Here is a 132,142-nt window from a genome sequence, read left to right as displayed (position 1 = left end):
GGTGTAAAACAGTGAAGAGAAATGCTTATTTTATTTAATGTACCCTACAATAAAAACCCAAATCTAACCATAACCATTAGTAGAGACAAAATGCAATGTCAGGGATAAAAATGCAGCCTCCTTATCACGCTCATGATTGTCTATACAAACATGATTAATTCCTCATTTGAATGGGGATTGATCTGTGGTCTCCCATGCAACTGATGCAACGTGCTAACATTCATGCCACGAGGGAAAGTATTTGTTGTTGAGTCATTCCAAATATGTCCAATGGCAGATAGGGCATGTCAGTGAGTCGACATCCTGTTGCCGATCCTAGGGTACCAGAACTTTCGGAAACAGCATGCCGACTTCCTGTGTGATCATGTTGTTGTGAGACATGCAGTTGGAGTGAGTGCACTTAATACATTTTCAACAGTTAAGTTTACCTCCTCATCTGCTCTGTGTATCATGACAGTGAATATTCCACTTAATTGTTTTCATTTCTGTTTTTACGGAATGAGAAATGCTCCAATGATACAGTGCGTGAGCTGTCTGAACGATTCGGGCCATTTTGCTAAACTGTTCGATTTATTCTTTGAAGGAATCGACTCAAATGACTAAATCATTTGTAAATCGGGCATCGCTAGTTCTGATTCTAAACAGGTGATAGAGATACGGGACACACGACATGATTGCTAAAATATTGTCAGGGAAAATGTTTCTTCATACGCTCTTAATACAGAGGATAATCTGCTGGCTGTTACAAACATTTGCTGGGGGTGCTATGGACTTTCCTGGGGAGGCTGAAGCACAGGCTAGCCCCTCTGCACGTTGCAGTTTGAGAACCACTGGCCTAAACAACTGAGGTTTGAAATTGTCATTTCATATTCCCAACGCCAGAGGGCATCCTCATCATGTTTGTGCTCAATGTACTTACAAGGTAAGCATGCAAGAATGGTCAACCAACGAACAGTAAAAAATGCACTTCTGCACATACTAGAGTGGCCAGACGTCCCATTTATCCCGGGACAGTCCCGTATTTAAGCACTTTTTCAAGTGTCCTGACTTATTCTGAAAAAATCGTATTTTGTCCCGTATTTCCCCTCTCCTAAAATTTCTCTATCGCCTATGCTAAATGTTAAGGAAGCGTGCATGTACATTTAATGAGGATCTTCAAAAATAGTTTACATTTCTAAAAAAGGAGTAAGAGACAGAGCCTAGTAAAGTGAGGTGAGAGATTTGTGGAGCTCGCTTTTCCATCGCCCATGGAGGCCGTACCGACATCGCGCAGCATGTTCATACAAAAAAGCATGTGTGTGCCACACCAAATGTTAGTGATTTTTTTGTGAAGCAAAGTTCTGAATCTGACATGGTGCATGCAAGTGAAGGACTTTTTGCTTATCATTCTGTAGTGCAAGGCCATATTTTTCCGTCGGCTGACTGCACTGCGAAAATTGATCAAGAAATTGTATGATCCGAAATGTTCTTCTGCCCTCACCAAATCTGAAGCTATCATATGCAACGTACTCGCTCCTTTGAGAGGAAGAAGTTCAGAGTGATTTGGACAAGTGCTCGTTTGTCACATTGACTGTGGATGCATCCAATCACATACAATTTTTCCTATGCTTGTGCGTTACTTTAATCCACTAGACGGTATAAAAGTCAAGATAATGGAGTTTTCATCTCTGCCAGGTGAGACTTCAGATTTGCAAACTGACTACATTTCCAACGTCATTGAAAACATGGCCTTGATCAAAAACAAATTGCCTACTGTGCCGACAACTCCAACACAGACTTTGGTGGTGTTAAGAGAGCTGGTTAAGGCAATATCTGGAGGAAGCTGCAGTCAAAGCTTGGAAGGGAAATTTTGGGGATTGGCTGTAATGCACACATCATCCATAACACATTGCATTTTCATCGATCCTTACTTTAAACTTCGCACTCAAGCAAACAGCCACTTTTAACCGTGCACTGGAGATAGTAGAGCAAGACCACATATCAGCCACAGAAGTGTCTTTGCACATTCATGACCTGAGAAAAGTCTTGCAGGCCAGGCTGGAGGAATCTTTCATACCCTCTGACATTAAAAAGCAGTTGGATACCCTGGTTGAAGCTGGTGACATGCGAACGGATGATTTCTGTTGTGCAATGAAAAACTTTTATTCAGCATCGGTGGATTACCTCCAAAATTGGAGAACACAGAAAATTTTGCATGGGCCCTACTGAGAGTCATCCCAGAGTGGAAAGACATTCAGAGCAGCCTCAAACACTTCTATTCCAGATTCTCCACTCTTAGTTTGATTGACAAAACCACGCTCTTTGATGAGTGGGCTTGCACGAAAAACATTGTCACTCGTCGCATCACTGAGTGGAACATAAACAAGATGGCCGTGTCTGAGAGATGGATGTTTTTCGTGAGCTGGAGAACAAGACTATCAACTTTGGAGTCTAGGCAAAGGTCGTGGAGTTTGTTTTATGCCTGCATCTGTGCATTATGGCATCTGCATCTGTGGAGCGTGTGTTCTCATTAATGAACGCAGCATGGACACCAGATAAATCTCGACTGAGTATAACAGTCTTGAAGGGAATGCTTTTCAGACGTCTTAATTTTGGACTGGACTGCACTGCATTTTTCGATACACTCTTGAAAGTCAAGCACACACTGAGAAAAACTGCTGCCAGCGTAAAGTACAAGGTGACAACAGTTACAGATGCGGATGCACCATCTACTTCACATTAATCTGCGCCTAGGTAAGCATACGTCAATTTAATTTTTGCTGGGAGAGGAGGACTGTCCCATTTTCCACAAGAAGGAATCTGGTCATCCTAGCACATACCCATTTAGAGGTAACAACAGAATCAGCAGGCACAAAGAACTCATCCTCTTGATTCACTGTGGGGAAAAAGCCAAACAACTCTGAGAAGGATGCTCGCATATACAAACCTGAATTACACTGTCCATTTTACCAGTCTCTGTTGCAACTAGGTGTAAACATGAGAAAGCGGTAACACACACGCACGCGCACACACACAATTGTCCAATGTCCCCCAGGTAGGACACAGTGTTTTCCTTGAGCAAAATTTGTTATAACAGAACTTTCATTAAAATCTTTTCCACTATACTGAAGATCACCTTGCCCCAAACAAAGACTCACTCATTCAGAACCTTGGAGGCAAAAAAGAAAGCAGTGACTTGAAAAAAATGCCTGTTTCATCCTTTTCTCTTTTGCATTTTTCTTATTTTTACTTGCATTGAAGGCAGGGGTATCTGTTTGATTGTTTTCAGTTCAATAAGAGTATTGCATATTACTAAAAAAAGATCAATATGCAATTTTCATGGCATACTATAATACTGATTCTCAACTTGTGGGATCATGACCCAAAATGAGTCACAGGTCTGTTCTGATAGGGTCACATGTGTCTGATTAAAGCAGTGCATACAATCAAGTTGATAAATCATAATTTTGTTATTGGTCATGCAATTACAAAATTGCCAATTTTCCTATTCAGTCTATGTCATGTTAATATTTTGCATATTGTCGAGCCCTTGGTAATTTTAGAGGTGCACTTAGATTTTAGCTGGCTCTTACCCATCCCATCGGTCCCAGTATTACTTGTGGTTTTGGTCTCTGTACTGACACCTATCGTCCTGGATACTAGAAGTTTGTGAAGTGCTGCTGCTTTACATTGAAGATGTTTGTTTATCGTCTGTTTTTCATCATCTCATAATACACACATCCCTATAATGGATATTATTGGATTCAGTCCAAATGAATTTTCACAAGTTGTTGCGCACTGGACTTTGACCGCGCAGCCACGACTTGCGATCTCTCTGCCGGCTGAGCATCGCCTTGAACTTTCACTTGCCGTTTGATGTCCCTTACGAAAGGTCAAGAGTTCTGGCAGAATTGCTACTATCTGCAAACATGCTGCTAATTTGCCACTCATTATTTTCATGTGCAAATGACCTGTGTCAACAATGAAGAGTTTACAGCAAAGCTCATTTTCATGTGAAAATAGTCATTGGTAAATTTGCGGCAAGTATGCAGCAAATTAGCTAGAACTATCGATTTTTGTATGGGGATGAGCAATTTATCCGTGATCCATGCCGCAAGAGCTGCAGGACGTAGCGGTTTGTTTCATGACTCCAGCAGAGACCTCTTGTTTGAACATTTTATCTTTCCACTTGCATTCATTCTGTTTGGACTGTCTGGTGGATCACACTCCTGTAGTTCAGTACCACACCATCACTCTGGACTATACTGTTGACTTGTTTGTTGTAAGTATATTGTGTTTGCTTGTTTTGTTTACATGCACTTTTATGTTTGAGCCTTGGCTGAAAGAGCTATATAAAGTAAACATGTTAATATTATTGTCATAATTAGTGGTGGTAACTCCATCAATTGCATGACACACAGTGTCATGTGCTGTCAACATGGCAGCGCATTTGAGGGGGCGACCCGTAGCTTCCTTTCCAAATGGTAACCGGTTAGAACGGTTAATAACGTTGTTTTAAAAATGACTACTCTGTGCTAAGGATTTACCAGCTGCAGTGTTTTCAGATCTCACAAGAGAAACAAGGCACCTGTTTTGGGAAAAGAAGCTCAAAATAAAGCACTTGCCTCAAAATGTAAGCAAAAATAAGCAATAATTTTTTTTCCCAAAAATTGGGGAAACCTCTCCGTCAACAAGGCATTTCCATCCACAGAGCTTTCGCTCACTGGATGTTTTTTTGTTTTTGGCCCCATTCGGAGTAAATTCTAGAGACCAACAATAATAAATGCATGATTTTATCCAGTGAGCGGCAGTTCTGTGGATGGAAACGCCTTGTTGATGAGAGAGGTCAACAGAGAATGACCAGACTGGTTTGAACTGACAAAGTCTACGGTAACTCAGATAACCGCTCTGTACAATTGTGGTGAGAAGAATATCATGTCTGAATACTATTCTGAGATGCGGGCTGGCGTTGTTTTGGTGGCACGAGGGGGACCTACACAATATTAGACAGGTGGTTTTAATATTGTGGCTGAATGGTGTATATAGTATATATCTATCTATCTATCTATCTATCTATATATATATATATATATATATATATATATATATATATATATATATACAGTGCATTTATAAAGTATGCAGACCCCTTCATTTTTTTTCCACATTTTGTTATGTTGCAGCCTTATGCTAAAAAGCTTTAAAACATTTTTACCTCAATCTACACTCCATACCCCATAATGACAAAGCAAAACCCAGATTTTTGATAACTTTGCAAGTTATTAAAAAGAAAAAGCTGAAATATTACATTGACATAAGTATTAAGACCCTTTGCTATGACACTTGAAATTTAGCTCGGGTGCATCCCATTTCTCTGGATCAACTTTGAGATGTTTCTACACTTTGATTGGAGTCCATCTGTGGCAAATTCAATTGACTGGACATGATTTGGAAAGGCACACACCTGTCTATATAAAGTCTCACAGCTGAAAATGCATATCAGAGCAAAAACCAAGCCATGAGGTCAAAGGAATTGCCTGCAGAGCTCAGAGACAGAATTGTGTCCAGGCAAAGATCTGGGGAAGGCTACAAAAACATTTCGGCTGCATTGAAGGTTCCTGAGGGCACAGTGGCCTCCATAATTCTTAAATGGAGGAAGTTTGGAACAACCAGGACTCTTCCTAAAGCTGGCCGCTCGGCCAAACTGAGCAATCGGAGGAGAAGGGCATTGGTAAGAGAGTTGACCAAGAACCCAGTGGTCACTCTGGTTGAGCTCCAGAAATCATGCATGGAGATGAGAGTGGCCAGACGGAAGCCTCTCCTCAGTGCAAGACACATAAAAAAGCACCTAAAGGACTCTCAGACTGTGAGAAACAAGATTCTCTGGTCTGATGAAACAAAGATTGAACTGTTTGGCCTCCAAGCGTCATGTCTGGAGAAAACCAGACACCGCTCATCACCTGTGCAATACCATCCCAACGGTGAAGCATGGTGGTGGTAGCATCATGCTGTGGGGGTGCTTTTCAGTGTCAGGGACTGGGGGACTGGTCAGGGTTGAAGGAAAGCTGAACGCTCAGGACCTCAGAGTGGGCTGAAGGTTCACCTTCCAATAGGACAATGACCCTAAGCACACAGCCAAAACAATGCAAGAGTGGCTTAGGAACAACTCTGTGAATGTTCTTGAGTGGCCCAGCCAGAGCCCGGACTTAAACCCTATAAAACATCTCTGGAGCGACCTGAAAATGGCTGTTCACTGCCGGTCTCCATCCAACCTGCCAGAGCTTCAGAGGATCTGCAGAGAAGAATGGCAGAAAATCCCCAAATCCAGGTGTGCAAAGCTTGTCGCATCATACCCAAAAAGACTTGAGGCTGTAATTGCTGCCAAAGGTGCTACAAAGGTGCTCAGTACTAAGTAGTGTGTTAAGGGTTTGAATAATTATGTCAATGTGATATTTCAGTTTTTTCTTTTTAATAAATTTGCAAAGTTATCAAAAATCTGGTTTTTGCTTTGCCATTATAGGGAATGGAGTGTAGATTGATGTGAAAAAAAAAAAAACAACACAAAAGCATTTTAGCATAAGGCTGCAACGTAACACAATGTGAAAAAATGAAGGGGTCTGAATACTTTATGAATGCACTGTATATATACAGTATATAAACATCAATATAAAACAAATTATTGACAAAACCTGTATCCTTAAATCAATACATTTCATTGGACAAACATAAGTAATTTCCTTCTATTCATTTATAATGGCAAAATCAGGCCTAATTTGTGACATATATTACCCATATCTTTCTGTAGATTAACAACAAAAAATATATTTTCCATCATGTCAATGTTTAATTTTAACAATATTTTTGTTTACTATTTGTATGATAAACAATTTTGGTGCTGTGTTGGGTCAAAACCTGATGTCCAATGTAAAATCTGGGTCCTGAAGCAAAACCAGTTGAGAACCGCTGGCATAGAATGATGATGCAAGAGAAGACAGCTCACAGTTTTCTAGTTCATCCATGACCTTTGCTGCTGTGTTCTCTGATTTTCAGATATATTCAGACTGACATATAAAGTTCAGAGTCAACAATGCTATAGAACAAACTCCTGATGCATGAGGCAGGTATCGTGATGTTGCACTAAAACACAATATATTATTCTGACCATCAAGTTGCAGAGCCATTAACCAAGCAGAAGAAAAAATCAAATATTGAAGGACAAGAATTTCTCAGAGGAGAAATGAAGTTTCATGATTTATATCTTGAGTTATGAACAAAGAACTTGGGCAAGGAGAGGAGGTTGGTTATTTTGTGCCATTTCAGAGTTTGGCTTCTAAAATCAGGCTCCTCATGCACTGTCCCATGGGAAAAGTGTGACCGAGTCAGCTTCTTTTAAAGATTAATCCTTGACAAATTTTTGTACAGAAAACAGTGTTGTACTTCCAGCTGGACACACTTTATCCTCCACTCGAACAGATAGGTGTGCACTTAGGCAACATACAAAATAAAGTGCCTTTGGGAAGAGTTTAAACATTGATGATGTTAAGATGGAGAAAGCAAGAGGGGCATTAGCACATTAAAACAGCCAGCTTTAGCAAGCAGTCTCTCTGAAAGCAGTGTGTGTGTGTGTGTGTGTGTGTGTGTGTGTGATGTGAGTGGTCACACAATGGTTGATCAGCAAAGACGCCTTGGCAGTGCAGCCGCTTCATTTCCAATTACATGCTTTGTTGGCAAGGTAACCAGGTCACCCTCTGAAGACGACAAACAAAGTTACCTTCAGCTGCCTTGGGTGAGATTTGAATTCTCTGTACGTGCTCCTGCGCCCCTGAGTACAGAAAGTGATTTGCATCAGAGAGAGAAACAACTGTCTAAAGTTCTAATTTTCTCAAAAATACTGATCGGTATATTTAGACAATCCCTTACAAAAATCGAGAGTCCTGGCAAACTTGCCGGAATTTGTGGCGAATCACAAGCTCATTTGCTTTGCTTTAGTTTTTTTTGTGACATACCCGTCTTTTTGTTTGGGGGGGGGGGTACCCTTTTTCTCCCAATTTGGAATGCCCAATTCCCCCAAATGTGCTTTTTAAGTCCTCGTGGTCATGTAGTGATTCACCTCAGTCCAGGTGGCGGTGGACGAATCCCAGTTGCCTCCGCGTCTGAGATCATCAACCTGTGCATCTTATCATGTGGCTTGTTGAGCACATTGCCACGGAGACATAGCGCGTGTGGAGGCTTCACGCCACCCACCGCGGCAACCACACTCACCGAGAACGAACCACATTACAGCGACCACGAGGAGGTTACCCCACGTGACTCTACCCTCCCTAGCAACCAGGCCAATTTGGTTGCTTAGGAGACATGGCTGGAGTCACCCAGCACACTCTGGGGTTCGAACTAGTGAACTCCAGGAGTGGTAGCCAGCGTATTTTACCACTGAGCTACCCGGGGATATACCCCTGTCTTGTTCAAAAGCTCTTTAAATGTACTCTTGTACATTAATCTAATAATAAAAAATAAAAACAACTTTTTTTTTACTCTAAGTGCTCCCTGCTCACATACATCCTGTTTAAAATCATAAAACAACACAACACCGTTTTTCTTTACTTCATCATCCATGAGTAATGATTGGAAGATGAGGTAGGTCTGTTCAGATTAAGTATTTGAGATGAATTGTACATAACATAAACCATAATAATTCTGCGCTGTGGGCACTGCCATTGAAACCGATTGAAACAGACTAAGCAGAGCTTCCGCTCAGCGAACGCGGAAGTGTGATAAAGTCCTATTGCGGACGCCAGGTTCATTCTTACATATTTCTTGGGGAACTCTTATTTTGAAGCCGCAATTCATCAGCTTACTGACCACAGTCTTTAAGCATGACAGTCTCTACATTCATAGCTGTTATTTGCAATTATTATACAATTCCAGACTCTCTGAAAACTATTTAAGAATCGCTTAAAAATATATGCTTGTATTCATTATTGGGCAGCAAGTAGATTTAAAGGCATTTGGGCTCATGATTTGCCTTTAATGCCCTAGACTTCATTTTTGCTACTTGTTAGCTACAAATGTGTAGACATCCTTGTGTGGATCTGAAAAGAAAAATAACAAGCATCCAGGGGGCTGACAAGGCAGATTCGCCCATTTATGGCACTTCAGGTAGAGTTAAAGGAAGATATCATAACAAACAGAGGATTCAGTTCAGTTGTTTATGATTACGTCTGTCACTTGATTCTTCAGTTTGATGTGGTACTTTAGTCTGTAATCAGTGTTGTGGTCGTTTTATGACATGCAACACAAGGTATGGCTTTTGCACTAGAATCAAATTCATTGCTATGAAGCTAATGATTTCTTACGGTATGTGAGGAAAGCTGCAATCTGCAACTTTGTCATTTATCTTGATGCCAAGCAGTGACGCTTTCTAAGCACAGGAGCTTTTGATTTCTTTCCCAGAGGCAGCGAGACTGAGTCAGTCAGCAGTTTTTCCGCAAAGCTGTGGCATGGTTTTATGAAAAATACCACAGAACTACTGAACTATGAAGCACCAGAGTACAAAAGTCAGGGTCAAAAATAGGGATTGAGTGAAAGCACGTTTGCAGTCTGAGAATAGTGAAAGTGATTCTTATGCTTTTATCTTTTCAACTTGTGCAGTAATCAGTGATTTGAAGTGTTTGAATAATTGCAAAGAAGAAGCTTCCCAGATCTTCACAGCAAGAACATCATTGCTTGCCAAACATCTTTAAGGAATAAAAAAGATCACACATGAGTGGTGTGCGTCAGCTGACATTCAGTGACCTTCACATGAACCATTGCTTTTTTTTTGTTTTGTTTTTTGTAATGTTTATAATCCGACATGCATACATAACCACACACACACACACACACACACACACACACACACACACACACACACAGATACGTAAATAAATATAATGGGTCATTCCATGTCAACTCAACCAAAGGTCTCCGGCTTTGGTTTTGATCATTTTTTTTTTTTACTGGTGTGCATAAATGATGATGCAAGCCAAAATATTACATTTCTGAGATCCAAAAACTAGATATAGGTATTGCACTAACTAAAGAGCCACATGTCGCTTATTCTTAAAAAATAAAATTCAAAATAATAAATATTTTTTGATTTTGACATTATTGTTTTAGGTGAATAAATAAAGGTACATTTCTAGTTTCAACATAATTTGTTCTTCTGATCTTTGTTTTGTTGGACACAAAAAACTAGCTTAATACCATGAGACCCACATTTGGTTTTCTACCATTAAAAATTGATCAAATGTAACAACTTTGGGATGGAGCCACATTGAGAGCCCCTTATCTCTGGGATTTAATTATATAGGCGCTTAGGAAAAACAACACAAAAAATGTTTTCCCCCCATTTTTGGACTCACACCACTGGCATATCATGCATCAAGGGGTGCTGAAGTCAACTGATTTTAGTTACAGACCTACCCATCTCTGTGTAAAAATAAAATAATGATGCTGCCACTTCTCTAAAGTTGTTACTTTGACATGTAGTTTTGCTCCAAAGTCATAGGTGAAAATTGTCATTGACCCCCCCCCCCCTACAAAATAATGGATTACTCCGTAAATATTGATCTATGGCATTTCATATTCACATTTATGTCCATCTTGGTCAAAAATTTCCAAAATCTCAAACACCCGCAATGGGAGAAAACCCTTTTACATGCTACATCCATATGAGCACTTGCAAAAGCCCTTCATGTTTTCCTGTGCATATGGGAATTATAAGATGCCAAATGTCTGAGAAATTGAGACCGCTTCCCAATTATCAGCATGTGAGTTACACTCTCTGCCTTGGTAAGGAATTTATCTTTTCCCAGAGTTCTTGCAATGACCGTCAACATCATACACCACACACAGAGCCTTATTTCACCTTTGTCAGTTCCCATAGAAGCAGAGGCAGGTCCCCTAAGTCTTTCTGTTGGTTCTGCACAGATGTAGGACAATGCTGCCATTTCTCTTCTGCTCAATCACAGGCAGCGAAAGGAGAAATGTATTGATTTCTCTCAGAGTTTTCAAAAATAACGCAAGCTCCTGAAATGGGTCATTGACTGTTGCACATTTCAGTTCCCTGTGCTTCAGTTCATCCATCTTCTTGGCTTTCTACCTCTCTTAATCAATCAAAAACAACACTACAGTGCTGGATTTAAATAATGTCAAACATACCGTAAAGTGTGCCAGCTAGGTTGGTTCCTGGTTGTGCTTTGTGCAACAGATGTTTGTGGAGAGCTCCAGCGACGGCTGCACTTGGTCATGCCCAGGTGCTCCTCAAGCTTCCAAAGTGCCTGATCAATAATACAAGCCGCTAACAATCACTGGCTTTTAAAAGCAGAAGATGTGAGGCAAGTTCAAGGGATCTTCCAAAATCGACTCTCCTTTCAGATGTCCCCTAACCCACTATATTCCAAAGTGCAGTGCAACATGCCAAAGAAATCCAGTCAATCCATATTAAAAGGACACAAGGCTTACTTTATTGACATCCTAAACTTTATTTTACAAAGGTAAGCTTTCCATCCTAACCTCCATGAAACAGATTTACAAAGAAATAAAAACATCTTTCAAAGGCCATAAAAAAAAAACAACATCCAGTCCTAAAGCAGCATCCAAACATTTGTCCCTCCCGATTATATGTTTACAGTTATTTCTCAGCCAAGCTACGCACGGTACTGCCGACATGGTACACAAGTATACGAAGTACTGCCACATGGAGCCATTACTCGTTTTAGTGCAGGAAAGGAAATTACTCGTTAAAATAACAATCTTAGGTTAAATAAGCTTAAATAAGAGGGCTAAAGTACAAGACACTTTTCTGAGGTACTTTACATCAACAAGCAGAATTTGGCTTTTATATTAGGTGGTTTACAGGTGCTAGTTTGCGTATTTTGGTGCAACCATGTGAGTTTTTCTTTCTTTTGTTTACGCAAAAACAAAGCCAGTAAGCAGCCTAACGGATAAGACTTATGGGCATGAGTTTTTCATGAGGAAGAGTAATATGGATAAACAAAAAGAACCAAAGGACAATCTATTTACCACCAGTAACATCAGGCACACACAGGATTTGCTTTTTTTTTTTTTTTTTTTACATAAAAGTTTTCGAATACAACCAAATCACACTCAGTGCTAATCTTATGGAACAATTCTGTGATTAAATCAGCAAAATTATTGCTACAACATTTTTTGTATGCATCAACGGGTTACTTACAAAACATATTTTAAAACAGGTCTACAGTACACAGAGTCTCGGGGAGCTTTGGACATTAAGGTAAGTCGCATCTTTCGACAAATGATCAATGCTAGCTTGAAGATGTTGAGCCCAAGGAGCTAAAGATTTTAGAAGGAAATCACGGCCTATTGCATTAACTTCCACGATCGCAACGTGTTCGTACTCTTCGACTGGTAAAAATGTTCCCTTCCTGCCCTTAGATATCACATCTTGATTCTATCGTATTTAATTTTCAAACTCTCCCTTTTCTCATTCACATACTCTTATTCCGCCGCCAACTAATCGTAAAACTTTTAGCGTGTTAGCATATTAGCTCGGCGCACGTTCACATTCAAATGCTGAAAATGTTTCTCTCGAACATCTTTGATTCTCCTTGGGTTATGTCGTCGCTGAGCAAGAGAGGGGAAGTTATGGACTACTTCGACTCAAGGTTTCTGGTCCATTGTGTTGAGAAACAATTCAGTAAATCTTCTCAGCTGAGCTGCCGCGGTCTGGCTCTCTTCATGCAGTCGAAGGTTGTCTTGTCGGAGATGCTGAACTTGTTCCTGGAGCATAGCTTTGTCTTGTTGCTCCTTTGGAGACAAATAACAAAGCATGTAATTCCAAATAACTTGCCTGAAGGATTTGTTTAAGCATTATGTTTGGCAGTTAAAGGCCTGTTATTATGTTAGATGCTCTTACCTTCCTTAAGTCATACTGGAGCTGTCTGAGAATGAGCTCGAGCTGGTTAACCTTCCCAGTGAGAAGCGCAGGAGAACCTTCCCTGTGTAGTGTAAGACAGGCACACAATTAGACAAGCAGAAATAATTTTGGGGGGGCTTTTTTGCTCATTTTACTCATAGAAAAGAAAGAGAACGTGGACAGGAAATTATGGGGGTGGGCAATTGATTGCGAAATGTCACAAGCCGGATGATACTTTGATATACCACATTACTGCCTGACTATGTAGGGTTAGCACTTCTGACTTTTGCAATTTAATTGTCACTCCAACACTTCAGCAATGTTACTTTAATAAAGCATTGATTAGACCAGTGCTTCTCAAACATTTTAGGCCAAGTACCACCTTCGATCAAATCAGAACATTCAAGTACCACCTAGTCACCACCAATGTTCACTCAAATATTTTTTCAGCATTCGGCAGATATATATATTTTAGTGTAGTCTTAAGGATTGTGAGCAATATAAACAATGCCATATTTGATTCATATCAATATTCCTGTAGTTTACACAATCAGCAAGAGTGTGTTTCTAAAATCAAACATACAATATTAACATTTAGAAGTTTTGCAGTCCAGTTCAAACAAACTACTATATATAAAATTAAGCAGCTAGCATCACCCTTAAAAATATGTGATAATGTGCATGTGATCTATGGAAACAGCAGCTGCAGTAAGCGATCTGAGGTTCATTTTACTCTGGATCATGCCCTTAGCAGTCGTTAACTTTAAAACTTGTCAAACTAAGTATTTTCCTTCCCTCTATTCATAGGCGGACTCGGCCATAGGTGACATAGCGGCAATGTTCGTCACATAGCGCTGCCTTGCGCACAGCTGTCAGATGCTCTGTCCCTCATCCGAGCAAAATTCTAGTGAAATCAAAAACAAAATACAACCAAAGACAACCCAGTGTCTTTGAGTCAAAAGCACTATTTAAGATGATAGACTTTAACCCTTGTGTGACCTTCGGGACATTTTTGTCTTTTTCATTTTTGTTTTTTCAACCATTTTGGCTGTTTTAATGCCAACAGAATACATTTAGCCAAAGGTGTGTATTTTTGGGGGAATTTTGATATTTCAACCTCAGTTCTTATAATACATCTATAATACACTGTGTACACAAAATAGTTCCACTCAGGACCTTCAGGACAAAAATGTCCCCATTGAAACCCATTAAAACTGCAATATTTGATCCCAGTGCCATTAAAGCATAAAATCATGAATTCTATGATATTATGCTTTCATTCCAGAGCCTGGAATACAATTTTATATTTTCCACCAGATGGCGCCATTTTCCTCATGTTTAGCCTATGGAGCAAATACAAGCTTTTCCCCTATTTTCTGTTTGCTGTATTATAGAGCACTGCAGGCCAACTGAATAAATGATGCAGCTAAAATTGTGTGTGTGTGTTGGTATGGATGTCAGAGTGTGTTTTGTATATGTGTGAAAATGTATTGAGAAATTTGTGTGTGTGTAAAAAACAACAGTGGCATATGTAAACAAACTGGCATTTAAGGGTTAAAATCCTGAAAATTAATGAATATTTGGTAGTTATGATCAGGACTGATGTTGGTTAAAAAATCGAAGTCAGTGAAAGTGGAAAGTAATATTAATATATCATATTTTTATGGCAATTTTCTGACGTGGACATTTGTGTCCTATAAGGACCACTGAGTAGCTTTTTTTTTTTATTGAAGCACAAGGGTTAAGGAAGTCTGAGAATGTGTAAAATAAACGGAATGATATCTTGCGTCAATCGCATCCGTTTTTGCGGTTCTGTTTTCTGCATGGGAATAATATTGTGCGCACAGAGACATCAGCGCAGCCGTGCACAACGAGAACGTGACCTATTCACATCCTGCACTGCCGATGTAAAAAACGAAAAAGGAGGGCAATCTTAGATATATTACAATTGTAATCATACATTAGAAATAAAACATGGAAAACATTTGAATAAAATGTATATTTGTATTTTTTTATGTAAATATCCTGGATCATGCTGTGTAACACCTGAGGGCACTCCAGTACCACAGTTTGATTAGACAATACAAAAAGAGGTTTAAGATTAAGAACTCAATATATTTTATTCTCATATCATTGAACAAGCCTACAGTTGACAGCAATCTGTTTTGCATTGAGTTCGTCAATGTGTGCAGTTCTCACAGTATGCATTCTTGCGTTCTGTCTGCACTATTTTTAATTGTCGCTCTATGTACATGTGGCTCAGACGGACAAGTTTGAAGCATCTCACTGGTATTCAGTGTCATAAACGCCACATTTTTAGGACGCTGTGTCAAGTTAAAAGTAGTGGAAACTTTGAAAATCACATCTCAAGATTCCTGTAATTTGTTGTGCTTCCTCAGTGAGCGGTGCTCATTCTGTGGCTGTACTGCTTATGAGGTTGAGGTTCGCTCCCACCTATTGACGCAGCTCGTAAAAACAGATGTATTTCAAGCTGGAATTGCTAGTATGGTAGGAATATTTGTACTTTTATTACGGAATTTACATATGCGTTTAATTGCGCTAATTTTTTGAACACATAATTTTTTATAGAATTAATCACACTAAATTAATACGTTAAATCGACAGCTCTAATATATTTATGCACTACCGGTCAAAAGTTTAAGGTCAGTTACTTATTCTTTATTTTTTTATTATTATTTTTCACATTTTAGAATAATAGTAAAGTCATCAAAACTATGGAATAACATAAATGGAACTATGGGAATTATGTTGTGACTAAAAAATCTATCTAATCAAAACTGTGTTATATTTTAGCATCTTCAAAGTAGCCACCGTTTGCCTAGATTTTTCAGAAATGTACTCTTGGCATTTTCTCAACCAACTTCTTGAGGTATCACCCTGGGATGCTTTTTAAGCAGTATTGAAGGAGTTCCCATCTATGCTGGGCACTTATTAGCTGCTTTTCTTTATTATTAGTTCTAAGTCATCTCGTGACGGCACTCCATCATGTTTCGGCGCACCTTCACAAGGCTACTGCTCCAACATGATTTTATCGTTTCATTGACTTCTTACAGGTATTCTACATCAGGACTTACCCTGCCTCCAGGGTTGAGTCCTGCACACATCCCACTCTCCTGGTCAGCTCCTTGGAGAGCTCCAAAACCTGTTTGTTCTGCTCTTCTTCCGTCAGAGAGCTCAGAGAGGCCGTGGTCTGATCTAAAAGTTAGGAAAGATTTCATTAGTGAATGACAGAAACTGACTATATTTACATGGACACCAGAAAACAGCTTATTGCGAGAAAGTGCCGTTCCTATTTACATGCACTGTATAAGCAGTGTACTCCTTACTTTAAAGAGTTGTTGCTGATGTGTTTTTCTTAAGTTTCCAGCGTGACCTGCAGCGGAATTGCGCTGCAATAGTGGGGCTTCCCTCTTACGTCATACTCTGGGATTCGCCCAATGCTCTTGAGCACATATACGCAAACGTGAGGGACAGTCGATATTTTACATTGGTGTTTATAAATGGGTATAGTTGACATGTGCTTTTCCCACTGTACTCCCAGAAATGTTTAATTCTTTCCACTGTGTTGACTTGTTGTTGGGCTCCACCATATGACGTTTGTTATACGGTCTGTTCACGCACATGCGCACTCCTCAAAAACCTGTAAGAACGCCGCTAATGCGTTTACATGGCCACATAAGCTGCGTTCTCTAGCAGAAACCTGTGTGTGTTAAACCACGTTCTTTTGATCCCTTAAGCAGCGTAAGGAAAATAGCGTTCTGGATTACATGACATTTCAGAATGGCGCTTTCTGCAAAAACCGTGGAATAAATTGTTTTCTTAAGTGCATGTAAACATGGTCGATTATAAAATTACATTTGTATTGGGCAACGTATGGCATACTGTGTTTCATATTAATCATATTATTCGAGACACTCTATGGAACATCTGTACTTTTTAAAATGTTATATGTCACACTGCAAGACCATTTAAAATATAGGAAAGGCAAAAGTTTAACCAAAAACCTTCAAAGCACCACAAAAATATTGTGTGCCAAAAACTCATTTATCAGCCACATACAAAAAGAGGAAATCAGGAAACCCCCAGAGGCGTACAGGATGTGGTACCCCATATGCCTCGGATCAAGGTGATAGCGGCTGGTGTTCCAGGTAGGAGCTTCAAGCAACACCCTGAGAAAATCTGATTAAATCCTACTTTTCGGCTCCTTCAGAGGTGTTAAAGTTAAATCTGTTAACCAGCTTCAGCACTGCAAGGTGTTAATTAAGTGGGGGAAGGAGCTAACGCAGTAGAAGGGTTAATGGCAAGTGAAAGGGGGGTTCACATGCTTTCAGGTGAGTTTAGCATTACACTGTCAGTTGGGCATATCATTAAGCATTCAGGACTGAGAGAATACACTGATATGGAGCCTTTATCTTCCAGTGAGAAGGGAAAAGGAGGATGGTAAGGGAGAAGAACTGGCAAATGTGCAGCTTTTGTTCTGTTGTGCATCCAACTACCATATATATATCAATTTCAAACAACGCCTAATAGGTTTTCGAGGTTTACTGTCATAAGCATGACCAAGTGCGCTTTGTAAGTTTCTTTTATTTTCTTTAAAAAGACCTTAATGTACTCTTCTTATATATGTGAAAGCAAATGCTTCTACTGTAGCTATGCAAGCTCAGTTTTATGCATTGCTGTGTTCAGGAATGTGTCAGACCACAATTCATCATGCAACGCAAGTGCGTGTTGCATTCTCAGCACTGCCACAAGGGGCGCTACAGAGATCAGCCAGCATTCATCTCGCCTACGAAATTACTGACGAAAATGTATTTCTTTTTTGTCAATGATAAAGTTTACGAGACGGAAAGGATGCACCATGACAATAATTAAATGATTTTAATGAAAACATACCATAAAAAACGTACTACACTCGAGGTAACATCCTAAACTGGCTAAAGCACAGAGAAATGTTAACAGTCTCTAAAACATGGAGAACTTGGATTACAGTAACTTCTGAAAAGTAGTTAATACTTCAGTAAATTCCTTAGTGTCAGAAATCAACTTTTACATTAAAGGGCAATACTTTACCCCTGGATTTGATTTTCAGGACCAATTTTTCACCTTATGAGGGCATATTTTTTTCTGACCATTTAAAACAAAACATGTCTTATCCATTTATTTCAAATATGGCAATTTTAAACAATTCATTAATACAAATTCTCAATATTGAGTTTATTACGTCGTACCCTAAGAATTCAATCAAATTCAGCTCGGGTGCCTGGGTAGCTCAGAGAGTACTGATGCTGACTATCACCCCTGGAGTCACGAGTTCGAATCCAGGGCGTGCTGAGTGACTCCAGCCAGGTCTCCTAAGCAACCAAATTGGCCTGGTTGCTAGGGAAGGTAGAGTCATATGGGGTAACCTCCTCATGGTCGCGATTAGTAGTTCTCGCTCTCAGTGGGGCGCGTGGTAAATTGTGCGTGGTTCGCGGAGAGTAGCATGAGCCTCCACATGCTGTGAGTCTCCGCGGTGTCATGCACAACAAGCCACGTGATAAGATGCGTTTATTGACTGGTTCAGAAGTGGAGGCAACTGACACTTGTCCTCCGCCACCCGGATTGAGGTGCCACCACGAGGACCTACTAAGTAATGGGAATTGGGCATTCCAAATTGGGAGAAAAGGGGATAAAAAAATTCCTTACCATAATATGTACAACTACTCAGAATATTTAGAACTATATCAGATGTTACAAATAAAAAACAGAATTTATTTTGAGGGCAGTTTTTGCCCCCACATTTTGAATTTCAGGGGCATTTTTGCCTCAAACCCCCCCTTAATTTCTGACCCTGATTCCTTATATGCTATTATTTCAGGAGCTCAGGTAGCTATTTTGCATGCATCTTTTGCATGTCTGATACTTGTTTCAATTAATAAATGTTTATACATATATTTATACCTCACTGTAACCAACATTTTTGTTTTTTTTAAAAGGAGGGACGAGTTGAAATGGTAATCAACATTATGCCAAAATGCTGTCGACTGAGCTGAACTTGTATTGAAGCTGGAATATTTTAAGTATTTACATTGAATGTACCACACCAATGCAATGCATTTACCAAGCATTTGCGCCAGCATTTGCATATTTGCGTATGTTATTTTTCCGGCCTTTGTTAAAATGCAGCCCTGTCACTACTCTTTGCGTTTTCAATATACCATAAAGGAATCTTACAAGATGTTGACCTGCCACTGTTCTCTTGAAGAAACAAGACTAAGAGCAATAGCAGCTCTCACCTCTTCTAACATCTATCAGCGCTTTCTCTCCCCCTCTCTCTCTCATTTCATTAACAGTCTCACAGTAAGGGGTGTCATAGGAGCTGGAATTGAATGGATGGATAATTATCAGTGCTCTAAAGAAAAACACGAACAAAGCAGCACATGGAAATCAACAATGTTACCTCCCCTCCTCCTCACCCCCATCAGTTAGCACCCCAGCCCTGGGGCAAAAGCTAACTTAATCATTTCTCCCACCATGAAACGATGGGCTCATATTTGTCAATATTTCAGGATGGGGCAGCATAATCATTCCATTTTTCACATCTGTCAAGTCTTGCGAGCTTGTGTCTAAGGGCTGGGGTTGTTACATTTTTTTAAATGCCACTAGACAAGTCTAGATGACCCTGGGAAACGTAAATATTTACAGGCCAAATGTTGCCTGGGAAGCTCCTTTACATCTGAGATGGGCATTCATTATTACGACATGACATGCATTCAAGTCGGAAACTAAAACAAACACACAAACTACCATAAAATATTTATGCATATTCTGTTACCAATGAATATGCATAAATGAATACACTTGCATCACTTTAACACTGATTTTATGTATTTACTTATACATGATATCTAACAAATTATTCATTTGCATAACACAAACCACTAAGAGTCACGATTGAAATAAAGCACTGAAATTGAAACATTTTTTAAAAATCATTGCTTTCCAACATCTTTCAAGATGACATGCCCCTTCCTTCATCACAAGTCGGCAACTCGGGTATGAGATAGAAGTCAATGAGAACATGTTTTTTTTTTCTTCCCAGTTCTATTACATTATTCAAAACTATATTACAAATTCAGTTCACACAAAACAATTACTTGAATACACCTCTGCTATTTTGAGAATGTTTTTTTTTTTTAATTACAGAGTTCAAAGTCATTTTGATATTTGTTTTTTATTTTTATGGGAAAGTAAAAAAAAAAAGTGGTGTAATCGTTCCAAGACAGTAAAAAAAAAAAAAAAAATAAGTTAGATTAAATGCTAAAAAAAGAAAAAAAGGTTGGCATGAGTAGTGCAGAATACTCTTTTATTATTAGAACAGAATTGTATTATTCGAATACGCTTTTATTATTGTTTTTTTTTTAAATAAGAAGTGAAATTTTATTTTTATTTTATTATAAAATATGATTAATATTTTAAAAAAAATTATCCACCAAATCAAAGTCATGTCGGACATGTCGGTAGACATTTTGTTGTCATGTGGGTTAGGGTTAGGAAAAAAGTGGGTAAAAAAATAATAATAAATAAATAAAAACATCTAGGACCCATTTAGACCCTCACGATTGTTTAAGTATAATTATTTTGTCATATCACTAAATATCAACATTTTGACAAGTCACATTTTTTTCAGGTCATTTGGTGTAACCCGGAGAAAACTTGATATTCTTGATTTAAAAACTCCTGACATTTGTACAAATATATACACCGATAAGCCACAACATTAAGTAAATTCTAGAGACTGTTGTGTGTGAAAATCCCAGAAATACTCAAACCAGCCCGTCTGGCACCAACAATCATCCATGCAATTATCTAATCAGCCAATCATGTGGCAGCAGTGCAGTGCATAAAATCATGCAGATATGGGTCAGGAGCTTCAGTTAATGCTCACATCAACCATCAGAATGGGGCAAAAATGTGATCTCAGTGATTTGGACCGTGACATGATTGTTGGTGCCAGATGGGCTGGTTTGAGTATTTCTGTAACTGCTGATCTCCTGGGATTTTCATGCACAACAGTCTCAAGAATTTACTCCGAATGGTGCCAAAAACAAAAACATCCAGTGAGCTATAGCTAAAGTTGCACACTGGCTCTCTCACATGACTCCCCTCCAGCCAGTTAGAGCAATCTTCCATGCATTCACCCATTCCATACACAAATCCAAAGGAAATTCTCAAGTTAAGAAATACTGTGTCGTGCCCTCGCCAGCACTTGCTGTGGTCTCCACAGCGACTGGTTGAAGGTGAGGGAACAGCTGTAATTGCACACGAGCAAAAGCGTCCAAAACCCAAACTGTGTAATTACAGCAAGCAATGGCTTGAGTCATTTCCCTAAGTGGTATCTTGCTGGGCTCACATTGTGATAATGGCTTAATTTCGCCATGCTCAAAATACGTTCTCCAGTCCTAATTATCACCTTGTGGAACAATCTGCCTTCAGACAGTCACAGGAAATGAATGGGAGGAAAATAGAAGGCATGGTCAAGAGCAGTGTAAGAGAACGGTGCTGTTTTGTGCAGCCTTTAGTTAACATTGTTAATGGTGTGTGAGAACTGCTGAAGCTTTGTGAGGGGGACATCTGGTCGAAACAGAATTCCATCAGGGTATTTTTAAGGTATCTGGATTTTTTTCAACCCTAAATAATAATAATAAATCTTAAAGCCCAAAGTTGCCCCGAGAGGTTTGTTAAATTGTGGTAGAAATACTAAAGCTGACTGTATGTGATGAATTAAGAGATGTTGTGAAATGCCCATTTATACCCCTGCTTTGCGTCGGGTGATTCTTTGCCTCCACGTCATGCGTTAAAAATAAAATGAATCTTTTTATATTGTTAGGCCTACATGTTTATTGTTTACATGCATAATTTGTACTATTTACAAGTATTTACACTGATATGAAGGGCTTAAATGGTTCTGTCTCTTTAAGAATACCCGCAGTTCATCGGTTTGTTTTGGTTGCGTGCATATTAACGACCGTTAATATGTCGCACGGCCTCTTTATAAGTATTAAATGTTTAGTTTTTGTTGTTTTTGGTCAATAACTGACTGTAAAGGACAGAAAGGGTATTAAAAGAGATTGTGGATGTGACATTGTGTGTCAATGACAAATGGATTGCGCGAATCTCGTCTTTGGACAGAAAATACATGGAACGAGTCAAACCAAACTTCTACTCTGAACACACAGTGAAAGGATCTTCTAAAAGATCGATAATGGGACATTAAGAATCGATATCGAGATTGTTGAAATTAAGATGAATTTGAAAATCAATATTTTACCCCAAAATGCAAAATGTGGGGCCAAAAATACCTCCATTATGAATTTCCAGATATTTTTTTTTCAGTTTTTTCCTAAGCATAATACATATTATCACAAAATGTGTTAAATGCCCCTTAAAATAATACCCAGGGGGCAAATATTGCCCCATACTAAAGAAGTTAATTTCTGATCCTGGTTGAGAATCATTGATTTAGGTCTTAGGGGTGTACATGCTGTAGCTTATATGTAATACACTTAAAAATATCAAACAATCTGAAATAAATAAATAAAACCTAATTTGAGAATATTCGTTTGGCTATTAAATTACCCACATTGGGCCAGTGATGTCCTAGTGGAAAAAATACCAGGTACCATGCTTTTCATGCCATACCAGTGAGCAATGTATGCCATGCTACCAGTAAGGGAAGTCAGGGTTAATGATTATAAAGCATGTTAAATGGGTCAAGACCTTCCATTGCTGTAAATACTGCTTCCCGCAGAAAAAACGTATTGCTTCTCTGTACCTTCAAAAGCTCGTGCAGCGTCCACAAGATGTGACCAGTCGAGACCAGAAGAGGGGTCTGGCAGGGGCATGAGACCAGTGTCCACCAGCTTGGCCTTGTCTGCCAGCGAGCTGTCAGAGAACCAGAGCTCATCTGTAAAACAGCACACATGCTTCATCAGTGGACAGAGTAAGAGTGCATGTCCAGACTCACGGCTAGCCTCCATCCTCAATGTAGAGTGCCTGTAAACCCACACCGAGTCGTTTCATATCTCTCCACTCTGTATAAAAATAAGGCCTACTGATTGGCCTGAATCTCTGGAGAATTTAAAGGAATAGTTCACCCAGAAATGAAAATTCTGTCATCATTTACTCAGCCTAGTGTAGTCAGTGTTGGGGAGTTGTTAACTGAAAGTAGTGACACTACTCAAACCAGCCCATCTGGGGTGGGTCACCGTGGTAACACGCTCAACAAGCCACGTGATAAGATGCGTGGATTGACGGTCTCAGACACGGAGATTCATCCTCCTCCACCCGAGGACTTCGAGCGCATTGGGAATTGGGCATTCCAAATTGGGGTGAAAAAAGGGGAGAAAATAAAATAAATAAATAAATAAATATATAATAATAACAATAATAGCAGCAACACCAAAAAGTTGTACACTTGAACCATTTATCCTGGACAAAATGACCAGTTTGATTAAGAGACAATAGAGATGGACACAGAGGACACAACTGAAGGGCCATGACCACCATATAAAACAACATTCAACATTAATCCACTAGCCGAGAACTGACAGGACAAGAATTTCCGTTGCTTGAGAGTAGAGGGCCAAAGCTCATCTTTACCCACAATTTCGACTTACTTTTGCAAAAGAACCAAAAGCACCAAGTCACAGAGGCACAGTAAAATTAGCTCTAGGTGACCTCTAGGCACACACTTGCTAATTCACACAAAGTCGGCTCAGACGGGCTTCGCATGAAAGCGCAGGGGTGAGAGTGATTTAAATAATGAATGGAGTTGGCTAGCTTTGGGTTCCGCCATAATGAGAGAGGAACAGTATGCCTCAGACAGCTGGAGAACAGCTCAAGTGTCTGCATGCCAAACAAGCCAAGAGGCGCAAGGCCTGAAACATTCTATGCATGTATGCAGACGCAAATGCTGGGCCAGAACACTGCAAGCGAACAGTCCCGGCAAGCATCCTTAATGTAATATAGTCAAGCCCAAGTACTTTAGGGGGTGACAGAGTTTCATTCAAATGGATGTGCCTTTAAACTGGATTTGTTATTATTCAGGGAGCTATCTCAAAGTCAAACTAACTTGCTCTGTTGTTCCGCCATGACGGTAGCTGAAAACAGAAAAAATACTGACGTACTTCAGCCTTTATGACCTTACCCCAATAAAGGAAAGCCATTTAATGCATTTACATTACCTTAAGCGTTGTCGGATTAAGCATAATTGGTCTAAGACTGTGATCGTAAATTCGCTCATTGAGAATGCAAAGCGTACATTCATGACACATGATATTGAGCTTGAGTTGCTGGAAGCGTTTGCGTTTCGGGGCTAAGGGATCGTTCACCCAGGATGCATTCTTGTGTTCCACCTGCTCTATTTTTAAAATGTTAGTCTATGTAAATATGCGCTAGATGGACATTTTTGGGCGTTACGGAGCTGATTTTTCAAAAGGTGTTTTTAAGATGCCATGCCATGTTATTGATCTGCAGTGCAGCAGATCAATGTAAATTTAAAACAATGGACCAATCTGATGAATCTAGGGGCAGGACAAGCATATATTTACATATAAACAAGTGTATTGAGTATTTATATTAGAAAAGGAGCTAATACGCTTAAGGCCCCTGCACACTTCCAACAAAAGCAAAGAAGGAACAGGTGTGATGTCATTTAGAACAAAATCTGGCCAAAAAGAAGGTGTTTTTGAGTTCATTTCGGTGGTTCGTAACAGCTCGCCAGGGCAAACTTACCAGCTGCTAAACACCTTCTTACTGCCATAGGTCAATGTCATCGGTAGGTGTGACCTGGAGCTCCACCTACTTTGAGGCCGACAACTAATTCCCATCCAGTTCTGACCAGTCAACATGAACAAACTGGCATGTAGAGTTATTAGCGAGCTGTTGCAAATGTACCTACATCTGTACGATCGATCGCATAGAGACATTCTCCAAGAACATGTCATGCAATTTTGTTTAATTAATCTACAAAAGTAATCAAATCTACTCAAATACTCTCAAATGCCCATTCACTTATGTGCCATCTGCAGCTGAAAGCGATTCACACATCTGCCCAAAAGATGTGCCTCTTATCATCATTCTTTTGTCTGTATTCCACCCATTAACACTCTTTTATACACCCTTCTTTGCAGCAGTATCAGTGCCATCATAAATTACAATAACAGTGTAATCAGTGCATATTATGGTTGCGTATAGCGTGTTAGCACATTAGCGTCATGAATACAAAAGGTAAACATTACAAATTACACATTATCTACTGCATATACAGTATACTGTTTTTCTTTAAATCATCATGGAGTTGTTAAAATATTTATCTTGTGTGAATTCTACTCATAGAATGAGGCATGAACTAATTGATAACACATTTCAATGTCAATGTAGTTTTGTACGTCATCATATTTAAATGCTCCTCTAAATGCCTCCCCCAGTAGCACGGCCGGTGTTTAAATGTTCGCAAACAGTATGTCGTTGCTCAGCTGTTTCGTATTTCTTTTCAGCTCTGAGAAAAGAACAAAGAAGCACTTTATAGATGGGCTTTCGGTTTAATTCCACTGTGCTCTAGGTCTTTTTAACACAAGAACGCCTCCCATGTGAATGGCCCCTAACACACCACAGCATGATGTCCAACAATCATTCTATTGTAATGGTTTTGCTATTGCAACACACTCTTCATCCCATGAGAATATTTCATTAGACATATACTGTAATAGTATGATTAACACTAACTCTCTTGTGCACCAGCAGCACATTTATAGTATCATTATTTGCTTCATTACTAAGTACAACATTAAATTCCGTTGAGGATAAAATTACTGTAACAGGAAGGAATGTGGTGCGCTTACTGAGATGGAAACATTTGCTAAGAGCCAAAATAAAAAAATCTCATCCGTCCTCATTATCATCAGCTGTGTCTTGATGTTGGCAATCAGTTAAGCAGTTACAGTATCTGCAATGTCTCAGTTGATACAGTGATAACTTTGGAGATAATGTGGACTGCTTATTGGGGCCAGACCGTGCGAAAGTGTAACTGTGTAACTTGTAACTCAACAAGGAATTGTTGAGCAAAGTTTAAAAAATCAAGGCAACATGATGCAGTACGATATTTGAGTTCTCTGATAGTTCTCTCGTCTTAATAACTGTCCTCAGTAACATTGCTTTGTTTAGTCAATTTGAATTTGTTTGTTCACTAAATGCAAAAATTCTTGTTGAGAGATCTACTAATATCTTGTTCAGCCAACTATCAATTCGCAATATGAGAACTTACATTTTGTCACCATTTCAATCTTGTAAATCATTTTCAATGACATTTACATGAAGTTAACTGCAAACTTTGCCTCTGAAGAAAGGTATGTCTTGCAAGGCAAGACAGTACATTCAGTTGTTTGACACAACAGACCTCAACCCTTAACACTCAAACCTCAATAATGATGATAATCAATCAACAAACCTCAATAAGTTAAAAGATAAGCTCTTAACATCACCACACAATTAACTAACAATGGCAACAAAAGACAATAATGCCAGCATAAATAAAGTCAGCAAACAGTAAAAAATAAGCCTATAACATTAACTGCATTATAGATTCATGTTGCAATGCATGCTAAGATCTCGCAAATCAGCAACAATGTTCAATGTGAAATTGTTTGTTCAGACAACTTTGTTAGGCAAGTTGGGACTTTGCAATCAGCATTTCTGTCGGTCCAAAAGTAAGCGCAGATTATAGTCACTTATTACCTTGACAATCCCCCCAGAGCAACCTGGAGTTAAGTGCCTTGCTCAAGGACACGATGGTTATGGCTGTGGGGATTGAACCGGCAACCTTCTGATTACCAATTTTGTGCTTTAGCCCACTACGCCACCACCACTCCAGACTCTCTAGAGATTATCTCACAGATTTGTAATTAATTTCAAATAGAATACCATAATGCCAATCTAAACAATCAAAGATTAGCAAACATAAACAGCCACTGACTCAGAGTCTGTGCATACTGTATTTGTGATTATGTACAAGTTACAAGCGCAAAATACTTCCGGAACCCAGACGGCTGAACAAGTGGGCGGGCACTGTTCTTGTTGTTGTTTGCACTGCTGTGTGGCACAACACGGCGAACACTCACTTTTCAGCTGACCAGTGGCGTGGTTAAGACTTATGCGAGGTGGTAGGGTGCTGTGGTAGGGCAGGGTACTGCTGAACAGGATGTTGTTGGGCACGGCCTGATCCAACATGGAGCTGCGAGAGCTGGCTAAAGACAGCGCCCTCCGGTGGCTGCTGCACAGGCTCTCATCGGACAGAGTACGGTATAGTGAACGGCGCGGAGACTGACCGGCAATCGGTATCTGAAAGAGCCAAATGTGGAGAGAGAGAGAGACTTCAGTTTCAGACCAGCACAGTTAAACAAAACCAAATCAGAACAAATCAAATCAAGAAAGCAAGGCATATTGGGACTGTTAGGAAAAAGAAAGTAAAATGGAAAGTATGATCTGACAGAACATAAACACAAAACTGAGAATGATCCTCAGGCTCCTCATTCCAAAGAAAATAATCACTGCTCTGATCAACATATTCGAGAGTTGTTTGCACAACAGAATAATGTAGTCTTTGTAATGTTCATTCACATCTTCTTAAATGTTCAGTTTATTTGACTTTTTTTGCATTTTAGTGTATGGGCGATTGGCAAATAAGGTTGTCAAATATGATAAAAAAATCTTTTAAAATACCGTAGAAAGTTAGTAGAAATGTAATCTTTGAATCCATGTTGATTTCATACATTTAAAAAATAATTATTCTGCACTTCTTATGCCAATTTTTTTCTAAGATATATATATATATATATATTTTTTTTTAACGCCATATCAGAGAAGACAAAAACAAGGTATAATCAATCAATAAAGAAAGCAACTAAATAAAAATAATTAAAATAAATGCATTTTTTTTATTTTTTTTTTTATTAATACTACTATTATTATTATTATCATTAGTAGTAATAGGAGTAGTATTCAAAATAAAAAAAAATTTTGGGGGGGGGGGGGGGGGGGGGATTTTTTCCCCTTTTTCACCAAATTTGGAATGGCTAATTCCCAATGCGCTCTAAGTCCTCGTGGTGGCGTAGTGACTCGCCTCAATCCGGGTGGCGGAGGACGAATCTCAGTTGCCTCCGCATCTGAGACCGTCAATCTGCGCATTTTATCACCTGGCTTGTTGAGCGCGTTACCACGCTCAACTCACCACGTGCCCCACCGAGAGCGAGAACCACATTATAGCGACCACGAGGAGGTTACCCCATGTGACTCTACCCTCCCTAGCAACTGGGCCAATTTGGTTGCCTAGGAGACCTGGCTGGAGTCACTCAGCACGCCCTGGATTCGAACTAGCGAACTCCAGGTGTGGTAGCCAGTGTCTTTTACCACTGAGCTACCCAGGCCCCCATTAAAAAATATTATTAAAAATAATAACAATTTCCTGTCATTGCTTTTGTATGCATATAAAAACAACCATGCCAATAAACTACTTTCAAACTGAACTGAGAGAGAGAAAGCATAGAAAAGACAGAGAGTGGTGGGACGGGGGGAAGTAAAGATATTATTCATCAGAATATGATTATGTGAAAGTCTCTGCGATTATTGTTAATAAAACAGCCCTGGCAATAAAGCACATATCACTTAATTGAATTGTGAGAGAGAGGTGGGGGGTGGGGAACAGGAGGAGGGTGAGGAGAGGGAACATGAGAGTTGGCAGGAGACCAATCAGAAGCGGTCGTCGGAGCGACTGTGTATCTGTGAGTCAGAACTATTAGAGTCATAGCACGCTCATCAATAATGCAGGCACGATGGACAGAGTCATGAATGGGGGCTCTATTGGAGGGGGGAAGCGGCCAGACAAACATTAGATACATGAACGTGACCGAAATGGGATGCTTATCAGAATCAGGATTAATAGCCACTTCTAATATAATGCTCAGTGCTGATGTAGGCCATTGCATGAAACAATCAATAAACAATTGAGTCGTGCATTGCATATTAAACACTAAAGGAAATTAAGCTAAGAGCTAAATACACCTTAAACTGGCTAATATCTTACTAGTATGTAATATTGCTAACTTGGTGCATGCCCGTGCAAAACTTAACGCCACAATGATGGAGCTGGGCATTGTGAGAGTGATCTAGGGCCAGATTCACGAAACATTCTTAAAGGAATAGTTCACCCAAAAATGCAGATTCTCTCATCACTTGCTCACCCTCATGCCGTCTCAAACTCATCTGATTTTCTTTCTTCTGCGGAACACAGATGAAGTGTTTTTATCCATACAGTGCAAGTGCAGATGGCAAGATCTGTAGATTTAAAGAGTCCTTTATGCTGCCTTTATGTGCTTTTTGGAGCCTGAAGATTTTAGACGCCATTGACTTGTATTGTATGGATATAAACACATAAAACAAATCTATGAAAATCTCTTCATTTGTGTTCTGCAGAAGAAAGAAAGTAATGTGAGGTGGCATGAGGGTGAGTAAATGATGAGAGAATTACACTTTATGGGTGAACTATCCCTTTAAGAATATAACAACCGTATTCTTCTTTCTCACTTAAGAAAAGACTTATTAATTTATTCTAAGAACTTCATTTTTTTTTTTCTTAAAGGAATATTCTGGTTTGATACAAGTTCATTCAACAGCATTGATTACCTAAAAAAATCCAATTCAAATCGTCCTTTTCTTAAAAATAAACTTTACACAGAGAAGGTTAGTAAGTGATTTTATCACACTAAAATCATGTTAATCATGTTCAGTTAATCTCTGAACTCACCTTGCCGCGACCTGCCTGCCCCGGGGGACTGTCGGGGAGGAGCATCCTGAGGAAACCCTCCTTAGAGAGCGTCTGGAGCTGCTCACCAGCATTAACCACCTGAGACGAGTCTGTCAAATACAGCCGTCTGAGAGAGACATGGAGACAGAGGAGGAAGAGGACGAGAGAGAGTGAAATAAAGGACAAAGTGATGGAAGGATGACAAGAGACAGAAACAAACATTAGCCGTGGTTTTGCTGTAGTTTTAACATTCTTTGTGAAGTGCCTCTGCTTTACATTGATGGGTACATTTCACGAAACCTGTCAATATGACCTGGCAAACATTTCCGGGTCATATTTCAGCACACAATGAAAGAAAATATATGTGAAATTATATTTTTCTTAAAGAAAATGAAGCCTATTTTTAGTATTTATTTTTTTGCATTGAGACATTATTTTCTTGACAGTTAAGCACATTCATTCCCAATTCTCTTTACAGTAATTCCCCAAAAAATTAATTATGCTTTATGCAATTTATATTTTAAAATACTTATACATCATGGCAATACTGCCTTTAAACTATTGTAATACATTCTATTTATTTTATATATATATATATATACTGTATATATACACACACCGATCAGCCACAACATTAAAAGCACCTGCCTAATGTTGTGTAGGTCCCCCTCGTGCCACCAGAACATTGCCAACCCGCATCTCAGAATAGCATTCAGACATGATATTCTTCTCAGCACAATTGTACAGAGTGGTTATCTGAGTTACCGTAGACTTTGTCGGTTCAAACCAGTCTGGTCATTCTCTGTTGACCTCTCTCATCAACAAGGCGTTTCCATCCACAGAACTGCCGCTCACTGGATGTTTTTTGTTTTTGGCACCATTCGGAGTAAATTCTAGAGACTGTTGTGTGTGAAAATCCCAGGAGATCAGCAGTTACAGAAATACTCAAACCAGCCCGTCTGGCACCAACAATCATCCATGCGATTATCTAATCAGCCAATCGTGTGGCAGCAGTGCAGTGCATAAAATCATGCAGATACGGGTCAGGAGCTTTAGTTAATGTTCACATCAACCATCAAAATGGGGAAAAAATGTGATCTCAGTGATTTGGACCGTGGCATGATTGTTGGTGCCAGATGGGCTGGTTTGAGTATTTCTGTAACTGCTGATCTCTCACACACAACAGTCTCTAGAATTTACTCCGAATGGTGCCAAAAACAAAACACATCCAGTGAGTGGCAGTTCTGTGGACGGAAATGCCTTTGTGGAGGTGAGGGCGTGGTTGAGCGCCCGTCTGGGGAGAGAGAAAGTGGTAAGGACATCCACCTGAGATGAACTGTGACTAATTACCATCTCTATGTTCACAGTGAGAGTCGGGGGAGACAAAAGACAGCCAGTCCACAGAGCGAGAGAGAGTCTTGTGTTATGTGAAGCTGAAAAGCCATCTTGTGTTTTGAGTGAAGCTGTACAGCGATTGCTGTTTATTTGTTAATAAAATGGACCCACGTGAACTGTGGAAACTTGTTCCTGCTTCCTCCTTTATCTGCGCAACCCGAACCTTTCTTACACCCTTGTTGATGAGAGAGGTCAACAGAAAATGGCCAGACTGGCTACATATATATATATATATATATATATATATATATATATATATATATATATATATATATATATATGTATGTATGTATGTATATACACTACTGTTCAATAGTTTGGGGTCACTTGACTGAAATGTTTCTCATGATCTTAAAAATCTTTTGATCTGAAGGCGTATGCTTAAATGTTTGAAATTAGTTTTGTAGACAAAAATATAATTGTGCCACCATATTAATTTATTTCATTATAAATCTAAAATGTAATAATAATAAAAAAAAAGTTTTTGAAATGGATGACTTGGACCAAATAATAAAGAAAAGCAGCCAATAAGTGCCCAACATAGATGGGAACTCCTTCAATACTGTTTAAAAATCATCCCAGGGTGATACCTCAAGAAGTTGGTTGAGAAAATGTCAAGAGTACATGTCTGCAAATTCTAGGTAAAGGGTGACTACTTTGAAGATGCTAAAATATAACACAGTTTTGATTTATTTTGGATTTTGTTTAGTCACAACATAATTCCCATAGTTCCATTTATGTTATTCCATAGTTTTAATGACTTTACTATTATTCTAAAATGTGAAGAAAAATAATAATAATAATAAAGAATGAGTAAGTGACCTTAAACATTTGAACAGTAGTGTATATATTTATATATATATATATATGCATGTGTATACTGTAGAAATACACTATATATATATACATAAATTTATACTTTAGCAAAAAGTGGTGCAGACAAAAACGTTCTTCTGTAACAACACAAAAAGGGGCTTTGACCACTAGAAATAGTGCGGGCTGGGACCACCGTGGTGACAAAACAGCTGATGAACAGGATTCTGGTTCAATAAACAAACACAAAGGGGCTCAAGAGGAGCATCAGGGAGCAAATCAAAACAGATATTCGACTCCTGTGATCTTATGGGTATGGAAAGTGCTATTCTTACAAGACAAGAGGGGAGCAAACAAGACTGGGGTGAAGATACAAGGCCACATAATGACCAAACTACCTTGATTTCCTCAACAGTGTCTTTAGGAATAAAGACAACAAGACCTCTGAGCCTCTGAGACCGCAAACACAACAAAGAGGGACATAAATGTGATTAGAGTTTCGAATGGATGCCATGTCTCTTTTTTCAAAAACCTGACACAAAAGAAATACGAATCCCCATCAAATATTATATACTTCAGCATCACCCAATGAGCTTGTCGATCATACCCTGTCTATGCTTTAATCGTCAGAAAAACATTTACTAGGCCTTCAGTCTGATAATGTGAGGTGGCAGGTGTCAAGTACATTCTGTCTGGATTCTGTTTGATGGAGGTTATATAATATGTCTGTTGACATCGATCATTTCTGAGACATCGCCAGAAGAGATGTGCCATGGACCTAAAAGGTATTCCTGGTGTCACTGCTATGCCGAGGTAGCAGTCCGACATTGTTTTTCAAATGTATTGAGTCAAACACTAAACATGTTACTTCTCGAATCATTTTCACAATCTGAACCCTTGATAAAGGGCTTCCCAACTTTTTTTAAAAAGCTGATCCCCTATGACCTAAAATATTTACAGACGTTCCCCTGATATTTTAAGCAATACTAACCTTTCAATAATTATGGATTTTTATGAATTAAAAAATATTAAATAATTGTGTAAAGTACGGGGCCTGGGTCTCCAGCCAGGTCTTCTAAGCATCCAAATTGGCCCGGTTGTTAGGGAGGGTAGAGTCACATGGGGTAACCCCCTCGTGGTCGCTATAATGTGGTTCGCTCTCGGTGGGGCGCGTGGTGAGTTGTGCGTGGATGCCGCGGTGGATGGCGTGAAGCCTCCACACGCACTATGTCTCCATGGTAACGCGCTCAACAAGCTACGTGATAAAATGCGCGGACTGACGGTCTCGGACGCGGAGGCAACTGAGATTCGTCCTCCGCCACCCGGATTGAGGCGAGTCACTACGCCATCACGAGGACTTAGAGTGCATTGGGAATTGGGCATTCCAAATTGGGGAGAAAAAAGGGGAGAAAATAAAATACAAAATAAATAAATAAATAATTGTGTAAAGTATACTATTTATTTGGTCACACTTTATATTAGGTGTCTTTAACTACTATGTACCAACGTTAAACAAACATACAATCCAATGTATTTATTTTGTAACTACATGTTGTTCTGCAAAATTCTCAGACGATTTACATCTGCTGCTACTGAGGTTGAGGTACAAGTAGGTTTAGAAGTAGGGGTAGGGTTAGGGGTTGGGGTAGGGTTAGGCGTAACATTAACAGTATAACAACAAATGTAATTACATGCAGGTACTTTAAATGTAAGTATAATTTAACAACATGTATGTACATAATAAGTACATTGTATCAAAATTAATTTGTCATTGGTAATGAGGTTCTTTCATGAACTTTCGGTTGAGAAACCCTTTTTCAAGTACAAGAACAGAATCAACATGCTCAGTGTTCAATAACATCGATAAACATTTAAGTATTACTCACCTAAAATCTCTGGCCTGCTGCTGCTCCTCCAGTGAGTGCTCGTCCTCTTTCTTCCAGCCAGTCGAATACTTGCCGCCTTGAGATTGACAGCTGTGTGGACACTTTTCCCGCCCTCCCTCAAAAGTTGTGTCTTTAGGAGAGATAATGTAGATTTTGGAGGGGTCCATGGAGCCGGAGCTCTTTGAGCAGCGTTCAGATGGGCTTCCAGAATGTCGAGAACCACTGGGGAAAAATGGAGGACCATTGTGTGACCAACATAAAATAGCCGATTCATGAATGTGCCACAGAAATGTGAACGACATATTTTTAGATTGCATATGTATTTTGGCAGATGAAGGAGACTGTAGAGACAAGTTTTCAACACTTTTACTTATACAGACTTTAGTCTTACAGCTCATTCTGAAATATCGAGTTTTTGGTGTTAGAACATCGATGCAGTCTCTTGAGGTACGTGGTTTCCCCCAACTCTATAAGGGAAGATTAGTAGGTTTGCAGGGTATTTTAAGGACAAGAGCATGGTCCACAAGCAAAAACGGTCCAGCTGTTTCCAACCGAAAGCTCCAGCACTCCCAACTAAATGCTTCTTTTACATTGTTGGCAAACTCCACAGAGCAGGAGCCAATTTAAAGCGGTAGAAATGGAGTTTGCAGTGGAACACCCTCAGGGATGGTGAGATGTTTTGGCTGTTTGTGTCTCATCGCTTTAACTTTATATCCTCAAATGACGAGCTGTTTTAATTTTAGCAAGCTCTCTAAGTGCGTCTGTATTCAGTGGCTGGTGACAACGAACCTGAATACAAGAGTACCTTTGTTCTGACCTACGCTTTGCTCTAAAATCTGCGCCTAACTTAAGAGTAAAGCTTTTCCATGAGGATCAGACATGCTGTTTGTTCTTTGTCAACACCACAGGCCCAAACAGAAATCAAATTAGCAGAAGAACTGATGTAATCATGCTTGAATGTTTTTTGCTTGTTTTTAGCGAATGAAAGGTTGAACTCGAACTAAGTTACGTGCCAGTCAGAATGTGTAAATTGTGTTGTGAATACAATGTTTCCTTAAAAACACGCTACACATGAAGTTTTACCTAAACGGTCTAAACGTGAGGAATTCACAACAGAGAAACTTCTAAAAAGTAGCTAATACTTCAGTATATTCTTTATATGGTTTTATTTCAGGAGCTCAGGTTTGCAGGACAGTTTTCTCATGCTGCTTATATTGATAAATCATGTTTGATAAATGTTTACATAATTACTGTAGATGTTAATACTGTTAATTTTTCAAATTATTTGAAGATTTGGTTAGTTTCGTCTGTTACAGTTCGACAATTTTTGTCATTTTGCACATTATCGTCAACTGAAATGAGTTATTTTCGTCAAGCTGCATTAAATATCAAATATCTGCCGAGCGTGTTGTCATGTGGCAGTTCTGCGCTTAGTGTGAACAGACAGATCGCTTGCTGCTGGAATCACCTGGTTAGGATATGGTACAATAGTGCACTTTTACCCGTTTGGCCTCTCGCACCTCATTTTTGTGCTCTCACTCATCTCACCTGGAAAGGGATGAGATCTCGCTCAGATCTCCAGTGCTGCCATCAGTGGTGAGTCCGGTGGCTGTAGCAGGAGCGTACCCCTGAGACAGGAACATCTTTGCCCTCCCCTCTTCCGTCTCACCCTCCTCGTGGTACTCAAGAACCCAGGATAGTCCCGCCTCAACCCTCCCGTCACTCGTGACCATCCGTGACGGTCTCACACCGGTCAGGGGTAGAGGGGGCATGCAGGGTGCTGTATCTATGCCACTGTCTGTGGATGCTCCCTTGATGTAGGTGAGACCCAGTGACTCCGGATCCATTGGGTCTCCAGATCCAAAGTGCTTCTCGTCGCTGCCGCTTGAAGCGTTGCTAGAGAGGGTGTTGTTACTGGAGTGGCTGGAGCAATGACTGTGGCAGCTCTTCTCACGGCTCTGGAAAATAAAATATACGTCAAGTGTTGAGCTGAATAGAATGAACTTCAGTCTGGTCCTGGAGTACCTCAATGTTGTTGTCTCCCTTATTCGACACCCAAATTCATGGAGCCTCTACTAACGAACAGAGTTGAATAAAGTATGTTTGATTAAGGAGACATTCAAAATGTGTAGTATTGTGGTACTTTCATGGTGCTTTATTTTTGTCCTTTTTGGAGCTTGAGAGCCCCTGGTCACAACATTTCATTTCATTTTATGAAAAAGGAACAGCTTGGAGATTCTTCAAATAAATCTTTATTTTTCTACAGAAAAAATATAGTCATAAGGGTTTGGAACAACTAGGGATGCACTGATATGGAATTTCTGGGCCGTACCAACACTATTCAAACAAAATAGGTGTCATTTAAAAGCTTGGACTCATAACTTCACAATCTGACCAACACTTAACTACTGCTATATAAGGTTTGGCGGATGTAATGTGAACCAGAAGTCTGACTAAAATATTATGGATTTTTGCTGATCGTATCATGTCCATTTATATGAGTATATATTGCAATCCTGATAAAAACTAACTTCGAACAGATGAACTAAAGCAAAATGCATTGAGAGAAGCTGCAAGCAGTCAGAGATTCTCAGCCGCAAGCAAGTAACCCATAACGAATTATCAGCAAATACATATGCAGTAGTTCCACTATTGGCTAGTGACAGACCAATATAACAGCCAGGCCGATTAATAGGCCGATATTTCTCCATTTTGCGATTATCGCCATCACCTGATAACCGTGTTAATTTTCTCTTGTGTCAGTCAATGGATGGTCAACACTTTCTGTTTTCAAGTTTAAAAATGTAAAGTAAAAATTGCATAAAATACAAGTATGCTTCACTTTAGAACTTTTGTGTACATCTGATTTGCTGTTGTAAAATTGTATTATGTTTATCAGCATTTATATCGGCAATCTTGCTCTCTAGATATCGGTATCGGCCATTGAAAAATCCATATCAGTCGACCACTACTATTGGCGTGTATATTCTAATAATGTTTCGCTTTTTCTAGTTGTCTGCCAATACTATATCGGCCGCCTATATATGGTGCACCCCTAGGAACAGCAAGAAGGTAGGTAAATAATGACAGAATTAGCATTTTTTGCTAAGGAGGTGATCATTGATAATGTTCATATTTAGAATGCATATCTGGAAAGTAAAAAAAAAAAAATTACCTACAATTACTTCTCACCATATCATTTGGACAAAACTACATGGGCACTGAATATGAGGCAGGTCAAACAATTATATCCAAATGCAACATTTGTTCACTTCACGGTAAAAAAAAAACCAAACAAACGAATGACAAACAAGCCAGAAAAAAAATGGATGAAGATGGAAAATGAATAATTGATTATTCTGTTAAATCTTCATTTTAGCCCTTTTAAATAAATGGAAATTGGATGATTATTAAACTTTAAAAGGAATGTTCTGGGTTCAATACAAGTTAAGCTCGATCGACAGCATTCGTGGCATAATCTTGATTACCAAAAAAATTAATTTCGACTTAAATTAAAGTTACAGTAAGACACTTATAATGGAAGTCAATGGGGCCAATTTTTGGAGGGTTTAAAGGCAGAAATATATCTTATAATTTTCTAAAAGCACTTACATTAATTCTTCTGTTAAAACTCAAGTATTATTTGAGCTGTAAATTTGTTTAAATTGTCATTTTTATCAATTGTTTTAGGGTTTGATGACATTACATCATCATGGTAACGAAGTTGTAAAATTGGCTTTAAGTTTACACAGAAAAGGTTAGTAAGTGATTATATCACAGTAAAATCATGTTAGCTATACTTTTGAAACAGTGAGTATTTTAATGTTCAAAAAATGGCCCCATTTACAGTACTTCCATTGTAAGTGCCTCACTGTTACCTCGAGTTTTGCTTTTTTTTTTAAAGAAAAGGAGGGTCGAGTCGAAATTACTTTTTGTGGTAATCAACATTATGCCACAAATGCTGTTGATTGAGCTTAACTTGTATTGAACATTCCTTCAATGCACAGCTTGCTTGGGAAGATCTACTACGGCCCGCCTTATCCAGTTGGATGAAAATCCAAATCGCCCTTTTGGCTAAAGCCAATGTGGTCAATAATAGGGATGTGCACGGATAGTCGAAATTCAGTGCTACTATCTGAATACCAAAATCACTATTTGGCTATTCTACACATGCAATTGAGGTCTTCAACCCTACGTGAACTCGACGAGTTCTGACAAACGGTCGGGTTTTCTGGCCGGGTTTCGTTCAGTTTTTCAAGGATAGGCCGAGTTAGGGGCTGTATAAACATGCTTTTGTGTGCGCCTGTACTGTTTTTCTATCTTTTCTAGAATTAATTATTTTTGTTTGACTTTAATGTAAAATTTTATCATTTGAAGATCTATGTATTTTGCAATTTTGGCTCATAGCCCACTGTGCACTATATTTGCTGCTATTTTGAGGAGTGTTTGAGGAAATTCTATTGCAATTAACGTTCTTTGTTCCCACGTCCCAATGAAAAAAACGATTAACCATTCCTGAAACCTCGCTGTTAACCGAATCGTAAAAACCCTAGTCAATACAGAACAATCTTCTGTCAGTTCTGAGAGCAAAATAATGGAGAAAACAGCCCTTAGAAGTTACTAATATGAGATAAACATGAGGAATGACATCACGTTTGGCTGTTAGCACCAACATCGCCTGCAAACGACAAGGCTAGGTTGACCTTTTTTGCGCTTGATAAATCAGGTGGATTTATACTTGACCTGGTACTCAAGCTCCTGGTATTTGAGCGCTCTCATTGGATCTCATTTACCAATAATAACTTACAAGTTGCATACTTATGTGCACAGAAAACGTTCTTTACAACAAAAGCATACACATAAATTTACTTTTATTCTGCAGTGTATTCTGCCAACAATTAGTAATGTTAATTTAAACATTTACAAATGCATTTTTAAAATTAAAACTTGTATATGTTCACTCAATATTAGTTCATGCAATGTGAACTAACATGGACAATTGTTTTTATCAATTAAAATGAACCAAGCCTAATGCCATTTCAAAATATTGTTCATTGTTAGTTCATGATATCTATTGCCTTAACTAATGTTCACAAATGGAACTGATTTTTAAAGGGTAAAAGATTATTTGGGTCAAATAAAAAAACCTTTAAGGGTAATAGCTGTACCAAAAGCATGTGCGGTGGAAATATAAGTGACGTTCAACTTATGAAATGTTTTTTACATAGAGGAAAAATAAAAAAAGATGGAGTAACCATATATGTTGACAAAGTTTACAATATGTCAAGCACAACAAACGCGATATGCGCAAACATATTGAGTCATGATTTCTGCACGAAAACGTTCATACACAAGTTTTACGCACAAATACGTGTGTATGCACAGTTTGTGAATGAGACCCAGGGCATGGCGCAAGAGAGAGGTCAAACAGTGCGCCCATCCTGTAACTGAGCTGTCGTCCTGTTTCTTACAACAATTCCCACAGGGTTCACATGGCTGGATGTGACACTATGAGCCATCTGCCATAGATGTCAAAGCCCCTTTCCACCAAACCCATGACCTCCCTTCGACAACTACCCGCCCACACTGAGATAAGTGGCGCGTTCGCAATGCTGCCAAATACATGTTCCGGATTAATGAGGTCGCTGCACTCATCAGCCACATACAAACACATAAACAGTTGCACAGACACACATGCATGCACAAGACATTTGTTCCCATTCATGTACAGTCCAAGGCATTTACTTTAGCTAAAGGACATTTATGCTCCAATAACCAGACTTTTTTAAAGTTAATATGTAAACGAGGAAATCACTGAAAGTACTGAGGGCAATTTAGTACACAACTACAATCTTAAGAAATATCATGCTTTACAGATGAAGCAGGGATGAACAGCGTCTGGTCTTCAAAGAACATTGCAAGCACAATTTGGAGAGTAGGGATGTGCAAAAGTACATCTTTTCATAATCTATTAGCTTTCGGAATGTCGTTCTGAATGCAAGAATGTGGCATGACCCAAGGAATCAGAGGTTCAACTTTGTACTTTTGGTGGCGCTACAGAGTTTGGGTTAGAGAGCCCAATTTTTGGCCAGTTATATTTCAGAGTGTCCTCTATCAGTGTGCCAAATTTGATAACTTTCCTATGTACGGTTCTATGGGCGGCCAAAGACTTCAAGAGCGGAATAATATTAATTAGAACATTAATGGATTCAATAGGTGCTTGGCCCCCAAAAATCGAGATAAACTAGTCGACGAGTCAGCTTGTGAATGACTAGTCAACCATCCTCTCCTAGATATGTATGTATATATCATTTAATTCAATTGAATATCTGTTCAATACTTACTTGGGGAAATTTACCAGGTGTGTCTTTTGCCCCCTGTCTCTGTAAGCCTCTGTTCAGGATCTTGGTGGACGGGATGTGCCACTTGGCCTCTGGAACACAAGGCGATCCTGGAAATCATTGGCGTAATGTTACATGATGTTGATTGGAATGCAGTGCATTATTAAATGTTCATCTGAACACACTTAAATGGTAAAATGTATAATGCAGCTTGTTAAAGGGATAGTTCACCCAAAAATGAAAATTCTCTCATTATTTACTCACCCTCATTATAAATGTGTGCAGAACACATTTGAAGAAAAATAAAAAAAATATCTCTGCTCAGTAGGTCCTTAAAATGCAAGTGGATGGTGATTTCACTTTTGAAGCTCCAAAAATCACAGCCAGCCAGCATAAACATCATTCATACGACTCCAGCGGTTAAATAAATGTCTTCTTAAGCGATACGATCAATTTTGGTGTGAAAAAAGATCAATATTTAAGTACTTTTTTTAAACTCTAAATCATTCACCCGTTCTGCAGCAGTATGTGCGTGTGACGTAATCCCATTGGCATCTGAAACACGTGAGAACTGACGCATGTGCGTTACATCCGGAAGAGCAGCGCTGTTTACAAGTGAAGAGGAGGAACGCTGTACAGTAGCTTGGTTGGTTTTGGTTTAGATCTGTAGTTAACTGTTTCTTTACTCACAATGCTGTGTTTGTGTGCTTATCCTGGAGGCCTCAACCGAGAGGAAACATGAGATTAAGTTGGTATCATGGCAACACGAATACATCACACGAGAGACCTCTTGGACTCCTCCTTATTGTGAACCTTACCCTCACATTGGATTATAGTTAAAAATACTTAAATATTGATATTTTTTCATACCAAAAGTGATCGTATCACTTAAGAAGACATTTATTTAACCGCTGGAGTCGTATTGATGACGTTTATGCTGACACTCTGTGATTTTTTGGAGCTTCAAAAGCCAAATCTCCATTCACTTGCATTATAAGGACCTACTGAGCTAAGATATTTTTCTAGTTTTCATCAAATGTGTTCTGGTGAAGAAAGAAAGTCATATACACTGGGGATAAAATGAGGGTGAGTAAATAATGAGATAATTTTCATTTTTGGGTGAACTATCCCTTTAAATTCAGTGAGCAAAACACTCAAGGCTATTGAACAAGTACATCAGTCAATTAAAGTGGGTGAACCAATTCGTTTCTATAGGCTATTTGAGCGAACACAGCTAATGCAGTTTAAAGTGTAGTGGCACTTGAGAAGAATAGTCGTTTTGTACCAGCAGATCGCGTTCTCTCCAGCTTGTGATCTCGGTCTCTGTGCCCCTCTCCCTCCTTCTCTTCTGGCTGGTCGTGAAGGGCAGGTGACTGCGATCTATGGAACAGAACACACAGGATGTTCACAAACAGACACCATTATATCACTCACAGAATTGTATAGAGGTTCACTGGTGTACTGCATTGGCATTAATTATATTTCAAAGGAAAATATGTCTCAATGTCGAATATTCCTTGATATTTTGATATATAAAAAAGATTACTGTACACTAAAAACATACTATGACTTTCAGAACTCATCGCTCCTTCACCAAGCCAAAAATATATATAAATATATATATTTATAAAAACTAGAGGTCGACTGATGGTGGATGATAGTGGGAAAAAACTGATAACCACTTAATCTGCCGATAGTTTTTAAAATCGATATCATATTGAATGCAAGGGCGTAAATTTGACTTAAATATGGGGGGTTTCCATTGATCATGGTATAAATATTGGGTGGGGGGTGGGGGGGGGGACTGGGGGAGGGGGGTTGTTACCCATGTGTGGGGGGGATGTGTGAAGATAGGGGCCAGCTGGTCAGCACAGGATTTTAGACAAGTGGGTGAAACACCGTCTGGGCCCTGTGTTTTCCTTGTTTTCTTTTTTTCTGGAAGACACAGCACACATCCTCTTCACAGATCTTAAGTGCAGATTGAGTAGCAGGAGGGGGGTTGCAGGAGGTCTTGATGTTTGTGCGAAGTGAAGGTCAGAGTGGGTGTGGGGTGTGAGACTGGGCCTTTCAAATCTACAGTAAAACCTCATCTGGTGAAATACATAGGCCACAAATAGCAAAACTTTTTTTTGAATACTTAGATATTCAGAACTCTTATTTTGAAATGACAGAGTCTTGGCTCTGTTACAATGCTTTATATCAAAGTATTCACAAAATGTAGCTTTTTGTGGGCTATATATTTCACCAGATGAGGTTTTGTATGATTATTCACAAGATATAAATTTGGAGACACGATGCATGTGCTGATGGGTCACGCTTCGCTACAGTCACATGTTTCTTTGCATGCCCTCACCTCAATTTAGAACACTTGATAATCTAATAAAAATATGCAAAATATGCATTGAAATGAGGATAAGAATATGGATGACTATTGTCATTGATGAAAGATTGAGATCCAGCAATTCCTCATAAGGAATCAGTGATTGTTTTTTATTTGACCTCTTTCACCACTGTTATACTATAGAACCAACTCATTCTAAAAGAGGAACAAAAGAAAAAACTACCGCGTCGATTTTTGCAAAAACAACTATCGACACCGATTAATCGGTAAAACCAATATATCGGTCGACCTCCACTTGAGTGGTATAGGGGACAGTGATAACTGATTCTTGCCATTATCTCTGCAGTGTTTTGTGTCTGCCAATGAATGAACAGCTGACGCTCACAAGGCTGGTCATGAAACACTAGTCCATACTTGGCATGACGGAACACAGGAGACGACAATTCAATATCACTTGACTTCACTTCTCATCTCTTGTGCTTAATTCTGTTTGCACCCAAGATTTGCGGGAAATCTCATATGATTAGCCTCTTGCGATATCCTCTAAACCTGCTGGGCTCTTTGGTCTCTGAGTTCCATGGCTGCTGTGAATGCAATCTCATTACCCGTCATAACTGGCTTTCTGGGCCCATGTGCCGCAGGGACCCGGGTCACTGGAGGTTGATTGGTTACTGGGAGAACTGCAGTAGTGCTGGCCGGGATTTCCAGGTGGACTCTGAACCATCTCAAAATCCTGCAATACCCTGGAATGAGCAAACATAGCGCAGAAGCTCATTAATCACAACAGGCTCTGGCCAAAGCTCTGGTGGCACACGCAATGAGAGTTCTAGAACAAGACTCATTCATATTCCCAAATGAAGGGAGGAAATACTGTCAAGAAAATAATGGTTGAGCAGATTCTATTCATAGCAGGGCCCTTGTCTCCAGGACTGAGTGTCTGTGCATTCCGGGGTGGGGGGCGGGGGGTAATAAGAGGAAGGACTGACAGGCCACGCGCAACATAGATCCCAGCAGAGCCGAGGACGAGACGACAGCCGGGGTGAAGAGGCCATGGAGGTGTGTGTATTTCAGACAAGGTGAAGACAAAAGCATGCAGCACACAGTCACTCAAATGCACACGACGACATGCACAATCTTGAAGGGCTCCCAACTCTACAGCACCAGAAAATCAAGTTCTCAATTAGCTCACCCTGACGGGTGTCTGGAGACTCTGAAAATACGAAAGCAAGTCCAGACTCGGACATAATTATTCCGCAAATTTAAACCCTGTGTCTAATCCATCGGGTGGGATGTGTCATCTTTAATGGCCTCTATGTACTCCCTTTTGTGTTTCCCCTGCCACTTTTCAAGACGAATCCAGAGGATATGCCAGCAGGGATGAGTAAGGATAATCAAACATCACCATTGTGGATCATTATTCCTTTACAGTTCCTGCTGCTGAGCTGCTCATCCACATACGGCTCAGCCCGGCACAGAAAACCAGGTGTTGCTTTTTGTTACTTGTCCTGACATATTCATAGTGGCGGCCAAGTACAGTACAATAAAATCAGGCAGGAAATGCTGTGCTTCTGTGCTGTACTGGCATTCCATAAGAGGCACCACGTAACATCTGGGCTTGGTATTTAGTCTAGTTAAGGGCAAATATTTTAGTGTAAATCAAAAAAATAATCGACTCTTTAAACATTTGTTCGTGAGACTCTAGAGATGTGATAATATAGATATGACAATGTAATATCGAACCATTCTCATAAGCTGATTTGAAAAACAAAAACATTCCCAAGTCTCTTGTCCTATCAAAGACAATACAGACTTCTGACTTCAGGCATATGTTCACTTTAACTGTCAATATACGGTAAAACAGATTTTCAGATCGATGGGCATTATTTATTCTGCTGAATATAAATAACGAGAGAAGACACTGCCCAGAAGAGAGAAAAAAAGTAGTATTGACATCTTTGGAAGAGATCAATGCAATTAAACACACATTGGGATGCATGTGCACACAGAAGTACACACACACACACACACAGAGAGATGATGATCAGACAATATTGAGATGACTGCAATGACAGAATCAATTACACAAGCCTAACCAATCTACTTTCCACTTCTCTAAAGACCTCCCCCTACAGACTGTCCTCATATGTCTCTCTACCTATCTCTCTTTCATATCAGGGAGTGACTGAGTTGAATCAGGTTATGATACAGGGAAAAACACATGCAGTGCTTAATAGCATACTATTACTTAATATTACCAGAGACAGTTTAGCAGAGACGGACCACCGCTATTAAAATGAATGGGAGTCACTGGAGCTCCCAACGACCCACGGATGTAGAAAAGGAAGTCCCGCCTTACAGGTAAAAGAGCCAATCACGTTTTAGATACTGACATCAGTCAACTTGAGAACGTGCATGCACATTAGTTGAACCAGCCTGAAATGTAGCGTTTTTTTTTTTTTTTTAGATGGATCCAATCATTTTGGAGATTTCAGTTTTTCCCCATTCAAGTAAATTGGATCTGTAATTTTATGTCGGTCCTGTAACTGGTCACCATTTTTCCCCCCACCATTTTTAATTCCCCTTTTCTGCACTCGTTCACTTAAATGGTCCTGCTCAATTAACGACGTCATAAAAGCTGCATGCAAAATAATAAACAGAACCAGTATGGACCAACATCGAAAGTCATGCTGGTATAATGCGATTTTTATTTTTATTTTCAGCAAGACAGATGTCAGTCAGTTTTCTCTTACCTCGAGCCATCCTGGTACTTCTTGTCAAAAGAGGTGCTGCGTGAGATAGCTGCCTGTGCGTACTGGAACATCTGCTGTCCTGGAGAGGGTCGATCTGGAGCCTGAGTGGGAGAAACACGAGAGAGCGGCAGCGCCTGGGGAACATGAGTCATCCGATGCCAACCAGGCCCAGTACCAAGCGCCTTGTACTCCATGATGGGAACACGGTACAGCTCTGAGGCACCTCTGTAGGACACAGAGAGGTGAGACAACAAACCCACAGTCTGAGATTAGACACTAACATCATAGTACTACGGTATTACCAAGGATTTTTTCTGGGTATCTACCTTTGTAGGACATATATTATACAAGCACACCTTGGGATACCATGTAAATATCATTGTATATTAAAATGTTAATAATTCAGTAGAATGGTACTAATTAAAACTAATGATTCAGTTGTGTGCACTTTCATTTATTCAATTGCAAAGAATGTATTTTAATAACTTTTATTTGATGGTTGCACCACATGAATTTTTTTTTATGCCCTTTTCTCCCAATTTGGAATGCCCAATTCCCACTACTTAGTAGGTCCTCGTGGTGGCACGGTTACTCACCTCAATCCGGGTGGCAGAGGACAAGTCTCAGTTGCCTCCGCTTCTGAGACCGTCAATCCGCGCATCTTATCACGTGACTCGCTGTGCATGACATCGCGGAGACTCACAGCATGTGGAGACTCATGCTACTCTCCACGATCCACGCACAACTTACCACACGCCCCATTGAGAGCGAGAACCACTAATCACGACCACGAGGCGGTTACCCCATGTGACTCTACCCTCCCTAGCAACCGGGCCAATTTGGTTGCTTAGGAGACCTGACTGGAGTCACTCAGCACGCCCTGGATTCGAACTCGCGACTCCAGGTGTGATAGCGTCAGTACTCACTGAGCTACCCAGACCCCAATTTTTACGTCAGTTCTATATAATATACGCACACACAATTAACTTACCACACGCCCCACTGAGAGCGAGAACCACTAATCGCGACCACAAGGAGGTTAATTTGGTTGCTTAGGAGACCTGGCTGGAGTCACACCACATGACATTTATAATTAAATACTTTTTTTAAATTATTTTTATTAAATGTTATAATGTTTTTCTAAAATTTCTGACTCAAAGATTACATTTCTATGACACATACTTGACACAAGCTTTAAACTAGATTTTTACATCATTTCTCATATTCACCACATTGGACAACCTTATTTGTCAATGACATGTCATATAGACCTTGGATTTAAATGGACAATGTTATTTTTAAACTGAAAACAAAAATAAATTGTCATAAACTGATTTGTGTTTTCAATTGTGTTTACATTTACTTCCTCAGATTCCTGCAGAAATTCATCCCCCTTTAAACAGTACATGACGGATGCATCATTGACATTTAGCAAAACATACATCTTGCATTAATGCATCACTACATGATTTCATTATATGAGAGATAATGTTTTACATGTTCATGGGACGCCAACACAAGCTGACCCAGTGTTTATCTCCACTTAGATCTGCATTATATCAAATGCACGACATGCAGCCGACAACATGTCTAATTATAGAACGTCTTTTTCTGAGATCCTCCAGGGATTAATCACATCAATGGTATGGATTAACTTGATTTTCGGTTAGATCATTGACTGCGCTTCTATAGAGTTAATTAGCCTTGAAATGGCTGGGAAGATTAAAGCAGCGTAGTGTTCCTTCCACGAGAATGAGGATTATCATCGCGGCTGAGTTACAGGTCAGAGACCCCTGACAGCAGGAAGGCTTCCTTCACGCTTCTGGATAACTCCCGGCGGTTTATGTGTATAACTGTGTGCTGTTTATCAAGCCAGACAGTTTCGATAAATCTATGCCAATTTGCAAATCTGGAGCATTTTTCTGCTTTTTAAGTCACATGCTTGTGATTTACTTTAGCTCTGCACCAAAACCTAGTGAGCTGCCTCGCTGCCTACTGCCTACATAAGCAGCTGCCTTCTAAGGCAGCATTCTAACCATCATGGAGCCTCACATGTGACTGATTAACATAAAAAAAAAAAACTCCACACTACACAAAAATAGTGCTCTGCACGGGAGACTTGACTAGGAACTGATTTCAATAGTTTAAAGTTAGCATGTTGCTAAGCTAACAGCAATATACTCTAATAAGCAAAAATAAACAGCAGATACAAATACTGTGTTAAAAATTTAATAGTAATTACACGTAACTAGTAGTATTGACACTTTTCAGCACTGAATGAAATACATTTATTTATAATAAAAATGTATTAATCGATATTATAAAAAAGGACATATGATGCTACAGCTGCCGTTCAGATCAGAAGCGCTAGTGTTAAAAAAAGCTAGACACAGCACAATGAATAAAACACAATGCAGGTGTCTTGAGACACATTTTAAAAATGTCTTGAAAAGTGCTGCACTTCTGCGTGAGATGCTGAAAAAAAACAAAAACAGTGACATGCAGCGCAATGGCCAAAAATGTCTGTCTAGTGCATATTTACAGTCTGTAGAAAAACTATTTGAAGAACAGTGCAGACAGAGGCAAATACATGTTCGTTGTGAACAGCCCCTTAGAACTGGGCTAAAACGGAGGCAGCATTATTAAGTTGCCTTTCTTTTGGAACAACCTTCATGTCGATAGCGCCTTAAAATGTTAACACAGCTAACGTCTTCCATTGAATCTGAATTTTGAAGGGAAACTGGCAGAACTTAGAGTTTAAGCACCGCAGGGCTGTTTGGCAAGAGAAAAAACATATCCGCAAATGAGATGACAAATGATATTAGACAAATTATGTACTGTATTTTGCTGTAATTATCTGTAGAGTGCGCGCGCGCGCGTGTGTGTGTGTGTGTGTGTGTGTGTGTGTGTAAGAGAGAAAAACCAAAAGAACAAACAGAAACCGAACATGAGGTCAGCCCTAGCCAGCGGGATTCATTGATGGTTAATGATGTGATTCCGATCTAATCCACTTTTCTCCGACCACACACACCACACTACTTCCGAACCAAGAATCTCTGGCGGTGATCTTGAATGAAGGGCTGGAGTAGGCAAGGGCTCTCAAATGAAGTTCTCATAGCCTTGATTACCAGATATGATACTTTAAAAAGTACTTATATTAAGCATATCACACTCTTAGACTTACACACTCCACAAATCTGCGGAATAGAGAAAATGCAAAGAGACCAAGACCAGCAAATGAAGCCCCTGGTCTTCTTGTACCTCTACTACGAAAAGCAAGGCAGCCCTACATTTTTAGACAACGATAGATTTTTACATTTTTGTATTTTTACAGAGTCGTGCAAAACTCATCGCCAGGAGCTAGGGTGTTCTGAGTGGTTGCTACACCGTTGATATGTGATTTCTTATTGGACTACTGGCTTCCTATTGGCTTACTCCCAAGTTGTGGCTCACGTAGATGAAATGTATAAATAATACTTACATTCCCTATAATCTAATGGAGCGTACATCTAAATCCTGATGAGAATAACATTTTCTAAGCACATAAAATGAGAGTGTCCAGATTTCTATTCTAATTCATTGCATACTGTCCATTTACAGTACCAACTTCTTATGAATGTGCTGTCTTTGTTTATATCACTGGTGTTTGACAGGGAATGGACTGTATAATAGGACGCAGATGGCGGAATAAATGGAGAAGATCCTCAGAATTAAATTGCTCTTAATCCAGCCCATTAGCACATTGCACTTGTGATTTTGCCTAACCCACTTGCGCCTAAACTTAGCGCATGCTTGCACAAACCCCCCCCCCAAAAAACTTCATGGCCATGCCGATTGACTTTTGCGCTTATGACTTATGGCATAGCTAGCGCTCTTAAAATAGGGCCCTGTGTCTTGCTTTTAGAGAACTCTAACAAACGTAAGTGGTGTTTACACTTAAAACAAGAAAAACTTGCTTTCCCTTTCCGCTTTTTTTACATTAACATTAAAAAACTTAGATTTCTCTGAAAACAAGGCCACATATCTTATATAACCAAATCTTAACAGGTGCTTTTTCATTTGCTGACAAATTACCAGTTTTCTTTTTTTAAAACATATGAAATATTATTGACCATATACCATATTGTCAAACATGGTCAAAACAACATGAAGATTGGAACGATGTTGAGCAGAATATAACAAATATCATTTCACTCATATACCAAATCTATATAGAGTAAAAGCCATGAAAGCACACAGAGTAACATGTACAGCTGTAAATGCTTTTTGTCGCGTTTTTGCTTTTAACTTCATTAAACAGAACAATATAAAACAGCAGATGCTCCAGATTAAAATGAGCCCAAATACACTGCCACAGAGATCTTTTTTTTTCATCCTGGGAAACAGTCTCTGTTAACATAGCAGACTAATCACAGCTTCTGTAGTCTGTGTAAATATGATGTGTAGTTACATTTTTGGAGAAGCAACCGCTGTAACCGCCATAGCTATGCATAGCCTATGGTGTGGGTTTGATGCAGAACTATAAATCGGCCCTAAATCGGGTTGGGCATTTAAAACAAACCCTTAACCCAAAGTATAAGCCAATTAACCCTTATAATAACAGTGATGGTTGCCTTAGCAAACACCACTAACAAACTGAAGCTATTGTTCAATGAGCTCCAACCAGAATATTATTGCTAAACTCTCTGAATACTACCTTAACTTGTACGGGCATGATTCTGTTAACTACAGCTCTCCAGAAATTGAACTGCCTTAAGATACAGAGATATACAGCACTTTAGATCATGCAACACAGCTACCGATCCTCTCTAAACACGCTCCAGATCTTTGGCATTTTGCCTTACAGTGGGCGACATGAGTCAATCCAGTTATGGACAGTGCAGCCAGAGGGTCGCTGTAATTTCTGACGTTCTCAGTAAACCCTCAGATCTTCTGAAATGAGCAAACAGAACATGAGGCACATATTCAACGAAGCTCTACCGGGTTCTGGGATGCGTTCTGTTCCAGGCCTGTTTGCTGTGAGTGGTTTCTTTCATGTAAAGGCTCAGCAGACCATGAACAGACGATGATCATATCATTTGCAGATTATCTCAAGAGGATTAATCTTCTCTTTGGGAGGTGACCTCCGTTTACCCACGAGAAAGTGGTGTGGTCCATCTGTCCACAAGTTAGTTTCAAATAAATGTTCAATGTTTAGTGCTGCATTTGTCAAATGTGGCCAGAAGTGTTCATGACATGGTAAAACACACTTGGGATTAAGTTATGTAATCAGTGTTGCATCTCTGTCTGGTAAATCACAAATCCGTTTAGTAATACGAGTATGATTTGAAGAGCTATAGTTTTTCACAGTTTATAAATATTTACATAAAATAAGCACTGAAATGCTTAGCTTCGCACAAGCTCGTGAAAGAGATGACAAACTGTACCTCCTAGGGGTGCCGTCCTCGTGTGGCTGTATGACCACCACTGTGACAGGTGTGGAGGTCCGCAGCAGGTCAATCATTTGTTCGTGAGTCAGTGTTCCAACAGCAACTTTGCAGATCTCTACCAGACGGCAGCCAGGCCGGAGTCCAGCCTGCCAGGCAAATCCAAATGGCTCCACGTCGGCTACCACACCTTCAAAGTTGACATGGAAGCCCAGCTGGCCGAGGGCGTTTCTGAGCAGGGTCATCTCTAATGTCTCACAGCCCCTGGTGACCAACTGAGAAGATAATTGAATTGGCTTGTACTAAGAGTCTTTTACCATCTAAGACAGTTTTAAAGGATTAATTACACTCCATAATGTCACTCCAAACCTGTATGACTTTCTGTCATACAAGACTTTCCGTCATATAATAAAAGTGAATTGTGACTCCAGGTTGTGACACTTTAAAAAAAATAAACCACAGTAAAAGGCTTGAGCGATTATTTTAATCAGATCATTCAAGAATTATTGAAACAATAGTCATTTTCTCCATCATCCTCCTTAATTTTCATTCGTATCGCAGTTCACGTTTATAGTTTCAGTTTATAGTTGTTGTTTTTTCGGAGGTATTTGCACTTGGTCACTTCATGCGTTTTTACTGATTGGATTGCTATCTGATTGAACAAGCACATTCCATTTACATACTATAGCCACATCAATGTGTCTCTGCCAAACGGATATAAATCCGATTTTTATTTCCCGTGCTATATGCAAATAAAACGGAGCTCACTTCTGTGATTATGCCAATGACGGGCAGCGAATTTAAAAGATGTGATTTATTATGTAGTATTTTGTAGTAAAGTTTACATATGTGACTTGAACAGCCAGATGCATTTATACTTGATCGAGTTTCGAATAGAATGCGTGATTGGATTTATACCCGTCTCGAATCAGTCTTGGTCTTTTCATGATCGGAGAGCAATCCTATCAGCAAAAACGCATGAAGTGACATGAACTTAAATTTCGGTCTGTTCATACAAAGTAATCGCATGGCTTTAGAAGGGTTAGAATATAATGGACAAGTCATATCAACTATTTTTACTGCGTTTTTATGGTGGTTTTTGAGCTTGATAAATCACTACACTGTAAACCACTATTCAATTTATTTATATATTTAGCAAAAAGCCATGCAAAGATTTTCAAACTTCTCTTTTTTTGATCAACGGAAGAAAGTCGGTATGGAATACTGGTTTTTAAAAATATGGGTTTTCTTGCTTAACATCTGTGCTGTAGTGATGGACAGTGCTGAACAGGTAATCATGCAGATGTGTAACTACTCCATAGTGTATCTCGTCTGGTTTGTGAAGGGTGAAATTAACCGATGTCAAACCAACATGCACTGAAAGAAATGATGTGTTGGATTTACTTAAAATATACAACTAGAAAACCTTTGTTAGAAATACAGTACACAAATGTATCAGTTCATTCAACTTTACTTAGTTAAAAATGTATGCCACGTGAATAAGATATAGCAACTAATAGCAAGTTTCAAATTAACACGACTGTTTCGACTTAATTTTTTGGCTCTAAAGAAAATAATAACTGTGGTCAGGCATTAAAATAGATTCCACAAAGAAGTGCACTAATCACCCCAACTTTACACAACATCAAAAATATTGAAAATAGCTTAAATCTCTATAATTTTTTAGGCCACGTCCACACAAATACGTTTTGTTCGAAAACGCATCTTTTTCTCTACGTTTTTGCCTTCCCTCCACACTGAGGCGGTGTTTTTGTCGGTGAAAACTGAGCTTTTCGAAAACACTCTCCCAAGTGGATAAATGTGAAAACGCCGTCTTTGTGTTGTACTGTGAACTCGGAAAATGGATATATCTGAATGCGATGACGTATTCGTTGTCATGTGATCCGTTCAACCAAAACAATCAAGATGGTGGCCCGTGTTATAGCGGCGCTGTTTTGACTGATATCCACATTGATAGCACTGTTAAAGATAAATGCTACTTTGTACAACATTCACATTGCATTCCTTAAAAGCGATTTTTCGCATGCGCAGTAAGGGGATTTAAGCATTTTCATATGTTTCAGTGAGGACAAACAACATTTAGAAAATGCTTAAAAACAGCAGTGTGGACGGAGAGCGTTTCGACAATGAAAACACCGTTTTAAAATGTATCCGGATTAATGTAGACGTAGCCTTAATAACAACAACTAATTGTTATTAAGAACTTTTTGACCAAACAAACATGCTTATTCAAGCGCAAGGGATTATGGTTATTCCCCACAACCTCAGTTCTGTACTTGATTGTTTGATATAGTAGTACTTAAAATTTTAATTTTATGGATTTGTAAGCTAAAGAAGTTCAAGGAACTCACGATTATTCCTATACTTCACTTAAATCTCCATAAAAGTTCTATTTTGTGTTGTACACATTTATTGAATAAAATAAAGCTAAAAATTTAATTAATATGTGCATTTCTGATAGGGCTGCAACTAACGATTATTTTGATAATCGATTAATCTAACGATTATTCGACTATTCGGCGATTATTGCATCGATTAATCATTAGCTCTTAACCGATTATTCAGCTTGAGCCCCGACTAAAAAGGTTGTATTAAACATGCTTACTAACAATAAAGAGGACAAAATCATCTTTTAAAAATACCTCTAAATGATATTCACTGAATTAAAGCAAAAAAAAAAATTCTTGCACTTTTATTGTTTAATTCATTTAAAATATCACTGCAAAAAAATAAAAAAAATAAAAAAATAAAATTATATAATATATATATATATATATATATATATATATATATATATATATATATATATATATATATATTGTTATCAAGTGTTTTGTCTTGTTTTCCATTTAAAATTGTCTAAAAAATCCTTAAAACAAGATACATTTACTTGAGAAGCAACATATAAGATATTTAGACTTGCTTTAAGAGAATGCATCTTAAATATACAGTAAGTGTATTTTGTATATACGTGTATTTTTTCACTTTTATACTTCAGCCAGTGCATTAAATACAAACTATACTTATATTCAAGATACATTCTCTGAAAACAAGTCTAAATATCTTATATGTTGCTTCTCAGGTTGATGTATCTTGTTTTAATGATTTTTAGATATTTTAAAATATTTAAACATCATATTCAACATTCGCCAATAAATTTTTTTCTTCTGCAGTATAGCTTATAAAGTAAATGTACGTACGGAGTTTTAGATATTTATATGGGAAAACAAACCAATTGTATTGTATTTTTTCTTTTTTTGCATTGTATGATGGTCTAAGACTACACCCTCACCTTTTTGTTCGCTTGATTTCAATTCATCTTTAACTCAGAAAAAAAAAAAAAAACTCTCTCTTAATAGAGCTCGAATTGCTGATTTTCTTCACGATAAGATACACACTGTGACAAATATTATGATTCACTATGCCATCACGTTATAATCTAGCTGCAGCAACCGCGCGCGAGGGATGAGCGTCTCCGCGCGAGACAGTATATCAGCCGGGAGAAGTTTTAAACACTCTCGCGTTGTTTTTCATGCGACTCATATAAGCAGCTCTGACTGCTTCCTTATTATTTAAACTTTAATAAAGGATGCATTAAAGATATAATGGCGGGGTGTTTCCTTTTTAGACGCTCTGACAGGCAAGTTCTGCTCAAGCGGAACACCAGGTACGGCTCTGCTATATTTTACGACGACATGCTTCTGTATTTATTTCATTTGAATTATATTTCCCTCATAATTTGCAAACTATATCACCTTCAGCTGTTTGGAAAGTTTGGAGTGCGTCTGGACTGTGAGCTGTTCTTTCTTCCACTCTTCAATCAGGCGCGAGATAAAGTGCTGCTCTCGCGTGCCATCATTAGCGTTTCAAATGATCTCATGTTGCGTTAAATGAGATCAAACGACTATTCGACAACGGAAATGCTTGTCGACAATTTTTTATTGTCGACGTTGTCGATAACGTCTGCAAAGCTACTAAGAGCCTAAAGTTGCAGTTCTTAGCAACAACAAAAGCCCTTTGAAGAGACTGAGGTGGATAAAAAGAAATAAAACCCTTCCTTTTTAAGGTAGCTCTGTTGACTAACACATTCGTGATGCCTTACCCTATGCATCACTTCCTTAAAATCACCTGTAAGAGATCAAATCCATTAAATGGCCAGTTTCACTGTTATATTACGTAAAGTGTTGCCCAAAGGCTATGGTGACAAGGGCAGGCTGTGCAGTACAATAAACAACACATTTAAAAGTTGTTTAGCAGACAGGTAAAGAGTTAAAGGAAGGCATTTCACAAGCTGTCAAGCTTCATAGAGAGAACCGAGCACACATGCTGACTGAGTCCATCACAACGTTCCACAATAATACTCTCAAAACAGCACGTACACCCATTACAGCCTCCACAACACTGTAAAAAACCCAGTCTGAAGGTCTGGCCCAAAACTGGGAGGCAATAAAGCAGGAGGTGGAAGTAATATTGTGCTACTGATGTGTTTGGTTGATGTCAGGTATAGCTTTAGCCCTTTACTTTCTTCGGTTGGATATATTGCATGAATTCTTCCAATCAAATGCAGATACCTCGGTGGACACTTCAAGCAGCTTTTAGGGCTCTAACATGGTCTTTTACCTTTCAAATACTAGTCCAATGACCCTTGATGCAACATTGCAACTGAAGAGAAATTTGAAGAGGATCCTGTATACCAACACTACATGCTTCACAGTAAAAAGCAAAGCTGGTCAGAGCTTCAGTTTAAATTTAAAGCTGAAGTGTGTGATTTCTAAACAGAATTGCAAAAATGATGACTGTTTTCTAACAGGTTTCCCAAACACTCCCGGTGTCGCACTGACTTTCGGAGGGTTTAAAGGCAGAAATATGAAGCTTATAATTTTATAAAAGCACTTATTCATTCTTCTGTTAAAACTTGTGCATGATTTGAGCTGTGAAGTTGTTTAAATCGACGTTTTTTTACAGTGTATATTTTACTACTTATGTATAATCCATAGGCATCACTGAACCAAACACTTGAAGCTTAGAAATGTATATTCTTTCCTTAAAAACAAGCTAAATTTCTTAACTAGAAAAGAACTGATTTGCTATTAAATGTTTTAACCCATAAGAAGCATACATATGGGGTAATTCAAGCACACAATTGACGAATGCAGTGTAAGACTGATCATGAAGGCACACCGGAAAAATATCAGATTACATATCCAATTTATTTCCACATGAAACCCAGATCGGATTTGAAAATGTCAGATTCAATGTGCTTGTGGCTGTCACACAACTGTTCCACACAACAACAACAAAAAAAACACTCTATAAGCTGGGATAGAAGAAAGTATTGTAAAATTGAAATAATTACTCATACCTCTAATCGCTGCGTGACCTCTCGCACTTCCTCCGGACATCCATCCTGCACGGAGAACACCACACAGTCACCACGCTCGTAAAACAGCTTCACCCTTCCCGCCGTTGAGGAAGAGCTCCAACCAATCACGTCCCTGCAGTAACAGTTGAAAACCACTTCCTTGGACGCCTCCTCAATGAGCACCACAAACTCTTGGGAGACAGCCAGCAAACAACCGATATCAGTAGATTGGCTGCTGTCCCGGGCGACCACCGACCACGTGATGGCGCCCGTACTGTGCAGATGAGCGTTGATCCGTGGCCGGCTACGTTCCTTCCTCTTGGCGCCCAAAGTAATGAAGCTGAACTTTGCCCCCGTGGCATCCACAGGCGTGGCACTGGTCAAGTTTTCTGCCAGGTCCTTGAGGTATTCCTGGCGGGTACGTGTGGCCATGGCACGGAACTTCTCGGACTTGTGAGCTGCGTTTTCGCCATTGATCACCTTGGCCAACAGGAAGTCCCGGAACACAGCAGACTTCGGGAACATCACTCCCTTGGGTATGGGTGGACCAAACGCAGGCACATCTTTGGATCTGGCAACTGCAACACTATTGAATAATACAGATGAATGAGTACAGTACTTTTTTACAGATGTGTTATTTTTTTCCTGTGCTGACGTACTTATTAGAAGACCAGTGATTTAAATAGTTTTATATTGCATTTTATTACTTTTTTGAACATCTAAACGCATAAATGAATATTTGATTAACTTGAAAACTTTAAGCAATGTTGTCTTAATTCATATCATGTTTTTTTATTGCTTTTATTTGTTCTGTTGCTTGTAATATGTTCCTTTGTCATTATTTTATTATGGACTGTTGTATTGAATAATTACTTGAGAAACACTGTTTACTCAATTCGTTCATATTCGTATTTTGTTAGTTTTTGGGACCATCAAATTTCTTTCATATATAAACAAAATGTACATTACAACTGATATGTCCCCAAATTATTCGGAATAAATTCATGTCAAATCGAAATTGCGATCAAATCGAGTTGACAGCTTGTGAATCGTAATCAAACAGGGATATCTGTATCGATACCCAGTCCTGTTGGATTGGACAAAAATCTGTGTAGTACAACATGAGTCGTCAATATTTTTGGTATGTTTTCTAGTTTTAAAGTGCTTATATCTGATAAAGGTTAATTTAGTCGAATTTTAGATTCTAGTACACTAGCAAATAGATGGCTTTAAAGCTAATAGACATGGACTAAAAGTCATAAAACACTCATTTTCATTTCACTGGGTTTTTAAACAGTCAGTTTCCCACAGATGGATGTTTTAGTTTCAATTAAAGTTATATATCTGTAATATCTAGCCAGGTTGGATGCACGTGGCCCCTGTCAGGAACATAAATGGCAAGGTTTTTCAGTTTGACTTCATCTCTTACATCAATTCTGAAATCTCAGAAGGTGAGGCAGGCAATTTTCCTTAGCGACAGGTTCCAACCTTCCTCAGGTCTCTGAAATGTTATGCTGAACAAGCTTAAGGAGGTACACACTGAGCAAATAAGTCTGGAAATTGAATTCCCTCTGATCTTATCCTTTAATCCTCCCTATCGTTCTGAGAGGTCAAATGTGTCACCAAGCTGTTCAAGAAAGCATCTTCGTCTATTTTTTCCCGTGCCTCATAATGAAATTTTTAATTTAGAAAATTGGATCAGTCAAGGTGGGCTGAGTCAGACTTTTTAAGAGAAACAGCATCTCACTGGAAAACAGAAGCATTCATTGAAAAGGGGCTAGGTTGAGTTTCCCCTACCTGTAACACACATGGTCCGTGCAGGGGTTGTGGACTTTGACGATGATGAAGACGTGCTGAAAATGAGAGCGTATGTTTTGGGGTGTAAATGGAGAAGCTCCTGGCTCCTGGAAAATGATGGTGACGATGTCGTTCCCAATGTGCCTTTTCCTCAGTAGCTGGATAGAGGAAAAAGATAATAGGAAGCAAGTCATTACGGGGCAAATTCGAAGAGAAAACAAATGTTTTTCAATAAATACCATAGTATAAGCATTGTTTGTTGGACATAGTACCTTGATCGGTAGAGGTAGACCTTTATATCGGTTTTACAGATTAATCGGTACCGATATTTGCTTTTTAGAAATATCGGTTTTCTGCAAAAACCAATGCCGATATTTGGAAATAGATTTTTTTTATTATTATTATTCCTCTGTGGCCATCACAGGAGGATTCTACAGTTTGAACACTGACACCTCCTGGGGATTTATTGTATAGATTGTTCATCATTCACAATATTCATTCATATTTTTTATCCTCACTTCTATGCATATTTTGATTAGATTATCAAGTGTTCTGAATTAAAGCGAGGGCATGCAAAGACAAATGCGACTATATAGAAACGTGTCCCGTCAGCACATACATCATGTCTCCAACTTCATATCTTATGAATAATAATTAAACGTATTCCTCAGTAAACCTCATCTGCTGAATATATAGGCTATAAAAAGCTGAATTTTGTTCAACTTAAATATAGAGCATTGTAACAGAGCCAAGTCTCTGTCATTTCAAAATAAGAGTCACTGGTGTGTTTCGGGCTTGTTTATAGTTAAAAGTCCCGCTTTCTGCATCAAATCATGATGATTATTTGGATATTGGTTGAACAATAAACTGCATCTGGGATTATATTCATTTTGGACTCTTGCAGTCTCTGTGTCTGTGCTTGTCATACTAAGGAAAGACTAAGAACAATTTTTAACATTCAATAAACCGATTTTAAAAACTATCAGCTGATTAATTGGTTATTGGACTTTTCCACCACCGTAGTTATCGGCATTGGCAAAATCAACTATTGGTCAAGTACTATTGATAACGCCATTGTTTTTACATGCAGCAAGGCAGTATCTTGGTATTTGAATATGATAATCATTCAGTACTAAGATACACATCAAAACTCAATGGCATTACCATCTGAAACCATCACTATCATTTGCTGGTCTTATCTGTTCTCACACAGGCTGGGTTTTGATGGGGTTTGGGTACTTTTAGCAGAGGGACCAGCTAGACCAGCTTGGCCAGGCTGAAGATCAGCAAACTGGCTTAGACTGGTTTAAGATGACTTTTTTCAACAGACAATAGTTTTTTTTGTGGGCAACTTGGTAAGAAAGCATCTGACAAAACGTGTAAATGAAGATGTTTAGCTGTAGTCCACTGTGAATCGCTCAATGTGAAAAGAAGAAGAAATTCAGAACTGAACGACCAAGATGTGGAGATCCTGACCAGTTTACATTCCAAGATAATCCCTATCAGACCACGATCCTATGGAGGGAAATTACAAATCCCACAAATCAACCAAATAAAGATTCAGGCAAGGGCTCCTTTACTTCCCATTCTGTAAAAACAGCTTTCCTTTAAAAGCACAGATCTCAATTTCGTTATCCGGCTGAGCTCCGCCAAGGCATGAGGATTTCACAAAGTCATTGATGGAAAGCTGTTACGGTTGAAATTAATCTGCTGAAGTCTTTATTAGGATTGTTCCGCCCATTGAAAAGTACAACTGAGAAAGAAAATAAATCCCTCCACAATTGCTTCACCAAATAAATTAGAACAGCCGTTCTTAAATGCATCAACATTACACATTTTTCATTAATGATCGTTTATGTGCTTTAATGCATTACTTAAGACATATAATCTGCTTTGTCTAGTGAACTGGAAAGGGAGGGTTTTTTTGTGATAAAAAGGGGCATTCAGACGGTTGCCATGACGACATGGCCTGCCCGCTCAAGTTTTTACAATTAGCAGGATGCAGAACAATTGGTCTGGACTCTGTGAGGTCTATAGAAGCACAGATCAAGACCGCACACTTAAACGGAGAGCTGACATGGGTTAAAAGAGTTTGCAGTGGTTATACAGAGGCTTGAGTAACTGATCAGACCGCCTTGAATCTCATTTGCACAGGTGTTTGCTGAAGTGTGCATTATTCTGAAGGTTTGTATCTGAAGGTTTTCTAAAGAAAAAAATGCAATGATGGGACCCAACCAAATACAGTACGGTGTGTCCAAAATCAACCCTTAAAGGAATAGTTCACAGATAAAACAGTGAAAACTAGTCTTTTGGAGCCATATGAAAATGTCACAAATGGTCACGATCACTTACAATGGACATGAATGGGGCAGTTAGTATTTTAATGTTTACAGATTGGCCCCATTCACTACCATTGTAAGTGTCTCACTGTTACCCAGATTTGTTAATTAATTTTTAATGAAAAGGAGGGATGAGTCAAAATAAATTTTGGTGCTAATAATTTTACATGATGCCACAAATGCTGTCGACTGAGCTTAACTTGTATTGAACCTGCAATATTCTTTTAAGGGCAATATTTGCCCCATAAATATGAGTTTTAGGGGCATTTTCCTACCTCTACTTGTCCTAATCATACTAAATAAATTGTTAAATTCTTCAATGTAATCTATTTATTAACATAAATTCTCTATCGGAGTAATACCGACAATATGTACTACCTAGGCCTAGAATAAAATATTAAAAATATATATCAGATGTTACAAATAAAACTCCAAAGAACTTCTGCCCCCACATTTTAAATATTGTAGGCATTTATGCCATTTTCGGTGGCATTTTTGCCCCAATTCCCCATTAATTTCTGACCCTGGTAACGATACACGCGAGAACCAATGCCGTTTGGCATCACTAATGTGAACCGCCTCTATATGCTTTTGTTGTATGAAAAAAAAAAAAAAGCATGAACCTTCTTCAAAACATCTCCTTTTGTGTTCCCTGGAAGAAAGAAAGTCATACAGGTTTGGATTGACATTAAGGTTGAGTAAATGAGTTTTGGGGTGAACTATCCCTTTAAATAGCACAATAGCCTCATCAGGGTTAATTAAACCTGGACGAAGAAAGGAAATCATTATGAAACGTGTCAAACTCACTTGCTGTCTGTTGTTGGGCATATAGGGCAGCATTGTAGAGACGTGAAACATCAGTTCAAAGTCTTTATAGGTGGTGTAGAGCGAGTGAGTGCCAGTGGAGTCCGCTATAGAGGAGGTGAGATTATATCACACACATAAGTGTAATACCAGTAAACTAAAAAGACACATACATTCATGATGAAATACAAAATTAGTTTCCTATGTACTCATTTGCAAATGGCTCATCTACAGAGACTAAGAGATTATGAGAAACTGTCCAAAGCCCAACAGTATAGGCACTAACTGAACAGCAAAAATGTGGTATTTACATAACCCATTTTAGAAATGAACCTGAACTTGCCAAGCTGTGATCTCTACAGCTTTCGAGTCGTCGAGCATTCACAACAGTGAAATTGGATCAAACGTTTAAACATTCTGACATCAGATGAGACGTTCTGAGAGCAGCACTTACTTTTGTTGTCCAGCTGTGCCCTAAATTTGCTGAAGCCCTTCAGTCGAACTCTCTGACCCAGCAGATCCAGAAATTCATCCAGTGCGGGACTACCACTCTCATTGTTGTACATCTCCTCCTCTGTGCTCTGACCCACCTGGCAGTACAGGATGCCCACTTTGTGCTGGTAACTCATCTTCAAATAAAAAGAGAAAAACGGGCAGTTTGAGATGCTATTCTTCTTAATATACTTATAAAAAATGTGATTTTTAAATATAGCCACATTGTTGATGTCCAAAAATAAAAAAAGACATTTACAGTGACCCCAAAAGAGCTATATATATTATACTGCATCTCCAACACACCATGACATGAAATCATCAAAAGCACTCTTGAAGCACATGGTCACAGTATGCTGATATACATCGCCTGTCACAAGTGGCGATCAAGCCATGTTAAGTGCTATCAATCTGTGCAAAAGCCTGGCACATAAAAAGACCATAATCACATGTAGACTGGCATCAAATGCTGCTTTTGCATTATGTATGAGACACACACGCCAGCCAGAAACTCAAGAAAGATGATAGAGAAACACACTGGAGCTCCAACAGGCAAAACTTATTGCCAGGGAAGCAATACTATAACTATTAAAAGCAGATGTACAGAATATAAAAAACAGACTTATGATTTATAATAAAATGTAATGCTGAATTGAGTTGGTTGCACACAGAGGAATTTTTATGGTAATTGTCTCAAATCCCCACCCCATACCTTGGGGTAAAAAATGGTAAAAGCAATTTTTGTGCTATTCTGACAATTGCCTAGGATTTTGTGCCATAAAAATGCCACCAACAGTCTCTAAAGAAGGAAGAAAAAACTGCTGGCGAGCGCACTTGTGGGTGGCGCAAAGAAAAAAGGCATAAGATGAGAAACGATTTTCTTTCATTTTCACTGTAAGTGTTTCTGGTCACAGTTGGCAGCATCTAAGACAGGTCAAGTGCCCATTATGTGTGGCTAGGTGGTTGTCATGGTGATATTTTTAGCGGTATTGTTGGAGGGGTGGGGGGCAATTATTTGCCTTAACAGAATTTTCCGGGTTTAATACACATTGAGCTCAAATCAACAGCACTTGTGGCATAATGTTGATTACCACAAAAAATTATTTTGCAAAAATCTGGGTTCCAGTGAGGCACTTACAATGGAAGTGAATGGGGCCAAAGGCGCACAAAATTGAAAGTGGCATAGAAGCGACACATAATGACGTGATTACTTCAGCTAATCTGTTTTTTATTATTTTATTTCAAATTTGCATTTTAAAACACTATCGGTTAGGTGCTGGTTAAGGGTAAGGATGTCTGTTTTGTTAAACTCACATTGATCTTTTCGGACAATATTGGTTAAGTTTAGGGTACAGTTTTAGTTTAGGGAGGTAAGTTTTATTTATTAAAACCTCCATCTAGGGGCCTGGGTAGCTCAACGAGTACTGACACTGACTACCACCCCTGGAGTCACGAGTTCGAATCCAGGGCGTGCTGAGTGACTCCTAATCAGTCAGTCGGGTCTTCTAATCAACCAAATTAAAAGCGACCCAGAGATGACTTTTTACTTACTCAACAGGTAAGATATTTTATTGATATGGATTATGTATAGTTGTGTAATCGCACACACACACACACACACACACACACACACACTCTCTCGTCTGTGTGTGTGTAGTGAAATACAATAATTATACTGTAATCATTGCAGACCATTTCACTTGCTAGCACACGTGTGTATAATTTATATAAAGAAATCCTTTAGTTTTAGTCGTGATTAGTGGTTCTCGCTCTCAATACGGTGTGTGGTAAGTTGTGTGTGGATCGTGGAGAGTAGCATGAGCCTCCACATGCTGTGAGTCTCCGCGGTGTCATGCGCAACGAGCCACGTGATAAGATGCGCGGATTGACGGTCTCAGAAGCGGAGGCAACTGAGACTTGTCCTCCACCACCCGGATTGATGTGAGTAACCGCGCCACCACAAGGACCTACTATGTAGTGGAAATTGGGCATTCCAAATTGGGAGAAAAGGGGATAAAAATATATATAAATAAATGAAGAAAATCTTCCATCTAAAAACCTCGTCTGATCACAACCTTATTTCGCTTGGTTTTGGCACCCCCTGCTGGACATTTCACTTGAAAATTGCAGCCAAACGTGTAATGAAGCTTGTAATTTCAGTTTTGCAAAAACGTTGCAATGTTCACGTAAATTTCAAGAGACCAGGCTTCAAAATAATTTATTTGTGGTAATCAACATTATGCCACAAATGATGTCAAATGAGCTTCGCTTGTTTTGAACCAGTAATATTCTTTTAAAAACCAGTATCTCTTGAACCCAATTCCACACTAATTAATTTTTGGTTGAAAACGCATTGATTTTGCTACATTTACCTGTCTCATCCAGACAGGAACAGCATGGAAAACGCTCTCTCTTACCACATACTTTTAAAAAAACAATGACGTTAGGAAACCGAGAACCGAAAAATTAATAAGTATGGATGAAGCATTATAAAGTGATGACTCAACTATTGTTCTAGCTTTCAATGTCATCCTCAGTATTTAATTTAACTTGATTGATTAGACATGGCATATTATGGTTTATAATCATTACCAACATTAATTTTACAACTAACTCCTCTCAATGCACATACTGTCCTACAGAATTCCTCTCGAGAAATTTGCCCCTCTGGCCGTCATGTGGCTGCAACATCGATCAAGCCGTTTATTGCTTCTCAGATTCCATTCAGCCAATTTACCGACAAAACTGCCCATCTCTCATTTCCACTCTCGCCGTGAGATGTTCAAGTCCAGCTCTGTTCAATAAGTAATGAGATCTTACTTTTTATAAAAAGGCTCCTTTAGTAAAACCCCATCTCGTCCTGACACACCTGCAATTCGAACCCTCAAACGGAAATGTTGTAAGGCCATCAGCACCCGATAGGCGCCTTGCCCAAAGGAACCACTTTACAAGCTCAATCTTGCTGTAGTTATCCAATGAACAATGCCTTTTAAGAATGTCACATCATCAGGAGAGTGTTGCACACATCTGTTTCTGTTTTTATCGAACATATTAAAACTCTAAGTGAATGGGACGTATGAAGGATATAATTGATGGTTTCAGAAACCCCCACTTGATTATGTCTTAGTAATTACAAGCCTTGTAGACATCTACGGTTCATAACACTGTAAGCTGCATGCTATGAATCATTCTGGCGAATGAGTGTTTCTTCCCCCCAGTCACTTTGTGTTAGCCAAACTGTCTCTTACTCACCAAAGGGCGCTTTGATAATTTTGCATTATTGCAGTATTGTGGGAAAGACTTATTACTCATTGAAGCACTGCTCACCAAGCTATTGTGTCTAACTGCGCAGCACCCATAGAATAACGTTCTGTATTCATTTATATACCAGGGACTGTGCATAATGTGTCCATGATTTTTTTTTGTTTTTTTTGTTTAATAACACCTCAATTTTAAGTTAAATTTCATATGAAATTATCAAGAATATCCTGTGACTGGTCACCATTTCTTCTGGTCAAGTTTTTCACTCTTTATAATCACCTTTTTCTTCACTAGTTCACTTTAAATGGTCCAATTGTGTGACAAATTCACTTTTTAAAAGTACAAATATTCCATGTAGTGTCTCAATTAATAAGAGGTCACAAAAGCTATAAATGCATAAGCAAATGTTGTTTAAATTAACTTTAAATGGAGCATGTGTTCAATACAAGTCAAGCTTTGTTGACAGCATTTGTAGCTGAACAGAAAACAATTTTGACTCATCCCTCTTTTATATATATATATATATATATATATATATATATATATATAAAAAGCAAATATTGCAAATGGTTATAGAAAGACAATTACAATTTCGATTACAGTTAACAAGTTATACGTGTTGACATTATTTTATTGAGACAAAATCAGGGATTTACAGCGTTTAACAGAGGGTTTATTGGCGGTATGTTGTCATGACAACTAAGTTGTAACATTGGATATAACCGTACACAGATAATGTTAGTAAGCAATTCGATCATACTAAAATCATGTTGTGATGAGGAGGAGGGCATGGCCGGGCTGTGAGGGTGCACGGCCGGCACTGAATCAGCTGAACAGCGGGAGAGCGAGATAAAGGGGAGCCGGAGGTGTCAGTTCAAGAGAGAGAGACGCACGCGCCCGCGTTGCATGTGTGCCCTATGTTTATGTTTGCTTAATGTTGAGTTATTTATTAAACTTTACATTGACTGTTCAGCCGGTTCCCACCTCCTCCTTGCCCATCCTTGCACATTACACATCATTACACATGTTAACATTAGGGATGCGAGACTAGTCGACCAAACGGATCTGACGCTGCTAGTCGAAACTGGAATTACTAGTCGGTACATTTTTTCCCCATTAAACTGTTCAACAATTTTACACATTTACGTTTGGCTTTATATTTATACAAAGGCTGCTCTTAAATTACCGTCATATTACTGTTATACATTTTACAAACAAAGAGGATATCTGGAGCATATACAAAGTATCATTTCACCGCAGACTTGTGTGCTTCTTCCCTCTCTCACTCACGGCGCATGCAGGAAAATGTCCTCTCGCTAGACAAGAAAACTCAGCAAAGTAGCTATAGAAATCACTTCGGTGGTGGTGGTGTGGGAAGCGGATTTCGGAAATGTTGTCTTGAACGTCGCTATGGATGTTTTTAAATCTATGCGTGCTTGCAAGTTATTTTTCAGCTGTGCGGGATATTTCAAGCACAGGATAATCGCCTCAAGTGAGTCAAGTCCTGTCTTTCACTGGACTATGTCGACATGTTCATTTTGCTACTCAAAAAATGTATGCTTTTGAGTAAGCAGCCTAGAAAATGACTGTTTATTTTCCACGAGGTACTGACTGATTAATGGGTTAAACTTTCTTTTATTCTGTGTGCACGTCATGTTTAGAATACATTAGGTTTATTGTAGGCTACATCACAGGCCTATTTATTTCTATCACACAGCTATTTTTTTTTTTTTACATCGTAACTGTTATTGGTTAACGTTCTTTACTGAACAGCTGTCATATTAGATCAATGGCTAATGCACGACTGCACATTGTGAAATTCACGCAACTTTTCAGCACATTTTGTTCTCATAGATTTGGCTTAGCCAACCTTTTAATTATTTTAAACAATGTCCTGACTGTTTTAATATGTTAAAGCTACACTATGTAACTTTTGGCCCTCTAGCAGTTAAAAAATAAAACTGCATGCGTCTTGCAGAAGAACATTGTTTTGGTTGTGCTTCGGCTCGGCTCCTCTGCGCGGTTGAATGTGGTTCGAGGCATCGGTGTACACATGAATACAGGACATCTTATCAGAGCGAATGGACAAATAAATAACGAAAGAAAGGAAAAGACGGATATCTAAACGCATGTCATCTGAGCAGATAAGTGCCATATTTTATGCAGTTGTTTTGATGTTTTGAAATAAATTACGTTAAAGTTAGGCAACGTTCGTTAACATTAGACATAACGATTGTTAGTCTGATAAGGTCAAACGTTGTAAAGGTTTTATAACTGCAGGATATTCTGGCCAAATAGACCACAGTAGTAACTAATTTATAGATTGTCATTGTTACCAACCATCATTTCAAGACTCACATGTCCTTGGCAAGCCTAGAACTAAAGGATTTCTTTATATAAATTATACACACGTGTGCTAGCAAGTGAAATGTTCTGCACTGATTACAGTATAATTATTGTATTTCACTACACACACACAGACGAGAGTGTGTGTGTGTGTGTGTGTGTGTGTGTGTGCGCTTACACAACTATACATAATCCATATCAATAAAATATCTTACCTGTTGAGTAAGTAAAAAGTCATCTCTGGGTCGCTTTTAAATCCTTTCAGTTGTCGGCACCTCTGAAAATCCAAGCCGATGTTGATTTGGGTTTTATTACGGACTCCGTCGTTTCCCTTTTTGCTTGTAGACTCTGTATGGTCAATTTTTCTCGTTCATTGTGACAACAAACTTTCAGCTTCACGGTACTCCCACACCATACATGCGCTACAGTAGCCGGAGCTTATTTTCTCTGTGTACGGATATGACGTGAACACGTGAACACGCACGGGCGATTGACGTATGTATGCAATTTCCCGTGAAATCCGTCCCGACATCTCTAAAATATAAATCATTATTATAGGTTTATCAAAGTGTATTTGGGTAAAGACATGGTTTGGAAGATAGATTTTTGTTGCACTCTCTCATTAATAACATTTTGTTATTTTTTAACAAATAAAAGTTACATAGTGTAGCTTTAAGCAACTTTTACTTGGTGAATTACTTTTAGAACAGGCTATTAGGGTTGCTCTATTGGTCCGGCATTATTCATTCAACTGTTTTCAATAAATGTTGTTTTATATAGTTCTATATTCGCTAAATGTGAATGCGTGTCAGGTTCTATATTTAATGTACAATGATTGTAATTCAAGGTGAGCACGTCGCAGATAAATGCCCCTTTTCAGCGGAATTTAGCTTCGGATTTGGAATAGATTAAGTATTTTAAATGGGTTGCATAAACAATTTTCATTTAAACGTCAGTGAAATTAGTCGTTCCACACATCCTTAGTTAACATGTCTAATGTTTTCATCCTTTGGCTACACTTTTCACACAGTGTTTATTTCAATTGTATTTATGGACTGGACCCATTCACTTCCCATTGTAAGAGCCTCACCGTAACCGCAATGTTTGCTTTTTTTAAATAAACAATGGACGAGTGGAAATTATTTTTGTGGTAATCAACATTATGCCACAAATGCTGTCAATTGAGCTGAACTTGTATTGAACCTGGAACGTATCTTCAAAATCAATGAGACACTTGCGGCCTCTTTTGGTAATATAGTCACTGGATCTCTTATTGCCTAAAAAACAATATATAATTTATTTATTTATTAAAAACGGTTTATTAACTTTTTTTTTTTTTTTTTAAAGTAACAGCAAATAAATGAACAACACACTTTCTATGTGTAAAACTCATTGCAGGCTTATTAGTATGGGACTCACCCCCTGCTGATCCAGTTTCAGCAGCTGTTCTGGGACTTTGGGCGAGCTGGTGGCCAGCCTGAGGCACTGAATGTTGAGCTCCGGAACTACATACTCCAACACCTCTTTAAGAGGGAGACCACGGGATGTCCCATGCTTTGCCGTGGAGGGGACGGCATCCTCCAGGATTGAGCCTCTTAAGGTGGTAAGCTGTGGAGTGATGAATAGAGCGAGAGATGGATTGAGTCAAGAAACTGAGGTTTATACTCATAATAAAGATGCAAAGAGTTCTTAAATGTTGACTGAATGCACCATATATAAGTATTCAATGAAATCGAGTAAATCAGTAAACATATGAATAAACCATTCAAGTCAGCTTTCAATGGCAAAACACTCACTTTGAGTGCCCCTGCAACGAGCTGAATCCAGCTACATGCCCTGCCAACCAACACGATGAATAACTGAGCTCAGCTAACTGTGGAGGATGCTGAAGTAATGCTTTGGCTTTTAGCAAGAGAGCCATTGTACACTCAAGGGCAACTTCATCAAACTATTCAGTCACCCTTAAATCCCTGGCAAGCTGCATATGAAAGATCTCATTGTGACTGTTAAAACTTCACTGCAGTGGTGAGAATCTTGTAGTACAGTGAGGTAATTTATATCACCATACATGGAAAATCAATTGTACGCCACAGACATAATCCATCTTGAGCTGATTTTCAAAACAATCAATGCCATTATTGAGGCAGCTCTGATTTGTATTCAGAGAAGACAATATAAAAGCTTTGGGAGATGCACTTAAGGGGATGGTAATCAATTATGAATTAATGAGAAGTCCACTTGTTGTCTGATAAAAGCATGCAAACAAACTGCCCTCAGTTTATTTAACATTTGATTGGATTTCTGGAAAGCAAATGAGAATGAAACCACAATAAATTAAGATCTGATGTACTCGTTTCCAAAAACGTTTTACATATAGATTTTAGTTTTGAGGTTTTTAGTCCATGTCTATTAGCTTTGAAGTCACCTGCTTTTGAAGGCATCCTAATAAAAAAACAAAAAAACAAATTGAGAATCAGTTTTTTATCATTGTAGGCATGGACTACACATACATAATATACATAAAGGGTCTGTTCCAAAACCTAGTGAGCGTCCTTCGGAGGCAGCATGTTAAGACATAGGCGCACTCCCGATGAGAAGGCTGTTCCAAAAGGTAGGTATCTTAATTATGCTACCTCTGAAGACATCTCATTTTGGCCAAACTCTATGGAAGCATCATATGTATCTGTGATGAGGAGGAGGGCGTGGCCGGGCCGTGATGGAGCATGGCCGGCGCTGAATCAGCTGATCAGTGGGAGAGCGAGATAAAGGGCGGCCGGAGATGCATTTGTATCTGTGTTTGTTTGCGTTTGTTTTGAGTTGAGTTTCTCATTAAAGTTTACGTTGACTGTTCTGCCGGTTCCCGCCGCCTCCTTGCCCATCCCTTACCCGTTACAGTCTTTAAGTGGAAAAAATTCACAGTTGTTCATATCCCTCAAATGTTTGTGGTTTCAAGTAAACAATAAATTTGTGTGATAAAGTTGAATTCATCTGGGTTTTCTTTTTCATTTATTTCCCAAATGTTCAGTCCCGGGTTTCGGCATCACTTTAACGGGTAAGGGACGGGCAAGGAGGCGGCGGGAACCGGCAGAACAGTCAACGTAAACTTTAATGAGAAACTCAACTCAAAACAAATGGACACATATGCAACGCGGCCGCGTGCGTCTCCCCCTCTGCCGAACCGGCGTCTCCGACCGCCCTTTATCTCGCTATCCCACTGATCAGCTGATTCAGCGCTGGCTGTGCTCTATCACGGCCCGCCACGCCCTCCTCCTCCTCACAATATCCTTCCCCGGTTGAGCGATCCCAGAAGCACTGTGATAAGCTCTGCGAAAAAAACAAATCCAAGATGGCGGACAAAGTGAGATAAATTGTGATTAAACATATACTTCTAATCCATTCACTACTGACACACAAAACTGACTATTTTACCCAAAATGTGTGTCTGCTATGATTATTTATGCTCATTAGAAGGTTGCGTCATTTCTCTCGAGTCACCTGTATTGAAAACAGTTGCGAGTCGAGACTCATGTGCTGCGCGTGAGGAGCGCCATTTTAATGATGCGCGGAGCTGCTGCCTAAGTAGAGCATTCCAAATCGTTCTCTTATGAGGCATCATTATTTTGGTAAGAATTCTGCTATATAATATATATATTTTAAAGGTGCACTCAGTAACTTTTTGTTCGTGTCATCTTGGACTTACAGTGACACCTTGTGGTGTGGATGCAGCATCATTCAAAATCAATAGTTTTCAGTTACAGATGCCATTGTAGAAATTCACTATTTACAATCAGCCATGATTAATTTAATCCAAGAGTGAAAGTGTTCAATAACAGGATGGTTACTGAGATTAAGCAAGTGGTATTCAGCTGGTCATGTGATTCTTAAATGGCAGCCCCCATGAGGGCACCCCTCCCCCATATAGAATAAAACAGCTTTTATAAGATTACTGATATGACTAGAGTCTTCATCTCATGTGAGTGGTCATGATATTATACATATGTTTCAAATTACAATCTCATTTCTTTAGGAGTAAAACTTTTTTAATGGGGAAAAAAATTACTGAGTGTACCCCCTGGAACCTCCTTATTTACTCCCTGGAGTAAACTACACCTGTTTGGGAATCACTGTGCTAGTGTACTCCTAAAAGTTCTCCAAATTAGCCTTTAGCATTTAAAATGTACAAACTTTCTCTTCCGGGAAACGGACCAAAAATACTGTATTGATTATGGTTTTCAATCAGTGACATACTGTAAGTAAAGGGCATTGTCTATATAAAAAAGGTCTCATTTTCATGGGGTCTTTACCTGTAATAAAAGTAGTCCATTTTATACCACTGTACTTGGTTGACCAAAGACCACTGGCTCAGCAGAGTTCTGTGAACTGGTGTGTGTTAACAGTACGTTTGAAAGACGCTGTCTTACCTCGCTGGTCCTGAAGATGACTCTATAATTATACTGTGTTCCCTCCTTCCCCTCCTCCAGCTTCTCTCTCCGGATACTAACTGCCACCGGACCCAAGTTCTCATCAACACCAAAATAGTTCTGGTGCTCTGATGGAAAAAAAAGAGAGTAAGAGGAGATCCAATTTCCATAGTGAGAAGAGATGTCCACCCATTCCTACTTCACAGAATCCATTACTATGGTGCAATACTGCTTAAACTATAAATAGTTTAGTTTTGGAGTCAAATAACGGTTTAGATCTTTGAATCCTACCTTTATTGAAGAAGAATTTGTGATAGTAGTATGCACCCATGTCAATGTGCTCAATGATGTAGCGTTTGAGGCAGTCTCGTGGAACAGCGTAGTTTTCACGAGAGGCGTAATTCTCACGAGGCAATTCCAAGACAGAAACCCCTGCATTAGTGCAGTGAGAACTCAGAGTGGATTCAATGGTGTACGTTTCGCCAACATTGTTGTAGGGAATACTATTTGGTTTGGTGGCACACAGTTTCCTTTCACCTTCACCACCAATCTCATTCCGGAAATATGGGCAGCTCAGCACCAATCCACTGCTCTTTCCGTCCCCCTCGTCAGGATCGGTGCAAAATTTTTGTCCAAGTTCCTCACAATTGTCCAAAGGGGACTCACAAGCATATAAGGTGTCAGGACTGTCCAACATCCCACCACCAACCTGGTGCTGGGATGCTGCAGAAGCTCCCGTAGTTATATTCTTCCGTCGTGCCAGGTTGGCACGATTTGTAACAGCCTCGCTAATATTGAAGAGCACACTCTGGACGTCATAGTGGGCGAAACATCTCTGGAAGCTCAACGGACAGCCGTGTCTACTACAATCGTCATGTTCGGTCAGTGGCCGTTGCTCACTTTTCATGGTCTTCAGCCTGCGGAAAATTGACGTCTCGCCCTTTTCGGATTTCTGCCGCTGCAAGAAGGACTTCTCCCTTTCCCGACTGTAGAAGAGCGAACTGTCCACATAGTCTGCATAGTTCGGAATGCAGAGAATGTCCCCCCGTGCTATCTGCGCTGCCGTTTGAAGGCTGGGAGAGAGGGTGGTCTCGTATCTACGGAACTCCGGAAAGCCGTGTGGTGGTGGAGCGCTAGGTTGCTCTGAGAGTTCTGGCTGAAATCCCTTAAGATTGGAGAAGAACCCTTCATCGGTCAAACCCTGACGGTTAATGGACGATGTGCTTCCATACTCTCGGTGCAGAGATGCACCAGTATTGGGGTTGACCGCCGTCTGGTTCATGTCCTCCGCTCCTATATCACTGATTGTGACATCACTATTGCTTCTCTTCTGGAGAGGGTGGTGCGCTTTACCAGGTGAATGGCTCAGAATTTCACCAAGCCCATATTTTGCCTCCAGAAAGCTGGGGTTTGGAGGAGAACCTGGGCTCTGTTTGACAACATCTTCTGCCAGTTGACTTGGTACTCCATTCTGGAAGGTTGTCATCAAGCTGTCGTAATTCGGTGGTGGACCGTGGTTGCCGTCCTTCCTCTGCGGCCAATCCGACACTCTGGCTCGGACCCCCATCTTGGGCACTGCTGGTGTTCCTTGTGTGTTTGTGCTAGGAGGTCCCATATTCCCATTCAGATCTTGAAGATTTTTGGCAAAAAGATCATCAGTCTGCATCCCTCAAGAGAGACACTTGGATTCTCAAGCTTCTGTGGCCTAGTCAGCTATCTTTCTTGTCCTAAAGTTCGGGACATTCATATCTAATGTTAAATCGGCCTGACCGATTTAGGCATTTTACGAAATAACAAGACAGTGTGCTTGGGGAAGAGAGTGAATAATGACTGACCCACATCAGGGTGTTCAGACCCACAGGTCTGTAATCCATAGGAGGAGAATAGGTCTCTTTATCTCAGTTTCACTGTCAAGGACAACTGCTCACTCCACGGGAGGGCAAGCAGGAGATACGGTCATTTCACAGGCATGTAGGCTTAACAAAGCCAGGTGGGATCCCTCTGATGCTCTGGAAAGGAGAGAGAAAGATAGAGAAAGATCATTAGACAATACATTGGGGATGGAGAGATACCTAAGTGACCTTGGAAGAGTGCATAGCACTCAAAATCCTCAACTGAACAAAGCATCAGCAAAAATGGAAATTAAATTAATAAGGGTTTGAATGTCTGTTCAGAAAGGACATTTCTTTTTCACCTGAATGCATGCAATTTCTAGATTATTTATATAACAATGTGGTACTTTTTCACCTTTGTGCACAAGCTATTTAAAGATAAATATCTAAAAGCATCAGTGACTTACATCCAGGTACTTTACATTTCCTTATAGATTCTTATAAAAAGATTCATATTACTTCGCCTTAAGCATAGAGCTGTAATCATAATTTAGTTATATCAAGAGGTCTAAACATAACTTTCAAATTTTCAAGTTAGAAATAAACAGGAGGCATTTTGGATTTTTTTATTTTAAAAGTGTATCTCCTATATGAATGAAGAGATTGTAATAAATGAATTTGTATAATTCTTACAATTTTATATGTTTCTCTCGTGTAGCACGTTTTGATGTGTATTGGCTTTCTATTTGCAGGTCTTGTATAAAGTTATTTCTTATGAACTGTCTTGATGTGCAATATGATGGGTGTGGTTTTCTTATTGACCTACTTTTTAATTAGTACAATTGAAATTGGTGTTACCTGGATGAGATTGTCCTGCCCATTTCATTGGCTAGATGTTACTCTTGTATATATTTAAATAATTGCATTGTATCTGCTCTGTCTTAACTTTGTAAACCCTGATGAAGGCTTGTGTGCCGAAACGCGTCAGTTTTTTTCAGTACATTTCTCCCTTCAACAAGTGTTGCTGGATTTGTCCTCTTCAACATAACTTTCAAAGAAATCTTCCCATTATTTTTTTCATTACATAGACTGATTCATAAATTAAATTGTTCCCTTTTGTGTCCCATTTGCAAACTGCAAACATCTGTCGGCAAACAACACTGGGTGCAGTTAGAATGGCCTTGAAATATAACAATGAAAAATATGAATTATTAACATGATTTACCAATATGTTATCCTCTTTCTTTACACAGTTTTTCAAATTCAGTTGCAATTGCATGTTTGCTAAGATGGGGTCACAGACACCATGGAAAAACAATGCTAAAAGCAAATAATAAAATGCAACTAGCCATATGATTATGCTCATAACCGTTTAAAGGTAGGGTAAATCACTTTGCATATCATTTTTGTTGACGTCAAATCCTGTTCCATCAAACTCCATGATATCCACATGAATTTGTCTGTTTCATGCGTTAGGCTGGTAAATCACACTTCTGGTGATTTGATTTTAAGGACATATTTGTTTACTTCTGTATGATAACAATTCTGATCCTATGTCGGGTTGCATTTGATGTCCAATTTAGTTGCTGGTTTAGTTGAACCCAATGACTCTTCCTTTCAGTGAAAGTGCTTTCCAATACACTAAACTGTCATCCAAATATAAAGTACTAGAGAGAGAGGAAAGGGGTATAAAATTACAGTACTGACAGCCCCAGCGTCGGGTACACTGAAGTGTGTGATTTGCCAACCTAAAAATAATCCTTTGAAAGGCAAGCTGATTAAACTGCCGTTTATTAATAATGAGTTTTGGACGCACAGTCCTGTCTGACTGTTACATACATACTGACCCCAATAACACTTGAACCTTTAACCCTATGAGATAAACAAATTTTTTTCTGTCTGTGTTTCCACCAGCTGTGCTCAATGCTAAAGTTTTCACTCTTCAAACTGAAATCTCTATCTCAAGTCTGAAATTTCAGCTGTTATTTAAAGTCAACATGAAATCAAAATGGACCCTGTTTACTTCAACACACATTCCAAATCTTATCTTTTAGTTTTACATGTTCAAAATTGCTTCACCTCTGAAACAACTTTCCTTTTCAGAAGACATCACCATGCCCTCTTATTGCTCCATGCTGGTGTGTAACACCCACTTTCCACAATGCAATCAATTCCAAGTGGATTAAATCGCACTCTACATTCTCTCAATATCACAATTTACTCGGAAATACGTCACATTATAGAATTAAAATGGGTTGTGAATGCTGTTTCATGTTAACTTCAAAGCACACAAAGGGCACTTCTTGTTTAGATTTACAGCGAGAAGGTTGATGATCATTTTTAAGACCCAATTTTAAAAACTCATGCACTTCTGTGAAAGGAACATCTTCGCAATGAACTTCAAAGTGCTGGAACAGATTATATTTCATAAGGCAAAGGGGTAGAATCTTGATTAAATAATCATCAAAAGATAAAGACATTGACACTGACATTTGGTCACAGTAACCTAGTTGCCATCCACTTTCCACGCTGTTTTGTTATCAACAAAGTGAAAATGCGTAAAAAAATGTTTGCGAAATTTGCCGTCTTCTGCCTGTTTCCATTCAAATGGCCTTTTATCAATACAAATGGTGTGCATGATGATGTCATGCTTAAAAAAACACTTTGTCACATAAGTTTTAAAACCACCTGCCTAATATTGTGTAGGTCCCCCTCGTGCCACCAAAACAGCGCCAACTCGCATCTCAGAATAGCATTCAGACATGATATTCTTCTCACCACAATTGTACAGAGTGGTTATCTGTGATTGTGTATATATATATATATATATATATATAAAGCTCTGGAAAAAATTAAGAGACCACTGCAAAATGTTCATTTTCTCTGGATTTAGTATTTATAGGTATGTGTTTGTGTAAAATGAACATTTTTGTTTTATTCTATAAAGTACTGACAAGATTTCTTCCAAATTCCAAATAAAAATATTGTCATTTAGAGCATTTATTTGCAGAAAATGACAGCTGGTCAAAATAACAAAAAAGATGCAGTGTTTTCAGACCTCGAATAATGCAAACAAGTTCATATTCATTTATAAACAACACAATACTAATGTTTTAACTTAGGAAGAGTTCAGAAATCAATATTTGGTGGAATAACCCTGATTTTCAATCACAGCTTTCATGCATCTTGGCATGCTCTCTACCAGTCTTTCACATTGCTGTTGGGTGACTTTATGCCACTCCTGGTGCAAGTCAAGAGAATCATGACACTGGAATGGAACAGCTGCCATAAATATAGAATACTGATTTAAGAAATATTTGGAGTAGTCTCTTAATTTTTCCAGAGCTATATATATATATATGTGTGTGTGTGTGTGTGTGTGTGTGTGTGTGTGTGTGTGTATATTATATATATATATATATATATATATATATATATATATTATTATTTTTATTTTTTTTAAACTGTAAGTTCAGTTGTAAGTATACATTATGGTAGATACGGAATTTAATATGTTTTTTAATTGAATTTTTTTTATCCAGACATAATGATTTGTTCATGTATTACATTAAAAAGAATGTTAATCACGGTCATGAAAATAATGTTACAATGCAAAAAATCTTAATGGTCCTTAAAAAAAGGCTTCATTTTTTTAGAATGATGCTCACTTATTTTAATTTGTTTAGATTTTAGGGTGAAATATGACCAGCACATTTTGAGATACACCCGTGAAGAAAATGTTTAGAAGCTGGCTATATCTTTTGAATTCTTCTGCCATTACGGCATGAAAAACATCATCTAATTTCTGTAGCAGCTCACAGCTGCATTCAGTACCACACAAGTCTTACGTCACATCTTTCTCATTCAAAGAATACCAAATGTAACACACATGAATTATTGACTCATTTCTGTGCATCTACATGTGTTTTTAAAGATTCGTGGAGGTCTGTTTATCTTCCAAGATATGCAACAAAAGTGTGAAGCCCATGATTAAACAAATATCTGTTTTGGAACCAGATGGTTTTAAAAAATAAATGTAAATATGGATTACAATTATGTAAGATAAAGAAGATAAAGGAACCCAATGGCTACAGAAAGCTCATCCAGCACTAGTAATGACTTCAAAGAACAACATGCTGCACATCTGAAAGCCACCCTCCCACAAACCCCCAATGGGCTCCAAAGCCGGGCAAATGGCCAATCCCATCCCCCAACCCCCCGACGTCCTCCGTCCAGCTGCAGTTCCTGTACAGGTCATTGATTACCATTATGAGCCAGTCCCCTGCATTCAGTCGCTTGCTCATTTGCAACGTGCCGACTGAACAACACAGCTCATCATCACTATCATCACTCACAGCAAAGACACACTGACCCAATCTATTTAGACAGCTGGATCTGTATGGGGACTGTGACCACACTGGCCTGTCTATCATTTCCAGCAGCTACACAAGTTAAAAGAAGCCTCAGCCTGCCTAATGTCTGATAGGGAAGAGGATATGACAGAATATTTTAAATAAAGGGTTTTTTCTTTAGTAGAGTCATGTCATGTATCAAGTTTTTGTTTTTCAAACGCTGATGGAGCGCAGTGATTTGTGATATAAGAAGATTACAAGGATCTTATTTTAAGTTTGGCTAGAAATCTGCACAATTTTGATAGTTTGTTCTCAAAACAGATTTAGTCAGAATGTTACTTAACTCTTCTCTGACAAGGACAGCAGTCACAACGGCATTTTCAGGACAATGACTTTGCAATGTGGTGTGAAACAGATCAAAACAATGCTGGAAAGGAGGTCAACGAGCTCACAGTGGAACAGCTCTTTGTTCCACGGCTAAAACACGGCAAAATATATGTCCAATTAATCTATATACCTCGGTTTCTTAAAAAGAACTTGGACATTTAAATCATGCTTAAAAATGTATGAATGTCTTCTTAGTAAGAAGGCTGTTTTACTATTTATGACTGCAGCTAAGATTTGCATGTTAAAATATTGAAAAATGGTTAAATAATCATTCTGTTGTGTCACAACACAAAAATGTCATATACAGTTGTGCTCAAAAGTTTGCAAACCCTTGCAGAAATTGTGAAATTTTGGCATTGATTTTGAAAATATGACTGATCATGCAAAAAAATGTCTTTTATTTAAGGATAGTGATCATATGAAGCTATTTATTATCACATAGTTGTTTGGCTCTTTTTTAAATCATAATGATAACAGAAATCACCCAAATGGCCCTGATCAAAAGTTTACATACCCTTGAATGTTTGGCCTTGTTACAGACACACAAGGTGACACACACAGGTTTAAATGGCAATTAAAGGTTAATTTCCCACACCTGTCGCTTTTAAAATTGCAATTAGTGTCTGTGTATAAATAGTCAATGAGTTTGTTAGCTCTCACGTGGATGCACTGAGCAGGCTAGATACTGAGCCATGGGGAGCAGAAAAGAACTGTCAAAAGACCTGCGTAACAAGGTAATGGAACTTTATAAAGATGGAAAAGGATATAAAAAGATATCCAAAGCCTTGAAAATGCCAGTCAGTACTGTTCAATCACTTATTAAGAAGTGGAAAATTCAGGGATCTCTTGATACCAAGCCAAGGTCAGGTAGATCAAGAAAGATTTCAGCCACAACTGCCAGAAGAATTGTTCGGTATACAAATAAAAACCCACAGGTAACCTCAGGAGAAATACAGGCTGCTCTGGAAAAAGATGGTGTGGTTGTTTCAAGGAGCACAATACGATGATACTTGAACAAAAATGAGCTGCATGGTCGAGTTGCCAGAAAGAAGCCTTTACTGCGCCAATGCCACAAAAAAGCCCGGTTACAATATGCCCGACAACACCTTGACACGCCTCACAGCTTCTGGCACACTGTAATTTGGAGTGACGAGACCAAAATAGAGCTTTATGGTCACAACCATAAGCGCTATGTTTGGAGAGGGGTCAACAAGGCCTATAGTGAAAAGAATACCATCCCCACTGTGAAGCATGGTGATGGCTCACTGATGTTTTGGGGGTGTGTGAGCTCTAAAGGCACGGGGAATCTTGTGAAAATTGATGGCAAGATGAATGCAGCATGTTATCAGAAAATACTGGCAGACAATTTGCATTCTTCTGCATGAAAGCTGCCCATGGGACACTCTTGGACTTTCCAGCATGACAATGACCCTAAGCACAAGGCCAAGTTGACCCTCCAGTGGTTACAGCAGAAAAAAGTGAAGGTTCTGGAGTGGCCATCACAGTCTCCTGACCTTAATATCATCGAGCCACTCTGGGGAGATCTCAAACGTGCGGTTCATGCAAGACGACCAAAGACTTTGCATGACCTGGAGGCATTTTGCCAAGATGAATGGGCAGCTATACCACCTGCAAGAATTTGGGGCCTCATAGACAACTATTACAAAAGATTGCATGCTGTCATTGATGCTAAAGGGGGCAATACACAGTATTAAGAACTAAGGGTATGCAGACTTCTGAACAGGGGTCATTTCATTTTTTTCTTTGTTGCCATGTTTTGTTTTATGATTGTGCCATTCTGTTATAACCTACAGTTGAATATGAATCCCATAAGAAATAAAAGAAATGTGTTTTGCCTGCTCACTCATGTTTATTTAAAAATGGTACATATATCACCAATTCTCCAAGGGTATGCAAACTTTTGAGCACAACTGTATATATAAATGGTAGAAGATCCCCCTTAACCCACTTTGGTTGTCTTTGGGCCCCCAACATCCTCATTCTTGCCCAGTTATTAAAATACTTTTTTTGACTGTTTATAATTTACTATTGTTTTCTTATTTTACAAAGTACTATTGCTGCCAAATTGAAAATTTGTAATAAATATTTTAAAATCCAGCCAGGTCTCCTAAGCAACCAAACTGGCCCGGTTGCTAGGGAGGGTAGAGTCACATGGGGTAACCTCCTCGTGGTCACCATAATGTGGTTCTCGCTCTCGGTGGGGCGTGTGGTGAGTTGTGTGTGGATGCTGCGAAGAATAGCGTGAAGCCTCCACACGCGTTACGTCTCCGCAGTAACGCGCTCAACAAGCCATGTGATAAGATGTGTGGATTGATGGTTTCAGACGTGGAGGCAACTGAGATTCGTCCTCCGCCACCCGGATTGAGGCGAGTCACTACTCCACCACGAGGACTTAGAGCGCATTGGGAATTGGCCATTCCAAATTGGGGAGAAAAAGGGGAGAAAATCAAAAAATAAATAAATATTTATGCATTTCTTACACATTGTCATTAGTCAGAATGGCTATGAAACAAGTTATTATTGTCCGGTCCTTTGGTGGGACGGAAATGTCGAGACCGGACCTCTTGGAACTTTAATTGAACACCCCTGAACTAATGTTTACAACCTTTACTGATAACTTACAAGCTTTATTGATTTTATTCTGATACATTATTAGATGTCTTTGTCAGAAGGATTGAGGAAGTGAATCCACAAGTTTCAGTTTGCAACTGGATGAACAGGCACCTAGAAAAACGTGTAAATTTAGAGCCCCAGTGAACACCTTACATGGGTACACCCTGTCAGATGCTGGCAGAGTCTCTCAGTCGCCTTTTCTACTCCAGCAAGGAGCTCACCTACTTTTCTAATTTCTGGAAAGCTATTGGGAGGTCTTGTGTTCTCATTTGCCTTCCCTTGTTAGGAGCGAGGACGGAGTCTCTTTGGTGCTTACGCATTCCAGTGCTGGAGGCACTAAAACAAGAGCCAGCAGACAATGTGCCCTAATGCCTTACATGCCAGGAACACTTTGGGATTTATTCCAAGCGACGGCATGCAGGAAACTTACAAGTCCATTTCACACGGACATCACAGCAGAGAGTCTATTAGCGTGGTCTAAACTCCATTAGAAAGACTGACAGACCGACATTTAGACAGAGACAGACAGCTTATAAATGAAACGACCTGTTAAACATCAGGATCTCTTTTCACAGGGTCCGCACAAGGTCCTTGAACTGCTTTAAGTGCTTGAATTTTCCTTTTAAAAAATTTAAGTTCTCGAATATCTGGATATCACACTATTTTGTTGAAAAGTGCTTGATATTAAAACGGAAAATGTATTCTGTGTAATGTGTATCCACCAAAGATGAGATCCACGCACTCCACTTTCATTGAATAATATGTCTTTTAATATCCTTTCTGTTCTTTATAATCGTGATTAAAATGTAAAAAGAAACATTCATTTTAATCACACAGCACAAGAGGTAAAGAAACCGTGCAAAGTCCTCGAAACACTTCTGTGCAAGTCGCTTGTTGAACTGCTGCCATTCTTAAAGAGACAGTAACATTTTAATATATGTGTGTGTGTGTGTATATACATATATATATATATATATATATATACTTCAAAGAGCTCTCATCCAAAAATCCTCCACGTGCAGCAATGACAGCTTTGCAGATCCTTGTTATTCTAGCTGTCAGTTTGTTCAGATACTCAGGTGACATTTCACCCCACACTTCCTGTAGCACTTGCCATAGATGTGTCTGTCTTGTCGGGCACTTCTCACGCACCTTACAGTCTAGCTGATCCCACCAAAAGCTCAATGGGGTTAAGATCCATAACACTCTTTTCCAATTATCTGTTGTCCAATGTCTGTGTTTCTTTGCCCGCTCTAACCTTTTCTTTTTGTTTTTCTGTTTCAAAAGTGTCTTTTTCTTTGCAATTCTTCCCATAAGGCCCGCACCCCTGAGTCTTCTCTTTACTGTTGTACATGAAACTGGTGTTGAGCGGGTAGAATTCAATGAAGCTGTCAGCTGAGGACATGTGAGGCGTCTATTTCTCAAACTAGAGACTCTGATGTACTTATCCTCTTGTTTAGTTGTACATCTGGCCTTCCACATCTCTTTACGCTACATAACATTAACACTACATGTATGAACCTGCAATGACCAAGAACAGCACTTTGCATTCACTTTCAAAATCCTCACTTATATTTTTAAAGGAGTTTGGCATGAAGCACTGCAGACAAGTGTGCAAATCATAGCGCTTCAAAAGCGGTTAATCTTCATGCTCTGAGTTCATGACGTTTCTATTTTCGCTTATAACTCCATTATTTAAACAGCAGAAAATCACAGTTATCTCAAATAATCACGATCACGTGATTATGTAATAATCGTGACAGCCCTAGACAGGTAAATATATATATATATATATATATATATATATATATATATATATATATTTTTGATTCCACAGCCAAGCAATATTAAAAGGTCAAGATAACTTTGAAAAGCTGAAAGCTACCTCCGCTGCATACTGGACCGGAGAAAACATCAGGGTGTGAGTGCTGAGAAAGAAACGAAGAGGAACAGACCCAATGAAAGATTGGGGATGAACAATAAACAAACAAACAGCAGGTCTCACACCCTCACAGGCAGTGTGGGCAGGAGTTGAAAGGTCGACTCCAGGGAGTGCATTAGGGGCCCTCTGAAGGCAATACAGTAACTAACCTTTACCATTTGGGTTAATACAATTTCCAGGTGTTTGCCAAACAAACATGGCCCTCCAACAGCAAACAAACAGACAGGGAAAGGGCCCGTGAGAAAGCACCGTGGTGTAGGAAGGAGTCAGTGTTCTGGTTTAAACACAATAACTCATATTTCCTTAGTTTACAAGAAGATACAGCCCAGACAGGACTATTTCCGTAGTATTTTGTGCAGCGAAATGACCTCTCATTGGCAGATTTCACAGTGGAATGCAGGCTTGTGTGCCAGAACATGTCAAGATCTTGTGATTTTCATTGCTGGGACTTAAACAAGAAGGAAGACCCATAATTTCATGCTAAAAGCTCACAGCTTGACTGCTCTACCCCTCATAATTTGGAAAAAGGCCCGTAATAAGTCAAATTGTGATCACTGTGCGAAAACAAAACCTCTTTTCCACTCCACTCTTTTCTTGGCTTCAGACCCTTCCTGACTTGGATAACTGATGCTGCAAAAATGAGTCAGATAGGCATAAACAGAGACAGCCAGTCAGCATCTGCTACGTTGGCTCACCAACACGAATGTCTGCAATGGAGTTTATGGCATCCGGCCCAATGAAAGATAAAGTCCTGTTTATGACACATACTGTGAACACGGTATTTCATGTACTGACTGATGATGTTTCTGATTACAATTGTGTCGGAGGACTCGCTGCTGTCCGCCCGGGGAGGAGAGGCTGTCGTCCGCCAGAGGGTGGAGGAGTGGTTGAGGACCGGGCGACGGTGTGTCTGGGAACCGGCGAGCAATTTGTCACTGTCGCTCCACTTCGCTCTTTCCTTCTCCCCTGTTTCCCTCCCCTTGTCTCCCTCCCAGGTCTCAAGGAAGGCGGGAAAAGCCTGCCGGCAGGTGCGGAAAGGTGGGGGTGGTGTACGTCATGCCAGGGGTTCCCCGGCATGAGGCAAAGGAGGGAGGAGTGTGACGAGGAGGAGGGTGGGGCCGGGCCGTGAGTGCACACGCCCGGGCCCCAATCGAGCTAATCAGCCGAGGAGAGGGATAGGGACGAGCCGGATGTGGCAGTTAGAGAGAGAGAGAGCCACACGCAGCTGCCGTGTGTGTGTTTATGTTTGTGTCTTTTTGTTTAAGTTTTCATTAAATATTACTTTGATGGTTCGTCCAGTTCCCACCTCCTCCTTGCCCAACCCACTGTTACAAATTGGAATCTCATAGCTGTTTAGACCGGGATGAAGGAGACAGGCTTGTATTATTATCATAAAGACCTTTTGCTCACAGCCAGTTGGATTTAAACATGAAGGGCCACCCAACTTCTCCACTACAAGCCATTCCTCTCACGCACTTTAGGCCCGAAACTAGGCCTGTCGCAATTATTAAATAACCATCCAATCATTATTTGAGATAACCGTGATTTTTGGGCATTCTAATTCCAATCACATTTTAATGCCGAAATAAGGGAATTTTAAGTGAATATACCGAGTGAACTCCGAGTCCAAGCGTCATTGAGCCGCACCGCAGACGTCAACCAGCTCCTGTCCGGAAGAGCGCGTGAAGCGCATCTCAAGCACTCTGATGCATGCACTGTCACCGGAGGCTCACGCCAAACTCCCACGAAAATATAAATGAACAAATATACTTTGATAGAGAACGCTAAGCACTCCGGCTTCACTTTAAATGATCGTGTAATGGCAAATGTTCCTGGTTCATACAAGCAGTAACACAAATCTCAGAGGTTATGCTTCATGACAAATAAGGGCTCATGTGTTTATTCAGAGCATTAAAATAACATGTGAAAGTGAAGAAATTAGGAAAGAAATATTTTACTATTGCATAATATAATAAAATATAATATAAATATAATATTTTTTAAAAAACTATATAATGTAAAATATGAGTTAAAAAAAACAACAGTCAATGTAAAATTGATCAAAACTAAAGTTGACCAAAAAGAGAGACATATTTTAAGTATTTACATTTTTTATTTTATTTTTTAAAGCCTTTAAAGGAAATCACATCTAAGTTTTATGAGGTTCAATGGGTTACTTGCCCAGTGGGCTTATTAGGAACAATAAGGTTCAATGGAAAATAAACTTCAATAATTTATAGTAGAGTCAAAGAAAACGCAATATTTTTTTTCATGAATAAATGTAGTACAATAAATGTTTACAATGTAGTAGAGCATGTTTGTTATTGTTGTTTAAACAAATAAAATAATTATTCTGCTTTTAAACTGTGAGCAAAGAGGCTTTTCAAAGGCACTGTTCATTACAAGCCCACATGAAAACAAAGTTATATTTCTGGATTATAATTACAGACAGAGCACTAAATCTTGTTTGTGCTCAAGAAGCTTCTTAAATATTTTCATTTAATGTGGTTATCAGCTGTTTTTATTCATTTATGTTCTTTACTACATCCATCTTTGTGACCGAACTTTGTGGGTGAACAGTGGTAGCACATGGTGCCAAATAACTCAAGAACGAAACATTTGGGGGCCTGAGTAGCTCAGCAAGTAAAGACGCTGATTACCACCCCTGGAGTCGCAAGTTCGAATCCAGGGCGTGCTGAGTTACTCCATTTCCTCTGCAACAAGTAATTTTTCTATTTTGTCTTTTTTATATTTCAAAATAAAACCGTAAGTGGGCTTATATGGTATGTGGGCTTAACAGGGTCAATTCCCCTATCTCAGTTTTATTATTTGTTTTATATATTTCAAGTTAAATATTTAAAAATGACTTCTTAAGGTGTATGAAGCACACATGCAGAAAAAAGCACACCTAAAGAATTTATATGACAATTAACCATGAAAGCCCTTAAGGCAATGGTTCTCAACCTTTTTTTGATGAACGCCTCCCTAGTTCATTCCCTTACCTCAGCCAATCAAACCACAACAACTTCGATGCATTGCATAATTTTTAAGTTTTGTTAATTAATTCAGCAGGCTTACGCGTCATGAATGTGAAACCAAACCTTGCGTTTCTTGAATTCAAGCAGATGGAGGGCTATATCTGGGGCCTATAAAATGGAAATGCGAAGACAGAAACTAATAATAAAAGTGATATTGTTAATATATTTTACATTTGCCTTTTTGAAAAATTGTATTTATTCATGAATTATTTATTTTTATAGATTTAACAGTGGTATTTGTAACAAGACCATAGTAAACACATGGAAGCATGTATCTTCTTCACTACCGTGGTTGGATGTAACATGATTTCTATAAACAGACTATGGCATTTTTATAATTATAAACAGTAGACCTACTCTAAACACATGTAAAAACCATAAATACACAATATAAATATTTATAGTTAATTATATTCCCTCACTCCCCTAATGTAGCCTATGACAAATTTAATAGAGCTGAAGTAGTGATATAATATTTATTATCAATCTATTTCTCCCTAAAGTACCGTTAGTGTAGTCAAGGGTGGTGATGTTGAACTCTGTGCCGAATTTAAAAGGTTTCCGCTTCTCAGTGATTCTCGCAAAGCTGCGAGTGTAAGTGCTCGAGCTGTAAGAGCTGCTCTGTCCATTGAGCCGTATCCATCTACAGAGTCATACAGGTGCATTAGACGAGGTTGTGCCTCCACCTGTGTATTTGACGCTGCAAAACCAGATACTTCAGATGCGTCGCTAGACTTCAGAATCGGATGAACCGCGGGACAAATGAGTACCAACGCATATAATTGAGACCCAACTGATATACACCAAGTCTAGGTAAACGTTTTAATGCAAAGAGGGATGATAGATTTGATTATAACCCCATTTATAACCTATCGCCCCCCTCTCTACTAATTTGCTCTCACTGCCCCCTGGCATCCTTTGAACGCCCCCGTTGAGAACCCCTGCCTTAAGGATACAATTAATCATCATAATTGCAATTATTTGACAATTAATCGTCAGCCAAAATGTCATAATCGTGACAAATTTCATAAATTTGATGCTTCATGGGATTGCAGTTCATTCTGCCATGAAAGAAGTTAAGTACACAGTCTTGCACCTTTGTCTTTTTGACTGTTTTCAAATACATTTTCTGCTTCAAATTAAAGTTTGAAATGTTGTGATTCACCTCAGAGCTGGTTGGTTTGGTTCATAGCACTTTTATTAAGACTTTTATGGAATTCCTATGAAAAAAAATGAATGAGAAAAATACTTCCGGACCCAAGACAGCTGAAAAAGTGGGCGGGCACTGTTGCACTCTATTGGTCGGACAAACAGATAGTCCCGCCCCAAACTCAATCCACTTGTGGAGCGAATGTTGCTGCGAACTGAGCAATGTTTTGATAGCATCACAAAGCAATAGTGTTTACACTTTTCGTGAGGGATGCACCGAAATCTTGGCTGCCGAAAAATGCTTTTTTCGGTTTTTTGGCCGAAAGAGAAAAAAGCGGAAAATCTCGGCTGAAAATTTGACCAGAAACTTTTACACCTGCGATGCGTTCACCAAGCATTCACGTCTACACTGGCAAATTCAGGCCTTTAACAGGCACACACATTCTCTCTTTTATAGGCAACACAACTATTTTGGCTAATGAGCAGTGTTAAGTGTAAGTTCTCCTAATTTGAACCCATTTAATGTCTTCCATATGACACGTTTCCCACAAATGGCACCAATCTTATGCATAATGGAAGCTTGAACGGGGGCATCTTAAACAAAGCCATGAAGTAAATTAACCCCTGGCTCTTAGTCTTTAACACCAGAAGTCTTGGCTCTGCCCCAACAGGGCTTATGCGAACAATGTTCATCTGCTAGTTGCTAAAAAAAAAAAATTGTGTTAAGAGTTTATGTAAGCCTTTTGTCCGGACACAAATCCTTTTTTTCACACACATCAGTGACGGCTTATAAAAGGAATAAAGGACGTGTCGGTCTAGTGCCTCGTTCCATTAAAATTTGAATAATAAAGCAAAACACGTTCAGTTCATTGTACAGCTCCAGGGTGAAAAACAACATGCTGAAAGTTTGACAGGAGATTCGATTTCTGCCGTTCAGGTTTGTACAGCTACCTGCTGACAACACTACAGGTAAAACACAAAAACACCTTCACATGACAGGACCAGACACAAACGTGTGGGTACTAGTCATTTAGCACACAAAGAGCTTGACGGCAAGTTTGGACAGAAATCAATGGCATAACTTTAAATCTGTCTCGGCTTCTTTAAGGTCAGAGGGAGCAAACGTGCCGAGGGTCTTACACAAACCTCACTACATCTAGAAATGGGCGGTTGAAGTACACTGCCTGCTTGTTCGTCTCATTCAGTGTTTCCTCTATGGGTTTGAACAGCGGCAGACAGCTTTGTGGAAAGAGGCCTGCGGCATTGTCCCCAGAGCTGAACTCATTTCTTCTCGCGCTCAGGCGGTAACATTCATTCACCGGCAGATTCTGACAACATGCTGGACTTGAAAGAGAGGCTGAAAGGGCCTGTGAGAAAACTGGAGCAGCAGGTAGCTTTGGGTGTGTGAGAATTCTGCCTGTCTGAATTGAGGCTGGTCAATCCAGACAGCATGTGGTCCACACCGCAGAGCTCCAGTCGAGTGGGAGAGCTTTTGAGTTTAACAAGCACCATCTGGCATTCAGAGTTCCTCAACGCAGCCTCTCTCACACACACACACACACACACACACACACACACACACACACAAAACGACAAGACACATATATCTTCACCAGTACACACACAGAGCTGAAATGTACCCTTGAACAAGTAGTGGGGTCCAGAAGTCTGAGAGCACATTTAAAATCTGGGAGTCAAAATCAAATTTAAGCCTGGAAATCAAAGTTTTAGGTTTTTAAAAAAAATGTAAACAAATGAAACAAAATTCTAAATAATTCTGCACTATTTATAGGTCACTAATCAAATACTCAATGGAAAAAAAATAACTTCCATTAAAGCACACAAGATGCTCTTTGGAAGGTTCTCAAATCATGCTGGATAGCATGATCATCAGGTTTTGCAACTACTTGGAAACTTGCATCCAGTCCAAGCAAAATGGGCACTGGATATGATGGAAGTCATTACTTCCAGGCCAGTGAGATTATTTCAGTAACGTCTCCAACTGAAGTGTTTTTTGATTCACTAAAAAAGAACCCATTTGTTCAGAAAGCATTGTGTGTTTTGAGCTGTAGGTTCAAAAGAAACGTCTCATAAGACTCATCTGTTCGGAAATCGCACTACATTGTTCGCGCTGAGTGTTTCATGCTTTAGATTCAAAAGAACCGGCTCATTTTAGTCATCCGTTCGGAAATCGGACTACACTGGTTTCGCTGTATGTTTCGCACTATAGATTCAAAAGAACCAGCTCATCAGAGTTTTCCTTTAGGAAATCGGACCACACTGGTCACACGCTGTGTGTTTCTGTAGATACAGTAGATTCAGTAGCGGGGCAGAGCTGCAGCTAAATAGTGCAGCAGGAAACATGGACAGAGTATTTTAGTACACTGTTCTGTTCGCATCGGTGAAAAAAATACAACTTGTTGAAGAACCTTTTCTCGGTTCCCAATCTTAGTAAACGTCCCCTCAGACTATTGGACACCCCTCTATGAACACATACACAAACATGCACCAATGATCTCCCACACTTACCTACATCTCTATCCCATCACTCAATGCTTTCACTAAAACTAAACATGCAATAAAAAGACAGAAAGAGAGCAAAACTGAGAAATGGGAGTAAAAACACATCTGCTGGAGGACAACTGTCCTGCTGACGGTTAAAGGCAATCATCTTGCAACCGTTCACAACAACTGAGAACTCTCAAAAAACCCGGATGAGAGAGATCCAGCTTGTTACAAATGTCAAACACAAAGAAGCACAACTCACCAAACAAACCTGCATTCTTTCTACCAGCAATCAGATACGAATCAAGAGCAACTTGGCAGTCGTGTCAGGACTGATCAGCTCAGCTCAGCCAGTGGGTTTGGAATTGTTGTCCTCGCCACATCCTCACCACAGAAAAACAGCAAACAGCTGTAAATCCATCCGTGTCTGCAGAATAGTCCCAAAGGCCTTGGCTTTACAAACCAACATTCAACACTCTGGCAACTGTGCTGACAACACCTGGAAACCACACCCAAAGATTTACTTGGGGAAAACAAACCAAAAACACTGTTTGCTCTACCTGAGCAGATCAATACATCCTCTGTGTAGGCCACAAACCTCACTGATATGGAGATATGATGCTGGTTACTGATTACGAGAAGTGGTGTGTGGAGAATGCACAGTTAACTTAAAGAGAAGACCAAGGAGGTAAAGAAAAGAAATGCTCAGACACAATTAAATGAACGCAAACCCTCATTTCCTCACCCCCACATCTCTCCAAACCCCCTCACCCACTTGAACAAAAGCCCCTAACGACTGGTGTCGCTGCCTCATATTAGCATTTCTATAGCAAGGAGGCGGAACCAAGAAACTTCAGTTATCGGACCAGCAGAAAAAAACCTTTTCCCCCCTTTTCTTGAACTCCACCCTCCCCCCAAACCGATTCAGCCCACCTGCATTGATACGGAGACCCTCTATAAGCACAGCTAAGATGTTTCTACACGCTTCTCTTCTCATTCAGCTCTAGCTTTTAGTTTCTGGGGTTATGGAAGGGCTGAAAGAGAGAGTGATGGATAGAGAGGACAGAGGTGCAATAATCCTGTGTAAGAACCATATGCTGTAGCGCTGTCAACTGACTTCCTGTGGTGGAAAGGGCGAGTGGAGGACGACAACAGTCAGGCAAGCCCAGATGCAAGATGACAGAATGACACATTTACACTTAAAATAAAACGATTGCTTTTTGCTGAGCTTTCAACTCAAATTATCTTCTCATTTACACCTAACTTATCTAACTTGTTTACTCTTTTTGAGAAAATATTATATCGTGATGATAATGTACATTTACCTGCTTATTACACTGCTACTTATTAAAATAAATGCACATGAAATATTGATTTTAGTCTAAATTATTTTAGTGTGTAAGAAAAGAAGACACCACGGAGTGATACGAGAGACATGAAACCAGCACAGTTATGAAGGAAATTAGCTGTCTTTGACAAAAGTCATTAATACAGATTACCACTCATTAAAGAAAAATATTTGAAGTATTCCAGAGAAGTGTATAATATATATGGGTGTTTCTTCAACTTCAAGCAATATCATGTCCCAGGGGTTGATTTTTATTAAAAGCAAACAGATTTGACCTTATATATAAGGTCAAAATATTTATTTATCACACATTATACATTTGCACATATACAGTGAAACTCTTTTTTTTGCATATCCCAGCTAAGCTGGAGTCAGAGTGCAGGGTCAGCCATGATACAGCACCCCTGGAGCAGATAGGGTCAAGGGCCTTGCTCAAGGGCCCAACAGTGGCATCTTGGCAGTGCTGGGGCTTGAACCCCCAACCTTCTGATTAGTAACCCAGAGCCTTGACCGCTGAGCCACCATTGCCCCTGATATATATAGACCTCATTAAAATTTAATTGGAAACTTTCTACCAGGCCTTTATCATTTATTTTGGGTACTTAGGGTACCATTTCTGAATAGATTTAATTCTTTTAGCCTTGTCCGAGGCCCAGACTTTCAATATTAAACTTTGAAAAGGCTTTATAAAAAAAATGAATTATTGCATGTTTAAAAGAACGATCGTTCAAACAACGTGTGAAATAAACAAAGCATTACAATATTTATTGTGTGAAATAGAGACAAGTGATATTGGGATAAAACAAAGGAATATCACAGTAAATATCACTGAAATATCATTCATATCCATTCAAGCTGTAATTTTGCCAAATTATGCAAAAAATTTACAAATGTTCTTTAATTGTGTGTATTTAGGATACATAAAATGTTAGCTATGAAATTAGCCTGAGCAAGACAACAGAGTCAGACGTTTTATAAATAATAGTCAAATGTCATTTCCACCAAGTATTCCAGAAAAACCCAAAACAGAATTTGAGATGTGCTGGAAATGACACTGTGGGGGGAATTTTCATGACAAAAAGGACATGTGATGCAAAGAGCCATTGGCACTGAAACATTTAGTAGCCAAATCGCTGATTTAGTTGCCACGTCACAGAATTGCTCGATTTAGATTGTTGTTCAAAAACAAGATAGAAAGCCAAAGAAAAGACAGCTGATAACTCATTAATCGGGTGTTTAATATACAGTATATACTGTATAGTTGAGTGCACAAATTTGCTTTCCCCTTTTGTCTCATAAGTTTTCACACCCCTTTCAGAATTTATACAAATATAAGAGATAAAATATTTTTTTAAAATTTAGTACTGCCCTTCAGAATCTACATAACAAGTATTTACATAGTATAATATGCATATAGTAGTGTAGATCTCACATCACAAATATATGGGAGTGCATATATTAAATTAAATTGATTTTATATATTATACATTTACACACACATATATATATATATATATATATATATATATATATATATATATATATATATATATATATATATATATATATATACATCTCATGGCTCGTGCTGTGTTTGTTGTTGCATGCCGCCAGCGAGCTCATACCATCAACAGAAAGGGTGAAAAGTGGCACAGGACACACTGGCGCTCTAAAGCTGTAGTCAATAACTCACAAGATGATATCTGACGAAACCGCATATGAACGTACACATCGCGGCTGTCGCCAGTGGTGACTAGATTTTAAATAATTGTCGCAATCATTTATTTTTGGTCACATTTGCGACCATTTTAGTCGCAGTCTGGAGCCCTGTGATGCATGTACACTGTTGGACACTATTAGCAGACAAATTAAATAAACTAGCGAGTGTATGGAATTTTTTTTTTTTTTTAACAAGACTTTACTTTCTAGAAGTCCACAGTGCTTAAAGTACACAAAGTTGAAGAAACACCCATATACTGTACAGTATTTATGTCAATCAATCAAACTTCATATACCTCATTTTCTGTAAATAAAGCAATATATACTAGGGATGTGCATTGATGGTCGACATTTGGTTAACCGTTCGACACGGCACTATTCGAATACCAAAATAAATTTTCGGTTATTCTACACATGCAAAAAATGTCTTAAACCTGACCCAAACTCAATGAGTTCTGAAAAAACAATCGGGTTTTCCGGCAGGGTTTGGGTCAGTTTTTCAGTTGGGTCAGCGAGTTAGGGGCTGTTCAAACATGCCTTTGTGTGCGCCAGCGCTTTTTTCGACATACTGTTAACGTGCTGGACAGACGTCTTTGTTGCGCTGAATCACACAGTTTTCTCTTTAAGCGTCTCATGCAGAATCGCTGCATTTTAGACACCAAGTAAAATAAAATAAAAACGTCAATTTTTATAAACGCATCTCAAAACACCTGCGTTGTGTTTGATTTATTGTGCTGCGTTCTAAACATGTTACTTCATGTTACTGTCCACCATTAAACATGATTCCCGGTTGCTTTTAACCAAGCAAAGTTTTAGCGCTCGATAAAAGGTGAGACAGTGTTTTTCCCTTTAGCTCTGGTGTGCATACTTACATGCAATAATTAGACAAGTTCAATGACATTTGATTTGAAATCAAAGCACCCCGAAGAGGCTATTCAACGCACATGACAATACTTGCGTTCGCTGCCCCACGGAAATGTGAACTTGCCCTGTTGTTGTCCACATGCCAAATATACAAGTCATCATATTTCCTGCATCTGTTTATAGGAAATGTGCAATAAAAGTTTGATCGATTGACATACATAAATAGCAGGGTCAGCTCAAGATGCACACACTAAAACACTGAATAGCTCAGACTTCCTTTCAGTAAGAGAAGTGCATCATAAAAAGTGCATCTAAACAGACAGTAGTGACATGAAATGGTCTCTGGGGCAGTTGAACTGAAACCCAGCCTGAGCACACAGAGCTGGACGATAATACAGTCTGACCCAACCACTGCGACAAATACCCACGCTGCCACGCCTCGCTCTGCCTACAGCTATGCCAAGTCTCCAGGGGAATATTTACACATCGCTCTGCCAGGGTAACCCAATCTTTTATACAAGTCTTAACACAAGGACAGGACACACAGTCCCAACTTTCTTCTCCTTCACTCAGAGCTTTACTGGCATGATTGTCAGCATTTACAATATTGCCAAAACCTTTACAGTCCTTAATGTATTTAAACGGACAATACAGAAAATAAATGGGTTATACTCACAAAACCTGTCAAGGAGGACTTCTTATATTTTCATGACAGTTAAGGCACATTTTATCCCCCAATTCTGATCACTGCACCGCAATGTGAATAAAATGATATCATATTTAAATTGTAAAGCATTTGTTCATCACAGTAGTACCTCATTGGTACTGACTTTAATATTTGCTGATTTTACCTGAAACAATCATCAAACAACAGTATCTCTTTTACTGTAATACATTAAAAAATGACTATTACAGTAAAACCTCAGGATGAGTTTCAGCTGTGGTCCTAAATGCAGGTTTCATTTTCTTTATGCAAAATTATTTTTATGTATTGATTTGGGGTTAAACATGACCATGATTTTTTCCAGACAGGTTTTTTGAGAATCACTGAAATAGGTTGAAGTAAATAAAGAGAAACATGAAATGAACTGGAAAATAAAATAAAATAAAATGTACAAATAGGGGGCCTGGGTAGCTCAGCGGTAAAGACACTGGCTACCACCCCTGGAGTTCGCTAGTTCACATGTTCAAATCCCAGGGTGTGCTGAGTGACTCCAGCCAGGTCTCCTAAGCAACCAAATTGTCCTGGTTGCTAGGGTGGGTGGAGTCACACAGGGTAACCTCCTCGTGGTCGCTATAATGTGGTTCGTTCTCGGTGGGGTGCGTGGTGAGTTGAGCACGGATGCCGCGGTGGGTGGCGTGAAGCCTCCACACGTGCTATGTCTCCGTGGAAACAAGCCACATGATAAGATGCGCGGGTTGATGGTCTCAGATGCAGAGGCAACCACCCGGATTGAGGCAAATCACTACGCCACCACAAGGACTTAAAAGCACATTGGGAATTGGGAATTCCAAATTGGGTGAAAAAGGGGTAAAAAAAATAAATAAAAAATATACAATTAAATAGTCAAATAGAACACAATAGGAACCAGTTTTCCTATAAAATTTATATAAATTATTTCTTGTTAGAGGAAAAAAAACAATTCACCCATTAAAGGGTCAGTTCACCCAAAAATCTGTCATCAATGTTTACCAACTCTGTATGACTTTCAATAATGAAATATAGAGCTGGGTATTGATGCAGATTTCCCGATTTGATTCCAATTCAGAAGCTCTCGATTCAATTAAAATCCAATTCTGATTCAATATTGATTCAAATGGCTGTATTTATTATATAAAGTCCCTTTTGCTTACACATGATAGAAATTCTCTCCCAGCTAATGTGGTCATTATAAAAGGGACCTTCTAACTGGGTACATTACAAAAATACATTATTATTATTATATTTTATTAGTTTTTCATAATTTTGGCTGCATTTTAGCTTTTTAAAAATGAACAAATCCATGTATTCAATCAATAAATATGATATTACATTGCATACATTATTTTTTTGTTACATGTTTATTGGTTAATTGCATAATTTGTACTACTTACAAGTATTTACACTGATTTGCTGAACACATGTTAAAAACTGTACTGTCTCTTTAAGAAAACCAGCAGTTCTGTAAAGAGCATCTATAAATGAGCACATGTTAACAAGAAAGACTCGAATGGCTCATCTGGGCTATGCATGATTAGAATTTATTTTGTTGTTGTTTTTGATCAACAACTGATGGTCAAGACGAGAAAGCGTTTAAAAAGAGACATTTAATGACAAATGGATTAGGACTGTAATGGTTCTCGGTAAAAATATGAACCGTACGGTTCGCACCCACTGTTCAGGAAGCATTGGCACTGTGGTCGGTCACCTCAAGTTTAATGACACATCTGGATCTGATAAATCATTTACGCCGACATCACTCGAAAAGGCACAGTCTCCCTTCCATTTTTAAGCAGGCACTCAGTGCTAATTCAAACAGAGATGAAACAATAACTAAAGCATTTGAGTTGTTCATGTGGAATTTCCATGTATTATTAAAATATTTGAGCAGCATTACCACAACATCCCTTCTCCTATGCATTTTAATAGCAAGGTTATTCCTTCTATAGTAATGTACAGCTTCTGAATATTGAATATATGTTGAGATGAGTTTGAATGCACTTTATGTTGATGCATGTAGTGTATTAGTGCAGGTATTAAGTTAAAATGTTGATTTAGTAATTAGAGAAAATGTTTTTTTTAGTTTAGGACCCTGATGAAAATTAACCATGGTTTTACGGTAGTAATATTGTAGTAACCATGACTGTTGTCACCATGGTTTTCTGAGCAGAAATTATGGTTTTGATACAATTCACCATGGTTTTATAACAGTAATACTGTAGTTTCTATATTGTAACCATGACAGTAACCATGTTTATATTGTGGTTACTATGATTTTACTACAAATGCCATGGTTAAACTATGGTTACTGTTGAAAAACAATGATTGTTATTTAAGTGCAAATCTGTTGAAGTGTTTAGCAAATAGATTATTCTTTGGATTTGGCAGTAATATTTTTTTCTGAACAAAGGAAATACCGAACCGTACCAAAACCGTGATACAAACCGAACCGTGAGAAATTCGAACCGTTACACCCCTAAAATGGATTGTGTGGAGCTCGTCTTTCACTCTCAATATGCAATGAAAGGATCTCACTACTGAATAGTCCACCACTATACTACACAATCACTGGTGAATGAAATATGAACATTTACCAGCCAGTTGCCAAATACATACATTTTAAGTTGCATAGCGGAGTGATTTCCTCTCATTTTTAGTAGAAGGTTGCACATAGAGTAAAAGATTGATCTTGGGATTTAAGAATCAATTTTGATATTGTTCAAATAATGTTCGCGAATTTTGCGATGCATTGGAAAATCGATATTTTAACCTAGTGCTGAGTCCATGAAGTGTCCAAAATTCCACACTTTGTTTTACCTGCTGAAGAAGTGCATCAACTGGATACTCGTAGTAGACTCGTAGTTCTTTTTATTGCATTTTTAGTATAAACATACTACTCGCACTACTTATACTTCAGAATAGTGCAGAGGTATGCGGTTTGAGATGCACCTATAGTAACTTTCGACTCAGCTATTACTGACTTAACTCTAGCGCATAAACTCTATGTCGATATTTCAAATGTCGCGAAAAACTGGTTTGGAAACACTTTTTGACAAGAAAATTGGCATTAATGCATTAAGCATTTTTATCGATAAAAGGCCATTTGAATGGAAACAGGCAGAAGATGGCAAATTTCCCAAACTTCTTTTTACGCATTTTCACTTTGTCGATAACAAAATAGCACGAAAAGTGGATGGAAACTAGGCTATTGAGCTCTAACCTCATCAAAAAATGTCTTATGATCACTAACGTGCAATCTTTACCAGGTGATGGAGTGGAGAAAACAAGAGTGGGAGGTGAAGTGATTGCTTCTTCTCCCATTTACTCTTACGGTTAAAGGTCAGTCGGTATGAGTCGAGCCTTGAATGTGTAAGTGTGTTTTGTGTGAAAACACTTGCAACTGCCGTAGGGACAATATGGCCATGAGCCAGATACATGCCAAACATGACGTCTTCTCCAACGTGTCATTAGCTGTTTTCTGAAATGTGCACTTGCAGTTTGTTGTTGTTAGTTAGGGGTTTGGGGTCTGTTTTACCCGGTTACCTAGCAACTTCTGATCTCGTGTCTTTTTGATTGACAGCACATTTCCTCTCTGCTGAGTTACTATGGTGGAAAGAGGCTTAGCCATATGTCAAACAAAAGCGAAAAGAAAAATAATAGAAGACATGAGATGGAAGAGAGAGACACATATCGATAGACTGCTTCCTACTATCACTTTATCTGGTTCTTATTTTCTCACATATCACTTTCAAGTGAAGCTTACCACACATCACTTATGGAAACAGTTTGTGTATGGAGCTTGCACTGAGCATAAAAAGGCATTCCCAATATGTTACCTCTGTAATGTGATGTATTTCTGAGTGACATACCAGTTCTCACTTCTGAGCCCACTCTTGACACACTCCTAACACTCTCTGAGGTGTGTTTGTGCCTGTTTTCATCTATTGTGAGATATTAAATGTGTTGATAAGAGCCCAAAGGCCTCATAGATCTGCAGCAGACAAGATTAAACTCATTCCCCCAGAGGAAAACCCAGCTGAGGTACTTTTGTGTGTATATAGAATGAACTGTACATTCGCATACAGTAAGTGTTTTATTGTAACTGGGAAAACAGTATGACTTGGGAAGTTAAATCTCTTTTTCTCTCTCTCGCTCTCACATACACACACAATGAAATGAGTAACATGCAGATAGCTGCTTTTATTGAAAAAGGAAAAGTTTATAGCTGCCCGCGGACTCATAAAGCTCCAGTGAGGAGGGAGAGGATGTGAATTATTCTCATTCTTGCCCTCTTTTTAAAGGGTCTTTGTGTCTTTCTCTTCACAGAATAAAAACCTGTCAAGTTTATAAGGAAGCAGCACAGTTTGCATTTTGTTTGGAATTGATTACACTTTTAAGTACTTGGGGTATGAAATCCATCCCACTTTGTCCACACTACCCAATAAACGTGAATTGAGTGCTGCTATTCTTACATTTGCAATTTAAAAGTAAAGTGTGTATGTAGTTTCTGCACTACACATGATCCAGGGTTGGAAAATGCAACAACCAGAGAATTGCAGCCAACAAAGCATGCAAAATGAGCTTTGCAGTGACCGCCCACTCCCATGACTCACTCTGAATGGTTCAATTGTGTCATCAAGTCTTCCAACACTTTCAAACAACTCATGTATTATTTGCATGTATGTGACTACTCTAAGTAGCCTATATTGATTCTATACTTATAATCAACAACTTAAAATCAATAGCTTTATAATTTTCCATTTAAGACAATCGTAATGCTTCATGGGAGTCTTGTACCTTTGTCTTTTTGTTCGATTTTTCAAATCCTTTTTTTCTTCTTATCTAAATTGGTAAAATTGTGATTGAGGATGTCAAAAGTACCGGTACTTCGGTACCAAGTCGATCCTAAAATAATAAAAGATGTAATGACACCAGTGTTTCTGTAGTGCCGGTGGTATCCCTGTTTGACAGACACACGGCTGCTTTCAAATGCTCACACGCTTATATGAGCATGTGCTCTGTTACTCATTTTACACCCTAATTCTGCTGATTGTCGTGGCCATGTCGTTACCATGACACCCTAAATCTGTAAACACTAAAATGACAGAAAAAGGGGGGGCCTGGGTAGCTCAGCGAGTATTGACGCTGACTACCAACCCTGGAGTATCGAATCAAGGGCGTGCTGAGTGACTCCAGCCAGGTCTCCTAAGCAACCAAATTGGCCCGGTTGCTAGGGAGGGTAGAGTCTCATGGGGTAACCTCCTCATGATCGTAATTAGTTGTTCTCGCTCTCAGTGGGGCGTGTGGTGAGTTGTGCGTGAATTGCGGAGAGTAGCATGAGCATCCACATGCTGGGAGTCTCCGCGGTGTCATGCACAACGAGTCACGTGATAAGATGCGCAGATTGACGGTCTCAGAAGTGGAGGCAACTGAGACTTGTCCTCCACCACCCGGATTGAGGTGAGTAACCGTGCCACCACGAGGACCTACTAAGTAGTGGGAATTGGGCATTCCAAAATTGTGGAGAAAAGGGGATAATTTTTTTTTTTTTTTTTTATGACAGAAAAAACTATGCTAACTAACACAATTTTAACAGAAAAAATTTATGTAAGTGCTTTTATAAAATTATAAGCTTCACATTTCTTCCTTTAAACCCTCCAAAAATGTACCCCATTCACTATTCATTGTAAGTGCCTCACTGTAACCTCCAATTTTATTTTATTTTTTATTTATTTTTTAAGAAAAGGACGAGACAAAATGCTTTTTTGTTGTTAGCAACATTATGCCAAAAATGCAGTTAAGCTAACCTGTATTGAACCCGAAATATTCCATTAATCAAACAACAAATTAAAAAATTAAAAACTGCTATACTGAAAAAAGAAATTATGTTCTTTATTAAAAACAATTATTACTGTTATTAATTTACTTCACAATTATTTCTATATTATTATAACTGTTCACTTGAATAATAAAAATAAATAAATAAATAAATAAAAACTTAAGCAATGTTTATGAAACACCTGAAGGAAACATGATATTGTTTTAATTAGGGATATCCCTGTATCATTTTTATGAGAACGAGTACAAGAACGATACTTCCATTTTCGGTACTCACCGATAATGATACCTGTTCTTTTGTTTCATTTTTTCTGAATTTATATCAACATTTTATTTCAATTTGATCATCAAAATTGTGTCTACATAATAAATTAATTAAAACTTCAATCAAATGAAAATAGAACAATTCATTTTCAACATAATATTTTTATCAAATGAAGTGCTTTTATATAGAACCTCACAGCACAATCCAAAATACAACATTGGAATTATTTTTTTAAATAAAGAGCTGCAAAACAGAGCATCACAGATGTGAGATATTGCTTAAATATAATAAAAAATATGATCCATGTTTTTATTATTTTTAGTAGTAGAAGTAGCAGTTGTATTACAGTGAATATTACATAACTATAAAGTAGTGATATGTTTCTGTCATACTTTATTACATTTAAATCAAGCTTTGATTTTGGCAAAAGCTTTTATTTTGAAGTGTTTCTGTGTTGTTTTGATGGTAGCTTCTCAGTTCCAGAAAAGCAGGACGCTACATGAACCAATGTGATTATTAAACGCAAAAGGCTGCTATTTAGTCAAATACAGTAAATATATAGTCTGTATGTGCCTCACACTACAAAGTGAATCAGCGCTCTGCTCACTGTCATCTGTTACAAACAGAGCACGCAACGTTCATGATGGAGTTTTCCATGAATCAGTCAATAAGGAGCTCTAAAAGCAGCCGATATCAACACAACACCGGCTCCACACATTCACAACTGCTAATATTTGAAGCAGCCTTTGTGGTTTAATGATCACAATTGGACATGATTTTAATTTGTGCGCTGAATATTTACATATTCAAATGTCAGGAGGTATTGGTTTTTGGTATCGGGGCATTATTATGAGTACCAGTTCTTGAGCGCAATATCGGACCCGATTCTGACTAGAGGTCGACCAATATATCAGTTTTGTCAATTAATCAGCACCGATAACAGATTTCTGGAACTAAAGGTCGACCGATATATCAGTCTTGCCGATTAATCGGCACCAATAACAGATTTCTGGAACTAGAGGTCGACCGATATATCGGTTTTTGCCAATTAATCGGCACCAATAACAGATTTCTGGAACTAGAGGTTGACTGATATATCGGTTTTGCCGATTAATCGGCATGATAACAGATTTCTGGAACTAGAGGTTGACCGATATATCGGTCTTGCCAATGAATCGGCACCGATAACAGATTTCTGGAACTAGAGGTTGACCGATATATCGGTCTTGCCAATTAATCGGCACCAATAACAGATTTCTGGAACTAGAGGTCGACCGATATATCGGATTTTGCCAATTAATCGGCACCGATAACAGATTTCTGGAACTAGAGGTCGACCGATATATCGGTTTGCCGATTAATCGGCACCAAAAACAGATTTCTGGAACAATCGGTTATCAGCAAAAATTCACACCAATAGTTTTTTCCCCATTGCGTCTGGTGCTGGAGCGGCAAGGAAGGGTCCACTCTCGTTATACAGAATGAGAGCAGCCTCTAGAGGCTAAATAAAAACTATCACTTCACTGATGCCTTGTGGTGTTTGTTTTGACATGTGAGACTACACTCTGTATGGAGCGGAACACTTCAGATGCAGATTTAAAACATCAACAGTGAAAACGTATGTATACAGTACACTACAGTACACGTTGTCATTTCATTGTAAAGTAATTAATTTTTTGACTAGATGCTGCATTAGTAGAGAACATCAGTTTGTTTGCCGACAAGGCTGAGAGGATGCGAACATTAAAGCTAACCTCAAGCGGTTAGAAAAGTGTGATGAAAATACACACAAGTCCTACCCAATTGTTTAAATGTCACAATTGTTACCATATATTTGCATTAGTTTATATCCAGCTGGTCACATTTATATATTCGTTAGTCAGCTAAGTTGCATATTTAAAGCTAGTGACGTGAGAAAGCAAATTAATATCTTCACGCAGCTGAGAGAAACGTATAAACAAATCAGAAACGCATCTGATTTCAATAAAAAAAATTATCCTCACTGTAATATGATGACTTCAGATCGATCACATTCTTGCGCTAAAAAAGGCTAGACACAGTGCAACAAATACAGTTTAACAGAAAGCAGGTGTCTCAAAATGCTTTTAACGTTCTTTTTAATTAAATACATCATCTAAAAAAACAGTGCTCCTGCACGACATGCTGAATAAACAAAAACAAATGGAAACAAAGACGTTCGTCTAACATGCATGGTTACAAAAGCGTTCAGTGTGAACAGCCCCTTACAGATGGTGGAGGTACTTGGCCATTGCGTCTTGCTCTCTTATAAGCATTTCTCAGATTAAGCAATGAGTTGTTTAAATGCTTTGTCAGGAAAGATGTTCAACTTGGAAATGTGTGTATCGAGATCCTCACGTTCGGTTCCAGTCTGTTGTGTTCAGTCTGTCTGAACAGCCCCTGGCCTGGGCTCATAATCTGAGCCGCTTCACCACCGAGTTCAGCCGAATACCACTGATATCTGTGAATATTGCTACTTCACATACAACTGTACTGAATAAAAACAAAGTGCAATTTCACTGTTATTATGAAGCTTGAGTCTGAAGTAGTAGGAATCAGTGCAAGTGTAACACCATGTGAATGGTCTATTAGGGCTGAAACGATTATTCGATGTTATCTACAATGTCGACAATAAAAAATTGTCTACAAAATTGTTCATTGTCGAACAGTCGTTTGATCTCAATTAACGTAACATGAGATCACATTAAACTCTAATGATGCATGAGAGCAGCACTGCAGTTCTCGCCTGACTGAGGAGAGGAAGAATTACACGGATCACAGTCCAGATGAACTCTAAACTTTCCAAACATCTTCTGATGATGTAGATCGCAAAGTATGCGGGAATTATAATGCAAAAATACAAAATAAGTAAATAGAGAAGCACTCTCGTTGTGGAATAAGTGGAGCCGGAGCTCTTTAAAGGAAACACCCCGGCATTACATCTTAAATGCAGTTATATTTAATGCGTTATAGCTTTAATAAAGTTCAAATAATAAGGAAGTAGATCATGTAAATAACTACAAACTCCAAAACTGGCATTTCTCTGTGCGGTCAGTACCTCTTCTATGAGTTGCGTGAAGTGTCGCGCACGCTTAATGCAGCTAGATTATAACATGATGGCTCGCGACTTATTGAACCATAATAAATGTGTCACTGTGCATTTCTTATCGTGAAGAAAACTGGTAATCCGCAGCTTTATTAATAAGAGAGAGTTTGTTTTTTTGTGAGTTAAAGATGGATTGAAGTGAACAGAAAGGTGAGAGAGGGTAGTCTTCGCCCCATTATACACGGCAACAAAATACATTTTTGATTTGTTTTTGTTTTGGCTTGTTTTCCAATATAAATATCTAAAACTCCTTTAAAACAACGTACATTATCTTTAGCAGCTATACTGCAGAAGAAAAAAATGTCATCTGAGAATGTTGAATATAATATTAAAAATACAAATATTTTAAAATATCTAAAAATCCTTTAAAAAAAGATGCATTCACCTGAGAAGCAGCATATACGATGTTTAGACTTGCTTTTAGAGAATAGATCTTGAATATTAGTATATTTTGTCTTTACTGCACTCGCAGAAGTATAAAGGATGAAAAAATACATGTATATATAAAATACACTTCTGTATATTTAAGATGCATTCTCTTAAAGCAAGTCTAAATATCTTATATGCTGCTTCTCAAGTAAATGGATCTTGTTTTAAGGATTTTTAGACCATTTAAAATGGAAAACAAAAACACTTGATAACAATAGATTTTAGTGAATTTCTTTACTGGATTAAACTTAATAAAAATAATTTTTTCCTTTAATTCAGTGAATATCATTTAGAAGTATTTTTAAAAGATGATTTTGTCCTCTTTATTGTTAGTAAGCACATTTAATACAACCTTTTAAGTCGAGGCACAAGCTGAATAATCGGTTAAGAGCTAACGATTAATCGTTGCAATAATCGCCGAATAGTCGAATAATCGTTCTAATAATTGTTAGATTAATCGATTATCAAAATAATCATTATTTGCAGCCCTACTGTTTCCTCCCCTCATTTTTCTTTTGACTTAACATTTGAGAATATGAGCTGACTAAAACTTTTTATTTCTTTATTTTATAAACATTAGTTGAAAATCTCTTTTTTAACAGCCAGGATAGGAATGTTCTATGCAATAATATAACGGTGCTGATTGGTTTATGTATTTATGGCGCCCTATTGTGGACTAAGGAAACAACGTCAATTTAAAAATCAGCTGACTTTAAATTTTGAATATTAGTTCATATATATTCATATTTATATATTTATTTCATTTAAAAAAGTACAATACATTTTCATGGTTCAGTCAGTACTGTTTATTTTTGTAATAAAGTTCAGCACTATTTTACTTTGAGTGTTATTTTTTCATTCAATATCAATTTTAAAAACTATCGGTTGATTAATCGGTCAGTGATTAAACTTAGTTATCGGTATCGGTAAAAATCTACTATTGGTCGACCTCTAAATCTGACATCAGTAGTTTTTATTAATTATTTACAATAATATTAAACTTTTTTTTTTACTTGGCTAAAGGAGTATGTTTAATAGCATATTATCAAGTTTTACAGTGGCATAAAAATTGGTTTAGAAAATAATTAAATTTTACTGATATTGGTACCGACTACTGAGATTTTGGTATTGTGAAAACGCTAGCTGTAAATTCGCCTCAGAGCTGGTTGGTTTGCTACATGGTTTAGAACTCTTTTATGAAGGATTTTATGAAATCCTTATGGAAAAAAATGTATATGAAAAATACTTCTGGAATCATGAAGACTGAAAAGGTGGGCGGGCATTGTTGCACCCTATTCCCACCCCAGCCTCACGCCATTGGGTGCCCCAGAAGTTGACATGACGGACCGCTAAAACAAACAGCAATGTTTCAAAAGCACCACAAACAAAACCTCCGTGTTTATTGTTTTTGGGCAGTCAACCTACGAATGGCTTCCTTAGTTGTCTCTGCACATTAACTTTAAATAGGAGAAAGTATCAACATCACCATTAAAGGAATATCCAGGCATCTGTTGTATGCTGTTGATTACCACAAACAATAATTCTGAAACGTCTCCATCAGTGTGTATAAACGAACGGGACACGTGTTTACAGTAAACACACATTTATTGTCTGAGGTAATCGACAGCACAGATGAAGCACGCAGACATTAGGTTAAAATAAACCCCAGAGTACTCCTTAGCATTCCACCCTTCCCCCTAGAAGACAAGTAGAAGGAGATGGGCAACAGCTGCTCCAGAAGACGAGGTACCAACTCTTAATGACAGCCCGCCCCTCTGCCCCGGCACACCAGATCACGTCACCAAATCTGAAACACTCTTGGCGATCCGAATGACATGGGTTCGTCCGTCAGTTACAGATCTCCTCAGCTCATCCGCCAGACCCTGGTTACACTTCCTAAGCATGGTTATCCTACTAGCGTTGACAGAGTAGTTCTGTCATCATTCACTCACACTTCAGTTGTTTCAAAACTGTATGACTTTCTTCTTTGGAACACAAAATGAGGAACAACATGAGGGTGAGGAAATGATGATAGAATTGTCATTAACTAAGCCAGACCTCCAAAGATATCCTCTTTGCACCCTTCCTGTTTTCCACTTGGCTCACTCCTGCTGTGGGATGAGCACGCCGGGGCAAAGAAATGAGGGGGATGGAAACAGCTGTTTCTCATTCACAATAACACGTCAGTCAGACTCAAATGCATTCTCTCTTAAGTCGCGGCATGCCGGTGAAGAAATTACATGTTCGGGAGACATAGAACCACACCAACTACTAAACTTAATGGAGTTTAGCTCTCACTTACGTAAGCAACTTAAAGGGACAATTGTGTCATCATTTACTCACCCTCATGTTGTTATAAAAAAATAATAACAATATTTTGCATATAGAAAATGGAGCCTGTTTTTAGAGCCTTTACGGGTTTTTTTTCCTCCCCTTTTCTCCCCAATTTGGAATGCCCAATTCCCAATGCGCTCTAAGTCCTCGTGGTGGTGTAGTGACTCGCCTCAATCCGGGTTGTGGAGGACGAATCTCAGATGCCTCAGCGTCTGAGACCGTCAATCCATGCATCTTATCACGTGGCTTGTTGAGCACGTTACCGTGGAGACATAGCGTGTGTGGAGCCCCACGCTATTCCCCGCAGCATCCACGCACAACTCACCACACGCCCCACCGAGAGCGAGAACCACATTATAGCGACCACGAGGAGGTTACTCCATGTGACTCTACCCTCCCTAGCAACCGGGCCAATTTGGTTGCTTAGGAGACCTGGCTGGAGTCACTCAGCATGATTCATGAGAATCACCCGGTTTGGAACAACATAAGAGTGAAAAAAATGACAGCATTTTTGTTTTTGCGTGAACTATCCGTTTAAGAGAAGTGGAGATAAAATGAGGAGAGAAAGAAAAGTTGTAGAGAGAATGAAAAAGGGAGACAGACAGACTAACTGTTTTTTAACAGTCCGCTGGGTGTTGTGAAGTATTCCCTGGGCTCTATTATTCACATTACAAAGCACACTGACTCTCTGAAGTAAAAGTGTCCTCGCGGGCAGCCTGTGCTCTCCTTTCTCTCTTTCTCCTTCTCTTCATTTCCTCCCTCCATCTCTCACTCCTGGTGCTCCTTGGCATTCAGGGAACAAAGGTGGCGTAAATAAGACCTTTCCCTCCACATGGGACTAAAACCTCTCTGCTCACTCAGTGAGTGATGTCTGTGAAGACAGCTGACTTCTGACTGCTGAAATCCACAGAGACTGAAATCCACTAACGATCTTATGAGCCCCCGTCTAGAAGAAAGGCAGAACGTGGAGGAAGGGAGAGAAAGAAAGAGAGGCAGAAGCTTATAAGTGGCTACAGCCACATTTACACAGTCAACTGTTCTCCCAGATCTTGTTGAATGCATGTAAACAGCAAAAACACATGAGATCTGGGGGGTTTTACGCAATCAATTTAAGCAACTTTCAAATATGATTCTGAATCCAATTCGTATCTGATATCCTTTCATCTAGTGTGAGTGTGTGTGACCAATTAATATGCATTTGTTTACTGCTATTTTAGACATCTGCGTGTCAAATTGCCTATTAAAGTGATTCTTAATCACAGTCACGCAGCCCATTTTATTTAGCTATGAGCTGTATGGAAAGCCAAACTCCAAAAGTGGGACGTAAATGCACTACTCAACCAAAATGCACAGACAGGTTTCGACAAAATTTCAGTGAATTAAGTCTTGCAGTTTTATGCAACCTAAAGAACAGAATATAACACAACTGATGTTGTAGGGGTCATTTTTATTTATTTGTAAATAATTTTTATTTTCTCCCCGATTTGGAATGCCCAATTCCCAATGCGCTCTAAGTCCTCGTGGTGGTGAAGTGACTCACCTCAATCCGGGTGGCAGAGGACGAATCTCAGTCGCCTCTGCGTCTGAGACCATCAATCCGTGCATCTTATCACGTGGCTTGTTGAGCACGTTACCACAGAAACATAGCGCGTGTGGAGGCTTCATGCTATTCTCCGCGGCATCCACACACAACTCACCACATGCCCCACTGAGAGCGAGAACCACATTATAGCGACCACGAGGAGGTTAACCCAACATGATTCTCTACCCTCCCTAGCAACCGAGCCAATTTGGTTGCTTAGGAGACCCGGCTGGAGTCACTCAGCACGCCCTGGATTCGAACTTGCGACTCCAGGTGTGGTAGTCAGCGTCTTTACTTAATGAGCTACCCAGGCCCCCGTGTTGTAGGGGTCATTGACAAATTGGTAAAAATTTGAAATCTTTTATAGATCTAGTTTAAAACATATGTCAAGTTCGTAGAAATGTAATCTTTGTGTCAATGTTGGTGTCATACCAGGGCTTCAGACTGCAACTAAATGGTCGCATTTTGCCGCGACTCAGCGCAGAGCACATGTAATCACACGTGGACCAGTCTCGAGCTCTCAGCCGTGCAGATCATCATAGACTGCGTTCCAATCAGCATAAATCACCCTCTGAAGGGCATTTTGAAGTGAGAACAATCATGATAGTCATGCTGTAAGATCGCTTCAAAAAGAATTTCCAATAAAAATGACTACCGTTATTACCGTCTTACTCTCCGGGCGGTTACACCAATTAGACATTTTTTAAGCCCCAAGAAATATCAAAATGACTTTGGAACTCAGAAATTTAAAACACTGAAATACTCACATTACAGGTGTATTCAAGTAATTATGTCATGTGAATTGCATTTTGGATGTATTTTTTAATAACTTAATTGATCAGGACAAAAAAAAATGGGAGTCACTTCATAGACCCATAGATAGTCAACAAGTGTTGGGAAACAAAACCTGTATAGATGCCTCAAGCAGACATGCATTAAAAAGGGAAATTCAAGTTATTACAGGTGTGTATTTGTACATGTTCATTGAGTGAGACTACTGTGTGTGCACACGATTAAGTTGTGTAGAAAAATCCATTGGGTGTATTTAGACAGATGACAGTCTTATATTTACATGGGTAATCACATAGGGCAACCTAACAGACCCAGAGACCTCCAATATTAAAAAGCTAGATTTTCGGGGCCTGGGTAGCTCAGCGAGTAAAGACGCTGTGCAGAGTGACTCCAGCCAAGTCTCCTAAGCAACCAAATTGGCCCGGTTGCCAGGGAGGGTAGAGTCACATGGGGTAACCTCCTCGTGGCCGCTATAATGTGGTTCTCGCTCTCGGTGGGGCGCGTGGTGAGTTGTGCGTGGATGCCGCGGAGGATAGTGTGAAGCCTCCACACGCACTATGTCTCCGTGGTTTACTTCACCTTCACCTGGAGCTTTTATTTTGACACTGAAAATGCAGTGTGTAGTTTACAATGTTCCTCATCTGGTAAAACACTGTCATCACCTCCTTTACTGTTATACTGTGCCGCTTTTGTAGATGTGTATAATAACTTGTAGCAATTACAACCTGGTCTCATAGTGAAAACGTGACTCTATGAAAATTTTGCAAAACTTGTTATACATGTCTCCAGGAACAATTCCCTGCAGTTTTCAGGTGAAATGAACACTAAAGGTGCTACAACAACTGTGTATTTTATTCCCTTTTACTCAAATCATGACTTTAATGGCTGATTATAAATTTATAAATATTAATTTTTCTCTCTATTACTCCAACCCTGCTATTTTATGATATCAACACACTTTTACTCAAACATCTTTTGAAAAAAAATACATTTTAATGCTTGTATTACAGACCCACCTACATATAATCACTTATTCCAACATGAATAGCTTGTGCGGTGGCTCACCTGATAGGGTGTTGGACTTGGAGTCTGAGGACTGCAGTTCAAGTCCAGCCATGAACTCGTGATACGATAAAGTCATAGAAGCGGCACAAAATGAGGTGGTTGCTTTGATAAGGTAAGGCTGTCTTTTTTAAACATCTCATTTATATTTTAAAACACTATTGGTTAGGTTTAGGCAAACGTTTTATAATAGGGAGGTATGTTTAAAAAAAAACTATTTCTCAAATTCACCTTAAAACCGCGTCTGAATACGACACCATTACACTTGCTTTTGGCGCCCCCAGCTGGACATTTCATTGGATAACTGCAGCCAAACGTGTTATACAGCACGTAAATTTTTAATTGCAAAAATGTTGTCATGCTCACGTAAATATGAGACCAGGCTGAGCGATTACTAATGTTTGGAATTGCACAAGTGCTTGAACATGCAGTGCTGTTCTTTCACAATGCACAACTGCTCAAAAAGCGTTAAAAACATGAGCCCGTGCACAGAACAGCGCTTCACCCGATTATTCTGAAGCACTCAAAGACTATGTTGATCTGTCTACAATCGCAGTTTAATAATCTCATATGACCATTATGCAATTTAAATGTTATTTTATTTGATTGTGCAGCCCTCAAGGATCGTGACATTTATCTAGGGTTAAGTTTATACGTTCTTTAATAAACTTAATGGCCAAATAAAAAGCACATTAAAATCACTGCGATATTCGCAATATTGCTTAATTTTATTTAGTCTGCAAAATGATCACGATTATAGCATGACTATTCGATATATCACCTAGCCCTTTGTGCACCTTAATATGTGATTTCAAGACATCATATTTATTGATGGAACACATGGATTTATCCACCAAAATGCTGAAAATTTACTCTTAAAATATAATTTGTAAAAATCATATTTTTGCGAATGCACATTAGCTGAGACAGAATTTCTTTCATATACTGTATACATGCATATGTGAATCGCAATCGAATCAGGAAATCTGTATCAATACCCTGCCCTAATCATGTTAGTTAAGAACATTAATTAGCATTAATTAACAACAGTATATAATGCTTAACAACTCATTAGTTAATGTTCATTAAAATAGTTAGAAATGTCATGAAAATGTTATATATCTTATATGCCTTCCACAGACCCCCTGGAGTTCCTATAAGGACCCCTGAAAGAAAAGCCCTGGATATAAGGGATGTTTGAAGATAGACTAAGGAGAATGATGTCTAAGAATGTATATGTGTGTGTGGGGGTGGGGTGGGGGGGGGCTCCAGTGAGCTGAAGCAGCACTCCGGCAGCTGAGTCAGGAGAAGGCATTAGACTCAAGTAAACACACACATTCACACCAAAACACACAAAAGCACAGCACACATGGAACGGCACAATACAGCAGTGCCTTGAAGCGAAACCTCTCACCGGGTTATTAAATCCAATACCCCTCCCTTTCACCTCATCCTCCTTCTGAGTTCATGAAACAATACACGGCCCTTTCAAATATCTTTAAAAATGCTCATTAACTAAATAAAACAGGCCGAACTGGCTGAACCAAACTGATTGGCTGCCAGCTCGGCAGCTCATTAGCGTGTGAAAACCGCACATTCGGGCACATTAAAGCCGTGTCTAACTATTCTCAGCTCAATCTCCATCTCACAACAAGATCTGCTACAAAGTCCAATTAACCTTGAATAGAACAGGTCACCAACCAACTAATCAGTCTCAATGTAACCGGACAATTACACACTCTTCTGTGCAACTTTGTCTCATTTCACTCGCTTTTGGCGCCCCCTGCTGGACATTTCAATGGGAAACTGCAGAAAAACCATTTACTTTTCATTTCATTTAGCAAAAATGTTGCCACAGTCACGTAATGTTCATGAGATCAGGCTGCTTCCGTGACACATCTGGCTCGTAAAAATCTCATTATGCCCATGACGAAAGATTTTTTTTTATAGTGATAATTACTTGATTGAATCACAGTCGAGTGAATTGATGGAAGTCAATGAGACCATGAAGAACAAGTCAAATGCTGAACATGCAAAAGGTCACAAAAACACTTGCCCTTTTATGCTGATGTGAGATCAGTACTACGGTATTTTATGTAAACAAGGACATGTGAAGAGAATCTGAGCCTGTATCAGTAAACATGTTCCGGCAGGTTTCTAATAATACAGCCAGGTTTACCTGTAACTTGAAGATCACAGAGAATTATGACCCTGAATCCTTGAATGCATTGAGCAGCAGAGAAGAGACCTCAAATTCTACTAAACTAATCTTGCAATACCAGATCAGCATTTAGGCTATTACTTCTTAAAATGAGAAAATAAAACCTAACAACAGTAAATCTTTCCATAATGGATGTACTGTATATATATGGATGTATTTGACAGATTACATTTTTTTTTTTTTATCTGTTGTTTATCAGAGACAGCAGACAAAGCATGGCAAATCTGCACTTTTTTGAACATCTGTCACCATTTACACATTTTGAACTGCTCAGCCGGAACGATCCGCAAACTGAAGCTCCTAATCTGGTGAGTTTTGAGGCCTTAGCTGTCTGTAAACGGATCCAGTGAGGTCTTTGATCACCCGCAACACTTTCCGACAAACACAGCGCTGTTATGTTTATCGTGAGCGGTGACGGAAGCGTCTGGAGGCTGCACCTGCGTCTCAAGGCAACACGTGTTTTCTCCTCATCTTTTTTAATTGCTGACAGCCATTTCCTGCCACTATAATCACACTCATAATTTCCTGCACAAATGCCTCTAATTTCCCAGGTCATAGGGGCTGCTAGAAAATGATAAAAACCTAGCATCTTATTTCAGTGGTCTATGAAGGTGGAGAAGAACTGACAAGATAAAAACAATACTTAATGCCAAATTAAAGCACAATTAATTGTGTATATTTTTATTTTAAATAACGCAATTGCTCAATGTTAATTTCATAAGGAAATTCCCAACCTTTGGAGCAATTCATGCTTGAAATACCTGTTCAATATACAATTAAAGGAATATTCCAGGTTCAATACAAGTTGAGCTCAATCAACAGCATTTGTTAGGTGATGTTGATTACCACAAAAAACTATTGACTCATCCCCCCTTTTCTTAAAAAAAAAAAAAAAAAAGAAAAAATCTGGGTTACAGTGAGGCACTTACAATGGACGTGAATGGAGCCAATCTGTAACATTAAAATATTCACTGCTTCAAAAGTACAGACACAATACATAAACAATATGCACGTTAACATGATTTTAGTATGATAAAAATCAATTACTAACCTTTTCTGTGTAGTTGCAATTTAACCACTTCATTGCCATAAGGGATGTGCAAAACGACATCATTTCAAAAACGACTAGTTGGTGGGTTATGTAAATAGCCTAGATATTTCACAGACAAAAACGGCTTAATCATCCATGCATCTACATTTATTCAGAAACAAAAGCTACAGGTTAGGAAGGAGACGTGAGCGAAGCCTGTTGACTCCTGCCGCAGAAAACTCTCTCCGCTGGGAAAGACGTGAGCTATGCACGAGAGATTAGGATATCGACTCTCATTCACCTTCCACCATTGGAGAGGGTTCTGGTCCAGGTCCGTGCAGTGATCTTTGTCATATCTCCAGCTCTGTAGGTCTGCTAAGCATTTTTGAGTAGCATTACTCACCAAAAAAAAAAAAAAAAAAAAAAAAAAAATCAAAAACACTGCAATTGAAGACCGTTATTGACAAAAGATCATAAAAATGACGATTTAAACAACTTTACAGCTCAAATATTACATGAGTTTTAACTCGTTTTCATTGGTCGAACTATCAGATAGTCCCATCACAAACTCATGCCACTGGTTGAGCCAGTGTAGTTGTATCGGGCTGAACGGGTCGCTCAAAATAAACTGATAAATGTTGAAAGTGCAACAGAGCTGCAATGTTTACACTTTTTGGGGAAATCAACCTACGAATGCTCTACTTATAATTGTTTCTGCATTAGAAACATCTGAACATTAAAAAAATGAGCTTTAACTCATCTTCTATAATGTAATGTCTTTGAAATAATTTTAGTGATTTATTAGGATTAACTTCGTTAATTAACCGTGATATCATACAATTCATTTAATTAAAATTTTTAATCACTTGACAGCCTTAGAAAAATGAGAGAACCGGTCTATAATGTCATCAGTCAAATTCCCTTAGGCTTCCTACTGAGACATCACTTTCGCTACAGAGGAAAGGAGGAATGCTGGGAGCGACGCTAATCCTCTTCTCTTATCTGGCCTTCAGCAATGGAGGACAGCAGGTCAAACATCTCCCCCAACACAAAAAGCCCCACTGAATCAACACATTGTCTGAGGTGTGGCCTTTGCATTCAGAGGTCTTGCACAACAGTAACCACAGGTCATTAGATCCTGAACCATCAAGCCTTCTTGAGATTATCCCTTTGTCTGGTCATGTTCATCTCGTAATGGTGTAAGAGATTAATTTGCACATTCTGGAGAATAATCTGGCCATACCTTATGTTACATGGGTCAATGGTGAGCATCTTGGTGCATGTACAAAAAAAGCAATAAGCCACAAGAGGCGGAGTGCCTAAAACCCCTTTCACCATTGTAAAATTACTGTAATGCATGGCCTCAATCGGCTTATTGACTTTATAAAATGACACCAATGTTGTTCAGTAGTCTATATTATTTGCGGTTTTATGTAAGCTCTTACACAACTGCTTTGGACCGATGCATTTTTAAATACTGATTTACTTTGATTAAAGTGCTTTGAAAGTGCTGTTTGGCGGTCTCTTCCAAGGCAGCAAAAGGTTAAACCTTTGTGTCACCCGAACAAATAAGTAGGGATTAAAGATGACCTTGCTGGCATTGTTCTCTTTGATTGACACATATGCAACAGTCACATCCCAAACCAACATGGACACATCCGTTGATGGGTCCAGATCAATATGGCAGCACAATAGGAAACCCTGGGGGCAGGGGCACCTTGACCCAGCGAATAAACATGTCCATCTGTCCCAGTTGAAGTGACCAGAAAATATTCAAAAGAAGATTCAGCATCAGTCCCACCTCAGGAATGGCCTTCACCACCACACCCCATGGCAAGAAAGAGGTATGAACATCAGCAGAAGTCAGAGGATCAATGGCAGTTCCTTTGTTAATATAGGAATAGTTAAAGTTTTATTTTAAAAGGACCCAACAGTTATCCATTGTTTAGCCAAACAAAATCTGACAAATAGACAAAGAACTGTCTACTAAACGTCTTTAATGAGGAAATAAACTACAATCCTATAGTAAAGAGCGTAACTGATTAGACAATCAAATTAAAAATGATGGAAATATTTAAAACAAACTATTGATTTTAGTTTGTTGATTATAAGTACAGAAACAACATATTTAAATCTGACTGCAAAGTATTCAGATATATACAAAGAAATAAGTAGCTTGAGCATGTAGTGAGACCAACTCGACTGCATCGTTCACAGGAAGTGGGCGGTCACCGCAGAGCTCCTTTGCTGTGGTTTGTTTGCAGTGATTCACTGATTGGTGTATATCTTTCTTCAGGATTCATCAGTAGTGTAGTTCTTCACCAGGAACTTCTCTATTAAACATGATTTTTTGTTTTTTTTTTAATAACATGGACTGATGGCTTCAACAGAAGCATATACCATCGATTACAACCTCGGAGCTCAAGGTAGGTCTGTCTTTTAAGGTTTATCAATTAGCGTTAAAAATTGGAGAAACAAATTCGATTTTTACTTCCGGAACCCGACTGTTGCGTTCTATTGGTTGAGCCCAAACAGAGCAATGATTTGAAAGTGCCACAGTGTTTATAATCAATAGGAAGTCTACCTATGAATGTCTTAATTGTAGTTGTCAGTACACATTAAATTGGAAAAAAATGCCACACTTGACCTTTAAGTCAGACAAATATGGTAAAAAACAAAAAGGTGGATAGGCTGGAAAGAGTCCAGTTGTTATCTTCAGAGACAAAATAGTTATGATTTATTAAAAAAGGCTATGAGGGTTTGCTGTGCATGCACAATAATGGCAGCACAGTCACAACAAACAACAGCTGTTTCTGCTGCAAATAGCCTCACTGATAATGACCAACATATATAACTTACATCTAGCAGTGTCATACCAGATCTCTACGGTATATATTTAGTAACCTCATGGGAGATGGAGCAATATAGCAGGGCAGGCGGTAGCCATAACATAGGACTTCTGAAACAGACAGTAAATTGTACTACAGATTGGAGATCTTCCACACCAATAGGGTTGGGAACCCTATTGTTCTTGTTCAGAACCAGTTCCATTCTTTAAAAAATACCGGAATCGTATGAACTTTGTGACTTTTGGTTCCATTAACGGTTTTCCTGCGTGAAATTTTCCACCAACGCGGCTGGAACACCGTCTTGAAATACTCTGACTTTACTTGGCTCTTTTGAATCTACAGCGCAAAACATATGCGCTTCCGGTACAGTTTGTTTCCTTAAAGAATCATTGTAATGAGCCAGTTCTTTTGAATCTACAGTGCAAAACATCCAGTGCTTCCATTCATAGTCCAGTATACAAGTAATCTTATACTGATGTGCAAGTTATAAATGCCCAACTCAAAATTAAATAAGTACTGTTGAAATCTCACAAGCCTGAAGTACAACTTTAGGCTACAAAACACAGTCTAAACTGTCTCTGGAACGGTTACTGTTTATTTAATGATGACCTGTGAGACTTAAATCAAGCAGTGCAGTCACTGACTGGTTGTTCATATGACAATGTATAATTAAAGATGCATGAGAGTTGTTGTAATAAGTGGAATTTTATAAAACAATAAATTAATCAATGAAATATGCCATTACATTTCTTGTTGGTTTAGATTTGTTTACAGTATAGTTAGGATCTATTATTGGATTGTAATTATGTCTATAAAAAGTCTGCAAACATACCTTTTACAAGAACTGTATAGATTTGATTTCTGATTGGTTATACTTGCTCTGTAGAAATCTGAAATGATCTCATTATTTGGTAACATACAGCAGAGGTTAGTAAATACAATAAGAATTGCATTCCTCATCTCCAAATAATTATTTTTAAAAAAAGGTGCTAAAAGAATGAATGGAATCGTTACTAGAACCGTTAAGGAACCGGAATTGTTAAGAGGAATTGGAATCGTAAAATTCCTTACAATTCCCATCCCTATGCACCAATGCAGCCCAATGACAAAGGCCTTAAAACTGTGTATTTAGAAGCAATTAGAGCAAAAGACGCCAACATGAGGAGACCTCAGGATTACATGAAATTAATCGTCCTTGCACATGCATGAATAACAAACGGCCCCGCAAACAAACAGACTGCCATGGGAATTACACATCCATCTCTGGCATGGAGGAAATGTAGGGCAAAAATAATAAGCTTTCCACTCTGCTTGCATTGTGGAGGAGGTGGCGCTGTCTAGCGTACAGTGCACTTAATCACTGCATAAATGGATGAAGCTAATGAGCAAAAACAATGATGTAAAACAAAAGAGACAGTTGTGCCATGCTTCGCCTTGCATTAAACGATCTACTGCGAATCTCTGTCGTCCATCAAACAGGAAAAGATAACATATATTGCATTGAGGACTATCCAGTTGGAGTCAACTGCATGGAGAAGTCAAGACAGGCTTATGACATGGTGATTCACGGCTGCTGAAGGGTAAACATTGCAAAACAAAGACTCCACAGATACCAAGCCATAACTCCTGGTTTTTAAATCGCTTTCTTCGCTCCGGGACACGCCTCCATGACAACCAAAACAGGTACAACACAGCCACTGTTTCTCTCAACACTTGGCAGGAGCTGTTAACCTTATGCAAGGCCTTATTGTGCTCATTAATCATTTTTTCAGGTCCATGTCAATCATCTGATTAGTCATACCAATGTTTCTCCAGGTGGAAAGCGAGGAACGCAAGAACCAATTACGGAGGTGACATTCCTCTAATTTTCACCCTCAAGGCTTCTCTGGCAATCCCCTCAGTTCTTTATGAAATAAAAAATATCTAATTGTGAAAGTGCTTTGCTCAGTCTGCCACTGTAAATGAAAGGCTCAAGATTTGATCTTTGCATGCACACAAAGGGCCAAAGAGAGGTCTTTGAACACTTCACATAGATTGGCCTCTGCACATCTGAAGACCCTCTTTGTGACTGAAACCTCCAAAGAGTCCACTTAGCAAACACGAAAGAGTCATATCAGTCCCACTGAGAACAGACATTTGCTTCAAAGCGAGAGAGAGAAGCCAGAAGGAGAAGGCCCTCTGTGCATCAGCCAGCCTCCGAAAATCGTCCCTCTCACAATAAGTGGAGATGTTTGAATGAGAATCAGTTCAGCCAAAGTGGAACTGTGGAAACCTATCTGGTGATATTTCAATCCCTGTCCCCATGCTGTGCTACAACTCGAAACAAAGGCGCACAGAACAACCCGAAGCAGACGGCGCACTCCAGTGCTCTAGTTTTTTGTAGCATTTGCCATTTAAAATATTGAGCAGCTTGTCATCCAGGGTTACACTTATGTAGCAGGTGGAAGAAAAGAGGGACAATCCCAAAGGATGGGGGGGAATGTACAAGCCTGACCAAATCTGCTCTTAGACAGGGTTCGAAGTGAAACTACAGTTAATCAAGAAAAGGCATTTGGTGGGGGTGAGACCCAACTGGATGGATGGGAATGAGTGTTACAGTGTCAGGTGTAGAGGCAGATGGCTCCATGCATCTGATGCCAGCAGCCTTGTTTGCTTTCCCATGGGCCTGTGCACTAGGCAAAAAAGAGGGTCCAAGATGGCTGGGTTATTATGCGAGGCTGGAGCTGTGAGCTATTCAATATCATATAAAGATATTAATATATCAAGTAGATAACTCATTGAAGGCAATAAGATGTAATGTGAAGCAAATCAAATTGCAGAAGGTTTGCAGGACTCCATACTACATACAATCACTACAGAGCCACTGGCTCCTAAAATTAAACATTTAAGAGCCAAATGGCTGTTTTTAGTTAAAAAAAACAAAACAAGCCAAATTACAGAATTGCTCAATTCTCTACTGTCAGTTCAAAACAGATTCATGAATCTTTTCAGCTGATTCATCAATAAAGATCTGGTTCAAAAGAGTCATGATTCGAACATCATGGCAGGCACTGTGTTTGTTGTTGTGTGCAGCGAGCTGATAAACAGTAAGGGTGAAATGTGCGGAAGACACTCTGGTGCACGCTCTAATTTAGTTGTCGACTGTTATGGGTTTTGTAATGGACGATGCTGATGCCAATATCCAGAGAGTAGGGTGGCAGATAGACTGATATGAGGCCTAACATACACAATGGCACGTAACAGCAAGATGAACTGTGATTGGTCACGTACATGTCTCAGACAGCTCCTTTACATGCTTGCGGGCCATTCTTGGCGCCCTCGCGGCTTGAGAAACTAATCAGCCTAACTGGAAAACATATCGGCCGATGCGATAATTTAAAAAATCTGAATATCGGCCGATCCATCGGTCGACCAATAGCTACTCTAAATATGCAATTCAATATTTCACAAGATGATAGCTGACAAAACTGCATATGTACTCAACAATCGCCAATGGGGACTAGCCTACATTTTAAATTATTGTCACAATTAATTATTTTGGCTGCATTTGCAACCATTTTTGTCACAGTCTGAAGCCTTGTCCAGGACTTAGCCTAGTCTTTATCATAATTTGGTAATAATGATTATGAAGTATTAAGGTCTTTAACCAGCCAAGGTTTCAATACAAGCTTTACCTTTCTCCAAATTGCTGCTTCATTTTGCCAGTACTCGTACACAAATGGCAGGCAGTTCTCGTTGCTTCCATGTCAGCGATCTACACTTCTACACTTCTTTCTGACTGACTTTTAAGTTCAGACACCATGTGATAACACACATAGTTCATGCCTCATAGCAAACCACAAAACGAAACAATATAATATAAGAATCAAAAGAAAACAAACATAATAAGCCTGCTTTTCTGGTTTACCAGACAAAATGTCTGAGATTCAGCAATTCAGGGTGCCAGGTTATTCTGCTAGAAACATCAGCAAAGGCAGAAGTGAGAACAGCAGTCTGAGTTGATGTCAGCTCTTTAAGGCTGTCTACCACAATAAGGATAAAATGGTCTATTCTATATCGACCTGAAAACCGAATCCGTAAACCTCCAGGCTGGGGAAGTGTCATACGAAGACACTCCATTGTGTTGACACCTTCAAAAGAGCCATGAAAGGGAATGGGAAGAGAAACAAAATAGCCAGGAACCCCATGGCCAACTAAAAAAAAAACTTTTCTTGTAACAGAGGAAAGGGTATCTCAAGTGTCATACTGTCGAGCATTTATTGGGACAACCGAATGAAAATCACATACTGTAGCTCAAAAAGAATAGATCATTTGAATGTCATATGGAAAGCACTAATGTTGTAAACAAATGTTGCCTTAAGAGTCCTAGCAATGTGGTCACCTGGGTAGAAGGGACTTTTGGAAGATTTTAACACTGACATTGGCAGTTGGCATCCACCAACTAAATAGATGGTAGACTAATTAAAACCAATTAGAACATTTGTCTTAACAAGAGGATTGCACGTCATTGAATTGGAAGAGCCAAGAATGGTGGAAGAAAGGTGGAACTAGGTGACATCATGTTTTCTTTCTCACAAAGGCACATGAGCAAACACACATTAAAAATGAAGTACCCAATGTCACTCTCAGCCAAACTGAAGTACTGTTGATGGAGTGGTGCGGTGATCCTTTCCTGTTCCCATGCAGGGAAGCTGAGATAGGTCTGGCTATTGATTGCTTGGGCAACAGATGGCCATAGATAATCCTTGTCTGTGTCCATGCATTCTCCTGATGCTATCCATTGGTAAAAAATAATATCTTTCCCTCTTCACACTCTGTGCATTACTACCAGCTAGGGCTGGGCGATACATCGAATACCCATGATATAATTGCGATGATTTTGCTGACGATAAAACATTCAACAGTATCATGAATATCGCAGGGGCGGGGCTCATGGGCTAGTGTTTGTGAAGTACTGCAGGTTTAAGCATTTGCGCAATTTCAATCATTAGTAACCGCTATAAAGTTATTATACAAATCTACAGACGCGGGACAGTAAAGGAGATTTTGACAGTGGTTCACAAGATGTGAAACTCATAACTGTCAAACAATTTTATACAAGTGAAGCTCTGTCAACAGAATGTATGGCATAATGCTAATTGCCACAAAAATAATATAGACTTCTGCCTCGTCTATATAAAATAAAATGGCAGTAAAAGTAAGGCACTTACAATGGAAGTGGATAGCCAATCCATAAACATTAAAATACACCCCGTTTCAAAAGTATAACCACAAGATGTAAACATTAAACAAGTTAACATGATTTCAGTGTGATAAAATCATGCAATAACCTTATCAGTTTATATGTGCTGTATCCTCGAGACAGGATATTCAATGAAAAAAACAAATGTAAGATGGCACTTAATTTGATAAATTGGGAATTTATTGGATCGTAAAGTCAGACTTGTTTTTTCCCCTTGTGCACCACTGAATCATTCAAAATAAGACCAGAAATATGTTTTAGTAGCCTATATGGGTGCATTTCCACCAGCAATGATTTCAAACACTTTCCACACAGTTCTGTTTGCAAAAGTCAGAATCTTGGATAGATGTGACTATTTTAGGGAATTTTAGGAGTTTACAGACGGGTAAAGAGATTAGGAACTAGAGCATCTGATCTGAGTCTCAAGATAATGAAATACTTCCTTTCCGAGAGAAGCAAAAGGCAAACTCTTTCAGAAAGAGGTCACACCTAGGGCAGGGGTTGTTTAGTCTTCGAATTAAGCCATTTGGTGCTTGTTTCCTGAGGTGTTCTCAACTCCTGACCTTGAGCTGGTAAACTTGAAACACATCCGAATTTATTTCCTGTCCATTATCTATGAATTATGTAAACTATGGACATAATCTGCCCCAACTGGGCAGGATTCGGGCTCTCGACCACGCTCTGATTTTCCCTAGGGAAGCAGAGATGCACAGAGGAAACTCTTACTGAGGAGTCCACCCGTACAGAGAGACACGGAAACATACACAGTCATATGCACTAGACAATTATGACCCGCATACTTGCCTATATGAACAATGAAAAACAAAGAAGACAATGGGGAGGGGGTCTTCAAATTTGAATGCCAGGGTCAATGGGGTGTGCCAAGAATAAGATAACTCAATCGTGGGGTAGCTCAAAAACTCAGCTGCGTCTAATATGATTTCCCTCAATTACGTTGCATTAGACAACTTGAAAAACATCTGCTGATCTTTCTCTAAGATCTCCAGGTTCGTCCAAGGCCTGAGGGACGAGACCAGAGAGTCTTGAAGAAAAGACCGGAGGCTTAATTAGCCTGACCGCACTACGTCCGGACAACAGAAAAGTCCCACAGGATTAACACAAGGAGTCCCTCAGTGCTGACAGGTGCCTGCCATAACACAAACAATTCACCCTCAGGCCTGTTTTTTGTCAGGGGTGGCGACACAAAGGCCATTGATTTGAACCCTGTGAACACGTGGAAAGTGTTTTTGACGGGTTCCCTGCTGTCAGATATTTGGGGTGTTTGACTTCTAATCCACCCTGAGGGTGTTTCAAACGACCACACATAGCTGTAGGACTATTCATCCAGTGGTTTAAAGCAGAACATCACCAAATAAATGACAATTCGAATGAGAATACGAACATTTAACTAAAACAGCACAACATTTCTTTTGCTGAAACTGAGAGGACATCGATGTGTTTCTTGGTTGGCTCTGAGCTTGGCTCTCCAGAGATGTGTTTCTGACTAAATTTAGCTGGGCTGAACATAATTACATTGGAATTTTGATCATTAAATTAACAATAAAATATTAGGCATCTCATTAAATGAGCATTTAGGGCCATCTGCACCTCATCTTATATGCAATTTGGGGCGGATATCTTTAGTCTTCATTTGATGAATATATTACATTTACATGACACTCAGTTTCTAACAGATGAGAACAAAGTATTTGCCTGAATTTGAATAATGGATGCGCCTGAAACAAAGACAGTGGGAGCTACAAAAGGTTTCAGGCTGCAACCCAGATAGCACACGTACATCTCCGAGATGTCTGTTTTAGAGCTTTTCATCTGGAAAGCACTATGGACCGGTTTTTGGAACGCAAACATTTTTGCTTACACATTTGCTCCAACATCCAAAGATAAATGGCACAATTACGTTTCCACAACTTTCCAAATGAAGAGGATAAATAGGGAGCTGTGGATTAAGACATTCAGAAGTGAGAAGATGGCAAATTTACAGTCACTCTCTCAGCAGCTGTGTAAGAAATAGGGGTGGGTAAAAATATTAATCTTCCGATGCATCGCGATCTTCATTTGAACGATCTCGATAGCGATTCTTAAATCCCAAGATCAATATTTTACTCTATGCAACTAAAAATGAATATATTTGGCAACTGGCTGGTAAATGTTCATATTTCAATCATGAGTAATTGTGTAGTATAGTGGTGGACTATTCAGCAGCGAGATCCTTTCACTGCATGTTGTTCCGTGTAATGTGTGTCCAAAGACGAGATCCACGCAACCCATTTGTCATTTAATAATGTCTCTTTTAATATCCTTTCTATTCTTTATAGTCAATTGTTGATCAAAAAAAGACAAGAAAAAAACATTTAATTCTAATCAGGCATAGCTGAGATGATGTAATAAAATGCGCTCATTTACAGACAGAAATGTGTTTTGTTAAAGAGACAGTACCTGTTTTAGCACATGTTCAACAAATCAATGTAATTACAAGTAAATAGTACAAATTCTGAAATTAAACAATAAACAAGTAACAAAAAATTATATAGTTAATATAATATCTTATTTCTTGATAAAATGCATGGATTTGTCTGTTTTTAAAAAGCCACAAGGTGACCAAAATGATGAAGAACGAATAAAATATAATGAGTAAAATTTATATTTTCGTAATAGTTAGAAAATCACCTGTATAATTAACAGAATTAGCTGGAAGAGAATTTCTCTCATATGCAAGCAAAAGGGACATTGTAACTGAAATACACCCATATGAATCAATTTTGAAATTGAAAGCTTGTGAATCTGTACCGAATCGAGAAATCTGTATCAATACCCAAACCTATGAAAACAGTCTGTGAAAAGGGTCCATTTAATTTACAACAACTGCTAAACACCTTAAAAATATCAGATTTACAAACATTCTAAATCAAAAACATCCAAAAGCCTCTGCTGAACGTCTTATTGACATCCGAGAGAAAACGTCTAATATATACGTTTAGCGTTTGCGCAAATAACGTAAAAAATAATACGTCTTCCAGATGTATCCACACACATCAAATAGACTTCTTGGTCTAATTTGGGCATCAAAACTCCAAACTGGGTAGACTGCCAAGACGATCGAAGCAACAGCTGGCTGCCAAGGTTACAGATCAAGGAACAGCACAAAAACTATTTTCTCTTTGAAAGCGTTACAAATGAAACGATACTAATCAATTTCGGACCGTGGCAGGGTTTTCAACTCCGCTGAGTAATGAGTCATTTCGGATAACCTGTTTTAGTATGAAGACCTGTGACAGGTTGAGCTTTCACGCTATAAGATTGAAGATAATCTGACTTTATAATGGAAAATTCTCTTAATGAAATGGCACTGTCTACGGCTCCGTGGAGTTCACATTTAAGCAAAAAGTTTCTTTCGGACCAAGTTTAAATAAAAAGGAAAGAATCATCTGTTTGCCATCTTACCTCGCCAGAGATGAGAAGAGCATCCCGTTGTAAGCGAAAAACGATATAATAAACCGACTCCTTGTGTCAAAACACACGTATTCCCAAAGAGACGCGCCTTTCAGGAGCAACAACTCAACACAGATCTCTGAACACAGCGAGCGCATGACTGACAGCTCCAGCGAGACAAGCCACGCCCCTCCTAGACGCTGATTCGCCGCGGCGCAGACAGATCCCCGCCTACAATGACGAACCCGTATAATTTGCTCTCTGCACTGTCAATCTTTTCCTTTAACGCCACGGACATCATGATGGTGCTGTTTTGGGACAATTTTGCGTAATTTGTTTTTTTTTAAATATGTCATCTTGGACTTACACTGGCACCCAGGGGCATGGATGCAGAATCATTCAAAGTCAAACACAATAGTTTTCCGTTGCGGATGCTATTGTAGAGATTCACTATTCACAATAACACGGCGGCTACTGATGTTAACCCTTGTGCGTCAATAAAAAAAGTTACTCAGAGGTCCTTAGAAGAGCAAAAATGTCCGCGTCAAAAAACTGCCATAATAATATTATATATTAATATTATTTTCCACTTTCAGTGAGTTAATTTTTTTAACCAACATCAGTCCTGATCATAACTACCAAATATTCATTAATTTTCAGGATATTAACCCTTTAAATGCCAGTTTGTTTACATAATGCCACTGTTGTTTTTTTAATAAAAAAATAAATAAAATAAATAAAAATAATTATTTTCCATATTCTGAATGCTAAGGGGAATTTCTTTCTATTATTATTATTATTTTTATTATATTTTTATTATTATTATTTTCACAGTCTGGGATATATCAATGATCAGCAACAACATTGATTTCGATGCATTATTATTTTTTGTGCAGTGTCAGATTTAAAAAAAAACAAAAAAAAAAAACCTCACACTCAGGACCTTAGAGGACAAAATGTCCACGTCAAAAAACTGCCATAAAAATATTATATATTAATATTATTTTCCACTTTCACTGACTTTTTTAACCAACATCAGTCCTGATCATAATTTACCAAATATTCATTCATTTTCAGGATATTAACCTTTTAAATGCTAGTTTGTTTACATAATGCCACTGTTGTTTTTTACACACACACACACACACACACACACACACACGCACACACACATTTCTCAATACACACATACAAAACACACTCTGACATCCATACCAACACACACACACAATTTTAGCTGCATCATTTATTCAGTTGGCCTGCAGTGCTCTATAATACAGCAAACAGAAAATAGGGGAAAAGCTTGTATATGCTCCATAGGCTAAACATGAGGAAAAATGGCGCCATCTGGTGGAAAATATTACAAATTAAAATTCTGAAGCCAGGGCTCCGGAATGAAAGCATAATATCATAGAATTCATGATTTTATGCTTCAATGGCACTGGGATCAAATATCGCAGTTTTAATGGGTTTCAGTGGGGACATTTTTGTCCTGAAGGTCCCGAGTGTAACTATTTTGTGTACACAGTGAATTATAGATGCATTATAGGAACTGATGTTGAAATATAAAAATTCCCCCAAAAATACACACCTTTGGCAAAACGTATTCCGTTGAAAAAGACAAAATGACAAAAATGAAAAAGACAAAAATGTCCGAAGGTCGCACAAGGGTTAAGCAAGTAGTGTTCAGCTGGTCATGTGATCCTTCTAACATGGTAGTCCCCACAAGGGGACCCTCTCCATAAACAGCGTTTATAAGGTAACTGATTTGACTGGTTTCAAAATTTACTTTAGGAGCAAACCTACAGATTAATGATGCAATGAAAACATAACAATTCATTTGTTTATGATCATGTATCTGAAGTAAAATAGGACCTCTTACAACATCCACTTCTGATGTGAATTATTATAAGGCATATATTATAAAACTCTCAGTTAATTTTCTTAAGTTGGCTTATGATTATACTTCTGCCTCATATTATTGGTATGAATATGCTCCTGTAAAAGGTCAAGTTATTTTTAGCTCTGATGAGAGCTACCCTGTGACATGTGTGCCATCTTATAGCCTGACAAGAGTCATGTTTCCTGTTAAGACTTACATTTCACGTACATTTGTTTTACCTTAAAGCAACAGAAATGTGAGAGACACTGACCTAGATGCAGTTTCTGTTTTATTGTGTGCAAAATAGCGAAAGTGTGGGAATAACATATTTTATTAAGACACAAAATCATTAATAATACATGAGCAATTCCTTTAACAGTGTACATGCTCCATAGTTTTACAACGTGTGTGTTTGTTTGTGTGTGTGTGTGGGGGGGGGGGGGGGGTACTTCAGGGAAGATAACAGAACATAACATACTGTATATTACTCTATTGTAAGCTACTGTCATATATTCAAATAAAATGCAGATTTATTAGAATAGACAAATAGGATGGGACTGTACTTTGCATTGAGTGTAGTACTTATAACTGGTCAAGCATGGTGCTAGCAACGCCAAGTTTACAGGTTGAATCTCAGGGAACACCAGTGTGCTGCCAGCCATGTCATTTTCTAATATGTATGATCAGGGTTTAAAATGAACTGAAGTCCCAACAAATGCGGGTGGAAATCAACAGGTAACACTGTCAACTCATGAGAAGAATGTTACAACATCAGGGGCCGTTCACATCGAACATGTCCTTGGCCCCTTACATTTTCCATGACATTACCTCAGCAAACAAGTCGCGTGTCCTGTATTTTCCGTCAGCTGTTTAAAATCAAATTAGCGATGTCCGATTCATGAACAAATCACCCTTTTGAGTCGGTTCTTTTCAATGAATCATTCAAACGATTCTTTAGCAAAATAGTCTGAATCGGTTTGCAATTGATTTGGATTTGGAGCGCTTTCGTAAAACAGTAACAAACAGGGCCCTGGATAAGGTGGAATGTTTACCTACTCTCAACTGAAACTATTTAGCAAGTGTGCTTGCTTGAAAACACCTTTACATTTCTTTAAAGTTGGGGTAACCCCTGCTTACAATGGGATCGAATGGGGCCAATCCATAAACGTTAAAATTTCCATCACACCGTTGTTTTTCCTTTTGTTTAGTTTTTTTTTGTTTTTTTTTGTTTTTTTTGGATTTTCTCCCCAATTTGGAATACCCAATTCCCAATGCGCTCTAAGTCCTCATGATGGCGTAGTGACTCGCCTCAATCCGGGTGGTGGAGGACGGATCTCATTTGCCTCCACGTCTGAGACCGTCAATCTGCGCATCTTATCACATAAGCACGTTACCACGGTGACCTAGCGTGTGTGGAGTCTTCACACTATTCTCCGCGGCATCCAAGAACAACTCACCACGCGCCCCACCGAGAGTTAGAACCACATTATAGGGACCACAAGGAGGTTACCCCATGTGACTCTACCCACCCTAGCAACCGGGCCAATTTGGTTGCTTAGGACACCTGGCTGGAGTCAATCAGCACGCCCTGGATTCGAACTCACGATTCCAGGTGTGGTAGTCAGCGTCTTTACTCGCTGAGCTACCCAGGCCCCGTTATTCCATTTTTTTTTAAATTTGGTGCCACCATTGATACAATGTATACCTTGAAATGCAATGTACTGTAAGTCACTTTGGATACTTTGGTGTCTACCAAGTGCATAAATGTAAATAAATGGTTTTGATGAGTTTTTATGATGGCAAAGTCTTGTTACATACTTTATGGCGTAAAAAAATAACAGACACCACTGCAGAACATTCAAAGGTCATATTTACAGATCTGGGAATGCCATCCATCCAGTCGTGGAAACATTGCATCACCGTGGCTTGAGGTTACCATGGCATTTACATTTAGTGGTATTCTCCCTGTTCATTCCATGTCTCTTTATTGTAAAGGGCGACTTTCCATCCACCCAACAGGACATGGGATATAATTGCTTCCTTCTTGGATGTTCCCGTCCTGTATTCTGTTTTGTGTGCTTGTCACATTCCGGTTTCGCCAGTGGTGAGAATATTTATCAAGCGCATTTATTTATATTGTTTACACAGGGCAGCCTGCTGCGCACATTCTGAGACACATTTGGACTCTCCAGCTGAGGCCCATAAAAAAGTTGCATTTGCGTTTTGTTAATGCCTTGCCGAGAGTTGTGTGAAAAGCTTTGGGCAGTTCCTCCCCTTCAATAGGGACTCACGACAGACCACTTTCCCTTGGCCAGCTTTGTGATGAGGCAAACAGCAGTCATTTGCATAAAGGGGAATTTTCATAGGCAAACTCACTGTAATGGCTGACTTTGAGAGATTTTACAAAATTAGTCTTCATGTGAATAGAGGGATGACACAAGCTTACTGGGTAGATTCCATCTCAATACAACAAGAAAAACAAAGGGACAAGCCACAAAAGGAAAACCATTAAATGCATAGGGGAGCCAGGCACCTTCAGAACAGCAGTCACTGTGACTGTGGGGTACCCAAGCATGACTATCACAGATAAGAGGCAAATACAAGCGTGTCAGAAAGTGTTAAGGTGGACAGAGACATATGGAAGCAGCCTGCAGACATGCCTGTTACTGATGCCACAGCAGTAGGGACTCAGATTTCCCACTGATTCACAGTTTCAGGCACAAACAGAAGCCACAGATTTACATGAGAGCGATGAGACTGACAGCCACTAACACAGACACAGCGTGGTGTTGCCGGAGGGTGAAATAACTGGCCCTCATTGAGCCGCAGTATGGGAGCAAATGCTGCAGAGCAGCTGCAGAGATAGAGACGTCGACAGGCTCAAAGATGTGTCTTATCATAACTGGCCTGTGAGGAAGCATAATCTATGTCCCACTGGTCCAGAGAAACAACAGCACCGTAGCTGGAGAGCATTTAGAGAGATCCCTTCTTCAGCCTTGCTTGATGATGCTAATAGCTACCTCCATTCATTCCCATTGTAAGTGCTTCAGGGTAACCTCGATTTTGCTTTTGTTTTAAAAAGGAGGGACGAGTCTAAATAATTTGAGTGGTAATCAACAATTCGCTACATTTGATGTCGATTGAGCTTAACTTGTATTGATCCAGGAATATCCCTTTATCGGGGTCAGTGTTACAACTGTTTTTTTACTTGATTAGTGACTTAGAAATAGTGCAGAATCTTAGATATTTCTTCTTCCCAGATGTTAAGTGTGGTGTCAAACTTTTGGATCCCACAGTAGGATATATACAGTATTAAACTAAAACGTAGCTGAAAACATTATTTGATATATTTGATAAATAATTAGTGTATGAACATGCAGTGGGTGGTGGCTGCAGATTCCGTGCAGGCCAGCTCATAAGTTTGATGTTGTTGCAATACATAAGAATCAGGTCATGCTGCAGATCTCAAGATGACACAATGCTTTGCCTCCCCTAAATGGGACTCATATATATATATATATAGGCATGCCGAATTTGTTGTGAGGCAAAACTCCCCTAATGTAGTGAGTCAGGAGAGGCAGGTGGTGCATCTACATCTGCTGACATTAATGTTTCATGAACAGGGCCTGGGGAAAGGGCAAAGATACATTATCATAAGCCTGCCAAAACTATCATCTCAGCGTGTTGTTCCTCTGAGACAGTTTTCATTTTTTAGAAGTTGTTATTGCTCGTCTGCTGAGACAAATTCATGCAGTTTTGAAATTCTGTGCATTTGATCGTCAGTTTCATACAGTGGAATTCCATGTGCAGGAGTGGCAGTCGCTTTTTGTAGATAGATCAGGGTGACATTTGGTTACCCAAAGAGGAGACTCAAGCATTTAAAATGCAAATTGGCAACCAGCATGTTCCAAAGGCACTGCGGCCTTCTGTAGATTCAGGAGAACATGAGAGAGAGAGATAAGGAATAACAATCCAGCTAGTAAAGACTTCTCAGGTTATTGATAGTGTCAGAGTGACCCCTTCTGGCATGGAGGCTATTAGTTGAACATGAAGTCCCTGGGGCAAACATTCCACCTGGAGAGCTGAGCTCAGCATGGGCCTGAACACACACAAACATGCATCATATGTGCTTTTACCGTTCTAATCCATTTCGCTGTATGTTATAACAAGATGGGAACCAGAGACTGCTGATCATTAGCAGGTGGTGCAAATTCAGCTCTCTTGGGCTTGTGCGGCATACATGGAGGCGGCTGGGCGTTCTTGCAGTGCAGGCTGTTTTCTGGAAGGTACATTCATCATTATTCGGGACAGAAACATATTTTCATTCCACTGTTTAATCATGCTGTGATACTTGAGGCAACATGAACAGATATAAATGCTCTACCCAATCAAATCATAGATTGTATTATATATTGTTTTGTACACTACTGCCTCAAAAATGCCAGTTTTTGCATCAGGATTTTTTTTTTTTCATTATAATGTATGGTGCAGAAGAATCTTATTACAAAAATGATATCTCTGAAAGGCCCAGAATAAAATCTTTATGAGACAGGAGGATGGATGGATGGACAGACAGAACGATAGATAGAAAGATACATAGACAGACAGACAGACAGATAGACAGACAGAAAAAACATAACGATAGGTAGATAGATAGACAGACAGACAGATAGACTGACTGACAAACTGACAGATGAACAGACAGACCGAGAGACAGACAGACAGACATACCGATAGATAGACAGACAGACAGACAGACTGACTGACAAACTGACAGAGGAACAGACAGACAGATATAACGATAGATAGATAGATAGATAGATAGATAGATAGATAGACTGACTGATAGATAGATAGATAGATAGATAGATAAAAAGATAGATAGATAGACAGACAGACAGATAGACATAATGACTGATAGACAGACAGAGAGACAGACAGACAGATAGATAGACAGACAGAGTGACAGAACAATAGATAGATAGATAGAAAGATAGATAGATAGACAGACAGACAGATAGAGATAACGACTGATAGACAGACAGAGAGACATACAGACAGATAGACAGACAGACAGAGTGACAGAACAATAGATAGATAGATAGATAGATAGAGAGATATAGATAGATAGATAGACAGACATAACAATTGATAGACAGATAGACTGACTGACTGACAGATGAACAGACAGACAGACAGACAGACAGATAGACAGAAAGACAGACAGACATAACGATTGATAGACAGACAGACAGAGTGACAGAACAATAGATAGATTGATAGATAGATAGATAGATAGACAGACAGACAGACAGACAGACCAATAGATATATATATAGATAGATAGACAGACAGACAGACAGACAGACTGACAGAACAATAGATAGATAGATAGACAGACAGACAGACAGACAGACAGAATGACAGAACAATAGATAGATAGATAGATCTGATTGGATGAGAGATGTTCCATGAATACTGATGGTCTCACACCATCAGCACTTGGACGCTTCACTGTGTGTATCACTCCGCTTGTGTTTGTGCCATTTTAAACTAAAGTGTAAGAGCAGTGCAGATGTGTTAAGAGCCATCTGTCTCTTTACATTTAGTATTGTGACATTACATATTTTAGCCAGCAGGCAGTGGTGGTTCTGGCTTACTTGGTGCCCTAGGCGAGATCCGACATTGTGCCCCCCTTTATTACTTTTTATTTTATTAACTTTTTATTAAGGAACTATGCTTTAACATACAAAAGTATATATTATCAAATAAAAGAGATAGTTGACCCCAAAATGAAAATTCTCTCATCATTTACTCACCCTCATGACACCCCAGATGTGTATGAATTTGTTCTTTTTGATGAACACAAGCGAAAATTTTAGAAGAATATCTCAGCTTTGTAGGTCCATTCAGTGCAAGTGAATGTTGGCCAGAACTTTGAAGCTCCAAAAATCACATAAAGGCAGCATAAACGTAATCCATAAAACTCCAGTGGTTTAA

At 39.0% G+C, this 132,142-nt stretch overlaps 1 protein-coding gene across 2 annotated transcripts; it reads right to left on the bottom strand.

Annotated features, from left to right (window-relative positions):
- Positions 1–11,472: 11,472 nt before the first annotated feature.
- LOC127427819 (signal-induced proliferation-associated 1-like protein 2) lies at positions 11,473–124,412 on the bottom strand. Of its 2 annotated transcripts, XM_051675625.1 has the most exons (22): positions 124,273–124,412; positions 73,408–73,581; positions 71,864–73,299; positions 71,573–71,700; positions 68,571–68,759; positions 61,507–61,681; positions 61,056–61,159; positions 57,910–58,067; positions 56,113–56,698; positions 50,730–51,004; positions 45,304–45,528; positions 43,159–43,296; positions 41,498–41,592; positions 40,216–40,322; positions 35,420–35,829; positions 33,872–34,093; positions 29,778–29,904; positions 27,097–27,316; positions 22,752–22,883; positions 16,012–16,132; positions 12,917–12,998; positions 11,473–12,807 (listed from the first exon to the last, which is right to left on the bottom strand). In XM_051675625.1, exons 3-22 carry the CDS (start codon positions 73,236–73,238, stop codon positions 12,661–12,663), a joined length of 5,016 nt encoding a protein of 1,671 aa, XP_051531585.1. In that variant the 5' UTR covers positions 73,239–73,299; positions 73,408–73,581; positions 124,273–124,412; the 3' UTR covers positions 11,473–12,660. The 2 variants fall into 2 exon arrangements, with proteins under 2 accessions (XP_051531585.1, XP_051531586.1); XM_051675626.1 differs by lacking the exon at positions 43,159–43,296 and having other exon boundaries at positions 71,864–73,581.
- Positions 124,413–132,142: the final 7,730 nt, after the last annotated feature.

The sequence above is a fragment of the Myxocyprinus asiaticus genome, chromosome 37 (assembly GCF_019703515.2).
Source record: "Myxocyprinus asiaticus isolate MX2 ecotype Aquarium Trade chromosome 37, UBuf_Myxa_2, whole genome shotgun sequence".
In the NCBI taxonomy this organism is placed as follows: domain Eukaryota; kingdom Metazoa; phylum Chordata; class Actinopteri; order Cypriniformes; family Catostomidae; genus Myxocyprinus; species Myxocyprinus asiaticus.
Note: the sequence above shows the minus strand (reverse complement) of the source record. Positions and strands in the feature narration are given on the sequence as shown.

Coding starts and splice junctions, on each gene's coding strand:
- LOC127427819 (XM_051675625.1), bottom strand. CDS start 73,238: ATGCAGACTGATGATCTTTTTGCCAAAAATCTTCAAGATCTGAATGGG. Junction 71,701..71,863: donor CAAATTCTTCTTCAATAAAG/GTAGGATTCAAA, acceptor TTTTTCCATCAG/AGCACCAGAACTATTTTGGT. Junction 58,068..61,055: donor TGCCCAACAACAGACAGCAA/GTGAGTTTGACA, acceptor TCCTCTATCCAG/CTACTGAGGAAAAGGCACAT.